This window comes from Uranotaenia lowii, chromosome 2, assembly GCF_029784155.1.
Source record: "Uranotaenia lowii strain MFRU-FL chromosome 2, ASM2978415v1, whole genome shotgun sequence".
Taxonomy (NCBI): Eukaryota; Metazoa; Arthropoda; class Insecta; order Diptera; family Culicidae; genus Uranotaenia; species Uranotaenia lowii.
Genome location: NC_073692.1, coordinates 9,114,162 through 9,258,340, shown reverse-complemented (window position 1 = coordinate 9,258,340; position 144,179 = coordinate 9,114,162). Strand labels below are relative to the sequence as shown.

The 144,179-nt window shown below is 36.1% G+C and overlaps 1 protein-coding gene across 7 annotated transcripts; it reads left to right on the top strand.

Moving 5' to 3' along the window:
- Positions 1-43,811: 43,811 nt before the first annotated feature.
- LOC129742853 (dachshund homolog 2) lies at positions 43,812-137,913 on the top strand. 7 transcript variants are annotated; one of them, XM_055734790.1, is made up of 11 exons: positions 43,812-45,631; positions 95,795-95,821; positions 106,435-106,619; positions 113,360-113,573; positions 113,634-113,758; positions 115,007-115,201; positions 115,288-115,551; positions 120,971-121,054; positions 121,555-121,701; positions 132,179-132,628; positions 135,750-137,913. In XM_055734790.1, the coding sequence occupies exons 1-11, from the start codon at positions 44,847-44,849 to the stop codon at positions 135,878-135,880; spliced, it is 2,607 nt and encodes an 868-aa protein (XP_055590765.1). In that variant the 5' UTR covers positions 43,812-44,846; the 3' UTR covers positions 135,881-137,913. The 7 variants fall into 7 exon arrangements, with proteins under 7 accessions (XP_055590765.1, XP_055590766.1, XP_055590770.1 ...); XM_055734791.1 differs by having other exon boundaries at positions 43,813-45,631; positions 113,634-113,746; XM_055734795.1 differs by having other exon boundaries at positions 43,829-45,631; positions 106,471-106,619.
- The last annotated feature ends 6,266 nt before the right edge of the window (positions 137,914-144,179 follow it).

Here is a 144,179-nt window from a genome sequence, read left to right as displayed (position 1 = left end):
TGTTTCATCTAATATATATCACTTCTCTTGTATTGACACATGTTCCCTTAGCTTTAGAATGGTTATAGTGTTAAGAAGAGTCAAAGCTCCTTAAATATCGTACTCTGATATTTCGTATCATACGTCAATCCTGGTCTGGAATCCACTGATACAGCTTCGTGCAGTGTTAATATCGCTTGTTTCAAATTTGGCGTCACAGAAGCTCATTGTAGTCGTCTAACCAGAGCGCTAACTGGTCAGTAAAATAAAAATATATAAAATCAAGACTTTGTGTTCTGAATCTCCTGTATGGTTAAGCTATGATTCAGAGGAATTCTTAAACATTCACAAGATTCTTATACTAAAAAACGAATCAATACTGATTTTCATAGAACAAACTTGTTTAAGATTTTTATTTTGTGCTTCCTTAAAAATAATCTTGAAGCATTGACTATTTTGGATAATATGATTCATAAATTGTTCAAACCAATCTATATAAACTCATCCTTTAATCAGTATTCAAATGACAGTTCATCGATAAAAACCACAATTGTTCTACAGGAATCTTCGGTTGTGGCAGTCGCATCAATCCAAGCAACCTAGGAATATTTTTACAAATCTATATAACAAACCAGCAAAAAACAACCCTCAAATGAAGCTGCACAGCCAGCTTGGATCTACTTCATTAATTTTTATTAATTCCTGTGCTAACAAAGTGGCCCCATTTTTCAATTACCCAAAACGCATTCATTGTATTGTTTAGTCTGGTTTTTTTTTCGTCGACCATTCATTGCCAAAAATCTTCCTCCGCAACATTTCGGGGTAGGTATCCGTCGCTTCTATCAAATATTGACAGACCGTGTTGCGACAACGCATTTTCTCCGTAGTAGGACGTTTGCTGGAAGGGAAAATTCTTCGTTGGAGGTATTTTTATTTTGCTTTTTTTTGTTCTGTAATTTCATCTTGCTGGACATTATAACAAAAAAGCATTACAGTACTAGGTACCAAAGACAACTAAAAGCAAGTGGCCAAAAAAAATTATGAATATGATACGATGCTCAAACAGATAGCGACAAAAAAATCTTCTGCAGGATGCTTAAGGTGGTGGTGCACATGGCACAGTTAGGTCCTACCGAATGAATGAGTATGGGAGTAGAAAAAAACGCTCAAAGATGAACAGGAAATTTAATCTTAAATTATTAACAAAAAATTATTGCGCTTATGCCCTGATGGCGGTCGGTTAGTTGGTTGGGGATGTGTCGGTGGTTTAGGTTGTACGATTTTTTTTTTTTTTGGTTTTCGATCTACTCGTTTCAAGCCAATTTAGGTCCTGTTGAATGTGACAGTCGGCTCCTGGTGATAGGTAGCATATATGTAGGAGACCGGGTAACTGAATGGCGGTTGCACTTTGCGAGGGACCCCCGAATCTGGTCCAACTCAACCACACAACCTTAACCAGATAGCTGAGGGTACCATTGAAAATTGAGCACCGAAATGTGGTTAAGAAGGATAATACTTGGAACGGTGCCTTCGATTATCAAAATCATCGATGTGGGCTTCCGCTTTTGTTTTTTCTCTGTCATTTCTTAATACAGGTTGAAGGTATTGAATGACATCCTTTTTTGTGTTGTTCTCAAAAGTTCTTTAAAATTTAAAGTTTTAGTTTTATTCATCTAAAATGCTTCATTTGATCCACAGCAAACAGGAACTTTGAGTTCTAATTCCGTTTTATAACTAGCATAATAGGAGTAGGCGGTGAATCGTTAGATCAGCAAGTAATAGTCATTTTTTTTAATTTTTTGGAAAATTTTTAATGTTTTATTGAAATTTGTTGCTGAATAGGTTAAAAGCTGAATGTAGAAATTTTTAAACTTACCTAATGTTTAATTTTTTAATAAACTATCACTTCCTTGAAAAATTAAGTAGTTCATACTATACCTCCTTAAAAGAACCACCTTCTTAAAAACCGACCACAGCTTGAACGATCGTTTGTATGATAATGCTCTTGTATTAAAATCCAATATTGTATTTTAAAGGTTTCGCTTTCCCCCTGCTGAAAATTTCAAAGTGATTAAGAAGACGGACCGGACCGGAAGAATCCTCACATCCCCCCTTGCAAAACAAACGAGATGACAAACGAGACGGCTTCGTTTTTTGAGAAGAAATTTACCGAAAGGTGTGCGCGTGTGGTGAGGTGAGAGTGGTATTAAAATCTTTTGTGGCTACTTAAGAGCACTCGGTTTTTCGTCGTTGTTCTTCTTCTGCTACTGCCAAATGTAACAGGAATCCGGAAGTTTGTATGAACAAGTTTATTAGTCTAATAATTTCCGAAACTCTACGCGGCAAAGAAGGATCCGAGAATGCCGAAGCCGGAGCAATATTTAGCATATGTTACATCGACGTTCTTTATTAGAAATCTCCGGAGACACGACGGCCGTTGGCCGTTTTTGCGGCCCATCGACGGATTTTGAGACACAGGGCACTGTTGGAGATGCAAACAATTTAATTTGTTTTGAACAGCAGCGGTTATATTTCAAATTGGACTAATGTACTGCAATGAGCTGCTGGAAGATATAGAAGACATTTTAATATGTTGTAGTTGTAGGTATAAAAGTGCAAAAGGCAAAAAAAAAATTCAAATTTTTTCGAGGTGCAAAGAATGTATGAGCTTATTTTGACTCATTTAAGGGAGTTCATTTCAGATATTCATTTAGTTTTTTAATCTATCAGCTTAGCTGGATGACGGCTGACCAGGAGCAATAAGTTGACGTCGATTTAAAAAATCGTGAGACGACCATTGACGAAAGATGCGGCAAGAAAGTTGTGAGTTTCAATTTCCGGGTTGCACATTGACACAAATTCAAATGATAAACTAAGACTGCAATTAATTTCAACTTTTTTATTTCATGCAATTAGTATAGTTGTTTCTGAAGATGTCTGTAAGATAAGTTTTCATTTTAAATTCATCTCACGCTCACCGAAAAATACCAATAAGAAAAAAAAATAAATATAGCTTTATGAAGAGACTAGTCACCGTAATTTATGTTTGTTACGGTTGAAAGTAATGTCCTTTTTAGTAAGAACATCATAAGATTATGAAAGTTTATAGAGGGATAGAAAGTTAGAAAAAATTAAAGATGATGAAAATGATCACATTCCATCTTTTTGTTCGTTCGCTTGTGGGGCGAACAACGCTTGGCCTACTAATTTGTGGCGGTAGATGCAACTTTATCTGTACGATACAGACTGTATCCAGCACTCCATAGTTGGTAGCCCGTGTCGAACAAAAATTTGGTATGTGATGATAATGCTTCTTATAAATTCTCCCGCTCATTTTCACCATCTTTCATTTCTTCTTACTTTCTATCCGTCTATAAATTTCATAATTTTAAGATGTTATCACTCAAAAGGTTATCACTTTTCACGGATAAGGTCGAAAAAAATATGTAATAATTATACTGCCGCTATCCGCAAGACTGTCCCATATGCATTTTCATCATTTTTCAGTTTATCCCAAAAATCAATCTTATACAGTTAGTTCTACAATGTAGACTAAAAACTTTCATAACTTTGTGCTCAACACAAATCATCATGCCTCTCCCATATGAAATATATATTTGTCTATTTTTAGAGAATCTTTGTAATTGCTCCTCTTATTAACGCAGGATTTAACGACAGGATTATTTTTATTTTCAAAATGCAAGTATTTTTGCATTTTTTTTTAAATTTTTCTAAGTGTTGTGGTTTTTGAATAACGCATGTGGTATACCTATTCATACCGCGAGCGGTTAAATGACGGCAAACACCATTTTCGCTAAAACTCTTGTTTCTAAACCGATTTCTACAAAATTTATTGTTTTGAAAAGCTTATAACTTGACTCAAATATGCTTTTCACACAATTTTCAGCTACAACCAAAAGTTTTAAAGTTATTTGAAGTTAAAAAAAAATTTATGAAAAAACATGCTTCAGGAAAAAGGCTGTAAATCAGTTATGAAGTGCTCAAAAAAAATTTCACGTAGTGCCTGAGAAAGCTGAAGTTAGAAGCTATATGTTGCACATACGGAACATTTTTTTCAATTTTCAGATTTTTAAGCTTAAAACTGTGGGAATGAAAATTTTCTATTTTAGATACTGAATCGGTTGCTTCGAATCAGTATCTAGAATCAATCATGGAACCGTCGTTGATTTAGAAGAAGTCTTTCGATTGCTTTGATTAGAATTATTCATCCAAGTAGGCTTAGGAAATAAAACTTAGATCTAATCTTAATACAAATATCTCTAGAGTACACTATTCAGTGCTTCCTTAAATCTACGTAGGTTACTTGACTCTTTCACGGAAATTGGTAGACTGTTCCAGTAGGAGGCACCGTACAGAAGAATACTTTTCTTACAGCTGGTTGTATGGTGTAGCAGGATAAAACATTTAGTTCTGCTGTTTCTGGCATGTTAAAGATGTTCAGTGAGATAGTCAGGAAGTTGGTTGCAGAATCCTTGTCGCATAAAGCATCCAATGCGAAAATAATAGTTGTCTTAAAGATTTCGACCTAAGATGCTTTTTCTCACCGCGCTGGTACTTTCCCTTCTTTTAAGATTATAGATGAACCTGGAGGCAGATTTAAAGCAGCGCAACAGTTGGTCTTTGAGTGCTGCCGATAGACCAGGGAAGTAGATGACATCTCCGTATAAGAAAATTGGATTTATTACTATAATTACTGTCTGGACTAGCTTCAGTCGAATCGGAGTTGAAAGTTCTGATTGGAATCGACGGAACGTTTTCAAAGTAAAGTATACTTTGGAGACAATATCGTTGGTTTCGTTTTTCCATGTAAGATGGCTATCCATTATGAGATTTAGGACCACTGACGTAGACTTGCAGGTCGTCAGCGTAAAGCTGGTAATTACACTCTAGCGCGGATGGTAGGTCATTTATATAGAGGCTAAATAACAAGGCACTCAAGCAGGAGCCTTGGGGAGTTCCATCTTTTAAGATTCTAACGGAAGATTCTTGATTGAAGCATCGGACTGTTTGGCAGCGTTGGCTAAGAAATGATGATATCATCTCGCAAGCAGGAGATGTGAATCCAAACTCATTTTCTAGTTTCTAGTGAGAAGTCAACCAAAACCATGACAGTAGTCTCGTTGGTTCGGTGATTACATCAGGAGCTGGCGTTGGGCCAGGCCGGTTCGTTTGGTGGCCGTCAGAGAAGAACGCGTTAAGCAGATCTATTTCGAATCCTTCATCAGGTAAGGATCTTTTGGAGTTGTTGTGAACTCCTTCTCTTCTTAAATTACTCCAAAGTTGTTTGGGAGAGATATTATTCGAAAATCAGCGCTCTGCATATATTTTCTTAGCATTTGAGATTAAGGAGTTGACTCTGCTACGTTCTCTTATACATATATTCCACCCACTGTGCGTCTCCTTTATATCTGTTTGGATTCCTTACATAGAGGGAATATGCGAGGTCCCTGACCGCAATTGCTCGCTTGATTTCAAATGTGATCCAAGGTGTCCTTCTATCTCGAACGATAGTAGTGCGCTCTGGTGCGTGGGTGTCAAGAAGAGATTTTAATTCGGCCGTAAGCAGTTGCGTTTTCGTGTCGATGTTGGGCGTATTGTAAAACTGTGAGAAGTCACGATTTTGGAAGTCAACATGGAGTACAGCTTGATCGATAGAACGAAGATTTCTAACCGTAATGAGCTGAGGTGGTGGTTCGGGTATACGCAGATCGGCAATAAGAAATACAATCTCGTGGTCTGATAGCGTGTTGGCTGAAGATGTTTTCGCTTTTTTTATGGATTGGGGTGTGTCCGTCACGAGCAAATCTATTGTCGTAGAGCTGTGTTCAGTGATTCTGGTAGGAGCAGTCGGTAGAATAGAGAGGTTGAAGGCTGTATGGATACGATTGAGTGCAACGAGACTACTCGAAGGTTGCTATCGAAATTGAAAGCTGAGAGCTCGTCGATAAGATTTTCGTATAGTTGCGGGAATAGTGGATTTGTTCCACACGGGTTGTAGATTACTGCAACACATATGTTAAGCGAATTGATTCTGGCTTGTACCGCTAGATACCGCTAGAGCCCGACACCACCGTGAGATCTTGAACGCCTTTCATGCTTATTTGGAAGAGAGTGTCGAATGAAGTTGTAGGAAGGCAACCGAACAGGACCAACTGGGTAAGATAACTTCAACATAGTTTCGGAAAGCCCAAAAAAGTGGTAACAAGTTCTGTCGAGGAGAAGTTTAACTCAATCGATGTGCTTCTCCAGACTGCGGATGTTGAGGTGGCTAATTCGGAGATTCGATCGGATGTTAGACATTATGGTTATTGGTATTAGAAGTCGTCGTCGATTCGATTAACTGTGCTGGGCTTTCGCAAGGGAAATGTATTGTTTCAGCTTCAAAAAATATTGATGAATTATTGAGATCTCTTGGTTCAGGGTTTTCTTTGGTGAGCTCAATAAGATGCTTAGAGTCCTGGACCGAGATGAAGCTTGGCTGTCCAGGAAGCTTGCAGTTCCGAACGAAAACAGATTGAATCAGATTCTGCTGTTTGAGATGAAGGGAGAGGTTACGTGTGCGGAAGATGGAAGTTGGAAGTACACTGGATTCTTTTTTTAAACGATCTTATTTTACACGGTTTTATTTTAAACGACTTTTTTTAAACGATTTTCTCGAAATAAGACGATTTTTGAACATGTCAAAAACAGGTTCTACACATTTCTGCTTTTTGACCAAACCACTCTTGGATGGTAAATGGATTCGGACGTTGCTTTCCGAAGGAAACATGTGCTGGAATGGCCACTTAGAGACTCTGCGGAAGTTCCGGAACAACCGTGACTTAAAACCCAAAACAAAGCAATCCAAAACAAATCTTTGAGCTTCCCGGTTTCACTCAAATCACTTCGGAATGGTCTACCTGGTTGGAAATGATCGATTTACAGTCCAAGTTGGCCACTTTACGCAAAATGAGCGATGAATTTTGCCCGGTTGTTTCGAACTTTTTTTACACGATTTCTTTTTTTGCACGAACACAACAATCGTTTAAAAAAAGAATCCAGTGTACTTCATTCAGAGTGAACCTGTAATTTAGTGGGGTACGGCCGTAGAGGATTGAAAGCTTAATTTCTCTGTACAATTCAAAATACTTATTCAACACAGTGTTCCGTGTTTCCGCACGATCGAGAATAATAATGATGGTAGGGCTGATGTTACGTTCTGACCACTTCTTGGACGGTTTGACAGGAAGACGGAAACAGTTGACTAGATTCGGAAGAAGCTCAAGCAGGTTCAGATGTCGGAAAACGGATTCAGTTATTTGCCTTACATTTTCGCCAGGTAAGAACGGAACTTTGTTTAAAGCTAGTCTGCAGTTGTTGACGTTTGATGTGCACATTTGGGCGAGCTTGGTATTGCATTCTATAGCCTCGATCTTCTTCTCCATGTCCTGTAGAATTTTAGATTCCTTTCCGAGATTGTTTGCTTCGCTAACACGATTTTTAAGGCAATCGAAACTTTCTCGATATTCGGTGCGAAATGCCTAGATTTGTTCCTCAAGGTTTTGGAGCTCCGAAGTTAATCGCACTTTTTGCGCTTCCAAAGCATTCAAAACATCGGCATTGGGACTTGGGGGGGGGGTTAGAAAATTAAGTTTCGGCACAAGGATCCCACGTAAACAGCACTTATCGCAGGAAAAATCGAACTTTGTTAAATCAGGATAGAGATTTTGGCTGATACGGACACATACGCCGTGATACCACGAACTACAAGCATCACAGCATACCCAGCTTACATTGATGGAGGAATCGTGGATTGAGACATCAGACTTTTTCCCTCTTTTCGATTTTCTTGGTGCGGGAGGGGATGCACGACCGCAACTGGTACAGATGTCATGCATAGTTGTGATAATTGCAGCACAGAAACGAAACGACGACACAGACAAAAACAATCAGTTACACATAGAGACCGGAACAGACTTAATGTGGTAAGGTAGCTATTGTGTGCAGCAGCTTATAGCTCAGTCTGTTCGGGTGGTTTAGGCCAGGACCCGGCAACGTTACACGATTTGTCTATGTATTGTGTGACCAACATCTTTTAAATAAGTGGTCGTGAATCTCGTTTTTAAGCTTTTTTTCCTCAGATTTAAGCTTTTTTTGCCTTGAGAGCATAGGAGATGAAAGCTCAAATCTGAAGAAAAAAGCTTAAATCTGTCAAAAGAGGGGAAATCTGAGGGGAATTCTGAGAGATGTGCTCCATACGGTTTGAATAGCGTTGCCACCGTCTGGTTTAGGCACAGCATACAACCCTTCAGCAGCTAATAGCTCTGGGTATCTCGCGCTTTCGCCTGGGCCCACACGGCAGCCAAGGCGCTAAGGTACCAGCTGAGTGCTTTCTGTGATGGTGCTTTTACCTTGGGCTAAATTGTCAGTCTATGCACCAAGGTTCAGCTGACAATTTTGGTTGTAGCTGGCGATCTGGCACCTCTTCTCCTCGATGTCAAAAGAAAAACAGTTAGAATCAAGGAAGAAGCAGCACGTTTGGATAGCAAAAAAAACGTTTTTCAAGCTTTGTTATTCGGATTTATGTGGGAATTCAGTAGCAGCGGGTTGAGTGGCGATTTCCGGATCGAAAGACACTGGATGTGCTGAGGTCCGATATTGTGGAAACGTGCAAAACACCACTTTTTCCGGAAACGAGTTAAACACAAGCTTTCCCCCGGAGTGTTGCCAAGAAAGAAAATTTGAAAGAAAAAAGTAACCAACTATTAACGGAATAAACAAAAAATATTCCAGTCTATTTTAAAGATTTTGCTTAATAGCTACAAACCTAGTAAACCGGTCGAATCCATTTTTTAAAACCAGAAATCTACTTTGTTGATTTGCTACCCACCCATCTGCATGAAACAGTTCGACTTGTCAGTCTTATGACAGAAAAGCCCCCCTTTCATGCAGTAAAATGACACCTTCTATCGTTCGATTAGTCCTTCTTTGAAATTGGCAAAAATATGATACAGTTTTCCCATCGTCAGGAGCAACAGTGGAAGTAAAAGCGTTTTCTGAAGGTACTGTTTTATTTTTTTTGCAGCTCAAAACACCGTCCATCCCCCGAATTGGCCGCCAATAAAGTTTCATCTTTCATCATTTCGGTTTCCAGCTCAACTCCACTGGTTATATAGGTGGCCTGAAAAATTGCGAATTTCATTTCTGCAAATCTTCGGAAACATCACCCGGTCGGTAGACGACCTCCAAATTTGGACAAATGCGTTTGACAGCGCGCCCACGTTTGACGAGTTCGAACCTCCGCCGAAACTAAACGGAGGCTGTTGTTGTTGACTCTTTTTTTTTGCAAAGGGTTTCAGCCGTCACCATTTTTTATTCTTTCGGATCCCGAGCAGAATTTGCAACCGGTTGACATTCGACCGGTTGAAATCGTCCATTTGGATAAACTCCACCACCAAGTCCAAGCAAGCGGGCGAACACAAGTTAGGAAGGTATCTCGGTTTGAATTTTGAGCCAAACAGAAGAACAAAGGAGGCCGCGTGCGAAATCAATTTCACAATTCGCAAATTGGCATCGACAGATGAGTTCGATTTGCGAATGCCAAAAATGGATCAGAGAACCTATCTATGTACGGAATGGATTGATGAGCGTGAATACGGTTGAATGATTGCAAATTAGGCGATAGCAGTTCCTGAAATTTGGGTGTTCTTGCGTAGAAAAAAATAACCTTGACAACATTTAAGAAAATATCGAATGTCAAAACTTACTTGATATTATTTATTATGTTGAATCATTGTTGCTTGGGGCTTTGACTGAACCTAGAAGGAAAGTTAAATATTGAACGTAAATTTTTCATACAAACTATCGAACAAATTTTTGAGGTGGCTATTTTCCGCTAATGAAATCTTCATGAAACATTCCACACACGTCATGGTAAACATCTGAATGAGTTTACGACTACCGATTTAACGACAGCTACACACAAGGTCCTACAACCGGAAAACAACCGTTAACCACATCCGACCAGAACCAAGGAAACCCCCAGAAAATATTGTTGAAATCTTATAATCCACATACGGCTGCAAGGGGCCATTCCTTATTGGGGACCACTACTTATTGCCAAGAAACCGACCAAATTCTCAATCGTGATGCGTATATTCTTAGAAAGTGTATGGTGTGGTCCCTGCTCTTAACAAGCAAATGTGAAACAACTTTCGAGACACAATCGATGAGAAGTTTGCGTATCCTTTCCTTTGTGCCCCGAGGGAAGAGATTATGTTTCCGGTCCAGGTCTCTTTCCTCTTTTCAAACCGGTTACCGGCTTCTAGGACGAACAACTTCTTGGAAGACGACGTGTTTGCATCCAAGAACGTAGGATGTTGTTACTTCTTATGCTGCAATGGGGAATTCGTCGGCTACTATGATAGAAGGCTTTGTTGGGGGGTTTACGGAAAAATTGATTCTGAAATGCAGCTTGCTTAGATGGGGAATTTATGAAATAATATGCATACGCATTAGTAAGACAATCCGAAAAAGATGTGGTCTCAAAAAAATATTCAAAAATTGACATTCAAAAAGATTCAAGATTCAAGATTCAAGATTCAAGATTCAAGATTCAAGATTCAAGATTCAAGATTCGAGATTCAAGATTCAAGATTCAAGATTCAAGATTCAAGATTCAAGATTCAAGATTCAAGATTCAAGATTCAAGATTCAAGATTCAAGATTCAAGATTCAAGATTCAAGATTCAAGATTCAAGATTCAAGATTCAAGATTCAAGATTCAAGATTCAAGATTCAAGATTCAAGATTCAAGATTCAAGATTCAAGATTCAAGATTCAAGATTCAAGATTCAAGATTCAAGATTCAAGATTCAAGATTCAAGATTCAAGATTCAAAATTCAAGATTCAAGATCCAAGATTAAAGATTCAAGATTCAAGATTCAAGATTCCAGATTCAAGATTCAAAATTCAAGATGCAAGATTCAAGATTCAAGATTCAAGATTCAAAACTAAATTGATAAAAATGACAAAAATGACAAAAATGACAAAAAAGACAAAAAAGACAAAAAAGACAAAAAAGACAAAAAAGACAAAAAAGACAAAAAAAGACAAAAAAGACAAAAAAGACAAAAAAGACAAAAAAGACAAAAATGACAAAAATGACAAAAAAGACAAAAAAGACAAAAATGACAAAAATGACAAAAATGACAAAAATGACAAAAATGACAAAAATGAGAAAAATGACAAAAATGACAAAAATGAGAAAAATGAGAAAAATGAGAAAAATGACAAAAATGACAAAAATGACAAAAATGACAAAAATGACAAAAATGACAAAAATGACAAAAATGACAAAAATGACAAAAATGACAAAAATGACAAAAATGACAAAAATGACAAAAATGACAAAAATGACAAAAATGACAAAAATGACAAAAATGACAAAAATGACAAAAATGACAAAAATGACAAAAATGACAAAAATGACAAAAATGACAAAAATGACAAAAATGACAAAAATGACAAAAATGACAAAAATGACAAAAATGACAAAAATGACAAAAATGACAAAAATGACAAAAATGACAAAAATGACAAAAATGACAAAAATGACAAAAATGACAAAAATGACAAAAATGACAAAAATAACAAAAATGACAAAAATGACAAAAATGACAAAAATGACAAAAATGACAAAAATGACAAAAATGACAAAAATGACAAAAATGACAAAAATGACAAAAATGACAAAAATGACAAAAATGACAAAAATGACAAAAATGACAAAAATGACAAAAATGACAAAAATGACAAAAATGACAAAAATGACAAAAATGACAAAAATGACAAAAATGACAAAAATGACAAAAATGACAAAAATGACAAAAATGACAAAAATGACAAAAATGACAAAAATGACAAAAATGACAAAAATGACAAAAATGACAAAAATGACAAAAATGACAAAAATGACAAAAATGACAAAAATGACAAAAATGACAAAAATTACAAAAATAACAAAAATTACAAAAATGAAAAAATGACAAAATGACAAAAATGACAAAAATGACAAAAATGACAAAAATGACAAAAATGACAAAAATGACAAAAATGACAAAAATGACAAAAATGACAAAAATGACAAAAATGACAAAAATGACAAAAATGACAAAAATGACAAAAATGACAAAAATGACAAAAATGACAAAAATGACAAAAATGACAAAAATGACAAAAATGACAAAAATGACAAAAATGACAAAAATGACAAAATGACAAAAATGACAAAAATGACAAAAATGACAAAAATGACAAAAATGACAAAAATGACACAAAATGACAAAAATGACAAAAATGACAAAAATGACAAAAATGACAAAAATGACAAAAATGACAAAAATGACAAAAATGACAAAAATGACAAAAATGACACAAATGACAAAAATGACAAAAATGACAAAAATGACAAAAATGACAAAAATGACAAAAATGACAAAAATGACAAAAATGACAAAAATGACAAAAATGACAAAAATAACAAAAATGACAAAAATGACAAAAATGGCAAAAAATGACAAAAAATGACAAAAATGAAAAAAATGACAAAAATGACAAAAATGACAAAAATGACAAAAATGACAAAAATGACAAAAATGACAAAAATGACAAAAATGACAAAAATGACAAAAATGACAAAAATGACAAAAATGACAAAAATGACACAAATGACAAAAATGACAAAAATGACAAAAATGACAAAAATGACAAAAATGACAAAAATGACAAAAATGACAAAAATGACAAAAATGACAAAAATGACAAAAATGACAAAAATGATAAAAATGACAAAAAATGACAAAAATGACAAAAATGACAAAAAATGACAAAAATGACAAAAATGACAAAAATGACAAAAATGACAAAAATGACAAAAATGACAAAAATGACAAAAATGACAAAAATGACAAAAATGACAAAAATGACAAAAATGATAAAAATGACCAAAATGACAAAAATGACAAAAATGACAAAAATGACAAAAATGACAAAAATGACAAAAATGACAAAAATGACAAAAATGACAAAAAATGACAAAAATGACAAAAATGACATAAATGACAAAAATTATAAAAGCGACAAAAATGACAAAAATGACAAAAATGAAAAAAATGACAAAAATGACAAAAATGAAAAAAATGACAAAATTGACAAAAATGACAAAAATGACAAAAATGACAAAAATGACAAAAATGACAAAAATGACAAAAATGACAAAAATGACAAAAATGACAAAAATGACAAAAATGACAAAAATGACAAAAATGACAAAAATGACAAAAATGACAAAAATGACAAAAATGACAAAAATGACGAAAATGACAAAAATGACAAAAATGACAAAAATGACAAAAATGACAAAAAAGAAAAAATGACAAAAATGACAAAAATGACAAAAATGACAAAAATGACAAAAATTACAAAAATGACCAAAATTACAAAAATGACAAAAATGACAAAAATGACAAAAATGACAAAAATGACAAAAATGACAAAAATGACAAAAATGACAAAAATGACAAAAATGACAAAAATGACAAAAATGACAAAAATGACAAAAATGACAAAAATGACAAAAATGACAAAAATGACAAAAATGACAAAAATGACAAAAATGACAAAAATGACAAAAATGACAAAAATGACAAAAATGACAAAAATGACAAAAATGACAAAAATGACAAAAATGACAAAAATGACAAAAATGACAAAAATGACAAAAATGACAAAAATGACAAAAATGACATAAATGACAAAAATGATAAAAGCGACAAAAATGACAAAAATGACAAAAATGAAAAAAATGACAAAAATGACAAAAATGACAAAAATGAAAAAAATGACAAAAATGACAAAAATGACAAAAATGACATAAATGACAAAAATGACAAAAATGACAAAAACGACAAAAATGACAAAAATGACAAAAATGACAAAAATGACAAAAATTATAAAAGCGACAAAAATGACAAAAATGACAAAAATGAAAAAAATGACAAAAATGACAAAAATGAAAAAAAATGACAAAAATGACAAAAATGACAAAAATGACAAAAATGACAAAAATGACAAAAATGACAAAAATGACAAAAATGACAAAAATGACAAAAATGACAAAAATGACAAAAATGACAAAAATGACAAAAATGACAAAAATGACAAAAATGACAAAAATGACAAAAATGACAAAAATGACAAAAATGACAAAAATGACAAAAATGACAAAAATGACAAAAATGACAAAAATGACAAAAATGACAAAAATGACAAAAAAGAAAAAATGACAAAAATGACAAAAATGACAAAAATGACAAAAATGACAAAAATGACAAAAATGACAAAAATGACAAAAATGACAAAAATGACAAAAATGACAAAAATGACAAAAATGACAAAAATGACAAAAATGACAAAAATGACAAAAATGACAAAAATGACAAAAATGACAAAAATGACAAAAATGACAAAAATGACAAAAATGACAAAAATGACAAAAATGACAAAAATGACAAAAATGACAAAAATGACAAAAATGACAAAAATGACAAAAATGACAAAAATGACAAAAAATGACAAAAATGACAAAAATGACAAAAATGACAAAAATGACAAAAAATGACAAAAATGACAAAAATGACATAAATGACAAAAATGATAAAAGCGACAAAAATGACAAAAATGACAAAAATGAAAAAAATGACAAAAATGACAAAAATGAAAAAAATGACAAAAATGACAAAAATGACATAAATGACAAAAATGAAAAAAATGACAAAAATGACAAAAATGACAAAAATGACGAAAATGACAAAAATGACAAAAATTACAAAAATGACAAAAATGACAAAAAATGACAAAAATGACAAAAATGACAAAAATGACAAAAATGACAAAAATGACAAAAATGACAAAAATGACAAACATGACAAAAATGACAAAAATGACAAAAATGACAAAAATGACAAAAATGACAAAAATGACAAAAATGACAAAAATGACAAAAATGACAAAAATGACAAAAATGACAAAAATGACAAAAATGACAAAAATGACAAAAATGACAAAAATGACAAAAATGACAAAAATGACAAAAATGAAAAAAATGACAAACATGACAAACATGACAAAAATGACAAAAATGACAAAAATGACAAAAATGACAAAAATGACAAAAATGACAAAAATGACAAAAATGACAAAAATGACAAAAATGACAAAAATGACAAAAATGACAAAAATGACAAAAATGACAAAAATGACAAAAATGACAAAAATGACAAATATGACAAAAATGACAAAAATGACAAAAATGACAAAAATGACAAAAATGACAAAAATGACAAAAATGACAAAAATGACAAAAATGACAAAAATGACAAAAATGACAAAAATGACAAAAATGACAAAAATGACAAAAATGACAAAAATGACAAAAATGACAAAAATGACAAAAATGACAAAAATGACAAAAATGACAAAAATGACAAAAATGACAAAAATGACAAAAATGACAAAAATGACAAAAATGACAAAAATGACAAAAATGACAAAAATGACAAAAATGACAAAAATGACAAAAATGACAAAAAAGACAAAAATGCAAAAATGACAAAAAATGACAAAAATGACAAAAATGACAAAAATGACAAAAATGACAAAAATGACAAAAATGACAAAAATGACAAAAATGACAAAAATGACAAAAATGACAAAAATGACAAAAATGACAAAAATGACAAAAATGGCAAAAATGACAAAAATGACAAAAAGACAAAAATGACAAAAATGACAAAAATGACAAAAATGACAAAAATGACAAAAATGACAAAAATGACAAAAATGACAAAAATGACAAAAATGACAAAAATGACAAAAATGACAAAAATGACAAAAATGACAAATATGACAAAAATGACAAAAATGACAAAAATGACAAAAATGACAAAAATGACAAAAATGACAAAAATGACAAAAATGACAAAAATGACAAAAATGACAAAAATGACAAAAATGACAAAAATGACAAAAATTACAAAAATTACAAAAATGACAAAAATGACAAAAATATTGAAAATGTGGACAAAATAATGTGATTGAATAATTTTTTTTTTCGTCTTATGTTATATTTTTTTCATTCAAATCCAGTAGCTGCGGAATATTGAGAAATTTTTGCCACAATATTTTCTGAGCTGTTTCATATGGGATTTTGTTTTCCTTAATGACTGATAATGCTTTTATAAGTGCAAAAAAGTAAAAATGACAAAAATGACAAAAATGACAAAAATGACAAAAATGACAAAAATGACAAAAATGACAAAAATGACAAAAATGACAAAAATGACAAAAATGACAAAAATGACAAAAATGACAAAAATGACAAAAAAGACAAAAATGCAAAAATGACAAAAAATGACAAAAATGACAAAAATGACAAAAATGACAAAAATGACAAAAATGACAAAAATGACAAAAATGACAAAAATGACAAAAATGACAAAAATGACAAAAATGACAAAAATGGCAAAAATGACAAAAATGACAAAAATGACAAAAATGACAAAAATGACAAAAATGACAAAAATGACAAAAATGACAAAAATGACAAAAATGACAAAAATGACAAAAATGACAAAAATGACAAAAATGACAAAAATGACAAAAATGACAAAAATGACAAAAATGACAAAAATGACAAAAATGACAAAAATGACAAAAATGACAAAAATGACAAAAATGACAAAAATGACAAAAATGACAAAAATGACAAAAATGACAAAAATGACAAAAATGACAAAAATGACAAAAATGACAAAAATGACAAAAATGACAAAAATGACAAAAATGACAAAAATGACAAAAATGACAAAAATGACAAAAATGACAAAAATGACAAAAATGACAAAAATGACAAAAATGACAAAAATGACAAAAATGACAAAAATGACAAAAATGACAAAAATGACAAAAATGACAAAAATGACAAAAATGACAAAAATGACAAAAATGACAAAAATATTGAAAATGTGGACAAAATAATGTGATTGAATAATTTTTTTTTTCGTCTTACGTTATATTTTTTTCATTCAAATCCAGTAGCTGCGGAATATTGAGAAATTTTTGCCACAATATTTTCTGAGCTGTTTCATATGGGATTTTGTTTTCCTTAATGACTGATAATGCTTTTATAAGTGCAAAAAAGTAATGGAGAGATGAACTGATGTGAATTGATGATAATTTTTCTTGGAGCCAGCTGTATGCATTCAGAACTTTCGCACACGTTCACGGTATCTTGCAGAGAGTAAAATTTTAAAAATTTCTTTTCAATTCTATTGCACGAGTTCAGGTTACAAAATAAATCCCAATTACTTATTTATGGTCTTAATTAAACTGTCATGTCAGTCACCGTACCACGGAAGGTTCAACTCAAAATTGTACCCAAAACTAACAAAAGAACCAAAGATATACAAGTTTGTGGTCTATGACCTACATTTGGTTCATTTTCAATAAAACAGTCGTAATCTGGACGGTAGCATTTTTCCTAAATCTTGTATTCCGAAAATCAGTAGCATAGGTCAACCATGTTTGCGCTAATTCGGTTTGACACTTCAAAACTCTCGGACTCAAATAATTCGTGGCACCGAGGGCCCCCAGAACCAGGCTTCCGAAAAGTACAGCTTTGCTATGACAGCCTTTTTCTTGCCAAACAAACTGTCTCGGTTTTCCTTACCACTCGGTTCGCTGCTGTACCGTCGGTAACGAATCGTAGTGCTTCGGCTACATCGCACACGTGCGAGAACCCAGGCTGTATCTCAACAATCGGCTCAAAGCATGCGTTGCCGAAAATGTTGTGCTTTAAGCTGTAGCGAACCCAACCGACAGTTCGGTTTTCATCCCTTCATGCCTCCTGTTTCGAAAATAATTTCACCTAACTGTCGGCTGCAGGCCGTGACAGTTTTTGCAGGGCTGTCACGGGTGACTGTCATGCCCATACCGTACCCATGCCCGATCGTATGCGCTGCTGCTCGGTTTCGAATAGATCGAACGAGCCATCTATTCGCACCGAGCAGCAGCATACGACCGAGGAAAACGCGATGTGTGATGCCGGTGCAGGTTAGGCGAAAAGGGAAGGGGAGGGTGATTGGGGTGATCACCACCCGCAGTAGCTTCAAGCAAAAGGAAAATTCATACGTTCGTTTGAAATTAACTCGGCCCGAGCGAATCTCGGCTACAGTCGGACGGAGTAAGTAGTGCTGTCATGCGAAATTCAACGCATTGAAAACTGTCACGAAGATATTCCCAAAACTGTCACGAAGCTTAAAAAACTTTCATACCCACGAACAAACTCTCGCATGGGGTAAAACGAGGCCTCGCTGCACATCGCACGACCGCTCCTTTTAAAACTGTCGGGGAAGAAATATTCGGGAAGCTTTCATCGAGGTGCATGTGCGACTTTCGCAAGAATACTGTCGTTCGCCAGTACTTTTCGGAAGCCTGCCCAGAACCTGTCAGCCGTAGGAAAGAAGCAAGAACCTGTTCCTTGAGCCGCCGTCCAAGAAAAGAAAAAAAAAACCGAGAACTTTCAACGACTGTTGCGCAAAAATTGAACCGGACGTATGCGGTGGCTGACTGCTCAGGTGGTCTACCAACTCGTAGTGGTTGCGTTCACATCGATAGCTCAAAACTGTTTATATTTTTTTAGGGTTTGAGCCTCGATTTCCTCCTTTTCTTAGGAGAAGACGGTGCGCCGTTTTTTGACAAGTCCATCAAGGTAGGGTGTGCTGGTCTTGTTTTTACTTTTATCCGGGCCTGTGTGTGGTGTGCAATTTGAATCCCGTTTTTTCGGGAACAATTCGAATCGAAATTGGAACTGCGGTGAGTGATATTCGATACTATGTCGGAATATTGTTTTTAATTACGCCGAATGAACAATCTTCGTACGTTCCTTGAAAAAAGAGTAAGGGGGGATGATGCGGGAGTGCTCACATAAAATTCGAACCCTTCCGAAAAATGTTCCACCACACCAATCCAGTCAGTCAACCCGCAAGAGTCTCGTCGCATCGTAGTAGGCTTGGCTTGACTGCATGGTGGTGAAGACGTTTTCTTTTAATTTGACAACCACACCATCACACGAGGAGGCAGCAAGGGGCAGCAGCGATTGCTATGATTATGGTTTTGGTACTTTCGTGGACTAAAGACGGCGACAAGGAGGACGATGAAGATGATGATGATGCCAATGATGATTGTGATGGTTTGGCAATAATGTTGTTGTAGCTCGTGGCTTGCTTTGCTTTGCTGGAAACGGTCTGATGGAACACTAACAGCCGAAAAATCTCGGAGACTTGGAAACTGGATCAAAAAAGGAAAAAAGCCGAAGGAAGTGCGATACGTTTTCTGTTGAATCATTAAATATTGATGAAATATGGTCCTGTTGGCAAGGTTCTACTTCGGCTGGAGCATAAACTGCTGGTTGCTGGCTGTGATGGCTTTTGCGGATGGCGGTGACGGAAGCGTACCGAAAAACCAGGAATAAGAGGCTATATGGTTTTAAGATTTTATTTCAACCGATTTAGGCAGACAGCGAGCAAGTGGGCCCGGATAGAAGTGAGTGAGTCCGTAATCGGTTTCCCCCTCAACGCTCCGTTTGATCCGATGTGGCGGAGCATATGGAGCAGAAAAGATGAACAAATTTTCGGTGGGGTTCCTTGGCTTTCCTTAGGGAAGACCTATCAGCCCCTTACGGGCTAATTGATGCATTCGATTTCACATCTTGCAGACACCGGTAATCAAAGGGTTTATCCAGCAGTTTTGAAGTTTTCTGAAGCAGTTCGGAATCGATTTTCGGGAAAATTTTCAGCCAGAGTCATCAATTTAGTTTTCCCATCAATTTCGAAGCGTGCAGTGTTTCTCATGACGGTTGAGTTTCCAAAACAAAACATAATTGTCATAGCTACGTGTGGAATGAATAACTGCTTCAGAAGGGTTTTCTTGGTTCAAATTTCAATCTAACTGTGTGTAGTTTTTCATGGAGGAGATTTCCTACAGCAATAACCATACTATTAGAGCAAGTTCACTGGTGTTGGGAAAAAGTGGTAGAAATTTTGACATTTTGAAACAAAAACATTTTCAAAATCTGTGGCCATCAAGTTTTTTAACAACACATTTTTTAGTTTCGCATGCTGTGATGCAAAAATAGCAATATTTCCATCACATACGGCTGAAATAGAAACAGTGCTGTAAAAAAAACAACGCCCCAAGATCTTGAAAACATTTTTGCATGGTAAAATTTTCAGAATGTCAAAATTTCTACCACTTTTTCCCAACACCAGTGAGTGAACTTGCTCTTACATCACACTGATAAAATTAATGAAGTGGGCACCTAGAAATGATGACCCTATATGATGATTTAAGTTTTACTAAGAGCGACAACATTTGAATCAATATATTCAAAAATGTAGACAATTTATAAGGTACTTAGGAAAAAAAATATGCAAAATTATTCAAAACATGTTCAGTAGATAATAAACAGGGGGAAAAAATATAACTCGGTAAATTGAAAAAATGATCCAAAATAAAAAAAAAAATTCCAGCCAGGATTCGAAACCAAAAACTTTGATTTTCGATTTTTTTTATAAGAATGCCAACACATAAAATGTATATACGCATTATGAACTTCTAAATGGAACGAAAATTATATGTTACTAGCTGATCCCGTACGAACTTCGTTTTGCTAAAAGTGTAAAAATGTGATCAGATTAGATGTTGTTGTTTTTATCCAATCTAGATATTCCTAATACTGAGGAATAATATCTTCGATTTGAGATTAGCTTCATTAATAAGGTAAGAACCAAACTTCATAAACGACATAACAGTTTCTTTTAAAATCCCGTTATTCAATAAAATTATTGTTGACCCGTTTAGTTTTCACGACAAATTCAAAAAACGACTGATGGTTCAAAAGAATTTCCCCTTTTCGTTGTACAATAATCCAAAAGCAACACATAAAATCATATTGATTTCATCACTACATCCCTGTGCATAAGTTTGTAAATCGATTCTATGTCGACTATTTACACAAAATTTGATACCTAAAAACGATTGCTTGTCTATTTAAATCCCTGTGGGTAAATTTTCATATAATTGAAATGAATTACAACGCCGGGCCCTTTTGCAAACCTGTGACATACATACTCGAAATGAATTGCTTGTCTCTCAAAATCCCCATGTGCATAGTTTCATCTCAACCCGATGCATAATAACGACAATATCGCGAAAGCAAAGAACAATCAATATTGTAAAGACATACACCGTCTTAGCCGATTTAGGCTTTACAGACTGAATAAATGACGTGGACAACTTAAGATTAACATTTAACACCCAGTACCGAGATGGGAATCGAACCCATGCCATCAGTGGACCAGCGATTACCGTCTTACCACGCTAACCACTCGATCACCGAGACGTACAATCAATATTACCGACCCCGATCTTTACAATCAATATTACCGACCCTTTTTCAACCTCAATCTTAAATTTTATGTATGGAATCAATTTCCCCCCCCTTGAAACTCCCACGCACAAAATTTCATTTCCATCTGATACATAATAACGACAATATCGTTAAAACAGAGAAAAGTTAATATGGACGACCCCTTCGGCCGACCCTTGATCCAAAATTTGAAACTTGACACCAATTCCCATCACCTAAAACCCCAATGTACAAATTTTCATCTCAATCCCATGTTTGATAAGGCCAATATCGCAAAAACATAGAACTGTTAATATGGAAGCCCCCTTTTGTTGACCCCTTATACATAATTTGACACTTGAACTCTATTGTTCATTCCTGAAAACTTCCATGTGCCAATTTCCATCTCATTCCGATGTGTAATGACGTCAATATAACTAAAACAGTATTTATGTAGTAGGGACTACCCCTTAAGCCGGCCCCTTTCACAAAATTTGAATGCCTGAAATCGGAAGCTTGTCTTTCAAAACGCCCGTGTACCAATTTTCAACTCAATCCTATGCATAATGAAGTTAATATGGCATAAACAGTATGTGTGGTGTATGGACGACCCCTTTGGCCGACCCCTGATCCTGAATTTGATGCCTGGAATCGATTGCTCGTCCCTCCAAATACCCATGTGCTAATTTTCATCACAATCCGACGAAAAATAACGTCAATATTGTAAAAAAAAACTTTTTCTTGTGTGGACGACCCTCTTCAGAAGGGGTCATCCGAAAATCTGAAAACATTTTTCATCATTCCTGGTCCTAATGATAATCCATGTCAAATTTCAGCTCTCTAGCTCTTAAGACGGCTGAGTCTATAGAGGACAAACAAACAAACAAACAAACAAACCCACAGAAATTGCTTTTTATATTTATATAGACTAGCTGATCCCGTACGAACTTCGTTTCGCAAGCAGTTATAAAAATGTGATAAAATAAGATGATGGTTTTCAAACAAAGTAGAATATTCTCTACACTGAACAAAAAGTACCTTTTCATTAACAGTATTCTTATTGAAAACCCGTATTTTACTTGCTTACTTAATGATCCCGCGCCGATCCTCCGGTGCATAGGGCCGTGGTAAAAGACCTCCACTGTTGACGATCCGGAGCCAGCGTCTTCACCTGGTCCCAGTCAAGATTTTCGTCGACAGTTCGGATTTCAGCGGCTAGGCTTCGCCGCCACGAGTTTCTGGGCCTGCCTCTTCTTCGATGACCTTCTGGATTCCAATCTAGTGCCTCTCTGCAAATCTCGTTTTCATCTTTTCGCAGCGTGTGCCCAATCCATCTCCACTTACGTTCCCGAATCTCGATTTCTAGCGCCCTTTGATGACACCGGCGATGTAGTTCCTCATTCGAGATCCAGTTGCCAGGCCACCAAGCGCGGATGATATTCCGCAGGCAGCGGTTTACAAATACTTGCAGTTTTCGCGTCGTCACCGCATATGTGCACCAAGTTTCGCACCCGTACAGCAATACGGATTTGACGTTTGAGTTGAAAACCCGTATTACCCGTATAATATCCATGAATGTAGCGAAAACTGTTAATGGTCCATGGAAATGACGCTTTTCCGTTGCATAATTATCCGAAATTGAATACCCAAAATTCTCAATGAATAACTTTGCAAAAACTCATCGAGCTTATGCATGAGCTTTTAACTGAAAATTCCAATTCGGCTCACCTGAAAAAAAAAACCCCGTGTATTTATTTTTACATTTATATAATCGCCTGCATCTTCAAACCACAATTTAATATGGACGACCTCTTTTGCAGACCCTTTTCACCAATATTGCCGACCCCTGCCCTTTTGCTGACCCCTGCCCCGAAATAGGATAATTGGAATCAATTGTTTGTCCTTAAATCGCTCGTGTGCTAATTTTCATTTCAATCCGGTGTATAATGACGTGAATATTACAAAAAAAACAGTAAACAGGTAATTTGGACGATCCCTTTGGCCGACTCCTTTTACAAAATTTGAAACCTGAAATCGGATGCCCGAATTTAGAAACCCACGTGCGTGAATTTTCATTGCAACCCAATGTACAAAAACGTCAGTATCTCAGAAAAAGTGAACAGGTTATATGGACGACCCCTTTCGATTATTAATTGATTATCCATCCCTGAAAACTTTCGTGTGACAATTTTCATCTTAATCCAAAGTATAATGACGTCAATATCTTAAAAAACAGTGAACAGGTAATATTAGCGACCCCTTTTTCCGACCCCTGCCTCAAAATTGGATGCTTGGGATCAACTGCTCATCCCTCAAAACTCCCGTGTCCCCATTTTCATCTCAACCCGATGCATAATAACGTCAATTTTGCGAAAACAGTGAACAATTAATATGGACGACCCATTTGTCCGACTCCTGATTAAGATTTGGATAATTGGAATCATTTGTTTTTCCTTAAAAACTCCTATGTGCAAATTCCCATCACAATCCCATGTATAATAACTCACCTTTTTCCTTAAATTATTCAAATCAATTTTTTTGCATAATATCATGAATATTTAATCAATATTAGAAAAATACCTTACTCTGGCAGCACTGGACTTATTCGCTCTCAACTTAACAACAACACGATTTTTCTCTCTGGTGGGTGACCCCAAGAAAAAGGCTCCGTTTTGTAAAGGAAAACAAAAAATTTCTCTGAAAAACACTTTTTTACTTTGTAATGTGTTATCAAAAGCTACACGGTCCGGTATCGGTCGCCAAATGTGCAGCTTAGATAATCCTGTCAGACACAAAAAAATTTTAGACTGCAATAACACATTCTTATTTGCATGTATTACATACGGGTAACTTTCAATGTCGATTTTTTTTTTCTAAATATCTTATATATATAAAAATGGAGGCGTTTTCTTTGTAACACCATCACGTATAAACGGACGGCCGGAACGAAGTGAAATCTGGTATCCGAGGGTTTTTTGAGCCTGAGATGGTTTGTACATAATAGTTTCGAGAATCTTACATTTTATGGAAGGGGGGGTTCCAATACAAAATCAACTAGAAATGGGACACAACTCGAACAACTTGAAGATGATTTTCAAGAAAACTGATTCACGAGCACGAAGAAGTTAAAGATGTGTTGATGAAGTGAACATTTTTTTAACGATTTATTAAGTAACAGAGTAACAGGTAAAACGAAGTTTACTGATTCAGCTAGTTATAATACATATATAAGCTCAGCAGTAGATTGATTCTCACTCCCAAACTCTCAGTTGAGACCTTGATGACGTCATACTTCTCTTGTTAGGCAGATCTCTCATTTAATGAATCTCGTTGCTCTAATTAACAACAATGGAACCTTTCCTTCAATCGTACTTGTTCTGATTATTTAATTTGAATAAGCAAAGAACATCGACAAAGCTATCATTGAATGTTGTGAAAAATTACAGTAATTAGTGCTATTCATCATCGTTCTCGCCACCAGTTCTCATTAGCGGTAACAAATTGAATTCAGGCGCTAAGTATACGTGAGAATGACGCTTTTCAACGACGAAACGACGACGACGACCAATCCCAGCTGGCTGAAAGATTCACGGCCAGGTTTACCGGATGGGGCCCCTCAAATACCCGGATAATTCCCGTGTAAAACACACAAATTGAAAGCCATGTCGAATCTGCACCGGGTTAAATTCCAAGCCCCACTACATGAACCCAATGATTAGCATACAAATAAAAATAAGGGCAGACCACACCTTGGGTAGACCAACTTGATCCCACTCGTCGTCGCGTTGAGACTTCACTTGACATGCCATCAGTCAGAGCGGGCCCAAAGTGGAATTACACAAAAAAAAACAAACTGTGCCCTGTCTGAATGTAATCAAATGATCAGGTGAATGAGTCTTGTCTGAAATCAGCGCCCTGTAACGAATGTCCCAATCGCACGGAAAGGCCCAAATTGTCTAGAATTTTCCGTTGGAGTTGAGTTTTTTTTTTAACCTTTTTGCTCTCTTAACCTGGCCTGTTTACTTTGCCATGAACCGCGCCCGATGGATGAGATCTGTTTCCGATTCCCACTGCTCAAAGCCGCTAATTGGACGCAAAGTGAGCTTCTTCGGTGGCATAATTGATGTTTAGGATTCTACATAATTAATCAATTAGCTCTCTAGCACCTCATATAAAAAATAAACTGTACTTTATCTTTTCTAGGAATTGAATATATGCAGTACAAATGTGCAATGGATCTGAGAAAACGTATACTCTACTTTTACGTCTTGGGAAAAGAATGTGTTACAGCATGAAAGCAGTGTGTGAATACAGTGGGCCTGAAACGAATGTTAGAGGGTTCATTGTTAAAAATTTCACTCAAAATCTTATTCCTAGATGAATAAGCTAGTTTTAGACGAAATGCTTGAATATGAAGTTTAAAATGAATAAGGAATTCTGCGAGTTTTGTGGAGGAGTAGGCGTTGGCTTGACAGAAACACATGTTCTTCGTTAGCAAAATTTTCATGTTTACGTTAATTTAAGTAGTGAAATTATTAAGAAGATTTGCAAAGGGCATGAGGTTGTTGTAAATTTTTGTCAATTTTATTTCGAACAAACAGAAATTCGGATGACTATGCCAATGTAAGAGTTTTGACGGCATAGATGCTGGTAGGTGTTTCGAGGTAAGTTCAGTTTAGCTGAGTTTGGTAAGAAGGTAAGATTGAAGAAAATGGAGTCTTATGATTTCATTTCATAAAAAAAAAACATTTTTAGAACGACAGCTGGGCAGTTATAAACACGTGTGCGGAATATCTGCCGTACAGTTTGACATTGGTAAATTTTATTAATGTTTTAAACGTCTGAGCAAATGATTGACTCATTCTTTCAAATAACACATACGCATACAGTATGACCCATAACTGCGAAAATCTGTCATCATAAATGGCAAAACTCATCAGAAACTCCTCGGATCTGCTCCCCCCAAGCTGTGCGGGGAGAGATAGATCGCCCTGCAAACAAGAGTCAGATTGCCTAAATGATAGTTTCGAGAATATGCGCTTCAAAGTTGTGATGGTGCCTGATTTTTTCTATATTTTTCGAATTCGAGCAGTTTTGATTCAATCAAAAAATTATAAAAAATCAGAGTTTTGAACCAGATGTACATTGAACCATGAAGAATCGTTAGGTATACTTAACTCAAAATTGATGATTTTGGCACTTGCATCCCTCTGATCCTGGGGGCCGCAATTGGAAGAACTTGTGGAACTTGTGGAAAAATATTGTGGCGCTCTTGGTGAACGGATTTGGAAGTTCTTGGCACTCACGTGTCGGGAATTTTGTCAGCTTCACGTATGTATTTTTGACACTCCGTAAATCGACTGTATTTTGCAAACAATCATCATGGAAGCCGAAAAAAGGGAAAATTGTGCACAATTATTTGAAAAATCCATTCTGGTCTGCATCTAGGCGAGCTAAACAGTTGACATTGCCCAAAAATATCATATGGCACGTTATTCAAAGGTATAAGGTAGCATTAACGACAATTCAAAGCCTCAAGCCAATCGTCGGAGGGGAACTGTAGACCGGTAACTGCGGAAGATTTTGGAGACTATTAAGAGGAATTCCAATCTGTCGGACCGTGATTTGGCTAGAAAATCCGGCGCTGCCTATAGTACCGTGAGGTGAATTCGACTCTGGGAAGGAATCATGTCGTATCGAGCTAGCAAACAGCCAAATCGGACAAAAAAATATAATAGTGTGGCCAAAATCCGTGCTCGGAAGCTATACGACACCAGGTGCTGATCAAGGGTGTCTTCTGATGGACGATGAAACCTGTGTCAAGGCTGACTTCGGGCAAATCCCAGGTCAAAAATTGTACTTGGCAACGGCTGTTTTGGCCATGTTTGGTAAGCTGTCATTACAGCAAAAACGTTCAAGTATGGTATGCAGAGAAAGGGATCTAGTTTGTTCCGAAAAACCTTAACCCACCCAACTGCCCCCAGTTCCGCCTTATTGAAAAATATTGGGCAATCTGGAAGAGGAGATTCAAGGCAAAGGCAACTTTTCCCTTCAGATATCAATCAGACGAAGACCTGGTAAAATAAGATAGCTAAAACGATGGACGAAGAAGGTGTACGCCGCCTAATGAAGCCGAATATGAATAAAAAATTACATTTGCATGAAAAAAGATCTGGAATCCAATAATAAATAACTGAAATACAGGGAATTGTTTTTGTTCCAATTCTAAATTAAACAAGCTTTATAAGAGCTACAATATTTTTTTTTGATAAGTTCTCGAGAAAAGACGATGCTCTTAAAACCAGAAGTGTCAGAATTTTTCAGCATTTGTTCTGATTTTTGAAAAATCGTCTCGATTTCTCAAAAACTCTAGAATTGTCCAGATTTTTTAAATCTGGTCTTTAAAATGTTTTTGAATGACCTGATTTTCAAGAAACGATATCTAAACTATATTTGACTATGCAGTTGAATGATGAGAACATCAAACGAAACTGTAATAAAACAGTACCGGTGATAATCCTCGGTTCAGATGATATTCAAACGGGGTTTTTCTATATCAACTGCATGCCAGCCAAGAAGTTGATAACTTTAAATAAAGGCGTCTACAAAATATTTTTTATAAATCTTCATTTGGCATAAGAAAACTTTGCAGATAGGTAAAACGTATTTTAAGTTCTGAATGTGTACAAAAATATAAAAATATAGGTGATTCAAGATGTGTGGCCCACGATTCCCCACAAGCTATGATTGGCAAATTGGTTGCGTTTGTGTGACTTTTTGATGTTTTATCAAAAATTCCTTTTCCACGTGAAAGATCATGACAAAACTAAGATCATAAGCGTATGAGCATATTTTTGTTATGCACTTTAGCTTCCCCATCGATGAAATTAGCGGGTGTTTTTTAATTATGTAAGTAAATTTTTCTAGCTTTTATTAACTTGATAAATAAAAGAAGCATATGATGCGTTTTTAAGTCAACAACATGTAGGAATACATGTTCACGCAAAGCGACGAAGATGACAGTTGGTTGAGATTTTTATCTCAACACACATCTGAGATATTAAAAGTGACCCACGTTTCCCCATGGCTCACGATACCCACTCTCCCCTACATATATTGCCTAGATTTAGAACAATGGAAAATGCATCGAATAACTATGAATCATTAAAGAATCAAAGTTTGTTCATTCGTTATTTTACAATTCATTTTTTTTATCACGATGGTAGATATTTTTATGTCGCCATTAAGCTCAATATACTCATGTCTCCTTATGAACTGAAAGCTTTCAATATGAACTAACAGAAGTTAGAAAAATAGTTTTTATGGTTCACCGTAACACTAGTCAAAAGTGTCTGCCAATCAATTCCTTTAACCCTACTTCCAATGAAAATTGTTTTGCTGAATGTAGAGGTAGCCTCAGTCCTAAAATATAAAAAAGATCATTTCCTTTCTCTTTTTCCAATCTATCCATTGACCACCAGGACGTGGCTGGCACCGATATTGACATTCAAAATTGATGGTCTTGGTAATGGCCGTAGGGAGGGGAGAGGGGGGGGGTTGGGGATTAAACCAAAAAAAAGCAAGCGAGGTATTGTACTCCACACTCAAAATTTTAAATTCATAATCAAATTACAGGGCTTGTGATATAGCTCAGTTGGCAAGTCTGTTGTCTCCTGAGCCGATGTCCGCGAGTTCGAGCCCAAGAGCAAACATCGAACACAGTTGTACCGGATAAGTTTTTCAATAACAATCCGCCAACTGCACCGTTGATAAAGTCGCGAATGCCATAAAGATGGTAAAACGACTATAATCGAAACAAAAAAAAAAAAAATAATCAAATTATTATAATAGAGTAAGGTTATTCATAAATAACAATCTAGACTAAAAACAAATGCCAAAACCTCAAAAACCCACCCCAAGTTCAAAATTCTGCTACAGTTTTCAAAATTTGCTTACTTGTTCATAGAAATTCAGGGCTGAGTGTAAAATTTTAAATTAAACTACACCCATTTCGGAGGTTCTGGTTCCATATTCCAATAACCAAAGTTTTATTTTGTTTCGTATTTCGGATTCTGTATCCAGTTTAGGACCCTTCATTTTCAGTTCGAATAATCAAAAGAAATTAGAAATGAAAAGCTGCTTTAGAATCCTGGTCCTGGGTTTTGCATTCCATACCAAATTTTAATCATCACACACATATTCAATATTTTGATAGTAGTTTTCCGAAAATGAACAAAAGAAAAAATATTGTTTTATATTCGAATTCGAAGTTTTTAAACTTAATTTTTACACAAAATTAAAACATTTAAAGCTTCTTAATGGCGATCCAAAATTGAAAACTCAGATTCAGATGTATCATATTTTTATACAGATTAAAAATAAATAATTTAAAAAATGAATTTAGATCTAACCAGATCTACAGTATTTGAATAATAGATTCGTGAATGCCTTGAACCTTGAAATTCTTATGAAATTTTTATATGGAATTAAGATTCGAAAATCATATTTTTTTGTACATTTCAGAAATCGTATAGAAATTCGGGTTCAGGTTCAGAATTCAGATACAGAATGCAGATTTCAAATTCAGAAATTGATTTAGCTTGTAAATGAGTTACAATCAACATAAAATTGTTCAGGAGTTCAAGAGATCATAAACTTACAAATTTGCCTTCGATTCAATTTCACGCATGACATCTACAGCAGTTTCGACAAGGGTCACTGCACAGTCGATTTTTCGCTTGCTTTCAACTGTGTTCGACATCATCTACTGGAGAAGAAGCTACGAAACGAATTCCTATTTTCACGCGAAGCGTGTAACATGATCAGCTCCTTTCTTCGTTGCTGTTCTCGCTGTATATCAACAGTCTGCCGAGGCATCTGAAATGTGAATATCATCTCTACGCTGATGACCTACAAATCTACCTCACTGGACCCGCAGAACTCGTCGATCACATAATAGCGCAAGTTAACCTAGACCTCGAAGCTATTGTCCAGTGGTCTGATCAAAATTTTCTAGTACCGAACCCTAAGAAAACACAAGCCATCATTTTCTGCAGGTCCGGTACCATTACGCCGAACAGTGCAATCAAATTCAGAAACGAAGACATCCCCTTATCATCAACTGTGAAAAATCTCGGCCTTATGATGGACTGCAACCTAAATTGGACACGACATGTGAACGAGGTTGTTTCAAAAGTGTTTGGTACTCTTAGAACGTTCCGGCGTTTCTCCTCAGTACTTTCTCAATCCACTCGATTGAAGCTGGTACAAGCTGTCGTAGTTCCCATCTTGACATATTGCGACATCGTTTACTATCCTGGCATGTCAATTGGACTCAGAGAGCGTATATTTAGAGCATTCAAATCAGCAATTCGGTTCGTTTTTCATCTGACCCGTCTCGAAACTACACTACCTGTGCGCAAGGCAATGACATGAACTAGGTGCAAACTATGATCTTCGGATAGCATCTTTCATGCGTCAGGCCTACCACCAAGCTCTACCAGAGTACATTCAACAACATCTGCAACGAGGACGACACGAACGGACCCGCTGCTTCATCGTACCACAACATGCAACATCTGGCGGAAAGAGTCTGCTGGTGTACGGTACTTCGTGCTGGAATAGACGAATAGACGTGAAAAGCAAAACATCTTTAGCTAGTTTCAAAAACGCTTACAAACTAACATTAGAATAACTAAAACATATTCAGTTAAATTTCACTGTACCTTGTTTGAAATGTTAAATCTTTGTTCAGTTTATTTTTTTTACTAACAGTTGTTCAGAAATGTAATACTTTGTTTCGAATGTACTTAAAATTTCCTTGACCTTATAAAAAGGCCTTTAATTGCTAAAAGGTTTTCGTGTGTAAATAAATCAACAATTACAATTACAATATTGCAGTAATTTTTTAGAAGCCAAATATCAAATAAAAATCATAAATTTTGTTTAACTTTGCACCAAGCAAACTTGATCCGCAAAATTTGTATCTCTTACTATTTTCAATTTGATTTATTTTCATTAAAGGATAAAAATCTTTGAATTTGCAAAAAAATTTTAAAAATTGAACTTGTTTGATTTGAGTATAGAATAAGTTTTTTTTAAGGGATTGAAGGCTTTCCAAAAAAAAAATTATTTTATGCTTAAATCACATAAGTTTGATCTACCAAACTCATAAACAAATTCAAAGTTTTTAATAACCATCGATCATGAGTGATGAAAGCAAATTTCAAATTTCGTAACTGGAGGTTTCATCATAAAAAATTACCTCACATTTTAGGTTAAGAACCAAGTTGCTAAAGTAACTATTCAATACAACAATTATTATTGTAAAAGTACTTAAAAATAATTAATAATATAATTACAAACATAGTTTGTTTTAATTCATTTTATCGTTTAAATTTAGTCACCAAATTACCAGCCCCCCCCCCCCCCCCCCCCCCTGGGGTCGGTTCTTCCTACGGCCCTGGTCTCGGTCAATAACCGAGTAGCCAACATTGCCCATTGCCAATGTGGAACTTGCTCTACTGAGCCACACCAGCGATCGTGGGACTGCCTTGTGTGAAGAAATATCAACTGTGAGAGAATTGGCAGTCTGTCAAAGTATGTCAATGCTGGAAATTTGTGCCCTGCTCTGCACGATTTAATTCTTATTTGAACTGTGATCATTTATAATGAAAAGTAGGGAAATGGATTTTGATGAGTCTATGTAATACCTATTAAAATTTATCAATCCTATTGTACCCTTCAAATTTCCATCTGAAACAGCTCTATATGTCGTGTGAACTTTCTGCACCTAAATTGTTCCCATCATGATTGACTTGTCGCGATGTATATTTTAGTACCTACCACACTGATTTTGCAAAATTTCACATGAAATGCGGATTGAATCCAGATTCTTATTTAGGTATCTCGTCTCGTGTCGGTTCTGATTAATAGTTGTACCTCGTGTATGTGTTTGTTTAGTCACCCTATGCTGTGCTATGCCAACAAGGAATTGTGCTAATGTTTTTTTTTTTGAGATTGTAAGGGTCGAAACTAAGCTAATGAGGAAAGGAAAATCGAAAATAAGGGTTTTTAATACATTTCATTTTGATACATTCTGTTGAATTATTTGTTTTAATGTGGTTGCACTTAAAACCCAGAAAATACTTATATGCATAAAGTTAAATTACAGCGATATCTAACGAATATTTGAGGCCCTCTTGCTGCTTCCATATGTTATCCAATTTAGTTTGATTACAATGATTTGCATGTCTCAGGAACTTTTACTGGTGATTCGTATTAACGACCGCATAGGCATGTAATCTCTAAACATTCTATAGCACAGCACATTGTCCACAAGTAATCATTCCAATTAAACTTACTACATTGAAGCATGCATATTTTCAGTCTTTTATTTTATGTTTTGAATGGTAAACTTTATGCAACGTGTCATTAGTTGCACAATTACCGAACTGGATGGCGGACCCTGAACCAGAAAACATTGAAATAGCCCTCGGCCAACAAAGACGACGACGACCAAGAGCATTCCATCATTACCGATCGCATGGGAATACCTACATTTGAAATCAAAATTGCATCCGCAGCAAGATGGACGTCGCTCGTTCTGACTTCTCGAGTCCATCAATCGATTTGGCCTTCGTTTGTTCCGTTTTGGGGCAGTCATATTTCGATGTTTCGCTAATGATTGTCATCAATGTCCATTATGTCCCAGAAGAAACGGACAGAAACAAAAAGAATACCCACTGCTGGAACTGGAATGTTTCATCTCGACCATCTTTTTTTTCTGCTCATTTTTCAACTTCGCCCTCAAGGTTCATTCTCGGGTTATTTTCTTTCTTATGATTAACTGAACAGCCGAGGAAAAAAGAAGCATAAAGGCAGGTATATCATCGATACACGCAGCAAAAGAAGCGAATCAGACTCGGCATTTCCCATCAGAAATATGTAAGTAGAAGAACCGTCTGGCTCGATACCAGAAAATGTCTGCCGGTGTACAACTTTGGAAATTCGTGAAACATTAAACAAAACGAAGAAATAAATAAAAGGATGAAGAAAAACAATCCAAAATATACTCGTCTCGGATTCCGCTGAAATTTTGCATACAAAACAGCCGCCATTCGCATTGCGTATAATATTTGCAAGCCATCACGAATTTTCGCTTCCGAAAAGTAAGTATAGCTCAGCCAAGTATGGTTCAATATTTTACCCAGAAGCACTTTTCCAGTGTTCGCTTTTCTCGTGCTTGGATTGGTTGCCACAAAGCCTGAGCCCCAGCCAGCATCCTTCATCTTGGATCCCATCCTCGGCGCATTACTTAATAATGATGGATGCATGATTTCTCATTATTTGACCATTTTTGCGAAGTAGGTACGTACTCTCTGAATGAGGTTGGCAAAAAGGGAAAAAAACTGCACACGGAATGATTTCAACCGGTATCGAAACGGCAGAGCTCCGTGACATTTGCCCTCGAGTGACGAATTGCAAATAAGTGAAATTATTGCTTTGCGTTATGGTTCCAGTTTTTATGTTGTTGTTCAACGGAATGAACACTGCCTACAGAACAGGTAGAAATTTTAAGCCCTAACCGAAAATGTCAAAATGATTCAACGCATCCAAAGAAAATCTATCATTGTTTCCTCTTAGTTTCAACAATTATTTCTTGTGGTAAAAAATTGTAGTAAATAACATTTCCAAATTAAACGAGTCGAAACCAGTCGAATCGAAAGATTTTGTATAGTGAAAAAACTATCTTATACCATTTTGAAAGAACTGTATACTATAGAGGTTAAAAAACCAAAAGTTGTCATACCCATTTTCTGCTTATTTGAGATGGCCAAACAATGTCAAGTGTCGTCAAGCATCGGATTCAGAAGAGCTTATCTCTAAGCTGAATGATTTTGATCTAAATTTATTCAATTTCATGATCATATTTTGGAAACTAAGTTTTGAGAAATAGTATTACGATGAGGTAATGAAAATTTAAGTGGCTACAACAATACGACCCTTCTGCAGTGAAGTGTCCATTAGAGTGGTCAGAATCGGGAAAAAAGCATCAAACGGTTTTGACTTCCTTTTAGCCCAATCACAACTGTGCAAATTTTGGTGGCTCTAGGATTTTAAATGGCCTGTAGCAAAAAAAAAATCAAAGCTTGTATTGAAACTAGTATGGAAAAAGTTATTTTTTGGTTAAAATAAACCTACAGCCTCACTGTTGCACTGAACTCAAATTCTCCAAGCTGTATTTTATTGTTTAAGATTCAAAGAACAACGTTGCTGAAGACCGTGAACCTCTAAGATACGCCAATAAATCACAATCATTTAATTTGATTTTTTTTACATAATTTTAAATCGCATCCCTGCACTGAATGTGGGTAGGAGCCATTATACGTTGAAAGCTAGCTGGCGTGTTTTCCCATAAGCAGAAGTGTTTACGTGTTATTAGCTGGTTCGATTGTTGTGAAAGTTTGTATAACAGGATTTTGGGCTGGAAATTGTTTCTGATTAGTTATAAACCCCTCCCACCTCCTAAATAGCCACCGGAAAGGGAGGGGGGGTCAGATATGAAATTAACGTAAAAAGTGACACAAATCGATCATTTTCCACGTGATTTATATAAATTTGGTAAACATGATTTCTGTTCACAGCAGCTTCATGCATTGCATATATAACAAATCAATTATTTTTCCAGTGATTTTTATCCAATTTGTACCTCAATGATATTTTCAAACAGCAGAATCACTCATTGTTTCGAAAGACCCCCTCCAACTCGGACAAAGAATGTGACACAAATCTATCATTATTAAAGACTCAAATGTACTTCAACTATTTGATAGAGCACCTTTCAATATATTTTATCTTCAGTTGAATAAAAAATCAACTTAGAAAAAAACCGTGCATATTCCTTCTCCGAGGTGGAGAGGGTCTTTTTTACGACAATCCAACCAACCAATGACACGAAAACACTCTTGCATATGCGAAAACACGCCAGCTAGCTTCCAACGTATAATGGCTCCTACCCACATTCAGCCATTTGAATTTTTTTGGCACGATTCTGATCAATCAAATTTCCACCCCTACATATGGGGATTTTTTTTAAATCTGACTACTAGCTGACCCAATGTGATTTGCTATACCTTCCAAAAACACATAAAATGTTCAAAATATTTTAATTTCTTTTTTGTAGGCATCATTTTGAATCAAATTTCAACATAATCCAGAGACAACAGCTTTGAAATGAGAGCTGCAACTGGAATTCCGAATTGCACCAAAAAGATGATTTAATCTAATTTTCGCTCTGTTTTCATAAGATTCATTGATTCATTTATTATGCCGTAATGTATGTTTTACTTGCATTCCTCACTATTTCCCGCTTTCATAGACACGTTTTTAGTATCCAAATAACGTCACATTTTGCTTCATTTGTTTAAAAAAAAATTATATTAAAGGAAGTGTCTCAAGGAAGCACCTCTTTCCCTTTCTCATCCGCAACTGCTGGCAAAAGGTAGGGTAGGGATTTGCGTTATAAAAAATTCTCTCCAATCAAAGTTGGTTAGTAATATCACGTACTCAAATACCTTCCCTTGTCAAATTTAATTCTATTCTCTGAATTACTTCCCAGTTATACCAACAAAATTGATTTGGGGCCCCTTCCCCACTTCCTATGCGCTCTCTGGAAGAAGGGTGGTGTTTCGAATAATCATAGAACCATTTCTAGTACTCAAATGATTTTTCATTTCATATTTGGTTCCATTTGTTAGATAAGTTCTTGGTTTATGCGAAACAATTGTATGGGAGCTCCTCTCGTCCCTAACTTTATCACTGATTGAAGGAGAAACGAGTCTTAAACAAGCAAGCAAAATTTGGTTCCAGTTGCTCGATTTTTTTTCGAGTTATGCGAAAAATTGAAAAGGAGGCCCCCTCTGTCCATCCTATCTTACCACTGCACTTTGGGGCACCTTCATACAATGAGACGACAAAAATATATTTTTGCTTTTTATGAACTATTTTTAAGATGATTTGAATTATATGCATTGAACAACTAATATACACTATTTTCAGCTCTAGTTTTATATATGGGCTCAGAAAGGGCAAGAAATTTGGAAAATTAACTCTTCAAAATACATAACTTAATTCAATCAAATTATTTCTGAAACAAGTGTATATTTAAGAGTTATGTGTTCACAAAAAATATTTCAGAGATGAAAACAAACTGACTCAGGGATGTTTTATTCATGATTATTCAGTTTTATATGACGAATTAGCAAATATATGCCAAAAATTAAAATAATAAATTAAAATTGCAATAATAAATTAAAATTGCAATAATAAATTAAAATTGCGTGTGCAATTTTAATTTAACAGAATTTCGAGCAAATTTTTATCACAGAATCTGTGTCACAGAACACAGAATTATGAAATATTTTTTAAATAATTTTTTTTTTGTTAATTTAAAATTAAGATTTCTTACCTTGAATTAGAGAAGTTGGTAATGTTAATCTTTGTTTCCTAACTAAACTGTTAAAAAGAACTAATTTATCATGCATTTGCAATGAAATTAAAGGAAATAGCATCACAGAAAAGCATCACAGAATTTTTGGGTAAACTCACAGAAAGTGAAAACTTTTTTCTCGAAAACACAGATTTTTTTCGGAAACCTTGGTGTCAAGAAGCAGAGCAAAGTAAAATTACTAAACCGGGGTAATGCCACAATAGATTAAATAAATGGTCGCAGTGGACTCTCTCCAACAGGAAAAAATCAGTATAGTGCATCGAGAATGTTTTGCTAATCCCAAATACCAATATGTTCAGCTTTGTACAAATTTGATGGCTTAGATTAATTATTGGCGATTTAAAAATAATTATTTTCAGCCAATTTTTGCCTTATGGGATCCGAAAACAAAAATGGAAATCAAATTTAAAGGAAATATTGCAATTTTTTTCTCGCGCTAGAGTTTGCCCACAAAAAAATCGTCAATCTCAAATTTCGCTCTACTATTTCGTACTTTTTCTCTCATCGTCATACCCGTACACTGACTAATCACAGCAACCATGGAAAACAACAACAAACAACAAAAACAAACGAAATACTTTACAAAATCTTGGAGCGAAATTTCAAGTTAACTCTTTAAGAATTCAATTGCAAATTTGGTTTTGAAATAAACTTCTTTTCTAGATCAACCGGGAGGTTCAATTTTACCACGAGGAAGTCTTCCAGGAAAGATGTTCCTCTATTAAAAGTTTTGAGTTGAAATTGAATTGTGCTTAAACAGTGTGTTTTTTCTTATTTTCATACTTTTCCAGCATCTTGCTTCGAACCTGACTGTTCTAGAATCGTGCAACTGCGGTTTTCTCGAAAGCAACGTCTCGAGAGTGTTCTGGACCTAATCATGGTTATGACTGTCTTTGGGTCGCAGAGATAGGGTAGATGGAGTGCTGGGAACCTGTTTCTAAAGGAACGCGTTGAGCACGTGTGATGTTACTAAGGATTACAATTAAATCTAAGAACTGAAAGAATGATCTTATTTCTTTTCAATACCAAAATTTTAAAAAATATTCTACTTGTCTTCGCTTTCAGACGCAGACCGTTTCTTCCAATCTAGGAACAATTTTATTTGAAATATTTTGCAGTCTAGTGTAGATACGGTTAAAAATCGTGGATGAAATTTTAAGCAAACTTTGTTACAATGCAAAGTTGTCAGCTGATAAATATGTGAATGAATAAATAATACAAGAACGAACAAAACAAGGTGAGAAAAAGATTTATGTAAATTTTTGACAAATGAAATAAATTGCAAGCTAATCTAGTTATTCAAGAAAAATATGAACCCTTCATCAGATGCTACGAGTGGTTTGAAGATTTCGACTTTTTAGGACGCTCAATCCGAAAATGAAATCAGATCTTATTCAATGAGCTCTTGCTTTTGAGAGATCGTAGGATTAACTTTGATAGTGGGTAAAAATTCACTTTGAACAATTGTGCTTTTTGCAAATCTGTAGAATGTTAATAAGATATTTAAAATAAAAGATACGAATCCATGATCAACTTCCTCGAATACCGCGAATAGTTTTGGCTTCTAGGAAAAAATCACAAATGTATTCTTTCCGTTCATTTTTACTCTTCCTTAAAAATACGGGTTTTCACTAGTAAATAAAGACAAAATAAAATAATGATATTATTATTTTCGGGTTAAATCTTCAATAAGTATAAATATGTACAGACCCCGTAAGTTTTTGGCAACATTCGATAATAATAAAAAATTGAAAAAACCTTTCGATTTTGGCTCGGTTAGCTTTTGGAAATTTCAAGCGTGTTGCCAAAAACGAAAGGGGCATATGTATATGTTTTCCACCTTTTGTTACGCTTATACGGAAAAAAGTTATCAAAAAAATTATCATAAAATATATTTTTCAAAAATTAACATAACACTTTCAAGAAATTAAGGAAAACCAAGGCATGCCTCAACAAAGCATGCCAAAAACCAGAATTCTTCACGATTTGTGGTATAAACCTTGGTGTGGACGAAAATTTAAGTTAATTTTTTTTTCTTTTTTAATTTTTTGTAAAAAAAAACCATGATTGGACAGGTTATACACTGAAAAATTGATGTAGTGTTATCTCTTGAAGACAAAACTCGTTAGCATTAGTTTATACGAATTCAATGTGTTCCAGTGATACGATGAAAAAGGACGGACCGTCAAAACTGAAACACCGTAGGTATGTTTTTTTTTTGTTTCCGCGGTAGATCCTTGAATGTTTATTTCATCTCAGTAGTTCTCGATGTTGGTTCTAAACTTTTGAAACAAGGTGATGTGCACTTTACAAGACACCTCATTCAGAACACCCTGAAATAATCGAGGATTTTTATTCCATCACTGCACAATGCAAACTGCCTTCATATTTCTCCAAAACTCTTCGATACCGTAAAATGCACATCCCGACATGTTTTCGTCCCGAGGATTGTTCTTCCCTGGGTACTGCACAAGTACCTTCACCATGTTTTATTCAAATTTGAACGATGTTGATCTGAATTTCTCATAAAATTAAATAAAATAAAATTCACATCCACCCATCGATAAATCGCCGAATGAAGGTAATCATTATGGAAATAAGAAATTTACGGCTTGCAATATTATTTTATCTTCGTTTTCGATACTCGTCGTTCCGTTGATTATTCCTAGGGCTGTGACTGGCTTCCTGTCCTCGGGTGTTTGATCCTCTTTCCTTTCCTTTGCTCAAAATTTAATTCTTGATAAAGTATTGTTTTTGAATACTAAACCAAGGCGGAAAATATCCAGGCAACATCGTCCTAAATTAAGAAAAATGATGCCAATGTATATGTATAAAAGAGGCACTGCTTTAACCGATAAAGAAACGAAACAGTCGACCGGCGCACAAGGTAGAGCTTCTTGGATAGGGGAGATGTGAAGGGAGATCCGGGAGGCCTTGTGCCGATTGGGTGTGTGATTCCTTCCAATTACAAACCTCACCGTCATCCAAGGAAGCGATGAATATGAAATTATTGTCCTGTGGAATGGAGAAGCCCTCTTGGATGTGTATTCGGAACACAACTGTTTTTGATCGAGCGACAGAGCCACACACAAAACATGCAAGAACACACCAATCAAAGGTACCTACTGAAGAAAAAAAAATCAGCACAGAAGGCTATGAGAAACCGAACAACATACGAAACAGAAGAATTGCACAGGGCCATGAGGTAGTCAACGCGAAGTAGGCCGAAGGGTCTGAAAGGAAACAAGAGACGGATCCTGGATAGGTACACATTTTGCTGTTTGCGTTTTCGAATCCGAAAAATGGCAGCAGCAGAAGCGTGAGGAGGAACACAAGAAAAATAATCATATAAAATAAACATTAAATATGCAATACACTTCGGGCAAATAATGAAGAAAAGAAGGAAACTTGGCGCTGAAGGTACACAGAAGGAAAAACTATTTCAACAGTACACACATCCGATCGGCGGCGACAACGAAGACGAACAAAATACGAAGAAGTCCGAACGCGAGAGGTGTGTTTCATTCGTCGTGGCAGAAAGGCAATCAGTTAAAGCTAGCTAGACCACGCCCTCTTTCCAGCGAATGGTTTCTTTTTTATCACTTCTTCCCGCGGTGAGGACGACGACGACTGCGAATCGAAGTAGGAAACCCGATGACGACTACGAATCATACTCGACGGTAGCACATATATTCTCGTAAACGATTCCGAATGTATTTACAGGCAGCATACCACACATACGATTCGTATACAGCAATCTTTCACACAAACGCAAACGCGCACACTACCAAACGGCTGTGTAACATTTGCAGATAGCACCGAGAATACACAAATAAAATAAAATTTTCCAATTCGAATAATAAACGAAATACAGAGAGAACGGAATAAAAGCCCGCAGAGCATTAAATACATACAATCGGAGATATCTCAACAACACATTTCGTCGCTCTCTCCCGTTTGCTTTTCCACTCAGCTCTGTGTTTTCCGCCTTTGTGACAGCCACTGATGATGATGCTGGTTTTGCTTGTGCTGCCACCACCTCTCGAAGCGAAAGATAGGACCTAGCGATGTGCTGGCTGGCTGACGGAACTTTGGAAACTCACTCTGCCACCACCGATGTTGATGCCTGAATGATATGTTTTGGTTCCGCACAACACAGGGCGCACACAGCAAGCGATGGAACATTTCTGCACATCAGCAAGGCGTGGGTTCCTTCCATCGACCGATGGATGACGACAAAGCATGCCTTTGCAGAAGGCGATTCTGAGCTTTGGCCCGGACGGGTTGCCATCGATCTAGAAAATGTGAGTCATATTGAAAGGGGTTTTCACATAAGAGTCATGAAATCAGGTTTTGGTATTCTGAATAGTCTTCAAACTGAAACCTTTTTAAGGGCAACTCTGAGCCATTATTGCAATTTTTTTTTACAAGAACGTCAAAATGTGAATTTATATTTTTTTGGAGTCTTTGACCGTGAAGTCATACAGACTTCAAATCTTAAAATTAAAAATTAACCTAAGTAATATACAATGTATCATTTAAAAATTAAGTTAAATGACGGATCGAAAGTTTAAACATCAAATTTGATTCGTTGGAGTCAAAAAGGTGGGAAACCTCGTTGAAAGCATGACAGCACCGATGTAGTGGATAATTTTGGCCGAACGAAACTCGTTCTGTTTCTTGGTAGCTTTGGAACAAAATAGACAGAATTGGCCTCATACTACTCCAGGACACTTTTTGAATAGTGGCATGATGCCAAATATGACCAAATAGCGTAGCTTCGTCGTGCTGCTGCAAGAACGGCAAAAGGCGCTTCTCGAGGCACTCAGATTTGTAGATCTCGCCATTTACTGTGCCCTTTGTCACGAAAGGCTCACTCCTCAGTCCGCAATAGCAGATGGCCTGCCAAACGAGATATTTGGAGGCGAACTTAAAAATTTTCATCTTCTTAAATTAGTCGTCCACTTCAAACTTGCTCTTGCCGGTAAAAACTCCAATCCCGAAATTTGCTTAAAATCGGCTTTCATATACGTTTCGTCGTCCATCACACAGCAGCCATATTTTGTCAGCATCTTCTCGTTGAGTCTCCATGCCCGAGTTCTAGCCATCGGTTGTTGCCGCTCTTCGCGGTTTGGGAAGTTATGTACCTTGTATGTATGTAGTCCAGCTCTCTTCTTTGCATTCTGGACGTAGCTCCGCGACATGCCAATCTTTTTATCCAAATCACGGCTTGATACGTTGGGATTTGATTTAATCATCCGCTTCACTTTTTCTTCCGTCTTTTTGTTCTCCGGTCCCGGTTTTTTTTCAGCTCCTTTGCGTGGTCCAACGTCAACCGCTTCAACACTCTAAAGACGGTTGAATAGTGAATGTTCAACATTTTTCCCAACTGCCGGTTCAACAGGTCAGGAAAAAATTTCCTCACTCTCGTTGGTTAACCACCATTTTCGTTGAATCGACAACACGACTTGGACTTTGACGGCATGTAAACAATACACAACAATGAAAAAATTTGCAAAATTTATTTGATTTTTACCCAACGGTAAAAAAGTTATGCCCTGTTGTATATGTCTCAATTATTTCGTGTTCTCCCTTTAGAGGAAGTGTTCTCTAAGGTGTAAAAATATTAGATGATAAAATAAAAATAGCTAAATACGATTATTAGATGAAATAGTGTCAACAAAATAAAAGGGAGTTTTGAGTGATTTTGGGACAATTAAAAATTCTATTTTTTCAAATCCATTTTCCCTTGCTTCAAAGAACATTTGAACTTTCACATAAACACAAATTTGACTGCTGTGTTAAATCTACTTCTAAGGTCCCAAATCTCATTGCAATCTTTCATATTGTTTTATCCAACATAATCTTCTTGATCAAAAGTTACCAACTTTCCTTGATTTGGAGTCGGTCAGCAGGCAACACTGTTACCTCGATTAAAACTGTAGAACACAGTGCATCAGAAAGACTGCATCCTCAGACCAGACCTTATCGTCGCAGTCAGAAAAAAAAACACACCAGAGCTGATGGAATGAAACTCATTTTCTCGTCGACCCCATTCTCTCACCACACACAAAACATTTTCCACTCCGAAAGGTAGGAAAGTTTACTTCGATCGAATGCACTTTTTGCGCTCACTCTCTTCCAAGGCTTGCTATGCTTCAAGCAACATCCAACCACCCATCATCAACGCCGTCATTGAAAAAGCATCATCATCGGAAACCACCCTCTCTCTGAAACGATTCGCTTACCTACAGTGAGTGGTGGCGATCACACGCGGTTCGTAATAATTCCAAAGATCCATCAGCCGTCCTGCTGGTAGGCAAATGCAGTAGGAACAGCAACCGTACTCCTCCAGGCGACCCACTCTGTGCTCGCACGCTTGAGGAAAGCACCCGCTCTCTCACACCACCATGAGAAAAGCAAAAACACAACTCAACCCACCTACCTACCCACTGGCTGAGGAAAATCAAATCTAATCGCTTGCTACGATTGCAAATGTGAGCTACTCTCACACAGCACAGCGCAATGACTTCGTGTGCTCTCTGCTGGATGGATGGGTGGTAGTGGAAAACCAGCGTGTAGCGGCCGGCAGTGGAAAGCGCTTTTTCAAGTGACACCCAGCCCAAAGCAATCGCTCCGAATCCGATTCCGAATTGCTGCTCTCAATTGCCTCAGTTGCTGTTGCTGCTGGTGTGAGTGACCGAGGGCGTTTGTGTTTGTAGCGCGAGTGTGTGTGGTGCGATTGCAGTTTCGATTGTGACGCTTTCTCGTTCGCACCAGCGAGTGCTACCGGGAAGGGTGTGCTCGTGCGTTCTCGTTCGCTCTGATGGCGAGCGCGTTCGCGACACCTGAGGAAAAGCCGCGCGGAGAGCTGGGCGGAAGAGACAAACCAACCTTTTGCTTAGTGTTGGTGCTCTCGCTCGCGTTCGTACATATGTAAGATACAGATGAAGTCGGAGTTGAATTGAAAATGAAATGGAAATGAAAATACAACCCACCTATTTTTGTTTCATTTCAATGTTATACGATTAAGTGATTCGTTCTCTAATATATATTTTTAAAACTGTTATTTATTATTCGTGTGACTGCGGCGACGGTTTCTCGTGTGTTTCTCGGTGCTCCGGTACTGCGGCCGTTTCACTGTACTCGCCTGCTGCGACTTGGGAAGACACTGACTGTAAGTGCTTGTGGAATCGTGTGTTGTGTATTTTGTGCAAAGTGAGCTGTGGATGGTTGGATTTTTTTTTCTTCTGCATCTTACTCAACCTGAGTGCACACAAGTTGTTTCCAATCCAAGTGTCCAAGTGCAGACTTGAAAGGAGTCGCCAGTGCCAACTGCGATTTGGATTCGATTGCTAATTGCGGCGCGTTGGTTGGCGCGAGTGCGTGTCGTGTCCAGTTACCGCCAATAGCGCGTGGTGCGAATCGCCGTCGCTTGCTTGGATCAACGCAAAAAGACAACGAATTTTGGTGCGTTTTCGGTATCCGCGGGGGGTGTCCGAATTCAGTTGAAACAATTCTTGTGATCAATCAAATTAGCACTCGAGGAAGGTGAAATCTTCCTGTTGGTGAAAAATGATTCGTTGTGGGAAAGGTGAAGAGTTTGCACAAGAAAAATGAGATGACAAAGTGGTGTTTAAATTCAGTGGAAAAGCGGCAAGAAAATATGAGAAATTGAAAAAAATCTCAGTGAAATTCAGTGACGGTGGGCTACTCTCCAAGGGATTTCTTTCTTCCAAAACATCCGACGAATTACGAAAGTGATTAATTTTCCCTAGTGACCAGTGATACTGACCAGTCCAAAAGTGTTGCGTGTACGCAAAGATATTATGGACAGTGCAATGGATTCGGCCTCGACGACCAGTGATCATAGTATAGCGTCGTCGAACGATTCCCGGGGTCGCAATCTGTCCTCTCCAGCGATGCCCCACGCGCACAATGGTAGCAGCCACACCCTGGACAAAACGCGAACTCCCACGCCAGTCAGTCCAGTGCATAATAGCCACAGCCACAGTTCGAGCTTGAATCACGCATCTGCCCGCCAGTTGGCCTCTAGTCCAGCAATGAGGGACGCCCCGCAAGCAATGATGATGCCACATCCGCTCAGTCCTCCGCATGTCTCGACGCCGAGTGCAATGGCCATGGTTGGGATGCCTCCGCGGATGTCCAATCTTTCGCACATTCCGCCACATGGCCTGGGACTGCTCAACTCCTTCATGCACCATGCTAGTCCTCTCGATCTGATGGCCGCAGCTCACCATCATGTGCCGCCACGATCGTACAACAGTCCCCCGCCAATCTCGAGCTCGGACCCAACGGCTAACGAGTGCAAGCTGGTCGACTACCGGGGTCACAAAGTGGCCGCCTTCATGATCCAGGGCGAAACGATGCTGTGTCTTCCGCAGGCTTTCGAGCTATTCCTGAAGCACCTAGTCGGCGGCCTCCATACCGTCTACACCAAGCTGAAACGCCTGGACATTGTGCCGCTGGTGTGCAACGTCGAGCAGGTCCGCATCCTGCGAGGCCTCGGTGCTATCCAACCCGGTGTTAACCGATGCAAGCTGTTATCCTGCAAAGACTTCGACGTCCTGTACCGGGACTGTACGACGGCCAGGTGAGGCTTTCCTTTATCCTTTTGTTCAGTTTTTTTTTCTCTAACTTCTATGTGTTAAGTGTGTTGGGCTGAAAGATATCTATCCCCGGTTTTGGATGTGCTCAATCTGCATGTGTTTACGAAATTCTGTCCGTATTTTATTTTGTTTGAATAAAAGTCCAATGTAAATTTGAAAATTTTAAAAACAACGTGTGGGATGGAAGATTATTGTCATAATATACAATTTTGATAGAATTTTTTTAATTTTAAAATAATTCCTAGCGGAGAAACTTTTTTCAAATCTATAACCACACTCATCTAATGAATTGTTTCGACAGTTCAACCCAAAATGACAATTTAATTAACCTGTTAACACTTAATTTAGTGTCAATATTGCGAATAACTAAGTATATTCAACAGCTAAAAATTAACAAAATCAAACAACACTTTCTGCCGTCTTTCCTAATCATTAAAAAAAAATTAAAATATTCTTGGTTTTGGATTTTCTTTTTGGTTTGCTTCCTTCCCGAGAAAAAACACTAGCATGTCCGATTGCGTTCTGGTTCTGTTTGTATAATTATTTCTTCAAGCTCATTTTTTCATGCTAAGATTTAGCCAAGGCCTCGGAGTTTTGTTTGCGCTGAAAAATTATCCTTTTTTTTACTCGAGTTATTTCGCCTCATTTGATCTGGAACTTGGCAACCAAATTGCTCGACGGCAAAGTTCTTTCACGAATCTAAACAACATGTACATGTACATCACCTGTCAAATTGCGGAGTTTTTGCCTTTCCGTCCAGCGGCTTGTTCCAACTGTCCGATGTGAGATAAACAATCTTCTCAGTTGCTTATGTTTTCGGGATAATCCTTCAAAACCTTTCAAATTTGCTTTTTGAAAAAAAAAATTATATACATTATTTGCTCTTTAATTTGATGTACATTTATTTTTCATTTAACTACATATTTTTAAATATTACAAAAAAAAACTGCTGTACAACCTGTGTGAAGGTTCTTGAACATCTAACAAGAGATTCTACTAAAAACAACATAAAATTTATAACAATTCCTTGTCCAAATTCGCTGAACAGCTTAGGCAATTCAGCGGTTCGATAGAGATTTGAAAACGCAACATTTTGATAAAAAAAATTCCGGTTTTCTTCCCTTGTTAAGTGTGGGAGAAGGTGAACATCAAAATCAATTGTTCAACATCAGTTACGACTAGAGTCATTCCAGATATTTCATTCGATAGAATTTTTATTAGTAGATCTAAATTCATGTGTGGTCTTCACATTTGTGATCTTGAATCCTAAGAATACTCAAATCTCCTGTAGGATAATCACTAGGACATGATCAAAATGTAAATAAATTAGTTTATTTACACAAAAAATTGGAAAACAAGGTTTAAAATTCACGATCAATATTGTATAGAAAATATTGTGGATGAAAAAAATATTAAAAACCAGTATAATGATTATGTTTCATATTTAATATTTGAATTCTTACTTTTATTTATCATTTTTGTTTTTTTATACACATTCACAAGTTATCTTTGATATACATAAAACATCATCGAAAGGAAAAAATTGGAAGCAAGTAATAACATATTTTCTCAATTAAAGCTTCTGATCCAAGTTTTGCATTCAGAATTCATATGGATTGAAAATGAAAACTATAAAATCTGTTTCAAATTAAAAGCATGTTCTATAAATTTCGATCCAGAATTTGATTCATATTACAGTATTCTTGATCAATATTGAAATGAAGGAATCTACTTAAAATTTATTATCAGGGCACAATAAAACACATTCACGTTGTGAATTTTTAAATACAATTTAATTGAAATCACAGGATTATAATTCTAAGGCGAACTAAGATTTAAACCTTAAATCTTCAACCTTGAAATCTTATCCCAGGTCTTCAAATCTACTACAAATTATCAAACATTTTCTCACTTGTTGAGAGATGTTTAAAGACTGTACTCGAAAAACACTATCAAAAGCTATTCACAAAAGAAGTTGGTGCATGAGTTTTGAGTACAGTTTTTAGTCTCTACTATCGAATTTTCAATAATATTATACTCACTGAGGTTGCCTGATTGCCCGGATTTCGCCCGAATGTTTTACTTTATTTGCAAAATCAAAAAAATTAAATGACATTATAGCAATGATGTATTTTGCGTCCAAAACAATTTTTTAACAAAGTTTATCCAAACAAACTGGCTGATTTGTTTCGATAAAAATAAATAAATACGATAAAAATAGAGTTTTGTTTCATCTTGATTTTATTTGAAGAATTCCTAAATTTGCCTAGATATTACTCAGATATTTGGTTGTTGGTTTCCGATTTTGCAAGGTTTTAAGATTTGCTCTGCCCGGATAAGTGCGAAAAAAATATCTGGTGAGCTTATGTTTGAATGATTTCCGAAGTTCTGGTTTCAAATTTAAAAAAAAATCTTAATTTGTTGCCTGTGACCGGATTGTGGAATCGGTAACAAGGTTTTTATTCTTGATTTTCAATTTGGTTCATCATTGGTACAAAATCCTGATTCAAAAATTGGTTTGGCATTAAAAACTAAAATTAGATTCAAATGTTTGTTTACTTGAAGTTTGACATTATAAACTTTTTTTATCACCTTTTGATTGAAAAATATTGAAATTACCTTTTTTGTTCAATTTCCATCTAAGCAATCATTGAAAATAATGACAATCACGAAATTTCGCGTAAGCTTCCATTACGTCGTATAAAACATCTTAAGAATCCACAGAAAACGTCTGCAAAAGTTATCAAAACAACTTAAAAATTTGTATTTCACATACAATAATAATTCACATTCAGTAATATTCTAAATGAAAAGAAGTTGGGATTAGTTTATGTCAGTTTTTATATTTTTCGTAATAAAACCCTTTGTTTACATTTTGATCCATACGACGTAATGAAAGCTCACGCGAGAAATATCCATTTTTATCATAACGTGTTAATACGAAGTTTAACAAATTTTCAATTGAACTCCATTAATTGATAAGCTTTCCAACACAACCATCAAACACATTCCTTTGGTCCTCATTAAATATTTTCAACTGAACTATTTATAAAATATTGAGTAAAGCAAATGATTCTCAGACACCCGACGTGAGTCTCCAAAAATTAAAACTAATCAAAGGCTCGTTTTTGAAAACTTTAGAACATCACTGCTTGTTCAGCTTTGTAATATTGTAGAAGAAAACAACGATATTTAACCTAAAAAAAAGAGAACGCGCTCACCCAGTTGATTGTTGACAACAACAAAAAGAACCGCATGCACATTATTCATCCAGAGGTGTCCGTAAACCATTCCAGATTAGACACTTTTCCACAAAATTGACTACTCCGGATCACAAATCTTTACTGAATCACTACACTGCAATAATATAACTGAAACACTTTAGTTTTACAATTATTAAACTCTTTAAATCTATAATTTTAATAAAAATTTCGCGGACGGAGAAAAAAAACGCATGTGGTTCGCGAAAGTCATGGACTACTCCTCCATTGACTACTAATCTCCTGCAAAATTGTTAATTAATAAATGGAAAAAAACTATGAGTGAGTGTAATGGTTAATGGCAATAAAATCGAAAGCACTGGAAATAATTTTTCATGGATTCATTATTTTTTTTTCAATTTGCACCTGTTCTCGATTATCCAACGCAATTTACGTCAGAATGTTTAAAAAGAACAAAAAATAAATATATCTCGAAAAACCAGTTGCAGTTGTTGAAATCTGATTCGTGTAAAACAATTCCATTTTAATAAAGTATTGCATATTGCAAATATTGAATATTGCAAGTACTTTTTCTGAGTTTGCAAAAAAAAAAAATAAATATTTGGTAAAGTTTATATTGGAACTTTGAACATTGATTTTTTTGATTATTTTTTTGTAGCTAACTGTGACTTTTTGATGTCTTAACACTCATCCGTCCCTGAAATTTTAACCCGTTACAGTCACTGGAGTGTCAATTTGACACTCCTGACTAAAACCAATATATCTCGTAGGAAAAAGTGACTCATGGGGGTGACAATTTTTTTCTATAACCTTTTTGCTTGAACAATGCATAACTTGGGTAAAAAATGTAAAGGTTCTACACAATAATTGAAGAATTGAATTAATAAAAATGGGTTATTAATTTTGAATGCTAACTTTCTAAAATAAGTCCTAGAAGTCGCCAATTTTTTACTGAAATTTTAAGAATAATTAAGAGATTTTGATATTTTCATTTCGTAGAAATTTTTTTGTATTTACTTAACCCCTTCCTTCCCATGGTAGCACAGGTGATCCACAACTTTGCACAGCTCGCTATTGGACTGGGCACTTGAATCGAAACCATTTCCTCACCGAATGTGCAGGTATGAGTGAAGGATCATTGCACAAAATTTGAAGAAAATCGATCCTCTAATTTTTGCCTGGCAGAAGCACAAAAGACGGATTTATTTCGAATTTAAATCAAATCGCCATTTGATGTACAACATGTCAACTTTTCATAACTATCCTCAAATAAAAATACTGACTTGCAGAAGATTGCTTATGCTCATAATGGTTAACTTTAAGATATAAATTTTCGTATGAGTAAAGTGGTGATACACTAGAAATAAAAAGTATTTTTCTTCTTGTAACACTTTTTATCAATACTCATGGAAATCATGGAAATCATAAGCAAGTATTTTTTTTTGTTTCGATTATAGTCGTTTTGCCATCTTTATGGCATTCGCGACTTTATCAACGTTACAGTTGGCGGATCGTTATTGAGAAACTATCCGGTACAACTGTGTTCGATGTTTACTCTTGGGCTCGAACTCGCGGACATCGGCTCAGGAGACAACAGACTTGTCAACTGAGCTATATCACAAGCCCTATAAGCAAGTAATAAGTTAATTCTTTTTAACCACAAATATAACCATTTTGCGGTTCAAACAGATTTATTTCATACTCTTGAAAACTTGATTATTCATAATGAGAATCTTGTGAATATTTTCAAAAAATTGAAATCTAGATTTTTCACAGAACTAAGTCTTCCAAATGAATCCAAAATTTATTTTTTATTTGGGATTTCTTTTGGATTGTGGTTCAAAACTGACTCGGATTGAATATAAGATTATGAAACCTGAATCAAAATTATGAAACTACGAACTCCTGCTATTTGAATCCTTAATAAAATTTTCATATTGTTATTCAAAACCTGATTATAAAACTTAACTTCAAACTGAATCTATATTCGAATTTTAATTTTTTTATTCCGAGTCGAAATCCTAAGTTCAAATCAGAAATCCGAATTTTAAAACAGTTTTTGAATCTAAGGTTCAGACAATAATGCAGCGTCATTTGTTTTCAAACACTTAACCGAATATGGAAAATGCAACTACCTAGTTTAAGTTTGAAATTCGAATTCGAATCAGGGTTTTGTGTCAATGCTGAAAAAGTGAAATTCAGGAATAATAAACTAAATACAGAATCCGAAATCTGCTCAGAGATTTCGAATTTTATTGTAAATAAGCAGCTCTGAAGCTTAAAATCTAAAATTATTTTAACTTAAGCTTTACAGATATTTTTCGGCAAGTATCCGGGCCATGCAAATTTGGGCTGTTATCCTAATTATCCGCCTATATTAAAATTATTCAATTAAAATTATGATGAAATATACTTGATTTTTTTTATAGAGACACCTTTGAATCATATTTTAAACTTTCAAAAAGTGGTAATGTTGATTTTGATTATATAAGCTCAAAAAAATTGGAAGCAAAATACAGAATTTGAATGACTCAATTTAAATTTTTATTTGCTTTTGCAAACAAAGTGAAACATTTCTTGTAAAATCTGGGCAATCTGATAAGCTAAGTCTAATCTTATTGAAATTCAATGTTTGGGACTAAATTTCGATCAATAAACGGAAAATTGTTCGAAAAACTGTAGTAGAAATATTGACCTGGGATACGATTTCGAGGTTTTTGGTTTAGTTCCGAGTCGAAATTTTTACTCTTCAATCATTTTAGTCATTCATCAAAATTTGATTTATAATTTAGAATTATGAGTTTAGAAAAAATCATTTCGCTAGGCATTTTGTGACCCTCATGGGGGGTGGGACTGAATTTCCATCAAAAAGTGAAGAAATTTTCAAAAAACTGTAGTAGAAATATTGACCTGGGATAAGATTTCAAGGTTTTTGCTTTAGTTCTGAGTCGAAATTTTTAGTCTTGAATCATTTTAGTCATTCATCAAGATTTGATTAAACATTTAGAATTTTGAGTTTAGAATAGATCATTTCGCTAGGCATTTTCTTTTCTACGGCCATGCCTCTTGTTTTTCAACCGAAACTTCATAATGAAACTCAAATATGTTTCTCTAAGATCATTCACTTACAACATTTCAGTTTTCCGCTATTAAAAGTCAAAAAAGAAAAAAAAAATCCGAAAAAACATGCTTCTGAAAAAGACTCAGCAACGGAATGCTAAAAAAAATTTCACTTTGTGTCCAAGAATGCTGAAGTTAGAAGCTGTATAAGGTTTTTCTTTCGAAATGTTTTAAGATCATGAATTTTCAATCAATGAATCGTCAAAATTGTGAAAGTCACACCAGATATAATTTGAAGAGAATTGGAAAGTTGACGTATTTAGGCACATTTTGCCATTCTTAGATTTTCAAAATACAAAACACAGAATGTTTCACGAAAGGTAGCCATTTTTCGAACCTTTTGTCAATTTACAATTAGTCTGATTTTTTAAGACCTAAATACATCTTTGCACTGGATTTTGAGTATAATAACGCGAGAAAATGTGCCAAATTACGTCAACTTCCCAATCCTATTTTCAACATTGATCTGGTATGACTTAATCGATTTTGACGGTTCATTGATTGAAAAGTACGGTTTTTACACCATATTTTTTTACATTTTTTGTAGTCATGATCTCAAAAAAAAAATTCAAAACAAATATATCTTTATGTGCAACGTATAGCTTCTTACTTTGGTTCTCTTGGACAAAAAAAAAAAGTTTTTTGAGCATTCCGTAGCTGATTTACAGTCTTTTTTCCGAAGCTGTTTTTCCCAATTTTTTTTTCTTAGACTTTGAATAGCGGAAAACTGAAATGTTGTAGGTGAAAAATGTTTACAAAACATATTTGATATGCATAACAAAGTTCCCAAAACAATAAATTATGTAAAAATGGGTTGAGAAACAAGAAAGATATACCTATTTTAAACGAAAAGGGTCAAATTTACACTCATTTACACACTGGGCTTCGAGGGTGCGTCCATGAAAAAAGTAATGATACAAAATTAATGATTACAAGAGTTCGTTGAAGCTCCCCGAAGAAATTTGTTTTTTGATGTATTCAAATAAACAAGCTGCCAAACTTCCAATAGTAACATATTGACACTCAAGAGTGGATTGAGATTAAATACGCTCTTATTGGGATTTTGGCATTTTTTTTATTCACTTATTTGATCATTGGGATTTTAACATCTATGGGGTCATTCATCCCTCTGAACGTTGGTAACGTGCACTACAATGTTGTTTTACTTAACGTTATCATTTTTATTGCATATTTTAGTGAATAAATTGCTGCCAGTATCGCGCCACACAAAACGACAACAATTAAATTAAAAAAATGGCTGTTCATTGCTGCGCAATCTTTTTTATATTCAGTTATCAACGACGAAAGTTGTTTGATCCCAATTTTTACATTTATTGTTATTTCTTTAAAAAGAACCATCGAGGCAATAACGGCACTTAAAAAAATAACTTAAAATAAGGTTGCCAGATTGCCCGGTTTTATCCGGGTTTGCCCGGATATTTGATACGAAATTTGACAGAAGGCCCGTCCGGTCCAGCTCCTCGGATTTCAGTGAAAAAAGTCCGGGTTTTTTTTCGGATTTGTTCACTTTATTTGATGATTCAAACAAAAAACGCGTTCACAACGATATTTTTAGCGAAGGATTAATAAAAATAATCATGAAATGTTTTTTAAAGTCTAAAATACGATTTAAAAACTTTCGATGAGTTTTGACCAAATTTGCCCGAATTTTTGGTAGACATTTTTGAAATCAAATGCCTGGATTTTGCCAGATTTTTAGATAAAATAGCCCAGATTGGTCCATCCCCGGTACGTAGTGAAAAAATTCTGGCAACCTTAGGTTGAAAATGTATATTACAGTGTTGATGAACGATGCCGAATAGTGTGTGCACAAAACTAAATAAAAATTTCCTGTGGAGAAAAACAAACGAATCGTCATATTCAGTCACGTCTACGAACGAGAATCGAATACCATTCTAGTCTATCAAAAAAAGTAAGCGTAAATTTTTGTAACCGATAATAGCTTTCCGATGGCCTTTTTTTACGGAAAAAAAACTTTCTTCAACCTTCCGGCTGCAACAAAGTTGCAGCGGGTATAATTTTATCAACTCCATAGGGCATGTTCAATAATTAATTGGCATATAATTATAGATAGTTGACGGATGACGAAGTTTAACTGGCTCACCGTTTACGTTTATAAAATTTGAGTTTTTATTCTATTAAAATAAGTGCTGTTTGGGGTTGCGATGCTCCATTCCCAATTAAGTGTCTGGTGATTAAAGACGAAATTTATTCTTTAAATTTGAATAACTTTTTAATCACTTTCAAAACAATGTTGTAATAAAAGCCAAATAATGATGTGAAGTTATTGGTTAAATTTATTGCCAATTGTTGCATTACAAAGTCTGGTCTAAATAAGACCATTTCCAAAGCAGTATTGCCATGTGGTTATAAGCAGCATTGCTGCCAGCTGTTTTTCAAAAAAGTCTGGAAGATTTTGAAAAAATCTGGAAATCTGGAAGGTTGACATCACTGATACTAAGTTAAAAAAAACTTAAAAAAGAGCAGCCTGCTTTGATTACAGCATAAAATGTAGAGGCCCCATATTGTCGCCCTAAGGAACACTCATCTCAATAATTTTCAAAATTGTTTTCCATGCTTGATACTCAACTTATGGAAATCGATAGACGAAGCTCGTTCAATTATTTTCAACCATGTTGTCTCAGTAAATATTGAAATTAAATTCACGACGATCTCCCCTTGACGAATGATTTCTCATCAACAAGTGATTAATCGCGCTTTGTGTGATGAACAACAGCAAAAAACGGCAAACTTTACTCACACTGTTGTAATTGTCTGGTTGACTGACTGGCTGGATGGTTCTTGGCTGCCACTAAACTGCAGAACAATGAATTTTAACTGAACGATGTTGAGCTGTAGTTGATTTACCAAAAAAAAAATGAGAGAAAAAAGACGGGTCAATCCAAACAGACCGAGCCGAGTCCAATGTGCATATTGCATTGGGAGCTTTTTTGTTTTTCATTTATCAGGAAAAACACCATTGCTGGAACCAAACAGTTGCTGCACTCGACAAGCGCCACCAAGCCATCGACGACAGTTCACCCCCGTTAACAGGGAAACTGGAGGCGAGAACTGGGAAATTGCCAATTTTTTTTTTCGTTCTCGTTGTTCAAGTTTTAAGCACCCCCCATGCTCTTCTTGTTGGGAGTCTTCCACGCGAGTATCGCGCAAAAATAATGTGCAATTGGCTTTGCTGCGCTTACACCAACGACGACGATCATTCGTATCGAAACCGGGGCCTTCCGGACGCGCTCGGCTCACATTTATCGGGTCGCTATTTTTGCTTCCTTTATTTTTCAATTTGCATGAATAAAGAATGCACTCGATAATTACATATGATTCGAGGTTGTTTTTGCTTTCTCACCTGTCATATGAAAAGCTTGTAAAAGCCATTAAGCATTACCCTCTTGCTTGCCTGCTTACTTGTATGTATGCCTACTTGCTGGCGTCTGCGTCCCGTTTTGTAGTTTTTAATACTGTTAGAGGAGCATTTAGTCCCGGGTAGGTACGTTTTTCTCCTTACCATCAACTTGTGACGCGCGTGATGTTTGAATGATTCCTCTCCCAGTTGAACGTCTTGCCTGGGAGTCTTGTTGTCGATGTTTCAATGTTCTCGTCGAGTGGACATCACGGTGCGACGGCTAAATACTACTGGTCAGCGCCGGCGTTGTAGGGTATGAGCGGCCAAATCAGCCTGTCACGATTCAAAAATTCTTGAACAACACTCTTTGGGTGCTTTTTGAGCCAACCTACCCCAGCGCAATAGGCATTCGCTAAAATGATACGTTTTTTCTCTGTTTCGAAACCTTTTTTTACACACATTTTAATGCATACATTTACGCGTTGGGCAGCGCGGTAGTACAACAATTTTCCCTCTTTGCTTGTAGGAAGAAAGCACACATTTCCCGTCCATTCTGATTGCGATTGCATTCAATCAAATCTCAACACAGTCTCGTCTATATACCTATCTGGACGCTAGGGTCCCTCCAGCTTGTATATGCTAATCAACCTTTGATGGGAAATGAAAAACCATTAAAGGTGGTCGAGATTTTCTGCTCCCAACACCAGCACCGGTCAGTGACTCAATAATTATGAAAGTTTTAAGTTCTAGCTTCTAGTGTCTATTATTTTTCAAGGAAAAAGTCGGTAGCATTTGGATACACACTTTTATCATCAGTAAAAGTTGTTATGAAAATTCTCAATCAGAGCAATCTAAAGATTCTCTTTAATTCAACCATGCTACTTTCGGTAAAAAAATCTTTCGATTGCTTTGATTCAGTAGAAATATTCAACCAAGTAGGGTTACAAGTTGTAACTTACAACGCATATTAGAGGGATTATTTTGAATATTATGAAAACCAAAAAATAGAGGATTGTGAAGGCGAAAACCGTTCTAAGTATGGGGGGATGATGACAGTGGTAAATTATTCTGCGTTGGCAGCAGAAGTAAAGATAACTTTGTTTGAGAGCTACCTTCTCATTTGGAGTATCTCATATCTGTAATAAGGTTCGAGTCTATAACCCACCGGGGACGCTAGCAAGTAGCTAGTTAAATACTCTTGTTTTTGGGATTTTCAAATACTGAGCCTGAGTTTAAAAGTTTCTAAACCATTGTTTGGTGTATTTTTTCTATGTGCAGTATCTTGTAGAATTTTCTTACGACAAAGCAGTTTGACTCTTTTTAGATTCAAAGTTGTGGTAAATTATACAATGCAAATTCCCAAGAATTTATGCTTTATTTGCTATTGAGTGTCAATATGACACTATTGGAGGTTTGGCTGCTGGTAACTTTCTTCAGGCGCCAGCCTTTTGGCACCCCTATTGAACCTGCGTATAAGAGAAGCGACATCTGATCGCTCTAAAAGTAAAATATCTGGCCACATCGCCGAGAGCTTGAATAGAAAAAAAATTCAGCACTGTTTTGTAGCTCAATGTTCAAGCTCTAAAGTGAACGCTCGCTAAATCAAACAGAACAACATTGAATTCGATGCCCGGTGGATCGCAATCAACGGTATGAATGACTTGAATTTTGTTAACAATCACATAGTTTTCTAACTACGAACACTAACTACCAAAGCAGTGATTGCTCCTTACCATAAATTCATATGACGAGCTTTAAAAAAAATTTGCTTGAACTAAAACAGCAATCACAATACTCTTTTTGATTGAGTTTTCAATTAGAAAGCTAAAAGCTCCATGACAGAAACTCGGATCGATTAGAATCGATTTTGACAGTTCTTTTGTATCGATTGGAATTTTGTGTTTCAGACATCCCTTCTCTTACATGATCTTAAGTGTCAATTTGACACTTCTCGCTCAGAATCGCGATATCTCTCTTGTTTATAAACCAATTTTGACATAATTTCTAGTTTTGTTAATGTTACTCATTTATGATTCTCAGACAATGAACAGCTACAATAATTCATTTTTAAGTTATTCAAAGTCAAAGAAAAAAATCGAATAACTTTCACTTAGTGCCTTAAAAAAAATTTTTTTTTTTGGAGCTTTATATGATGCCATAAAGGATACTTTTTTAAAGATCATGACCACAAGAAATGTAAAAAGGTTTTGTCAAAACCTTATTTTTCATCCAATCAACCAATAAAAATTGTTTCTGTCACAGTAGAACAATTTTTAAAAGAGGTTTGGAAGATTGACTTAATCTGTTTTGAATATTTTGGTATGTTAAGATTGTCAAAAGACGAAACATTATTTTTGATGAATTTTGAGAGGTAGCGTTTTTAGATTTTTTTTTTTCAAATTGAGAATTCTCAGGTTGAATCTGGGAAACACCGAAATTCGATATTTGATATCTCAAAAAATCACTGGACCAAATTCTATTAATTTAGTATCTCTGTGGTACTGAAAGATTTGTGTTTAATTTTGTCCGCATGAGTTTTACTATGAAAGTAGGCGTGTACTTGAACGGTGAAGTTTGGAGAAATTTGAGCTCTGTTAAAAATTTTTCCAAAAGTTTTGTTTTGTGAGGAAATGTAATTTTTTCGTGTGTGCACTTTTTTAAATAGTGTTGAGTGTCAGTGTTAGAGCAAATTCACTGGTGTTGGGAAAAAGTGGTAGAAATTTTGTCACTGTTTGCACATAATGAAAATTTTACCATGCAATTTTTCCATGCATGCATTTTACATTTTCAAAATCTGTGCCCTTCAAGTTTTTAACAACACGTGTCGCTGATAGTTTCGCATGCTGTGATGAAAAAATGGCATTATTTCTATCAGATACTGTTGAAATAGAAACAGTGATGTAAAAAATTCGACGCCCAAGGATCTTGAAAACATTTTTGCATGATTAAATTTTCAAAGTGTCTAAATTTCTACCACTTTTTCTCGAAACCAGTGAACTTGCTCTTAGAATAAAGTGAAGAAGTGGTAAAAAAACCAGCTGGAGGATGATGAAGAAATTTGACGGAGCGATTGAACATTTTGAAAGCCTGAAATGAGCACTAACAAAGCTGTTTCTATTGAAAAGTTTCGGTTAGAACAATATAATTTACTTTTTGTTTTATAACCCTACTTGCTTACCTGGTGTGCTTTGCAACACCATTTAAAATTATTTTAATTTTTATCCGTACGTCAAAATCAAATTTCAAAAATGTTCTTCAAAATGAAAGCTGCAACTTCAGCTTCGAACTACAATACTTAGAAGATAAATTTTAACTTTCTTGAATTATTTCTTTTCGATTTTCAAATCCTTCTCTAAATTTTATTGTTTCAATCGTTCTTTAAAATCTCAAATTTGTACTCTGCGTTTATTTATTTTCTAAGCACTTCAGTTTTGCTAAAATGAATGCTACTTGTATCGAATAAATTTAAACATAGAAAAAAATTGTAATTAAATAGCATCACATGTATCATTTGGCTTTATTTCTTCATTTGTTTTCCAACTTTGTGAAAAAATATATAAAAAAGCTTACCTTTTCTTGTTTACCCTCTGAAAGTAGGGATAGATGCAGGGTGGATAAAAATCAATGATTAAAATAAAAATAAAAAATAGGCTTTTTTTAGCTTAAATCGGATTTTTATGATTAAAATCAGATTTTCTTTTATTTTTGCATTTGCATTGCATTTGAGGACAATATTTTAGCATCCGAAGGTTCTTCTATCATGTGATAAAAGCTGTATGAAGGCTGTATAAGAGTAACATTGCAAATGATTGACGATTGTCTTGGGTATTTCGTAAAATTCCTTACTAAGCTTACTCCTTTGTAATGCATGTTTTCCACTGTCCCCATCTAATTTTTTAAAGCTTTTTAAATTAAAATGGCTTATTTCAGTAACAAAAGTCCTTTACTGAACGAAAATATTATCGAAATTTACCAAACACTTTTAACAGGCGGACTTTAAGTCTCTCTTGGTTCAGAGAAATAAAAAAATCAAACAATTAAAATAAATTTTGAATCATTACTTTTGAAAACGTTGAGCGTCGAAACTTAAGCAAAAATCAGATGATTTTATAAAAAAAAGAAAAGTAAATTGACGTTTGTCTGCTTGAAAAAAATTAACAAAAATTATTTTGAGTAGATTTCAGCGAACATTGTTTGGGTTATTTGATTAAAGTTGGCAAGTTGGCATGGCCAAATTTGCAATCAAAATTTCTTCATTGAATTAAATTTGAGTAATATTTTTGAAGTATGTCCACGTGGACATTATCCAAACCCCTTCTACGTGGACAAGCATTCGGCATCCTCGTCAATCACAACTTACGGAATATCCACAAGGAACAAGAAAAAAAATTAATTCTAAATTCCTGTGGAGATAAATAAGCCTTCGGTGACTAAAAACGTGGAAAAATGAAAAAAAAAACCATTCCAAATTCACTAAACTTCAGATATTTTATTCACTGAGAAACTTTTATTTAAATCACTAATAAAAATCAAGTGATTTAAATCGTGATTTAAATCAGGTTAAAAATCACTTTTATTTAAATAAAATCCACCCTGGATAGATGCTTTGAATGAGTTTAAATGAAATTGTATGAGAGCCTTTTTTACTTTCAATCTCTCTTCTGTATGGATGGAGGGGTTTCTAATTATCTTAGAAATATTTCTCGGACCCTTCTACTCTCCCATGAAAAATTTACTTTCTTTTCCTTGATTAGGTAGAGTCATCATATTATAAAAAGGATTGAAGCTTCTCATCTCCCTTCTTTAAGGAATTAGGTACCTCAAACAGTTCTAGAACAATTCTCTTAAGTTCTCAATAACACTCTTATGCACAACTTCTTTCAAATAAATAATTTAAATCATCATACATATATTTTTCGTATTCAAATATCCTCCCATGCCAAATTTTGTTCCATTTGCTTGATTAGCTCTAGAGTTATGTAGAAAATTGTATGAGAGCCTCAATCCCCCTTACCATTGCTTTAATGGAAAACAGGAAAGATAGAACACAATTACTCATAGAATCATTTCTTTCATTCAGATATTTCTCTCCTCATTTCATCTACTCTAGAAGGAGAGAGGGATCTCAAATCAAAATATTTTTCGTACCCAAATACCCTCCTATGTCGAGTGCCAAAATATTAATTAGGGGGAAATTTCGCAAGTGAATTTTTCGGGATGCGAGCCCCCTTTTACAAAAATAGGAGAGGTTTTTTCAAAACAACAAATCATCTAACTATGTCAAAACTTGTTTATACCAATTTTGATGAATATCACTCAGCAATGTTTCGATAAGTGTAATGCTGTTGGTTAATGTTGGTTGTATATGGGAGCCACTCCTAACAAAAAAAGGGATCTTTGTTACAACAAAACAATAAATTGAATGAAAAAAAAACAAACCCCGTTTGAAAGTGGAGTCTTTTTATTCAGCAGTTTTTTCACTAAATAAGTCAAACTTAATGAAAAACATTTTTTCATCAGGAATTAAACTTTCGATACATGTATTTGAACAAATACGGAACCATTGGTTTCTTTAGTATAGTTTAAAAATACTGTTAATTTTAGATTTTTTTATCTCTTTTGAGTTTCTTCCCCCTAATTTTTGATCTTGTAAACTGCTGTTAAGAAGATTCAGGAAGTTATAACCTTATGACAGAGAGCGCTACTATTCGGGTGTTTCAAAATTTTTCAAAAATTAAAATCTTACGTTTTAGTGAAAATAATATTGTGATTTTTTTAGATTTGTTGAATGTCTTTATTGAACGATTCTGATTACAGTAATGTATAAAAAAATGTAAATTAAAAAAAAAAGCGCTTTCTCGTTTTTTCTGCAGAACTGTCGAAAAAAGTCATTCAATGCTCATAAAACAGGGTTAGAACTACTATCTTGAAAGTCTTGAATCGTCCAAATAAATGTAGATATGTAGACATTAGACTTTCTTGAGTCTTATTATTCTGGGCTACCACAAGCTAGAGGCCGCATGAAGCCATAGTTTTGCCATAACTGAACTTGAATGTGACTGAATTTTGACTACAAAAAAGACATATGTACAATAATTTGTACCAATCACATTTTGAATTTAATTAAGGCAATATAAAACGTACATTTATTTAACTTGTAATGTCCATGTAACAAGATCCTGATATTAATATCTGAGCATATAAACAGGAATGGTAACGTGTCAATGCAGCGGCTTACAAAAAAAAGGGATTTGCATCTCCTTCACTTCAACTATTATAGTAGGAAAACTTTCAACCACAACACCCAAGTGTTGTTGGTCAAAACTACTAAAGCGCGATGGGAAAATGGAAGCACATCAAACGGACCGCCTGCTGTGTTTTGTTCAGCAAAGCGTTCCCGACATGGTAATTCGTCGATCCAGTCAGAGCCCACTTTGACATGTTTTGTTTCTCGCTGGGCCGGGATTCGGGGTAGAAATTTTCCAACTCCGCAGCAATTCAGGCTGACTACTCCACTTTTAGAAAGAAAAAAAAAATAAAAATACAACCGCACGGAAGAGTATGCGTTAATTTTCCTCTGGAGTTATTACTTATTATTGATTGCATACATGCTGCAGCTTGGAAAACTCTGGGCCAAACCGGGCAGGACTGGGATGGAAAGGGGTGGCTGATTCTGGGTTTCCTGCCTACCAAAAACAATTTGATGTTCTGACACATACACAAACTCACAAGCCCAGCAATCCCGGGATCCATACATAATGTACCTGAAGGAACTCCTGGAAAAAACTCGCACATTCATCCGTACCTGGGCAATGCGGTTGGTTCATATTTTATTGTAATCGGCCATCGGAACCCATATATAATAATTCCAATTTTTAATCTGCAGCGCCCGGTGAATGAATATGAACATGAACAACTCTCCGGCACAGCTACTGTTTCAAAAACGTTGGTTGGCTCAATGCTAGGTGGTTACTTGTACTTGTTACAATTTTTTTTTGCTATAGCTCCTTGTGCTGTTCATTCAAAATGTCGTCATGGCCCGCGGATTGCTTGCTTGCTGCTGTTGGCCCCGGGAGAAGGCCCGGGAAATCGAGCATTTTAATTCTTCAGCCAGCCAGCCAGCTCAAACTTGGATCGGAAGCAGGCCATCATTATTATAATGCACATAGGCCTCTCTTAGTTATGCAGGGAAATTGAGCCAGCCCTGTTTGTTCATCATTATTATTATTTCACCGTACATATCGTATAGTATAATAATGTTGTATATGCATATTAAACTATGAATCACATTGAACACAAAAGAGCGATAGAGACCTTTTTGCTTGGACCGACAACGGAATGGCGGCTTCAGGTTGGGAATAAAAAGTTACCTTAAAAATGCACCCGTTTGTGTCTCGACGATCGGTTTAATATAGCTTGCTGAAAGGGACTGCAGTAGAAATTTTGGTAATACTTTGCTCAACTTACTTGAACTTTAAGTTAAAGCTCTGATGAATTAAAGTATAATTTGGAAAGATATCATAATATTTAGATTGTTGGAACTTTTTTAAGTACCGTGAAATGCTGAAAATTGACTATTGTGTTGTGAGCCTACTTGGTTGAATGATTAAACTGAATCAAAGCAATCGACAGATTCTTTTTATTTCAACCACGGTAAATGAAAAGTTTAAATACCGGTATTTCTATAGCAACTTAATATCTTCTCCAATGAGGGTTTCCGATTGATCGATTCAATCGAGAGCTCAATGAGCTCAAAGTTTCGAAAAATCTTCGATTGGGCGACACTGAGGCAGATTTGTCGGGTTGTCGTTCTTGGGTACAAATGGGATCGAATGGGTATTCAGGAAGGATTGTGTTGTTTTGGCATAATGCGATGACGTTTTATCCAACAAAAACACGTATTCTCCATCTGCGTGATGTTTGTGTAAAAACTCGATCAAAATTTTCTTCAAACCTTCGTTCTGGTACACATCTTAATTGATAGCCAAACCATCCATGCTTGATCCATGGCTTAGAAATTCCTCTCTCGGAAATGGCGATATACAGCACCACTTTCTGTTCAAATTTATGTTCGAACTTATATTAAATGTTTGGAGATGTAGTAGGTAGAACTATCGTTGGAATAGTATCGATCGTTTCCGAAAATGAGCGTCTTCGAAGGAGGGAGGTGACTTTCGTCGTCCAAAACAAAACATTTTCCGGAATAATTTTATATCATCCAGCAGCATTGGGATTTAAGAGTGGAAATCTGATCCTCAGTGTGTTCTGGGGCTCTTTTCTTCTTTCGGCACTTAATTCCAACTTTTTTCAATATCTTGCCAATGTACTGGTGAGAACAATTGAACTTTCTGGCGGCATCCCGTTGGCTCAGAGAATCCTTGTTCTTTAAAGACACAAGAAAGTCCATAACTTTCGCTGGCTTGCCACTACCCAGCAAACATGAAATCGTATCAGAAATGATAACTTAAGTCGTTTACAATGGTGTTGCGAATCGTAATTTAAACCGCATAGTGAAAACATCGTATAAAATGTCGTCCGCCATTTTTGTAGATTTCGAAATGATTTTGCTCCCGCGCGGGCCTCAAGTGAGAAAATCTTTGTCATGTTCTCTCTTCAATCAGCACTGCATCCAGATGCAGTGTTGCCACATCTAAATCTGTACCGCTCATCGAAAAAATCTTTTTCATCTGTACCGAAAACTCAAAAATCTGTACAAAAATCTGTACCGAAGAAAACAAAGATCTGCATTGAATGTGAACATTTTGTTCCTTATTTTTAATCTTAAAAAAGATGGATGCTTTAATGCACATAGTACAGTTTTTTAGTTAAACACTTTTCATTTTTCATTTTTTCAATTTAAAAAACTGATATTAAAAATATTTGTTATTACAAACACTTCGTAATGTTCATGATGTTAATACATAGTTTTATTAAAACGTCATATATAATAAGACATTTTTCGATCCGCCGTTTAATCTTAAATAAATTTTCATTTTGAGGATAGCGTCCGAAGATCTCATTAAGAACTTTGGTTTTATTGGCAATTTCTTGCGAGAAAATGCGCTCAACCACTGCTTACGAGTGGGGGATTATAATCAGATATTTAATTATTTGTAGCAAATTTGGAAATCTAATTGTTCCATCTTGTACTTCCCAGTAATGAACTCCTATCGTCAGAACAATAAAGGCTAACTTTTGACTTATTTCAATAAAGTTTTCAATAAACTGGATGAAAGCAAATGTAGAAACTTCCTTCAGTTTTTGAAAATCAAAAATCTGTAAAAATCTGTACCAAATTTTGAAAATCTGTCATCTGTCTGTCTGAGATTCTGTACCAAAAATGAGCTCAAAAATCTGTACCTGTCTAGATAAATCTGTGCATGCGGCAACCATGTCCAGATGGCTTGAAATCAGATGAGAATTGAGTACTATTGCCCAATGAGAGAACTGGAAAATATTGTCGCTGGCAAAGATTTGAAGGCTATAAGAGCAAAATATTGCGCCCTCTTGCATTCTTCCAATAGGTACGAACATGGTGTAGTGTAGTTTTCATCGCTTAAGAAAGAAATTAAATTTATGTATGTATATTAGACTGAGTCGATTTGGTCCCATTTTTTAATTTTTCAAACTCTGGGGTCTAAACAACTTTGTTTTGGTTCAAAACTCATCCATGATTTTTTGCAGATTTTTCAAGTAACGTTTACATGGATAAATTTAAACTTTTATGTTTGAGATCATTCAATATTTTGTACTGAAAAATCAACATCACTTTTGTTTCTTCTGTGGAACCATATGCTTATAGATTTTCTGCCAATTTATAAACTCCCTAAAGGAAATATTCTGCCAAACATCTTTGTCGAAGACCGTAACTTCGTATCGTATCAGACAAAAAAGTTATTAGCTGTTGATTAGGGGTTTGTCTTTTTGCATTGATAAACAATCAAATCAATTGACATCACTGCTGGATGCCTAGCGAGGCATTGCGTGACTACTTTTCAAGCAATATATCGCTAAGCACTCAGCAGTGATGTCAATTGAATTTAATGATTATAAATTCAAAAAGACTAATAACTTTTTTGTCAAATAAGATACGAAGTTACGGTCTTCGCCAAAATTGTTCAGCGGACAATTTCCTTCAAAAAATTTATAAATTGGCACAAAAACCATAAGCAGGCTCGGTTCCACAGAAGAAACAAAAGTGTTTTTTCACTACAAAATATTCAATTTTCCCATACAAACATAAAAGTTCAAATTTACTCTTGTAAACGTTACTTAAAATCTCTGCAAAAAATCATGGATGCGTTTTGAACCAAAACAAAGCTGTTTAAACCCCAGGGTTTGAGAAATTCAAAAATGACGCCAAATCGACTCAGTCTAATGTTCATTTCCTTCACTTCGGTAGGTAAATGCTGTTTCTATGCATTCATAATATCTTTTAATCCAATCAATTTTTCTCACTCTGTGGCATACAAAAAACGATAGTTTTAGTAAAATGACGGTTAATCCGCGCAGTTATGGATTCAAAAGTTCGAAATGGATCAAATTGATTTATTTTCAGGTTGATTGAAAATCTCTAAGGTAATTCTTTCTTAAATTTATGTTTTCGACCGTGATTGATGTTTTATAGTAATTTTGGCTATTTTTTGGTCTAGGGATTCACTCAAACAACTTAGCTTTTGAAATGCCCAACGTTTCGACCAATTTTGGCAGTCTTTCTCAAGAGAACACGGACAGATAATTCCAAAGACCACCAAAAATGCTCGAAACGTCGGGCATTTCAAAAGCTTAGTTGTTTGATTGAATCTCTAGACCGAAAAAAGACAAAATTACTGTAATTCTTCCTGTAGAATAATTTTTACTAAGAATTTGACTTTTTTTTAAATTATAACACGATCACAAACACCATTATCATTGTTCTAATGAATGGCACATTTTATCATTAAATCCTTTAAACAACTTCTGCATTCGAACAATTCGATTTGCGGGCATTGTTTGAAATCATTAACCACTAGAATAAACGGAAGCAACCGAATTAGAGTAACACAATCGGTGCAAACAAGCGAAAAAGGGCTCCAAAGGGCACTATTTAATAGGATCCAACAAAAGCCAACTCGGACAACCGGCAGTCGAGAACCTAGGCCAATAATAACAATAATAACAGTCAGTCAATCCGAACAGAATGGGCTGGCTGCTGCTGCTGCTGTGCCAGTTGCCGTGTAGCTGTCAGTGAGTAATATTCCATTTCGCTCAAAGCGATACATTTAACGCACCACAAAACAACAACACCAACCACTGACTGAGACTGGGCTATTCTAGCGAGCAGGACCAGAACTTAAATAGAGCAACCGTAGCAGGCTGTGGAGGAATTTCGATCGGCGGCGTCCGACCGAACCGAAAACCTCGCCGCCAACTATGTGGCCACAGATAAGAGTTGCGCAAAATTACATCCCCCGCACGTGCACTCCTCAGGTGAACCGTTTTTGCTAGGTTAGGTATCTATATTGGGCCGGTTGGAATCCTCTCGCGGACCTAGGGCATCCATCAATCGATGCACCGAGAATATGCACCCACCTACTACAGGTATGCGAACTGGTTGCCGTTGATTGATAACATGCTGGAAATTGAACCCACCATTCCGACTGAATGGAGCGAATAAAAGTGCGATCGCACGCTGATTAGAATTTCGAGCCTCCCTTCCGGGACGCTCTGGGATCCTCCTGGCCACGCTTCCAAGAGACACCCAACCGAGCGAGTGGGGCGCCATTCAGCTACCTTCTATTTAGGAATCAGGGAAACAATACCGACGACGACGAAACAAACGGTAGGCAGAAAAATAATATTGGTAGCCATTGTGCCCCGGGGGGTGAATCGCCGTAAATTGTTCGCTGCCCGCGCGCGATCCAAGTAGGCAGATAATCCTAAGCAGGCGGCTCTGTCTGGCCAACCCAAACTCGATGGGGCGCTTAAAACCTTACCTTCGGGAAAAAAGAACGATTGGCCGGAAAGGTGCCGAGGGTGGGTACTTCTTCTTTTCTATTCAATTGCGGTTAGGCGGGTGCTTTATGTACTTGCGAATTTGCGTTTTGCATGTCGGACACCGCAAAGCTAAGCTCTGACCACTGCTACCCTTCATTATCATCAAGGTGGAAGGTAATGAATGGCTGGGCTACGTCGAAAATGAAGGAGGGTATCAGGGATAATTTTTCCATCGGCCGTTCTGGTTCTCTTCTTGGCCAGCAGAAATGTTTGCAAGGATACTCTCGAGGGAACAAAGAATTGAAGGGTGATTGGCTGTCGGTTTGCAGTTGCAATTTTAGGGAAAATTAGATGCGATTCTTTAGTCTTGGGGAAGTTAAATTGAGACATGACGGACGTTCTAAGTCTTGCATTAGGACCTCGAGTGCTTTTCAACGTCGGGAATTTATGGCAGTGTCGATTAAACGTTACAGAAATGGGAAATTTGGGAATAATTGGATTGCTTCAACTTTTGAAACATCAGGAAGATCTGAAGTAAAAGTATTGTATAAAATTGGCCCAAGTATACTGCCCTGAGGGACACCAGCTCTTATGGGTGTCCTTTCAGCACGAATTTTGATAGCTTACTTGTAAGGTTCGGCTAGTCAAATAATTTTGATTAATTTTGGTGAGATATACAGGAAAATCAAATCGAGCTAATTTAGCTACTAAACCTTTGTGCCAAACACTGTCAAAAGCTTTTTCAATATCTAGAAGAGCTACACCAGTTGAATGACCTTCAGATTTGCAAGCGTTAATCATATTAGTTACACTCAAAAGTTGTTGTGTAGTAGAATGTCCATGACGAGAACCAAATTGTTCATCAGGGAAAATAGAATTCTGATTAATATGAATCATCATTCTATTTAAAATAACTCTCTCAAATAGTTTACCTAAAGAAGGAAGCAAACCAATTGGTCGATAACTTGAACGCTCATAAGCATTTTTTCCAGGTTTTAAAATTGGAGTTACTTTGGCATTTTTCCATTTACACATGGGACAATAAGCCAAGAGAAAACATTTATTGAAAATATTTACGAAAAAGTTTAAAGTGCATTCAGGCAACTTTTTTATAAGGATATAGGAAATCCCATCTTTTCCCGCATCTTTCATATTTTTAATTTTTATGAAAATCAATTATCAATATTTGTCTCGCAAGAACTTTCAAATACATTCTGCGTAGAAAGAATATTAAAAAATTCAAAAGAAATTTGAGCATCAATTGGACTTACAACGTTTAAATCAATTCACGAACATACTCAAATTCCACAAATCATTTATTTATTACTTGGTCTTTGGATGAGGAATTACCATACAGACAAATTTCTTAAAAACTAGGTTATTCTACTTATGCCTAGTTTAAATTTACGTTTACACACATTGAAATCAAACAGATGGTAGGTACACTACATTGAAACGTTCACAGCATTTGTCGATTGGGTGGTTTCGACCATAAGCAGTACGGTGGTAAGGTATCCAGAGAAACTGGCGTTGTCGGAGCGTCCTCGTGGATACCTATAAATTGACACGCTGGAGTATGTAAGAGCAGTCCACACGATGAGTCAGGGTGCCAAAAATAAAAGTTTGCTGAAGTTCGGTACGACATTTTTCAAGCGTGACCAGATTTACAAGAGCGCATCTTTGTTCGTAAGACGGAAGACGAAGCGGTTCAGTCCAGGGAAGGCGCCGTAAAACATACCTTATAAAACTACGTTGAACTCGTTCAAGGCGGTAACTCTGTGTGCTCTGAAAAGGAGCCCATATCTGTGCAGCGTATTCCATAATGCTTCGTACTGATGCGCAGTAAACAGCTTTCAAAGTATAGATGTCGTCAAAATCCTCGGTATTTCGACACAGAAATCCTAATGCAGAAAAAACTTTTGCGGAAGTAATTGCAATATGTTCAGCAAATGTGAGCCTGTTATCAATCTTCACTCCGAGATCTAAAATGGACTTCACGTTTTCCAGATAGCCGGTAGTCAAAGTTGACGATGTTTCGTGAGCGAGTAAAATTTACTAACTTGCATTTTTTTTTGCATTAGCCTGCATCCCGTTCAAGCGGCACCAGCTTTCAAGCCTAGCGATATCAGCTTGCAGTGCCATACAATCTATACTACTATGAATCCTCCTAAAAAGCTTCAGATCGTCAGCGAATAGGAGCTTGTCGGAGAGGATTTTTTCACATAGATCATTTACAAATGTAACGAAAAGTAGCGGTCCGTGGTGGCGTCCTTGGGGTACTCCTGGCGGGGTTTCGAATATACGAGATCGTGATCCATTTATTTTCGTGAAAGCGCAGCGATTTGTGAGATACGACTTGATCCACTCGAGTGACCAAGTTGGAAAACCAAGGCGGACCAACTTTGTGATAAGTAAATCGTGCGGGACTCGATCGAAAGCTTTTGAAAAAATCGATATAAATCGAGTCCACTTGGCAACCTTTTTCCAGGCTATTGCCGATTGAGCTAACGTAGCACATTAAGTTGCTAACAGTCGACCTCTTCTTCACAAAGCCATGCTGTGATTCGGATATGGAAGATTTAACAGCGGCGTACAGTCTTTCTTGCATCAAAGCTTCGTATACTTTGGAAATAGAATTCAGAATTGAGATGGGACGGTAATTTTCGACTTCGTGCGCATTTCCCGATTTGTATATTGGAGAAATAGCAGCGATTTTCCACGCGCTAGGGAACGATCGTTTGTTATGTGACCGATTTAGAATACTGCAAATCGAACCAGGTAGGGATGCAGCACAATATTTTAAAATCGATGGCGGTATCATCCTAGTTTTAGTTAATTTTACATGAAATTTGCATGACGGCCGGCCTTTTTAAAAAGGCTCCAAACTTTGTAGGAAAAATTATGTCCTCAAAAATATCTCAACGCCGATTCGATTATAGTCGTGCTACCATCCTCATGGCATTCGCGACTTTATATCAACCTTGCAGTTGGAGGACAGTTATTGAAAAACTTACCCGATACAACTGTATACGATAATAATAATAATACAGAAAATTAGCTTGAGTCCTTAACCAAGGTTGCCGAAATCACAGAAAAATCTGTATTCTCAAAGAATTTCGAGCAAAATTTCGTCGCAAAATCAAAGTTTTTTTTGAATTTTCACAAAACTCACAGCATTTTTAAATTTTGAACAGATTTCCAAAATTACAAATTTTTATGTCACTTTCGAATCTTCGTTTCTGACTCTGATTCACAAAAATATGAAAACAAGGTAACGTATATTGGTTTTTCCTGTAAAAAGTTCCTAATTTGTTGATGTTTCACATGATTTCTCAATGAATTTCAGGTTCAAATCAAAGAATTCACCCCAAAATTAAAAGCTTGCTAAACAGGAAATGCTCGTTATCGTGAAAACATTTATAAGATTATTAAACTGGATGATTAAAGGTCGTTGTACGTAGTTGTTGAGCATGTTAAATTTACGAATTGAGGGGAGGTGTTGAAACTCACCGTTTTGTTTCGGATCCTTCTGTGAAATTCAGAACTGATCTTCCCGATCTAGACTGCTACCGATTGCAGCAGAACCAAAACATTGTTTGTTTTGGTTCTCCTTATGATTGGGTCAATTCGCAATTGAACAATAGCAATGATGATTGCTGATGGCTGCTGATGATGATGTACATGTTACAAATGATTACATCATCACACTGTAAAGTAAACCTACTCAAACGGTGGTTAACAATAGCATCGCAGTGTTGGCAGATAAGAATGAGTATATTTTTCGGAATACTCATTGAGAAATGAGTACTTTCCCGGTTAGGGAATATAACAAGAGGAAAGTGACAAATAGCGATCGCTAATGTAATAAGTATTATTATAGTGACTAGACGAACGAAATTGAATAAAGATTAAAACGAACACACACATATAGGATCTCAGTGAAACTTCATGTTTCTTTGAAGAGTTCTAATTTTTTACTTAACCCTAAGGCGTACATCTTTCAAGGATATTATGGCTAGCATCTTACAAATGCTAAAACCACCAGACCACAAAAAGAGTACTATATGTGCCGTGATCTGGATTCGATCTCATGGACTCTGGCTTAGAAGACTGGAACGCTATCCTCTAGGCCATGACCGGCGGCTAACTCTATTCCACCACTGAAACCTGCGTTTTTCAACAGTATGAAATTTGATAATTATCACTCGAATTTCGCTCGAATTGCACCATATTAAATATTGAGTTCATTTGAAATCCTTTCGTGTTTAGACAGGCTTACATCAAAAAAGATCATCTCGTTATGTCAAAATCTACTTGTTATCAAAATTAATGAAAACCAGATCAAAAATATTGTAGTTAAGTCGTATTTGCATTGATTTTGTAAAAGACCTCACGTCGTATTGAAAGTCAGTAAAAAATTAAATTCGATGATTCATCTCGTGAAGTCTAAAGTTCTTTTGTGCACGAAGTTCGATAAAAAAAAATTGAAAGCTAGGGTAACGGACCAATTTTGGACCGCTTTGGGATGTGGCTATGCTATTTTCTGAATTAAAAAAGTACATGTTAGAATTTTTGACTGCTTTTTCCGTTCATTACAAAGATCGAGACTTTTTCTATCGAAACATATCGTCGTTTGTTCCAATATAACAAGATTTAAGCCTAAAAACTCATTTTTTCGATCATTACTCTGGTTGATATTTTGGACCACCAGGTTTCTATTATGGACCACCCTTTGGACCTATTTTGGACCACCCTTAAACTAAATTTAAATTTCGCTTTATTTACGACAGCAATTCTTTTCCTTTGTCACTCTTGTAGACAAGTTTGATTTGTTCACGTTAATTTGTTGCTGAACTAACTTTCTTCAACTTTTCCCCAGCCTCTATTTAGGTACACTTGTTTGTTGAAACTGTTAAACTCGTTACATATTTGCCGATTTACTGTTGATTTTTCCTCGGGTTTCCCCTCCTTTAGACGGGGTTTATATTTCGTCTCTTCTATCTAACCAAGTATATTTTTCTTCTCGTAAATCATCGGTTGTAATCGAATGGTTGTAACCTTTAGACTAAACTGTCAATAATTTATTATGAAGCATAAAAAATAATGACTTTATTAAAAAATCGTGCATGTTCACTTTTTTCATGTTTTTAAGCTTCTTTAAGCTGTTGCTTTTGACAAATGCTTATCAAACAGTTGCGATTAATGTGGATTGTTAGATCAACAAGGTTTAAAGTTAAAAAAGTAAGTTAAAAAAATCATTGGCTTGGTTTTATGCCGATTGAAATAAACCCCGTTTAAAGGCGGGTTTGGGCCTTAGCGGGTTAATTGTATAAAATAATGCCAAAATTGCAAATTTTATTTTTAGTAAGCGCTTTAAATACCTACCTACCTAAGGGTCCAGCGCCGATTGACCGGCGCATAGGGCTGAGATAAAAGATCTCCACTGCTGGCGATCCGGAGCCAGCGTCTTCACTTGCTGCCAGCCAAGGTTCTCGTCAACTGTGCGGATTTCAGCGGTTAGACTTCGCCGCCACGAGCTTTTGGGCCTGCCTCTTCTTCGATGCCCATCTGGATTCCAGTCAAGCGCCTCTCTGCAAATCTCTTTTTCATCTCTTCGCAGCGTGTGCGCAATCCATCTCCACTTACGTTCTCGAATCTCGATTTCTAGCGCCTTTTGATGACACCGGCGATGAAGTTCAACGTTTGAGATCCAGTTGCCAGGCCACCAAGCGCGGATGATGTTCCGCAGGCAGCGATTCACAAAAACTTGCAGTTTTCGCGTCGTCACCGCATATGTGCACCAAGTCTCACACCCGTACAGCAATACGGATTTGACGTTTGAGTTGAAGATTCGGATCTTAGTTCGTAGAGAGATCTGGCGTGACCGCCAGATGTTTCGGAGACTCGCAAACGCAAATCGGGCTTTTCTGATCCGGGTTTCGATGTCCTTCTTGGTACCACCATCAGGCGTAATCTGGCTACCAAGATACTGGAAGCACTCCACTGTCTCAACCTGTTGTCCAGCTACCACGAAATTGGAACGATTTCCTGTATTGATTTCCATCGACTTGGTCTTTCCGACATTGATTTTGAGACCTGCTGCCTTTAAATAGTGTTCAAAATTCTTTTCATATCGTTATTCAACGTCTTATTACATTCATGAACATTTAACAGCAAGTATAATAGCCAGGTTATGTTAAGTGGTCCAAAATAAGTCCCTAAAGAATTTAGCAGGACCTATTTTCGACATGGGTAAATTTGGTATCAAAACAAGTTTTTTTGGTTCTTCAAGCTTGCAAACTAGTTTTCAAGTGTTTTTTCATAGCTTTGAACATGCTCGTAGTTGTTTAATTCATCACAGCTAGGCAGAAAACTTCTTTAAAGTTGAGTTCAATAATGGCACGTCCTCCTGAAATAGGCTTGATTCGGCTCAACTGTGAAAATTCAAAACTTTATTTTCAATTTTCTCTCCCTTATCATCTTATTTAAATTGAATGTTAGACAAGATTAGAATCATAAGAAGTAGCTTTCACTATATTTGTTAGAAAAAACCATGGTTAAAATGTTTTATGAGGGGAATATTGGAAAAAAGCTGAAAGGTGGTCCAAAATATGTACCCGGTCCAAAATAAGTCCGCTACCCTATTTGATTTGTGGTGTATTTTACAATCATAATGTTTGAAAGTCCATACTATTTTGTATAGAACTCATTTTCATTGGCGAATAGTTGAGTGTCTGTAAAAATATAATCATTATTACCATGTGAATGTTATTCGGTGATTTGTTTTAACGATTTTGAATCAATAGTTTGATTTGATCTTACTGTCTTCATGAGATCTCTCATACTCTTCAAAACGAAAACAAGAGTCCGCTTGAAAGCTCTCAAATCTCCCACAACGCGGCAGACCCCTTATCAAACTTTCTTCACCAAGAAGCGTGACTTCAATAACTCCAAACCACTATACAGAGTTATCTTTTTCATTGAATATTATCTCAGATTATAACCAAATCTCTCAATGTCCACTAGCAAAAATTCGAACGATATCCCCAGTTGATATTTTGGCTGTTTAAAATTGGAATGTTATACGAAATACTGATGATCAATCAATTACACAAATTGTAGTTTAAATCTCATATTTATAATTTTAAATCTTTATTTCAACACATTGCAGACCAAAGATACTTTTTTTTTCGTTTGGTAACAGAGTGTTACAGTTACAAGCATATTTAGCTTAAATATAATAAATTAAAAAGTTAAACCATGTTCTCCAAAATTCAATCCAAAACTTAAGGTTAAACAAAAGACACTAAAATTAAAGAATTTGTTCCAGTTGCAGTGGTTTCTGAGTTAAAGAATACCGAATTTCGATGTTTACCGACTTAGATTTTATCGCGGTCTTAAATGTATTAATTGAACCGTTTCGAATTTTCACGATAGTATGGGACACCGGGTCAAAAGATTGATTTTTGGGATTAGAAGTTCCTTCTCAATGTATACTAAAGCCCTCTCTTTGAATTTCGATAACGACGCAGGCCACCTCCTAATGTTCAATAGAAAGTTAGGAAAAACACTTTCGTCAAGTACATGGATCTTTTTTTTAACTTGTTCTCGTTATCTCATAAAGTTTACGAAGAATTACCATTAAACAGTTTTAAAATAATTGTTAGGCAAACTTTAGTTAAAATGCTATCATTTTTGTGGTGTTTAATTATTGTAAAAAAAATCGTGTTCATCACACTGTTTAAATTTCACTTTTATTTGGAATTTCATCTACACTTTTTAAAGCAACGGTCATTTTTTTTGCAGAAAAAGCTTTTTAAAATAGGCAATGATGTTCAATTCCTTTACTGATAATGACAGAAAGTCGGATATCAGTGAATTTCTTTGACTTGAACCACAGCAAATGTTGGTTTAATAACGCATTCGTGTAATAGAACTCTATTTTCCTATGTATAACTCTTTTAACCAGAAATGTTTTCAAGATTTGTTTGGTATTTAGAATTTTGTTAGATTGATAACAACGTAAAGCTACGCTTCTTCTATTCTCTTCGGCAAAACATTGCGCCCAAAGCAAATACCAACAACAACCACCAAGTTCAGGACAGAAAAAAAAACTAGAGCAAATCAGAACGAGAAAACAAAATCCTCAGCTTCCAGCAGCGGTGTAAACAAGGGATTAGAAGCAGAAAAGATTTCGCGCTCCAATGAATTTTCTCATTATGCGATGGTTTTCGAATATCTGTATGTATCTTTTTCGTTTCTGCTGCCCTCGGAAGGTTTTTTGAATGAGCATTTTGTAGCCAACTCTCTTAAGCCACATACACACGGCACGGTTGGGTTCGCGCTTTGAGACGGCAGATGGGCTGGAGAGGGGCGGATGCGTGTGGCAGCAGCGAGGCGCTAAAGGTTGTATTTTTATCGCTGTGAAAAACGTTCGGGGCAAAAGAAGCGCAAATTCAGGCGGCAGCGCGATGACAGGCGGCTGAAGAGACTTCCTATGGTGAGAAGACCACACTGTTGATGCTGCCTGCCTGATGTTTAGAGAGCGAGCATAGAAATGTCGGGCATCTGCAAGCCCTAGAATTATGCTTATTCTACGATTATGAGTGGTTTTTAGAAAGAAAATTGAAGAAAGAAAAAAGCCTCAGTCAGAGGTAGGGGAACATTCCCTATTATGCGCCACCTAAGCGAATCGCTGATTTTCAATGTATTCCACGTACAAATTGTGTTAAAAATGGTTGTAATCGTTGGAGAAAAGTGTTTTCTACAAATGCCTATGATTTTTCATTACTCAAATTGCTATAGTTTCTTGAAAAACTTGATTTTTAAAAACCATATTCAAAGCCACAGAACAAAACTGTGTTGCGAATACGCGCCACTGTGTATTCAATACGCGCCTAGCAGCCGAACACACCCGAGAGCAGCCGAAGACCGAAAACACACCAATACTTACAGACACTTTGACTGAAAAGAAAATCAAAATGGACTAATATAAATTTAACAAAAAATGAAAAATAGATTTTTTGGGCTGAATTAACGCTCAAAATATGGTTTTAGACTTTTTGTTCATTTTCAATGAAAATTGGCCTTTTTGAAAAATTAATGCTATTTTCAGCCTACTACGATTGGCGCGTCATAACGAGCGCATGGGCCGTGATAGAACATACCCATGAAAAGCATACCTTAGCGAGTTTAGTATGATTTTTTTAGCATAAAATCATAATTTAGATTCTCCTCTATCGATGTGTCAGAAAATATTATCTTATTCGTTCTTCTCTGCTTGGTGACACCTTATTAAAAGTGTTTAAAAATTTAGATCGAAATGAAGAAAAACCTAAATTGTGAAATAATCACGACACAGGGGCATTTTAAGGAAAAATTCATACTTGCCATGACCAATCACAGCATTTAAAACAAATTGGTGATATTTTGCCGGCTTGAAATGTTTCAGATTCTTCAAAACAAGTGTGGCGCGTATTAGCCACATGGGGCGTTATATGAACTTTTCCCCTATGTATCTTCTCCGCGAATGAAAGAAAAAACCGGCATATGTATCTAGGAATGCATGTTGTGTGACTCTGTTTCTAGGGGAAAAGTTCACGTTTAGAAGTTGTTGCCATTTGAAGGCAAATAAGTACAGGGCAAAACACGAGGGAATCGTATGAGGTTTGCATTGCTTTTCTATTGTTTACAATTAAGTGCTGATAGCTTCTTCTGTTAGCATTTGGAATTGCGTCTTAATTTAAGAGGCCAACCCAACAGATGGGCCAATGGCAAATAGCAACTGGGTCTGGCGCCGCATGACTTCCGACAAATGACTGTATTTTTTAGGTTTAAACCAGTGGTCAGAAAATCGCTCAAGAAAAGCAATCAGGAATGGTTTCTAGCTAGAATGATGCTACCTCCGAGTACTGTGATATGCACGTGGTAAAAGTACCCATTGAATATATGTCGAAAATCAACACTAACTTGATACAAGAAGATATACCATGCCCCACCGGAGGCTACCGTTGCTATTCGTCTCGTGGCTAATCGACGGTGATCGACATACTTGGTGATACATTTTGAACGTCGCTCCCTCAATCATTCCCGAACGTCTATCCTCGCATCATTGTTGATAATGCTCGTTATTGATAGACGATCATTAATGTTTCAAAAGGAAAAATCTGAATAAAGCTTAGTTCTTTTAGAAATGGGACACTTTCATTTGCTAATAGCTCGTTTACTGGTTATCGGATAATCAAAATTTTGTCAGCATTTTGTTGCCTGTGAAAAGTACTATTCGACCTATTTTTTTCAAAATTTAAGATTCACGCATTTTTGAATTATGTACGATGCAAGAAAAAAAGAAAAAAATAATTTTGCACAGTTTCCTTTAAAATTCGTCATTATCAAATTGTTAGCTGACAAAACCTTTGATTTTTCAAAGAATTACTGAGTTTGTGTGGTGGATAAGTATGCAAACACTGTCAATAATGTCCACAAAGTTCAAATCAAGCATTGGAGTGAAGCACATGATCGGCAACTACGGTTGAGGGTCATCAGGGAAGTCAAGTCTCTTACCAGTATATTTAATTTTCAATAAGCGAAAAACTAAGGGTAAATCGCTGAAATGTCCAAAACAATTTTCTCCGATAAGCTGAAAGTGTTGCCTAATGATGACTCATTCAAAACCAACCTCAAACAACCATTTTTTGCTAGTTCCAGAGCTCGTAAGCTGTAAAGCCGGCCCCGAGGCTATGGGACTGGTGATTTCTGATGAACGACAAAACTTATGAAATATCCTATTTTAAATAAACTCCAGCGTTTGAATCCTATACCATGTCTGCTCGTTGCAATATCCCGAGTATATTAAAGGATGTATTTGCTGGTTATTTTGTATAAAATTATAATGATTTGCCAAAATTCTGCTCCTGCGAAAAAAAAACAAAAATTTTCAAAACGAAACTTTGGTTTTCGCTATTTTTAAAAGCCTAAAAAGAGTAATCTTGTATGTACCACCTGCAACCTACGATTTATACTAACCGATTTTATCTTATTATAACATCTTATGATGGTTTCACTTCGTTATTGTCAGATTTTGCCAGAAGAAATTCCATTAAAAACGTTCAAAAATGTGGTCAAAAATAATCAAATTTGTTCATTTCGAAACTACTGTATCCACTAAAATGCATCCAGTCTCTTTTAAAAGAGAAGTATTGAACCGAAAAGTATCAGAAATTGAAGAAGGAAGGTTAAGCCACCTAAAATATAGATTTGACGAAGTATAAGTTGGAAAAACTGATCAATACCATGATTGAAAAAAGTGTGCGCCGGCCAATGGGAGATACCAAGAATAAAATAGAAATTTCTCTAACCAAAAACGATAAATAATTTTTTTTTAATTTTTTCATGAAATATCATAACATTACCTTCATTTTCTTCATATAAAGTATTTCGATCAAACGAATGGTTTTTGAGATACACGCATTCGTAACTGTCCCATTTCTAAAAGAACTACGCTTTAAATACCAGGACCACATGTTCAAAAAAGCTGTAGCACATGCTGGACAGTTCATTGCGGTTACCTAGTCATGATTTTGTCCTTCTAGGCAAAACGAAAAATAAAAAATCATCTGATAGCCTACATAGATCGCTCAGAACTGATACATATCAGTTATGATCCTAAAGGTTGAAAATCGTTAGGGGAAGGAAATCAGCATCGAGACGTTCGTTGCTGATAGTCTGCGTCCTTTTTTACCTCATCATGTATCGCAAAAGTGTTTCAAATACAGAAGCGTCGTTGTCATGCATGATTGTTTGTATGATTTGGTTGAAGAAGGAAAATTTGACTGCTTTGATTATTTGGCTCTGAATGTAGTCAAGCATGGCTCAGTGAAAATGATTGATTTTCGGAAGCATGGTTTAAACTGAATTTCTACAATTTTTTAGAAGATTCACAAACTATTTAAAATAATAAAGGAGGTATTTTTTCGGATATTTCTAAATTATCGAACAAAAGTTTATTGATGTATAGGATTAAAAATGAAAATAAATCTCCACCCCGCGATTTCTACTAACCATAGCATTGCTGCGATTAATCTCCAAGTAAGAAGATCACCAATCATCAGAATGATAATTTTACTTTACCTCAAAGAAAGAAAAAATCATGCCTCCTGGATCGGCCATTTCAAACGCATTCAGTCAGTCGAAATCGTGCTCTTCAAGGGCAACATTTCAATCGCAGCAACCATAATCAACATTTGCAACAGTGCAGTGCTGCCGAGCAAGAAAAGTTCGCCTCCAACAGGCATTCAAATCATATTGTGGTGAATCGAATCGAAATCCTTCGGGGCAATGTTTTCGATTCTGTTGTTGTTTTGTTTCTGCCACTGCCACTGCCACATTACCGATTGGTGCGGGTTCGTATATTAAACCAGTTTCATTTGATTTTTTGACGATCGTCGATCAAGAATTTTAGGACCAGAGGGGATTCCCGGACCGATTCGGAATGCTCGATGATTATTGGACTGTGTGGTTGGTTCAATCACGACCCATAATGGCATCCCTGGAAGCTGCTAGAAGGCGAATTGGAGAAACCGGAATGAATCCAGAATGTTTCCCAGTTTTGCGCAATTGGGATTGTACCTCCCGGAGCAATTGCACAATTCGAAGGGGCGGTGGCTCAGTCAGACAGAAAGACAGACAGACGAATCGACGGACGGGAACATTATTCCGAATGAGCGGTTACGAATGCCGAGTGGGAACGAACGAATGCAAACGAAACCGAGAGCGCGGGCAGCAAAAACTCGAAAAAAGCCTCCAGTAGCAATAATATTCGAATTCGCGACATGAGCTACAACAGTAACAGCAACAACAACAACATCCACGAAAAAAAACAAACCAACATCAGACAAGAGCGTATTTGCATTGATGATATGGCATTTCACGTGTCTACCCTTTGAGGAATTCCTTTGCGATCACTGATAGCGTCATCCGTTTTGCTCAGTGACTTTGAGCATAATTATTTCTCGGAGAAATCGTCCCAAGTCTTGAAATCATTATTTTGATGGAGGTATTTTGGATTGAAATAATTTGTAGATACAATGTTGTTGGGTGCTAGTTGAACTTAAAAAAAACCATTTCCTACAGCTTCATTATCCCAGTTGATTCGTCCATAAGGTCCACTGTGTCGGACGGAAACGTTCGTAGAATTCCAGGGTCCCTTCGCTGCGCCTTGTGGTTGCTTCCTTTCAAGCCAAGATCAGCGCACCTGCCGCGTGTGGGTAATTTACAAAACGGTTCTGCGCAAAACTCACTCGGAAACGTTTTTCGGGTACAACCTCAACGGTAAACCGACTTCGAAATGATGGAAGAAAATATCGAAAAATGGAAACAAAACATTGAACGCGCGAAGACGGGAGAAAAACAAAAAGAAGCACCTACTTGCACATTACCTAATGACTCGCTTATCATTTCTGATGGGTTTTTATGGCCCCGTTTCAGAAGGACACAAGCCGCAGCCGCTCGTCGCTGGCCGGTCCCAAGGCAGCGGAATTTGTAATTTCCGACGCCAAAACCTGAATCGAATTGATGGAGTATTTTGCGCTCGTCAGCGTTTTGCGCACAACGATCGTGTGTCATTTCGAGGATCGCCTGAATTGGACCAAAGTGACAATTGTCCAATTTGGAATCGATGAGCGGAATGCCACTTGACTTCGTGGACGAGGAAGAAATGAGGGGTGTTTCCTCTGTGTCTGTCTGACAGTACGATTGTTCCGGAGCATTTTTGCCCGAAAGGTGCGATAAACGATAAAAATGTTCATCTCATTCCGGAATCGCTGACTGGCACCCCGCAAGTGCTCGCGCGATCATGCACCGTCAACTCTTGTTCCTGCTTTCCTCCACGCTCCTACATAGGAAATGCCGATGGATGCGGCTCAACAAGGTGTTAAAAGTCGGCTCAATTAAGCAATTATATTCGGACAGGATAACAACTACTAGTAGCTCTTCATCCGTGCGATGGATAATTTAACTGGAATTGTTCTATATGCATAACGATTCCGCTTGGCAGATAATAAAATTATATTTTTTATTAGCGATTAATCCTTGGCGATAGGCTTCCAAATCCATTAACAGCTCGCTTGGCTCAGTGAGATTAACCATTACAACTTGTAGTTCGTTATCATTACGAACATAACATTTGCATTATGTAACTGATACAAGATCAGATGGTTCAAGTTTACGCATTTTGTGCTTGAAGTTGCGCTTGCGATATTCAAATATCCTCGAGGAGACATTTGTCTTCATTTGAAGTTTTTTTTTACATTATTGTAAGGAACTCATATTATATTTTATTGCACAAAATTAGCGCGAGCGACCGTGAAATGAAGCCGTTAAAGCTAATAAATTGTACTTGAAGTCTTGACTGATTGGTCTCGTTGAAGGTGCTTCAATGTTTTGAACCACACGAGTTATACTTTGAAGTTTATCTTACCATTTTGGCTGGAAGCACAATTAAACTTGAATGTTGTTTGCTTTTACTTACCAATGTATCAAGATCATAAACCTATATTTATTTTATTTATGATTAATATACTACAATTATCTGTGGTCTATCGTTTCGAATTTCCTACTGTGCCTTGTAATTGTAACTGAAAAACTAAACAATTTTGAACATAAATTCAACAGTTTCATGTTTTTTTTTTTTGTACCTATTCATTGGTGCTTTTTGTCTAAATTGAAAATTCAAAATAATTATAATTCAGACAGATCAACGCAAAAATCCGTTACAAGGCGAACTTTTTTTGCTTGGCGTAGTTTTACTGAAGATTATTCGAGACTGTAAGATTGGTTTGATCCGGTTCAAAGGACCAAAAATTCGCTCGCAAGCTATCGCCTTTAGACGTTTTCTTTATGAGTGAGCGGCTTCTGGTTAAATCGGACTGTAAATATGTTAGGTTTGTTCTGTTTTAGATCTCTTAAAAGAAACATAAAGTTTAACTGAGATCCTTAATTTGTGTGTTTGTATTTAAGGTATTGTGTGAACTATTTTTCTATTTTCAACACACCATTTTGCTTTGCTACTTTGATAACAATATGAGAGCAGAAAACACAAAAATTGCATTCCAATGAGGTGTTTTCTCTACGAGAATCCATTATTTGAGTCCAGAGACACACCAGATTGAAGCATAGGGCCCTATTACATAAAACGAGTCGAGTAACTCGAAATGATTCCAGTCACTGTCGAGTCGAGCGAAATGTCGTATTACGGTAGTCGAATGAAACTGATCGAATTAAAAAAAACGGGATATAAACAAACTTGGCTCGATTAATCGTGTCAGCTGAGTCACGAACTTTAAGCAGTCGACTCAGTCGAGCTACTCGACTGAAGTTCGACTCGACTCGACTACTGTAATACCAAAATGGCTCACTCGAGTAAAATGACTCGTGACTCGTCTTATGTAATAGGGGCCATAAAATACACTTAGGGTTTAGTCGAGTAAGCCATTTTGGTATTACAGTAATCGAGTCGAGTCGAACTTCAGTCGAGTAGCTCGACTGAGTCGACTGCTTGAAAGTTTGTGACTCAGCTGGATCCGGTTTTTTAATTCGATCAGTTTCACTCGACTACCGTAATACGACATTTCGCTCGATTCGAACGGACTGGAGTCGAGCCGAGTTACTCGACTCGTTTTATGTAATAGGACCCTAAAGCTGAAGAATCCCTACTGCAATCCTGGATAACTTTCTTTTGTCTTATTTCGTTAAGTCTGATTTTTTATGTGACGTATAGTTTTAGAAAACGAATTTTGTAGAAAAATATTGAAATGAATACGAAAAATAGAGCCAAAACATTGTTTTAAATTTTATAGAATAAAATAGGCAAAAATTCCATACAATCTTGATTGAATAAATTGAATTTTAAGATAAAACCCTATCAAGATCATATATCTGATATATTATTGCTCGAGATACTTCCCAGCGAACATAAAATTGCTTTAGAAATGGTAAATGAAGTCGTTGATACTGTTAATGCGAATCGCAATTTTTGCAAAACAAGTAAACGATCGTAAAAATGGTTACTTAAAATCGGTATAAATCGGATAAGATAAAAAAGTCCATCATGTTTCCAAATTTGTTCTTCCACGTGGCATTTAAGTGAGAAAACAACCTTGTTGTTCTCTCTGCTAGTAGCAGTGCAACCAGATTACTCAAATCAGATGGTTCATTTGAAAGAATTGTCCAATGAGAGAAACACCACAAATTTTCTTTGACAACGGTTTGTATGAATAAGGTGTTGAATATCGTTCAATTTTTATAGTTATTCGCTTATCGCTCTAGACAGAACTTAAAAATATGTATGTATAGTGCCTCCACTTTGGTAGGTAAATGCTGTTTTTTCGCGTTTTATACGATCATTTTTTTATGTGTGTGAAACAGGATTGGTCGATCTTGGATCGATCTTCGCGAAATCTATATTTTGAACTCAAATTTTCGATTTTTGGAACGATTCTTTTGCCTTTGAAAAATCGATCAAATCTGTTAATTTTAGATTTTTAGAAGATTTTTTTTTCTATTTATGCCGAAGATTTTCAGATTCCGTTTCGTACAGAATTTTGATACCCGCACCATCCGAAGGGCTGCTTTCATTTTTTTTTGTGTTATCATGCTACTATTATAATCGATACCAACTAATAATTTTCTACCGTTATATCAAACATTCCATATTGTGCGATTTTTTCAATAACATTTTCGAGGCAAGTCCGGTCCGGGCCGAATGCCCGGCTACTGTTAAAAGGACAGGATTTTGCTCGGGTTTATTCATTTTTTTTGTTTTTGGGGAAATTGAACAAACATCTCGAATCTAGTATTTTATTTTTCTAAAAAACCGGTTTTGTAAAAGTTTGATTCATAAAAATAAACAAAACATTTGCGGATGCTTTGAGCACCAATTAAACACTGCTGATGCTTCGCAATAAAAAAATATTGTCAAACTATTTTTCTTCTCTTTTTCATATTTTTTGGATTATTGTCTGGCATTTGCTCAAATTTTCTCGGATATTGCCTGGTATGAAAATTTTTAAACCAATTTTCCGTTTTGCCAGATTTTTCAAAATTAACATTTCATCAAGTGAACTGGTTGAATTGGTTGAATTGTTTTAATCATCCAAGTTATAATATTTAGACTTATTCCTTTCTTACGCGCTTAAAGCACCCCACTTTAACAAAAACTTGAAAGATCGATTTTGCAGAGATCGATCCTTTTGCTTCGATTTTTTAGGTGGCTCGATCCTGGAATCATTTAGCAGAATCGATCTTGGAAATCGTTTTTTTTTTTCAGAAGATCGAACAATCCCAGTGTGAAACGTTTAACAAAGTTGTTGAGAAATATACTTACATACATAGTGCAATCAACCTGCGTTTGTCTTTCTTGAAACTTCAGTATTCGACTCGATCCGGCTCGAAGGACCAAAATTTGTAAACTCTTACTGTTGACTCAGGGTTAACGTTGAATGGTCGTAGTTATTCAAGCTGCACATGATCAAGCTGCAATGATAATTCAAGACGTTAATAACGTAACAGCGAATCGCAATACCTGCAAATTAAGAAAAAAGTCGTTAAAATGCTTATTTGCAGTCGGTTTAAATGGTTTAAATCGGATATGATAAAAAGTCCGCCATGTTTATAGATTTTGAAGACGATTTTACTCAATTTATTCCCCCGCGTGGGCTTCAAGTGAGAGAACAGCCTTGTTGTTCTCTCTGCGACCAGCAACGTAACCAGATGGCTAAAAATCAGGTGATGTTTTAAGAAGCATTGTCCAATACGAGAAGCAGCAAATATGGCAACGGTTCGCATGTGTTGAAAGCGAAAACTTGTGCTCTCTTGAATTCTTTCAGTATATACGAATAAGATGTCATATATCGTTCAACTCTTATAATTCTAATCGCTTTAGCTATAAATTAAAAATCTGTATGTATATTGCCTCCACTTTGGTAAATAGGTAAATGCTGTTTTTTTCGAGTTTCATAAGATCATTCATAAAGTACATGAAAAACTTAAAAATGATGAAATGCATATGAGTCTTGCGAATAGTGGCAGCGTAGGACTGCGGCAAAATACGTAGATCAAGGCACAGTGTTTCTAACCAAGAATGATCCAACGACATTTGGCTTGAAAACCGCTTCATTATATGTCGATTTTTTTAATATGATCAAAAGCTTCACGCATGGCAAAATCTTTATAAGAATTGAAAAACTCGTTTCTCTCACATTTCTCTCTAAATTTCAATTGAATTTTGAGCATTTGTAGAGAAAATGCGCATCGAAAAAATTACAGAAAAAAGCAGATTTTTCAGTTAGCGATGCCGAACTCTACTCAAATTTAACAATTTTTGTGTATGTTGTATGGATTTCAAAATTCAAGCATTTAAAAAACGATTGGTTATTTCTTTTCTACAAACCCAACCATGTTGCGTCAAAACCTCAAAGCCATCTATGATTAATTTCTTTTTTTTCCCCTCTCGATCGAATCCATAAGCCGTTAAGCGTTTTCGCTCGGTGGATTCGGTCATTTCGAATACGGGGCGCTTCGTTTGATTATTTTGAATGCTTTGAACGAATCATTGATTATCCCGTTCGATTTACCCACGTCAGTCAATGTACTTTTAATTACATCCCAGTGGCCATTTCGGGGGGGCTTCGGCGAACAGTCCAAACCGATAAACATTAAGTCGAGATAGCGAGAAAAAACGAGAAACAACAACCACACATTTTATTATCCGGAACTAATTCCCGAGAATTCGAAACGAAGATTTCAATCAACATCAATATGATTATTACCGTTGAGATTTATTTCTCTTTCACCTCCCGACTTGCTGGGTCCGGTTTGTTTTCTTCCAAGGATTTGAACCCATCATCGATCGCGCGAGCTAGTGGGACCACAAAAGTTCGAACTTCTCTCGAATCGTAATTTACAAATGAACGCTCATTACTACAATGTGTGCCAATGGAAAGTCATTAATCATATTTGAATTGTTGTTTTTGTTTCCTTACTTTATATTTCGTTCATCTTCGAAATCACCACTGTCTCTAACCAAAGCTTAGAAGCGCAAGCGATAATCGGCGACGAGCAAAGCAGGCGCGGGCTGCTGTCTTTGAAAGAGGTGCTCTCAAGCAAGCGAACCCAACAGAAGCGTTTTCGAGATTTGGTTCGGGTTGCTGTGTTTCGCAGCCAAGACGAAAGCTTCATAATTCCGTTCGAAGGGTCAAAAGAGCATAGGCACAAAGCAAGCGTGGAGAAAATCTTCCACGAGTGCTCGGTTCAGACAAAACAATGTATTCATCCGTCAGAGATCAATAAAATATACTTTTTCTCATAAAAATATACAAACAACAACGAACGGTTTGCATTTTAAACGCTACCTGACATTAAAATCCGTTTATTGGCGAAGGTATATTTTATAGTTGACGTTCTATTGAAGGTGTTGGATGGAAGAACGGCCTGCTTCGGTTCGAGGTCCTGTCAGATTTTTGCTGCAACAGCCGAGGAAGATGTTGATGATTTCCAAAGTAGTAGGCATGGGAGAAAATGCCTGAGGCTTGTTGCTTGGGAAAGGTCAGTATTGCTTCTGTGTTTTATGTTAGGCTGGCCGCCACAAGATTTCAAATCTCTAGCTACAAAGTAACGACTTAAACACGGCTGGCTCTCGAATATTAGCATCCAATTATAGCCGGCGGAAACCCACAGCGACCACCATTCGGAGCTTCAACCATCGCACATTGACAACGATATCTCAATTTTTTTTTCTGCATTCAAGGAAACGCCATGTTATGCCAGACCAATTATCCGTAATTTCATTCAAACCAGTCGAAGAAAATGGTTTCCCCGGTGTGTTTTATTTTATGAATAAAATATTATATCTTTTGATTTCAACCACAGGTAAACGGCGATGTAGAAGAGAAAAAAAAAGCAAAAACATCAGCGATGAAGGATTGCAAACATGCTACAATTTATGTTAATATAATTTACCCACAAAACAGTCGCAACATAGACACGCAAGCCCACAACAGTACCGGTCGTGAGTATCGCTCGGATGGATGGATGGACGGAACCGAGGGGAGTGTAGCCAACGCTCTGCCTTTTTTTCGGAAGGGGGTCCGCCACTCTTGAAGAAGTGCAATCAGAGACAGTTAAGCAGCCTACCAGAGGAAGGATGGGGCTGATGATAAAAATATATATCAACACTCTCAGTGACGGCGCGACGAACTTTGAGGGGATCAAACGGGCCATTTTGCATTATTTTTTTTTGTTTCTCTCATGGTTGTCCTCCACGAGATTTTTTTTCCAACTCGTTCTCTGACCTTCCGAAACTGCACGGCCGACGATGTTGCGTTCGCTTGATCCGGCGGTGATCCCCACAATCAACCAGATGATATCATTCAACAACTGAAGAAGGGTGAAGGCCGTGAGTCAGCCAGGAAGGAAGGACGGAAGGAACTGCTGCATCGGGGAAAAAAGTACTACATCGTGTACATACTTCAATAAGAGCAGCTCTTTTATTGAATTCAGCAAAGCAAAGCGAAAAAATTATGTTCATGTACATCATCAGACAGAAATATGCCCACAAACACTCTGCGGCGAACAGACAGACAAACATACAACGATACGAGGGAGCACAAACACACAGACAGACACTCAGCCAAGCCACACGGTCAGTTGGATGCGGGGATCAAAAACACAATGTGCCTGTTAGCATTGCTGTACTTTTCATTACAAATTACCCCTTCATGTACCTAGCATCAGAGCAGCAGGGCAAAGGGTTGGTTAAATGTTGAATGTTGATGCAATTTCGCAGAAGGAAAAGAGGGAAACAGCAAAAAAACGACAGAATCAAATCCCAAGCAAGTAGCCAAGTAGCGACGGAGATTTCAACGCGATGAGTGATCGTTCTCTTCCTAGTAGGAACCTATACAGAGTGTCTGTCTGTCAGCCGGGGTACGTCCAGGAAGTATGCAACCCCCGCAAATCGTGCCGAAAGCAATCGATCCAGGTAGCGCAGTCTGTCAAACCCCCCTTTCTCGATCACGGCGCGATCGCAACCCGAAGAGGAGAAGTTCCCGTCTATCAAAGCTCCATATTAACTAAGAGCCGAACTATCCGGCAACCGATAATGATGATGACCCTGGGATCTGCCCGAGGCGATCGTATAGGAATAACTGCAACTGCATACTATTATTTAGAGATGCCAATTGTAGTCGGTGTACAACTTCTGACTGGCCGAAGTAACTAGACAACTTAGCTTGGATAGACTTTTAGCTCGTCACTCGATCCGGAGAAAGATTCCGGGGAGACCCAACGAAGCACAACTCCAACCAAACCAACTAACTCGATCGAGTCTATTCGCTACCTACTCTAATATCTGAATCCAAGACCAAGGCGCGTGGTTCAAGTTTGTTGCGAGGTGTTGTTGTTTCTCACCACAGCACAGGCCGGACCCGCGCAATCCCTCGACATAAATGGATTAACATGATTTACCGGGAATGGCTCATTTAGTTTTTCACACCGCGGCGAATGAAACTCGCCAATGCAATGTTGGAGGTGTGCGGCTTCTAAGGTTTTCCATCTCACCTGGTCAAATTGATCGAGAGAAAACGGAAGAACGGGAGAGTGAGAACGCAATCGAATGGGCAGGCAGGTGATTAGGATTCGTGGAATTGTTGTTAATGTTAGCCCTACACGGTATAATTTGTTAACAGGTTATTGGGGGATCGGTACGTGAATTGTTTTTGCAATGAACTGCAAGCCAAGTGGATCATTCGTTTATAAGAATATCAGAATTATTAGCCCACCAATTGCACTGCAATGGAGTGGGGGCTCTCCGAGGAAATGGCTTAGAAACAGCTAGCTCGATTTGCAGTGAGCTGCAATTAGCAGCTAAACAGTTGGTTTTTGTTAATTAAAAGAATACATTGTATGGGAGGGTTTTAAATTGGCCTAATTCGAACAACAACATAAGTTATAGAGTGATAAAGTTTTTATTTATGAATTCTTACTTAGAAGAAACACTTGAGCATTGAATTTAATTTGTTTCGTACTATTTACACATACAAACTATTGATATACATAGTTGCACATCTTTTGCAAAAATGTATATTCGTAAAACATTTGGTAAATCGTTAATAAACATGGTTATAAGTATAGGTCCTAGTATAGCTCCATGAGGTATTCCATATATGATTCGCAGAGATGTTGAGTACTGATTATTATTGTAGACAGTTTGGAACCGACCTTGCAGAGTCATTGCTAAAATGTTAAACCCAAAATTTTGTGACTGTTTTTTTACAAAGAACACCACGATTGATCGTGTCAAATGCCTCTGAAAAATCAATTAGAATCATAACTACAGATTGACCCCTATCAATCACTAAGTTTATGTCGTCTAGTACTTTGATCAAAGCAGTTTGGTACTATGTTTTTGCCAATATCCTGATTGGCGTAAACTAATGAGTTCATTTTCCGATAAATATGTGCAAATTTGGGTTTTCAGAAATTTTTCGAAAACTTTTGAAAAGGTATTGAATATATTGATGGGGCAAAGATTATTCAAGAAACTTAAATTATTCTTCTTTTTGATCGAAATTAAGTTTTAGTACTTCCCAGAAATTAAAATTTTATTGAAAAATTGCATTATTGGAGATACCCAGAAGCATTTTTGTAGGTATATTTCTCAACATGTGTTGAGATTCGTTTCATAAACTTGTTTAAATGATCGTGTAAAACTCGAAAAAAACAGCATTTACTTTCCGAAGTGGGGGCAATAAACATACATATTTTTAAATTCTGTTTAGAACGATAAGAACTATACAAATTGGACTATATTCAACACCTTATTGTTACATCCTGAAAGTAAGCAAAAGTGCGCAAGTTTTGCTCTCAATACATGCTAGCCTTTGCCAGCAACAATGTTTCTCTCATTGGACAATTCTTTCAAATGATTCATCTAATCTTTAGTAGTCTGGTTGCACTCTCTGAGAGAATTATCACTTGAATCCCGCGCGGGGAACAATTTGCAAGCATAGCGGAATTTTAATCATATCCGATTTATACCGACTTTAACTAACCATTTTTACGACCGTTTACTTATTTGGTAGAAGTTACGATCCCTACCTACCTACCTAAGAGTCCAGCGCCGATTGACCGGCGCATAGAGCTGAGATAAAAGATCTCCACTGCTGGCGATCCGGAGCCAGCGTCTTCACTTGCTGCCAGCCAAGGTTCTCGTCAACTGTGCGGATTTCAGCGGCTAGACTACGCCGCCACGAGCTTTCGGGCCTGCCTCTTCTTCGATGCCCATCTGGATTCCAGTCAAGCGCCTCTCTGCAAATCTCGTTTTCATCTCTTCGCAGCGTGTGCCCAATCCATCTCCACTTACGTTCCCGAATCTCGATTTCTAGCGCCTTTTGATGACACCGGCGATGAAGTTCAACGTTAGAGATCCAGTTGCCAGGCCACCAAGCGCGGATGATGTTCCGCGCGATTCACAAAAACTTGCAGTTTTCGCGTCGTCACCGCATATGTGCACACAGTTTCACACCCGTACAGCAATACGGATTTGACGTTTGAGTTGAAGATTCGGAGCTTAGTTCGTAGAAAGATCTGGCGTGACCGCCAGATGTTTCGGAGACTCGCAAACGCAAACGTAGTTACGATCCGCATTAACATTATTGACAACTTTGTAGATTTAATTTATCGGCCTAGCGGTGAAAAGTGATATCCTTTTTAGTAAGGACATCTAAAGATTATGAAATTTCCCAAGTAACATAGATTAAGCCAATTGGCTTTTTGAGTTTTAATATTGTTTTATGAAGACTTTTCCATGGCATCAAATTTTTAAAACGGTTACGGTAACATGCTTTGTGAAAAAAAGAGAGGGTTAACCAATGCTTTGATAACATGGTCACAAAAGCTATATCATTCACCAAACGTTAGAAAATTTTGAAAAAAGATGTTTCACATTATTTTGAATCTTGTAACCAATGTGAAATAAACAAAAAAACAATTTTTAAATTAATGAAAATGACAGCATTGTTGTTTCGCTCCATTTGGCACATTTTTTTTCTAGAAAATTAGACCTTTGTGAGTTATTTCAGTTACGAGATATGTCTGAGGAATCCAATCTTTCCAGGGATATCTCCACATCTCCACACACTCCCCTATTCAATTTCTAGATTCAAAATAAAAAAAAAAACTTTTCCTAAATGAATACTTCCACTAGAACTACTCCCGTCTTCAAGCTTCACTTTTTGATAAATTTCATGAAATTTCATCTAGATATACAATCACAGTAGGCCGGCAAATGTAATGTTTTTAGGTTACGAAAAAATGTAAATCCATCAATTCATCGTGAAAAAAAGTATAACAGTAAAATGAGGAAATAATTTTCAAACAATAAAATAAGGAAACAACAATCGTCAAAGTTATACACGCTCAGAAAATTGTACCAATTGTTGGAAAAATATGAAGGAGTTTTAAAAATATTGAATCCTGATAAAAAAAAGAACAAGAAAAAAAAGAAAAACATAAAGAACAGAAAATGAAAGATGCGAGTTGGGAGGACATGTTGGTGATCAAGTGAATTAAGCTTGACATAAATGAAAAAAAAAATCACCGATAAGCGAGTTGAGAGGACAGCTTGGTGATCAAGCGGGTTAAGAGTACGGCTTGAAATAAATGAAAAAATATGTGATAAGCGATTTGAGAAGACCAGCGCTGGCAGATTGCAAGCCGCTCAAATCCGTAGGTTTGACGGAAATCGAAAATGTTCTGAGTTTAGCAAAATGAAACTTGAAGATCTGCAGGTAAAATTTATTTTTATCCGCAAACTTCCTATAATTTTTTTCGATTATCCGTAGAAAATCCGTAGGAAATGCTGAAAATCCGTAAATTTCGAGCATCGATCCGTAGACCCGTAGAAGTCCCTAAAATTCGTAGATCTTCGGAGAAATCCGTAGATCTGGCAATGCTGGAGAAGACAGCTTGGTGATCAAGCGAATTGAGAGGACAGCTTGAAATAAATGGAAAGCATCAGAAAGCGAGTTGAGACGTTGAGAGGACAGCTTAATAATTAAGTGGGTTGAAAGAACTACTTGAAACAACCGAGAGAAAAGACTCCATAAAATGAGTTAAGAGGACAGCTTGATTAAAAAGAAAACTCTAGCGGGTTGAAAAAAACTCCTTGACAAATAAACAACTTCAAGCAAGTTGAAAATTAGAATTCATTCGTGTTGAGAACACATATTGGTGGAAATAAAAACACAAACGAGGACAGCTTGACATAAATTATTAATTAAAGAAAAACTTTAAAGCAAGTTGAGATGGCTGCTGGGTGAAGATAAAAACTGAAGCGGGACAGCATGAAAAAATTAAGTAGGGAAAATACAGGCGAAACTTGTCAACGAAAAGTTTCTGGCTGGAAATCTACAGGGTGTCCGCTAATGCTCATATGCTGCCCGCTACTTTTTTTTACTAAATATTTCCCTATTTACTAGCAGTCCCAATATTTTGCGCACGATTTTACCACCGTTTTTTTGTTTATTTTACCGGTGGGCAGCTTTTATACCTTATAAAAATGATGTCAGGCATGCTTATTAACCAGTCAGGATCAACCAGTCAGGATCAACCAGTCAGGAAAAATTACTTGTTTCATCATTTGCCCCAATGAAATTTTCGGATTGCGCTTGAGAAAAACCTCTCACATTCCTTAACATCATGGAATCAATAATCTTCACTTTTATTCAAATTTTAGCTCACTGTAAGATCCTCTAAGAACTGTATTCGAAAAAACTGCAACATTTTCATTGATGAATAACTTTTGAGTGGATAGATGAAAATTTATGAAATTTTCAGTGATCCATCCAAGTTATGACAAGTTTAGCAGATTTTCCACCTCCTACAAGAATACAACATTATTAATTTTTTATCACTCCATCAAAGTTTTCGATTATTATCACGATTCAAGATCCAATCAAAACAGAGTTCTAACATGGAAAAACATTTGAAAATGCCATGGAAGAAAAACGGTCGCTTTCGTAGGCCTTTTTTGGGATACTTGGGCGTTAATTAACCCAATCGTTATGTATCGTTATGTATTTGCATCTTCCACAGATCGTAAGCCAAATTTGGCACTAGATATATTTTTTTTAAATTCTTCTTCTCGTTCTTCCTCGAAACATTCTAACTTATATTTTAATTTTAGCTCATTGTTAGATCATATCGGACTTTTAGAACGATTATCACATGAATTTTAGTCGCATAGTTGATTTCTAGCTGTTTTGGGGTCTTTCAATGGGACTTGCCTGGATTTTTCTCGATCCTGCCCAAAAAATGTAGCCAATAAGTTTCTGTGTTGAACGGTGTCTCAAAAACCACTTGAAAGATTGTCACTAAATTTCGCACACCTATACCTTCATCACATGCTGAAAATTCACAATTCATTCGAACAAATTTAGAGACTTTGCAAGCCTTGTCTTTCCAACTTTTTTTTTTGACAATTTTGAATTTTTTTTCATTTATTAATTGCCTAAAACAAGTCACGAATGCCACAACGATGATAAAATGTCATAAACAAGAAAGCAATGCGTTTCTAAATACATACACTGAATTAGAAAATGTTATAATCTGCATGCATGGTATTTGTTGAACAATTCAGCACTTTAAATGCTGATTTAAAGTAATTAAGCATTGAGCATACAAACTTTTCTTTTCTCCTGAAAAAGCACTGCTAAATATCGGATAAAAATTCAAAGAGAGTCTCTTTAAATCGGTTGAGTTAATAATGTCGTACGAATAGAGTTAAAATTTCCGAGTAAGTTATTTATGTTTATAACGTTCCCTGAAGCCTAACATCTAACAAAAGTAATCCATGTGGTGTTGACCTGCAAATGTCAACCGTTTACCAGGATTTATTTTCTCTCCGAATTCGTGCAACAAGTTGTGTGACAAATGTTCTTCCTGCTTGGCAAAGACATTTTTCTTTTGCGGCAGAACCTCCTTTTTTATTGCCTCAAGTCGGCTTAGAACACCCGATTCGGTTGTTGATCCAACAGCTCCTACCTATTCGGTGGGCAGGACTGAATTCGGCCAAGTGATAAATGGCACCCACCTTGTTAGATTCTTCCTTCTTTTTATTTACAGGGTTTGAGGAAGGTATAACTTTCCGAATTTTCCCACTGTTTTTCCCCCAAATTTGCCAAAAAAAAACGGTGCTTATAGCTGTGGTGACAGGATTTAAAGGACCTTTACCGAATGGTGAATTCGGTTTTTTCTGCCTCTTTTTGCCCAACTTTTGCTGCGCCAAATGAATTAGGGGGATTTTTTTTTTCGTTGGTTAGATTTTTGATCGAGCTATCTCCGAGGAAGGTTTCCCTCTACTAGGATTTTGTAAGCATGTTGGATGGGGCTTAATTTTATTGCGAATTAGTGTCTAACACAAATTTACCTGCTTTCTATGTCACGGAAACTAACAGAAAAGGGGAGAGGTGATTAAAAGCAATCCTAGCAACCCAGTGAAAATTTTCAACCATTTAACAGCGCCGGCCAACACGTTCCTTGCTGGAAAAGGCCAACGAACGACCTTTTTTCAACTCTTTAACAGTCGGCAGCCGGCGTGTCTATTCCAAAGCCTACTACTAGTACCTCTAGGATCCATGTAGCGTGTGTATGTTCTGAGTACGGGGGAGCAAAAATTGAAAAAGAAAAACACGGTGACGGCTACACGAATCATCGGGAGGCTTTTGGCATGTAGATAGTGAGTGTGTGGGTCATGGGAGAATACATGCCGGTCGAGTTTACTCCCTCCAGTAATTTCAAGCTTGCAGTTTTTGTATTTTGATTGTGGGTGCTGCTCTCCCCAAAACCAAAAAAAATCGAGTGCCCCTTCAAACACCCCAGCAACAGATGGGGTGAAAAGAACTTTAATTGAGCGCGAACTCCATTGAAAACTTTTCAACAGCTCGAGTATCCACACAATTTAGCGTGTTTTCGGTGTGCCTTTTCGTAGATTGTTACTTTATTTATGTCTGTGGTTTTGTTCTGTGTGATTATTTTCATGATAGATGTGCTTTTGTATTTCAATCTATGTTATTTCGATGCAGGTTCTCTCTGCTAGTGTGTGATGTTTTAATTTGTTCTACCCTTTTTTTTCTTCTTTCTTTCACTGACTTAATAATTGGCGTTCAGTTCCTATTTTCCATGTACTAACGAATGATAGATGCTCTCTTTTTATTACGTGTCTGTTTAGTGATTGCTCCTTTTTCTCTACATGTATTATTCACTGTTTTCCATTCTCTTCAAATCATTGTAATCAAAATTTTTGTACTTGTTCAAAATTGTACCCCAAAATTTCAAAAAAACAACAAAAGAACCACTGAACGAATGGACAATTTTTCTTTCTTTTTTAATTTCAGATGCTTATCGATAAAACCACCTGAGAGGTAAAGGCATACCAGTTTATCAGTAATAACCCCCCTCCTAATGCGAACCTGTGTGCGTGTGCGTGGGTGTGAATGGGTTGAGTCTAGTTGAGCAAAAAGTTGTAGGAAAAAGTACGATCAAAATCATTCGAGAGAAACCTTTTTCTAATGCAAATACAACACCATCGTCATCATCATCAACCTCATCAAGCTCATCCAAGTAACCAAAGCAAAAAGTTGACGCTTTGATCGACGGCCATGACATATTGCCCGCTCTCGTTCGCCGTCTACATCAAAGCACGCCATGATTCGGAACCTAGCCCAGTCGCGTTTCTCAGGAATGATTTTGCACGTTTTAGAGTTCTTTTCAGTTCAAATCTCTTTGTTGTGTCAAAATTGACATGTTAACTCAAACTCGAGTTGAAAGAGCCATCCCTAACCTAGTCAAAAATCTTAACCATAATCGTACATAACCACAAAAAATGGCGGTGTTTGTAAAACAAGTAGACTCAACTTTCAACCCATTTGAAAAACAATCCCCTAGAAAGCGCTTTTAGTCAAAATACCATAAGAACTCACATGTGATGGTAATAACAGCTCAGAACCTGGTTGCAAAAGATGAAAAATTGGTCCTATCAACAAGACCGTTTGGCATAATTTTCTTAAAATTAAAAAAAACAGTGCATATAAAAGACAACAATCAACAAATCTTGCTCCGCTTGCCCGATGATGAATCGCAAGAAAATTGGCACGTATCCCCTACCTGATCCCCATCCATTTTAAGGTTCAGTCACATATTCACTCAATCAACCCTCCCTAGTCTCCAATCCACGTGGAACACGCGCAAGAGTCGAACTAGATATTCGAACGAAAACAAGAAGAAGAAAATAAAACAAAACACAAGGGAGATGTGGGGCCATCTATCATCGTGATCTTGGTTGAAAAAAAAAACACCCAATCCAATCCGGGCACGCAGTCATCCGCACTACATAGTCAGAATCGTATTGGTTGATTATTAGATTGTGTATTGTGGGGAGGATAAAGATTTATTAACTTATGAATTACCTACCCCCATGCCCCCTCACAACTCCCTCGATTTGACGCTTACGGATGCTGCTGATGCTTAGATTGAGGTGCAGCTTTTTTTTCCTGTTCTTGTTCGTAGAAGCTTATTAGTTTATTCACAGTATCGCTCATTTACTCACATTCATTTTGGTGGAGGTTTTATTTAAAAAAAATTGTTTACGCTGGTTTTAAGAAAAAAAAAATGCGATAAAAGTAAGATTTTTTCTAGCTTTAATTATTTTCAGTGAAATTTGGTTAATTTTACCAGCCAGAGTTTTGCACATAGAAACACTTTCCCAACCAGATGGCCAAATCAGAAGAAACAATCAGCAGAAGCTGCCTTTAAAATCAGCGCTTCCTTAGCCAATCCCGTCTTTTTGCACTTGGAGGCCAAATCAAAACAAACAATCATAGCATTAGCTTTAAAAATTTGTGCTGCCTATGCTAATCTGTCTTTTTCCGCCGGAAGGCTAAATCGAAATAAACAATCAGCAGCAACAGTCTTGAAAATCTGCTCTTCCTAAGTCAATTTTTCACCGGAAGGCTTAACCAAAACAAACAATCAGAAGAAGCTGCCTTAAAAATCTGCGCTTCCTAATCCATTCCGTCTTTTTTTTCACTGGGAGGCCAAATCAAAACAAATAATCATAGCAGCAGCTTTTAAAAATGTGTGCTTCCTAAGTAAATCGGTCTTTTTCGACCGGAAGGCCAAATCAAAACAAACTAAAAAATCTAAAAAATCTGTGCCTCCTAAGCCATTTCGTCATTTTTCACTGGGAGGCCAAATACAAACAAATGATCATAGCAGCCTTTAAAATTTTTGCTTCCTAAGCCAATCTGTCTTCATCCACCGGAAGGCCAAATCAAAGCAAACAATCAGCAGCAACAATCTTAAAAATCTGCACTTCCTAAGCCAAACCGTCTTTTTACACCGGAAGGCCAAGTCTAAACAAAAAATCATAGCAGCGTCTTTACAATCTGCGCTGCTCCAGCATCTCTGTCTTATTTACCTACCGGAGGAACGATCAATCAAAGCAGCATCCTTAACAATCTGAGCTTTTCCTCTCCATCTTATTCACTGGAACCGGAATCATTTCTAAACAATCTGAGCATCAACCTTGCAAATTTGTGCTCATCTTACCAACTTTTTTGCCATTGTCGTGATTTTACGAATCTCCGAATCTCAGCTCTCAGATGCTCTCAGACACGTCTATCACTCACAAGAATTAATCAATGGCTGACTTTGTTTGGTTTGTTTTGCCTATTGTTGCCAAAATATCAAAAGTTGTCATAGATTTTTTTTAAATTTTATTTATCTTCAGTGTTTCCGAATACAACTATAATGTTATTTTTTTCAGCATATATTTCATCTCATCTCTACACAGAATATGAAATCTAAATCGAATTAACGTTTTTATTCTATATATTATTTATGTTGAAACTAAGTTTATAGTTCTCAACCTTTGATTGGAATTTTGCCGAGTCATTGTTGAAATATGATGTTAGCATATCTGAAGTTTTTGAAAAGTTTCATAGATGGGATCAAAAGTTACGCGAGGTACAATAATTCAGGAATAAACCTATAAATGGGATTTCTATAGAATTTTGGACGATTCATTAGAACAATATCTTTTCCATCCACAAATCAGTCAAAATTGTCTGGCAAAAGCAATTAAGAAATGGAAAAAATGAAATAAATGATCCATTTGTGTTTCGAAATCAGAATCTCAAGATATTGTTTTGAGTTTTTGATTGAAATAGATTAACTGATTGTTGAATATAAAATATGATTTTCTCATGGAAACATTTGTCCAAACTTCTATAAAAACATCCAAAACTTCCAAAGTTTGATGCTTCCAGAAAGAGGCAATCCAATCTTTTGCAACCGTTTACCTTTTCGCATTCGACAGGAAATTACGAATTGCGATTCGAGTCTTTTTCCAAAATTGCATCTCACGGAACTTCCTTCAATCACGCACAGAAACAAATCAATCCACTTGTTCACATCACTTTTTTTCATTAATTTATTCAAAACCTCGAAACCGTTTGAGCCATTTGCGATGGTTGTGTTGTTTTACATCTAGGAACTTAAAACGCTTAAATTATTAAAGATTTCGCGGACACGAAAAAAGCACGTGCGATGCCATCGGGTCGACGCCTACTTCTATCTCTCGCATTCCAGTCTTAATTTATTCAATATATCCTTTAAAAAATCTTCAACGTTCATAAATACCCTCAAATTTGGTTCAATTACTGTTTTTCTCTAAGAAAGTTTAGCTATTTACACTCTTGAGATCCCTCAAACCACATTTGTCTCCATAAAACCCAAAATTCTTTAACAGTATTTTTCCTCAAACAAAACATAGAAAAAAACATTCACCCACTAAAAAGCTGGGTGCAGCAGGAGAAAAAAAACCACCCTCAAAAAATATGCTTCTCGAATGGCTTCTCGCCTATTTATGTATCCATTTCTAATTTTTAATTTCCAAAGTTCGTATTTGAAGACGAAGAAATTCTGCTGGCCCTCTCTTCCCAAGTTGAGGTTTTCCCATTTTAATTCTATTAATCCCTCACCACACCAGTCAAGCCAGTGTTTTTTTCTCTGGCGTTTTCTTTTGAGGAAATATGATTCAAAGCCGCCTCCTTAGATTGGACACAGCCATTAAAAATAGCGACGGTTTTTTCTTCTCGGGTGAACCCAAAAAAAAAATTCCTGGGTAGGGAAAGATTCGTGGTGGAAATTTAGCGGTCTGCCGCATGAGGGTGTCAAGCCATGTAAGAAGCTTATTTGAATCTTTAGAAGAAAACACCCCTAGGATCGTGGTGGTGACGGTTGTCAAAACATTCCTGGGTTCAGTGAGAACAAATTTTTCGGATCTTTGATACAATATACTTTTAGGCGATTATTTGAAAAAGTTTTTTATTCAGTACTAAAAGGTCTGTAGTATACAGTTCTTTCAGTAGTTTCGGAATGGTCCTTGACGGAAAATTTACTTTCAATAACAGTTTTCCTCCATAGTTCAATCAACCATAGAGAAGGATTGAAAAAAATCCTTTGAAAGTGGGTGGTATTTTCCCACTGACTAGTGTTGTAGAGGGGAAAATTTTTCTGATCAGTTTTTGCACCTCGAACTAACAGAAGCGACACGAAATGCAACGGATCGGATGAGAGCGAATAAATAGATTATGCCGGCAAAGGTGAACTAATCCCAAGCCGAGCGTCGAAGAAATCCCGAGCTTAAATCGTCTCCAAGCAGCCCCAGAGCCAAGACCGATAAAGACAAACGAGACAGCAAAAGGTGGTCTTTCTCACCTTTTATCTTGGCCCGGGGCTAGAAAATCCTACGAGAAAAAGGAGCTCGACCAACAACAACGGGGAAGAAAACACAAATCTCAGATTCAAAAAGACGCTCTCCCTCTAAAGGTACTCGCGCCTGTAATAAGGATTATGAATACCGAGGGAGAGAAATGGGCTTTAATGGAATATTTATGTTTCATAATTAATTTGTAGAAAATATAATTAATATTTTATTACACGCCGAAATAAATCAAGCCGGACGTGCAGTTTCAGTTAGGTTTACCAGCAGCATCCGTGGAGGGTAAAGATAATTCAGCAGCCGGACCAGTCTGGCTCTTGTGCCAACTTACAGTTTCAGTGGTGCAGCTGAAATAATAGCGACGGCAATGTGAAATAAACGCGAATGGTGGTTTTTTGTTTCGTTGGTCGTGTTTTATCAGCTCTGCTCGCTACGAAACGAACCAAGGCTTCCGAAAGAAAAAGTTTTTCCTTAATCTTTGTGGGGTCCAGCCGGAAGGGGATGCTCAACTGCGACAAGTTTGTTTAAAAAAAATCATAAGAACGTACTCTTAACATAGGTAACAGTGAAACAATATTTGTTATCTCTTATATCTTTGAAATTATTAGTTATTCAACCATTTTTGATTAAAGCTTGAAATGAATGAAAAAAAAAATGATTCACAAATAATTAAAATCTCATGAGGAAGAAAAAAGTTGAAATGATACTGGACTTAGTAGACAGCCTTACGGAATATCAAATTGATCGGATTGAGTTCTACAGCTTGATTTTTTTTTCAAATTAGAGAAAAACTTCAAAATATTGAATAATGGAGAATTATTCAAAAGTTAGTCTGTCGTTAAACGTAAATTTTGTGAAAAAAAGCTTGGTCATAATATATACTAAAAAAAATTCATTAAAATAAAAAAGATAAAATAAAAATTTTTAACCCAATAAAAAAAAAAATAATTTAAAGATAAAGGTAAAAATCTTTTTCAAGCGGCCTTACCTATATGGAAGTTTTTAAAAGCTACCTCCAAATATTGATCCTTTTATCAAGATAACAAACTGTGCAAAATTTCACTTTATGTGGACAACTGCGAAGCGAAATGTTCATTCACCGGATGAATTTCGCAAGTTTGTTTTTGAAGGCCGGCCACAGTCAAAGGTGTGTGGTGTCCTAATTTTTCAAAATTGCTTGAATTGTCCTGATTTTTTGAAAAATGGCCCCTAAAATGTCCTGATTTGTCCTAATTTTTTTTTAAATTTTTAAATTATTAATAAATTTATTGTTAAATGATGAGAACATGAAACTAATCTTTAATAAAATAGTTTAACCAGTATATCCGATGATAATCTTTGGTTCAAATGCTATTTCAATGGTGTTTTTCGATATTAACTGCAGGCCAGTCAAGATTCTTCTCGCTTCAGTTGCATAATTTGAGGGGTCTTCAGCACCTGGGTTCGCCTTAAGTTATGCAATCTAATGAAAGCTGCATGTTATTTTCATAAAATTAGTAGTGTTCTGAAAAATCCTGATTTTTTTCATCGCGGTGTCCTGATTTTTGACAAAACTACCAGCCACCTGGCCACAGTGCTCGCGAATCGCGAAACCGGTTCAACACTGAAAAAAAACTTTCGGTGTTATTCGGTGTCACAAAACGCAAAAAAAAAAACAATCCGCGTTATTTCCGGTAAACCGCGTAAAAAATCTTGCAAATTCTAGAGCCGCAGGAGTTCTGAAGAGGAATCTTAAGGAAATGAATACTCGGTGTCTGGACTTTGTGAGGACATCGTAAAAATAGGTTTTTGACGCGGTTTTGAAATCCAAGATGGCGGCTTCTGCCTAGCTTCAAAATGCTTTAGATAACTGAAAATTGCATGAAACACCCACAATATAAGTATTAGGTGGAAAAAACAATAAGTAGAAGTCGAATTTCGCTGTCTGACGCTATGGTATGCCATCTCGAAATCCAATATGACAGCTTCGCTTTAAAATATTGTAAATGACTGAAAATCGCATGGAAAAATATAAAAAAAAACTATGACAAAAATATAACAAATCTTTGAAAAAAATATAACAACATAAAGACAAAAAAATTACTAAACTTTGACATAACTTTGATAAAATAATGAAAAATGTGATAATATATGACAAAAATATGAGGAAAAAAATTGCAAAAATTTTAATTATTGTCAATAAAATGACAAAGCCTTGACCAAAATATAAAAAAATAAAAGAAACATGACAGGTGACAGTAATTTGACAATAACATTAAAAAAAATCTAAAAAAGCTAAAAAAAATAAATGACAAAAAGTTTACAATAAAAGAAAACTTTGAAAAATATTTGCCAACAATATGAAAAATATAACAGATGCCATTAAATATGACAACTATTATAATTAATCAAAAATGACAAATATGACAAAAAATATTAAAATGCATTAAAATAACAGAAATCTGACAATACTTTGAAAAAAAAATTACAAATGAGATAAAAATATATCAAAATCATAACAAAAATATGATAAAAATGTATCAAAACTATGACAAAAAAATAAAATGATAAAAAAATGACAATAGTTTTTTATAGTTCTGTCAGATTTTTGTCATTTTCTTGTCAATTTTTGTCATATTTAATTTTGTATTTTTATCATTTGTCGTATTTTTGTCCTAGTTCTGTCAGTTTTTTTTCAATTGATTGTACTTTTTTTTACATAGTTTTGTCTTATTTTGATTCGATTATAGTCTTTGAACATCTTCTCTTTAAACTGAGGATCTTATCCGTTACAACTGTGTTGTAATTTTACTGTTGAACATGCCATCATTTTGTAATTTTTTTTAACATACATATATTTGTCAGCATTTAATTATATTTTTATCTTCATAATTTAGTCAGATTTTTGTCATTTTGTTGTCAAATTTTTGTCAGAACTTTGTCATATTCTGGTCTTATTTTATTTAATTTTAACGTAAAATTTTTGCCATATTTTTAACACATTTGTCATAAATTTTTCATAGTTTTTGGTTTTATCATATGTATGTCAAATTCTTGTTATTTTATTGCAATTTTTGTATTATGATGTCATCATTGTAAATTTGTTGTCAAATATTTGTCCTCATATTAGCTCCGTCAGGTTTTTGTGATTTTATTGACAAATTTTAATCATAATTTTGTCACATTTGTTCACATTTTGTCATATTTTTTTTCACATTTGTCTTCGTTTTGCCTTTTTGTGAATTTTTTTTTCATATATGTTATAATTTTGTAATATTTGTCATATTTTTGCATTATTTTTTTTACCTCAATTGTCGTTCTTTATTAGAATTTTCATTTGTCACTTTTTCGTTTGCCTTTTTTTTTGTCATAGTTTTTTTTTCAGATATTTGTCGTTTTATTGTGAAAGTTTAGTAAAAGTTTTTTATATTTTCGCCATAGTTTTGTTAACATTTTGTCTTATTTGTATAACACTGTGCATATTTTATTATTTTCCTTTCAGTGTTTTTTTCAGATTTTTCAAAATTTTTGTTCAAATTTTGTCGCAGTCATTTTTCATCTAGTTTTTAGCCCTTTCACACACTACCCATATTGTGGATGGTTCATGCGATTTTCAGATATTTACTGCATTTTGAAGTTGAACGGAAACTGCCATCTTTAATTCCAAGATGGCATCGGGCAGCAAAATTTGACTTCTACTTATTGGGCCTTTTTACCCAATACCCATATTATGAGGGTTTCATGAGTTTTCAGTCAATTCCGTTATTTGCGAAAACCACGTTAAAAAAATCGCGCATTTTCATAACCAATTGAGGAACGGCGACGATACTTAAATAAACAAACTTTTGAAAAACGTTTTTTTTTCGATGTTTGTTTTTTCAACGTGTTTCAATGAAGTTTTGCAGAAATTCCCTTCGCAGCTCTTTGTCCGCGATCTAAGGCGACCCACAAACGCGTTAAAGTTGAAAAATTTATGAAAAAAACATAATTTAAAAAATCATTACAATTTCTGGCAACACTATTCAAGTCTTACAACCTAGATAAACTGAATATGTTAAGACTAGGTACAACTTTTCAGAAAACAACAAGTAGTTTTGGAATCAGCGAAAAAAGTTCTTCGAATTTTTTTCCCAAAACTAAAAATTTGTAAAAAGTAGCGAATACGTTGAATGGTTTTTAACGATTTAATTTCTCATTGAAGATAAGTGATTTACGGTAAATGAACGTAGTTTCAATTGACATTCCCCTTCTTTTCTTCCTTCAACCCACTTGACAAAAAAAAAACCTCTATAGAGCTATACCGTCAACTGATGAGTTAGGCTTGCTTCGATTCATGCACACCAAAATTTTGCTGGTTTCTGTTCCGCTGACTTTCCAGCCAAATTTCCAGCAATTTCAATTGCTGGAAAAAACAGCAAACCTGTAAAAATAGTTTTGTTTAGTATCTTTTATAGAATATCTACCTGTCCAATAAAAACTCACCTTTGTTTTGCTGTCTGGTTGCTAGTATATAGAAAAAAAAAATAAAATAATAATATCAATCTCAACAAAAATTCGTTAAATAGAGTCTCACCTGCGTGCGAAAACAAAAAGACTCCAATTCGACAAATCGATTATTGATTTTCCAGCAAACTAGATCAATTGCTTGAAAGTCCAGCAATTTGTAAACCGATTACTAATCTATCTGCAAAAATGACAAGAACACAACCGGATGCTGCAAAATCCAGCAATTAGAAAACCGATTGCTGGTTTTCAACAAAAAATTGGATTGCTCAACGGTTCCACCAATTTTTCTTTTTGCTGGAAATCGAGGCAAAAATTTAAATAGTTCTATCACCTTTTTCTTGTACGTTGGCTTAAAAGGAATAGATCAAAATTTAACAAACGCGTGTAAGTGAGCAATTGGAGGTTTTCTATAATTTTCGGATGTGGGTGTTAGAGTGCAAAATCAGAACATACGAAACATTCAAACGATAAGAATTTTTACAAACTGTTCCTGAGCACCACTGGTCCACGTGATGCGAGATATCTTTTGTAAATTGTAAACAGTGCACACCCGGCCTAGTGTAATAACACAAATCTCTCCTCAGGTAAGCAACTGGCAGCACCCTGATTCCCGTATCGCGACTGCAGAACGAGAAATATAAATCTTGAATCGAAAGATAAAACAAGGCGCGCGCGAGCTCGTCTCTTTCCCAACAACCATCGTGCCACTTTGCGACTTACAAGCTCCTAAAAAAAAGATAATAAAATGCATAAATCAAAGATCAACCTGCAATTACACATACAGAGAGTAGCAGGCAGAAGTACTTGCACTGCACAGCTATTTCTGATGTTGTACCCCTCCTGAATGCTACTTTGTCTGACTCTTACCATTTTTCCTCAGAAATCATAAATCCTTCTCAGCAGTATGGTATTTTCCACTCTCTTGTCGAGCCTATCTGTTTAAATACGTAACGGTTTCAAATGTACGAGGCTCCCCATATAGCTACGGTTTTGATTTGTTTCTGCGAATTGACCTGAAATACGAGAATAAGTAAGAGAGAAAAAAACCCGTAAATGATTGCCCCCTTTCGATTCCACGGAACTCGCACGGAGGTCAAACCCAACCCACCAAGAGGTTACAGCAGCGAATGTTGCGCGAATGTAAACTCGAAACCTTTCGCAGCATAATCCCGAAAGCAAAAGAAAGGCTTTTACTCAATCTGTCCAAACAATAAAAGACGCCACTTACTAAATCCCTATTCATTTCACACCCAATGGATGCCGATAAAGCTTGACATGTGTCTTTATTTTTTACAATCAAAGTAGGTAGGAAATTCAAAAGCACAAATAGGTAAAAAAAACTCCAGCATTCTTTGTTAACTTTCGCCAAAAAGCGCCGTTTGTTAGAAATGCCATCAAAGGCAGCCGTGCAGAGCGCGGTTGCCAAAAACCACTGCCGCCGATTGCCGGACCCAGTGGGGCAGAAAGAAAAAACGAACAAAAAAATACGCAACCAAAAAAGGGACTCCAAAACCCAATGAGCTGGAAAACATCACGCTGAGCGCTTTCTCGCCTCTCCTCTTTCCTTGTTCGGACACAAAAAAAACACACCGACTCACATGCTGTCTCAGCGCCACTCCATCCATCGTCACCCACAAATTGAAAATGTAAACAAAACACACAAGAAGTGAGAAAATATTCCAACCTACCTCTTAGCTATAGATTCATATAAAAAAAAAACAAATTCAACAAATACTAACCACTCCAAACCCCCCGTCTTAACACCAGTAACTCTCTGCTATCGCACAGTTCTAGGCCCGGCAGACCCCCGAAGCGAGGCCCCGTGGGACTTTCGATGCCCGGAACGCCGATGTCGCACCATGCCGCGGCCGCTGCTGCCGTTGCCGCCTCCCAGATCAAGAAGCACCGCCTGGACAACGGGGAGTTCGTGTACGAGAACGGTCATCTGAGTGGTGAGTTTTTTGGTTAATTTTTTTTTCCTCTCAAAACCATAGGGTCTATTTTTCGACATTTAACGCCCACCTAGTAAGCGTTCAAAATAGGCGGGGGATGCAACGGTGGATGCACACTTTTAGCTGACCGAAAAAGTAGGCTGTGGTTTTACTCGGTTGATTGGTTGAAAACAAATTGAACCTAAAATACTGCGGTTGTTTTCTGATGATTTATTTCTAAGTTTTTTTTTATGAAAATTGTACAGTTTCGCCTCAATAAATTTTCCTAAATATTAACAAGCTAATGAAAATTTCACCTTTCAACGGGCTTGTCTAAATAGGCAAGTGAAGAAACGTGAACGTACTGATAAACAAATAACAAACTGGTTAAACATCCTGGTCGAACGAAGACAGTTGATTGTTTGAACATCTTCGAAGCTTATTGTTTTGTCAATTTGGTCAAATAAAGACAGTTGTTTCTATGATCTCTGGGATTTTATCTAACTTATGATTTGTTTTCAATAGTTTTTTTACCTTAAAAAAAAACTTTACATTTATTGCAAAAATAAATCTTTGTAATTCAGTGTTGAGAAGTGAACATTTCGACACTGAAAATAGTACAGTGTGGCCACGGAACCATGAAAAAACGGGAAAAATACACAAGGAAGTAAAAATTTATTTTTGATTTCAAGATCAGGGATTTAAACCAAATTTAGGAATTCAGAGTTGTAATTTGATTTTCCAAGTCAGAATTCAACAGATCAGAGAAATTTTTTAAGAACATCATAAGTTTGAAGTTCAAAACTACTCTGATTTTTTCAATAACCTCTAAATTGAAAAAAAAAAACTAACAATTTTTACATGAACTTAGAGTTTAAAACTGTTACTAAAAATGAGATAATAATTCAAAAAGTCACTTAAAATTTGTTCATGCAATAATGAAAAAAAATCAATCAATCATATGAAAAACTTTAATTCAAAGTTAAATTTTGAATTCAGAACTCTGTGACAAACTTGGAAATGTGAAGAAAAGCTTCTTCTATAATTTTCCAGTCATAGTGTCTAATTCAAGAGCTAAAGACAGGACAATTAACAATGAAAAATAAATCTAAAAATCATTTTTACGTACGGCACTGTGTCTTTTTTGTAGCTTCGAAACAACAAACAGGAAACTTTCTGTCTTCAAACGAACTGTTTGTGAAAAAGATTCTTCGGAGGGTCCGGAACTATTTTCGAAATTCGTCTTTCATTTTATTCAAATAACCACCAAGGTTGCCGAAAAAAATTCTGTGCTTTTGAGAAAAAAATTCCGATTTTCTGTGATTCTACCCAAAAATTCTGTGGTTGATTTCTGTGATGCAATTTTCTTGAATTTCATAAAAAATCATGATAAATTGGGTCTTTTTCACAATTAAGTTGGGCAAAATCAATTACCATTACCAATCTTATCATATTTTTCTAATTCAAAGTAAGAAATCTAATTTTGATACCGTCCAAAAAATTATAATTTCGGAAACCCATTCAAAATTTAAAAATTCTGTGAAATCTGTGAAAATTTCAAAATTCTGTGTTCTGTGACACAGATTCTGTGATAAAAATTCGCTCTAAGATCTGTGAAATTACTGATTTTTCTGTGATTTCGGCAACCTTGATAACCACTCTTCGTTTATACTGAAAATTCCGAATTACAATTTTTAAAGCTTGAGTATGATACGATTTCTTTTAAAATTCAAAAAACTACGAACTTCTAACCTTATCCGTGGCAAAAATTTGAAGAAAATTTGAAAAAAAATTCTAGTGAAAATTAACACAAAATAGCTATAGGAATTTTTAGCAACACTGTAAAGAATTTAGAAGAAATTTTAAATAAGATTGTGTTTATGTAGACTGAAAGCAATAGTTTAAATCTTTAAAATGTTACAATTATTCAACAATGCATTATATCTCCCTCCCAATATTTTCGAGTAAAGTATGGCTTTGAAGAACATGTGAAAACTAATAAACCCTCCAGAAGATTTTTTTTCCAAACTCTTAAAAAAGTAACTTTTTGCTTTTTTGGAACTTTAACCTCTCTGACCTTGTTTTCATGTCTTTAAGCTAGTTGCAGACATCATCAAGAAAAAAAAGAGATGAAAATATGAAGAACTGAATCTAGCTCATCCGATTACTGAAATATGAATTCCCGACATTTTTTCCATAAACTCCCAATGATAAAAATATTTCTGTGATGTTCAAATATTCGTACTTTGATCAAACTTGTGAATTTAAAAGAGATAAAGAAAATGACAAGTAAAACTTTTAACAATAGATTTTTCGTAATTATGCTGGAATTTTATTTTAATTTTAAAACATAAAATTTAGTAGGTACACTACATTTAAGGTTTGAAATTCGTTATATTTCTTATCATGTTAATCTTTAGAAATTTATAAACGAGTGCAGAAGTAAATCAATGAATGAGCAAACAGATACACATAATTTCATGTAACGACTCAAACCAAGCAACTGTCAAAATTATCCATTTTTTAAAAGTAATTCTGTTAATTCATGTATTTTTCTATTAGCGATATTTTTCGTTCACTTGTGGAACTGTGTTTAAAATGATAAGCAGATCTTTCAAAAGTATAAACAACAGAAACATTTACAAACAGAAACTAGAGACTAAACACGAAACACCGGATGAGAATAAACTTCATATAAATTTCTACAAATAGTTTAAAAAAATCTTAAAAAATCTTATTTACAGAATCATGAAAAATTTACCATTTGCTACAGAGATCAAATATTTGAATACGAATGGTCTACAAAAATTTAATGCATACTTTTCAATTTAATGACATGACAATCAGTCGTTTCTAGATATTTTTAAAAAAGCATAATTTTTGTGAAGGCTATATTTCTGAGGAATTTAAAAATTTTGTTAAACTTGATAATCTATATAAAATACTCAAATTTAAATTCATTTTTCATTTAAAAATATATGTTGAGGGAAATACAATATTATGTTGAACAAATAACTGTATCTTCTTTGCTGATATGAAACCCACATTTTTTTGCAAATAATCTACAGAACTGTAAATTTTAGCAAGTTACCTAAATTTTGTTAAAGTTTTGAGATTAGAATTCAAAATTGGGATCGTGATTTCAACATTCTGCAACAATGTTTGATTAAAAGTAAAAACAAACTCCTTCAACAGCATATTTCAAAATTGTATTTGATTTTTTTTTTATAAATTTATTGGCTTTTTTAAACGACAGTTGTATCACACTTGGTATAGGTAACAGGCCAGTATATAATTATAACGTATCAAAAAATTTTAGAATATCAAATTTTAAAAAAAAATCGTTTCATATCACGGCCATAGTGACGACGGATTTGGTTAAAAATCCTGTTTTATAAACCAATTTCATTTTTTTTTTTTGTGAGTATGATTCAAAAACATCCTTCAAAAATATGTTATACATTCATTATATTGTCGTTAAACTCAGCTTTTTTGTCCACACTGTTTTTGTGGGATGTTTTCTTAATCAATTTTAGAAAATGTGAATCAATTTTAGAAATGTGAAATGTGAAAGCCATAAAATGAATCGAGTTGTTTTAAATATTCAATGACACGATCGTGCAAATCAATGAAATTTGTTGAAAATTTTGATATATTTTGACGGAATAAGACAATCAATCCCTTGGACAAACCATTAATTTATGACCGGGTTTACCGGAATAAATGGGAATTTCAGAATATAATAGAGATTGTCACCCTGATAGTATCGAACAGTGTTACTTTTCTGCACTGAATTCACGTTATTATCTAAATCGGCAAGCCTTGTTGGATAAATTTACAACTCGTCCACTTTTTGCAACTTGTTGCATTGCATTAATAACTATCTGCAACTCCGTACTAAAAAGTTTGTTGGTCAAAACGAAGTTTGGTTTTATAAAGGCCTGCTTTTAGTCTCGTAAAAGCACTGTTGAAAGTAGTTATTTTTGATACAGTTTTCACTTGAACTGAGTAGTCCAACTAACACTCATTTTTTTTTTTTTTTTTTGAAAATTTAGCGTTCCTTCTTACGCGCTAGTTTTATAATGAACTTATGTTTATGAACATTGACCAATGAGAGAACTGGAAAACATTGTCGCTGGCAACGATTGGAAGGCTATGAAAGCAAAATCTTGCGCAATCTTACATTCTTTCGAAAGGTACGAATAAAGTGTCGGATAACACCCAATTAGTGTAGTTTTCGTCGCTCAAGAAAGAATTGAAATGTTTGTATGTATATTGCCTTCCCTTTGGTAAATAGGTAGATAATTGCTGTTTTTTTTTTAACTTTCGTACGATCTTTCTACAATGTGTATGGAACGTGTATCAAAACAGCTTAAGAATATAGCTACAAGAATGTTGGCTGCTGGTCCACTTATGGCATCGATTCCCATTTTTCCATCTTAATCTTAAGTTGTCCACGTTTATTCAGTCTGTAAAAACATAAATCGACTAAGACGGTGTATGATTTTTGAAAAAAAAAACCCTGTTAATATTCAAGTTATCAACTCTTTATCCGGTTCTCTCAACTAACTTCTTTACAATTAAGTGGCTCTCCCAGCACGCCAGTTGTCTTGTGGGCTCAGTTGTTAGGACTCAGAACACACTGTTATCGGTCCTCTCAAATTACACTTTTTTTATTATTTCAAAAGTCCTCTCAATTCAACGTGAACTTATTTCATCAAAGCCTCTATTCCTACAAACTTGATAAAACATATAGAATATTTTTTTAAACCTACATATGTAAAAGGAGTCAACGATTCCCCTCATCGATTGAAATTGCACTCGAAGTTGCTCCAAGTCACGAGACCAGCAATAACATGATCTTTAAAAAAAAAAGTTCCTAATGCTCCAAAAGTGTTCCGATAAATGTTTCCTTTTGGGTTGTTATTGCTTCCTAAATGACCGCCCTCCAACCATCTGTAATCGGTTAATACGAATTTAAAGCTTTTATTTATTATTATGTTAAAAAATAATAAAAACGTTACCTTCTTGTGGTCTTTTTATCCGCCGCTCGCTCGCTCGCTGGCTCGCTCCTTCATCAGGATGTACCTATACAACACTCAAACGTTATTTCGAACACACAATTTTTCGACACCCAGCTATCAACATTTTATGTTGTTTCATTGGGTTTTTTTTTGTTTTACTTTTGCGTGCGCGACTCACATTTCGAACCAGAAAATCTAATTTCCATGTTCGAACTTTTGCGTCGCACTTCCCCACTGACTAGGGTCTGGGGTTTGATCCCTTCCAATCGCTTCAAGGAATGCAGCCTAAAAGTTTTCAGATATTTTGCATACGGATTTGATCAATATGAATTTTGAAAGGAATGCACTTGGATTACGGTTTTTGTGTTTTCAAGCCCATCCATATATTTACGGATATAAAATACTATCGGACACTCGGGAAGAAATCCCCGAAGGGAGTTTTCCTTTCCTCGTAGAAGGGCACGCGATTAGCATACCTAAATGGTTTCGAGAGATTTGACGAAGAGGAACCAAATTTCCGACTCAATGCAACGCCGCATTAACTATAGGCCTCGTCCTCTAAACGCTCCGTTTCGATAATGACGACGAGTGATCCGTCTAATCGATTTGTGTTCCAACAAATTATGCAAATTTTGCGAATGCCACACATTTGTGCTTCGGTGGAGTTCGATCGAAATGATAACCCGGATCGAGTTTTCAGCAGCAGACGACTGTGGCAGGTTTCGAATTCCTTCGGTCGATGGCGAGCCATCTGGACCAATTCGTGAAGCGATAATTGTGATGGATTGATGGCAACAAAAGCAGTTAGATCAACAATATAAAAAAAGTTTGGCTCGAGGTACAAGTTTAATACTCAAAATCGCTCGAATAAAAAAGATTAGGTATATCGATATGAATGTTAATTTGACGTTAGACAAATTGGTCGCTTGTGGGTGTCGTGTCTTATCGATTTTTCCATTTCAATCCAAGTGGGCGTTTCTGACGCATCGAGCTCACCACTAATTTAGCAGACAAAAACAATGGAATCGAATCATTGCTGCCTCAGACATGGCCTATTATGTTTTTTTTTCTTTCTTAGGCCGATCTACAGCATCGGCAAACGTTTCCGAAGCATGTTATCATGGCGGAATGTTTCGCCTACTTGTTTGTGTTGTGGTGGCTGAATATGAATATGAATATGGATATAGACACATCAACCATTCGGTAAAATAGACGAAAACCTGTCGTCGGCATCGAATCGTTGCTGTTGTCGGAATCGACGCTAAGCTCGATATTAGCCGAGCGAGGCATTAGCCCGGGTCGTTGTTGCCTTATAATTGACTATCATTAGTGCCATTTGCGGCCGTGATTAGTTACTTGGACTCAGTCATATAGACATGTTCATATGTGGCTTCTAGCGTCCGCCGTCCCGAAGCGTGTCCTTATAGCTCCGAATAATGAGACGCTATTGAAATGAAGGGGCCATTTGAAGCGGCTTGATTACCCCTTGCCTAAGCACTTGACGTCGTCGTTGGCGGGCGTTGAGATGTGCGATGCCACCCATTTTTCCGTTCGTCCGTCTCCATCGTCCAAAGGGTAGAAAATTGTTCAATTTGTTTTCAGTCAATATAACAAGATGTTTCCAACATCATCAACGAGAGGGCCCTTTTCCGTTTTCACAGCCTACTTCTTCTTAGCGACACTTACTGGGTACTAACTGACAATCTCGATGATCGCTTTTTCCCGAAACACCAACAGATCTGCAACGCATGGACAAATCGCCTCTGCTGGCCAACGGATACAACGCACCTCCCACGCATCTCAACCACCTGCCGTTTATGCAAATGAACCCACACGGACCGGGAGGCGGTCATCCGTTGATGAGCCCGGGGGTCAATCCACACGCCATACAGCGGCCCGATGGGTCAATCATCAAAGGACAAAATATTCCCGGCATGGAGGCTATCGCGAGGTTAGTTTTATTACCCAAAAAATAATTAGAACTCAACTAAATTGGAACATTTCGTTAAAGAGCGGCTTACGAAGACATCGTCAAACATCTGGAGAGGCTACGAGAAGAACGAGGCGAGGACCGGGTGCACGCTAGCATGGAACCAAAACCACGTGATCTCAGTTCCCAAAATGGTACGTTCTCAAGTAAGTTCCGGTCGAAAGTTTTCTCCCAAGAAAATCTATAAATATCACTAAAACAAAAACACACACCTGACTTACGGCCTTATTCTTGTTTACGGCGTATCTGCCGTTCGTTCGAACGGATACTTTCGATCGAATTCGAAAAAGGTATTCTTGTTTTCGTACGAATGTGATACGTTTGATTTTGGTGTTGCCTGATTAACTTCGAAAATTCGAGACAGCCCTAATTATGTGTGAAAATGACAGTTCTGACGTATCTTGTGATAGAAATTTGTTTATTTTCATAACTTGAAGAACAAAAAAACGGATCAGAAATCGCCGGGAAAGATTCCGATGATAATTCCATCGCCATCAGCAGCAACGAACGCCTCCCTATATCGAAGCTGTGACGTAAACGATATGTTTCCGGTACAAGAAAGTGTCCTCAAAGAATAGTAAGAATGGTGCCACCGCGATTGCTTCTGCCTGCTGCTGTTAAGTTCCCCCACCGGAAGGGAAGACGATGGCGAGTCTCGATAGCAGCATATCAGCAGCTACCGTGGCTGATCCGACAACAAACCTAAGCAGCAGAAACGAACGCCTGCCGATATCAAAGCTGTTGGAGAGTGTTCATCGCAAGTGTCGCCTATAAGAAACAGGTATCCTCAATGAGGATGGCGCTGCCGCTTTTGCTGCTGCTAATCTCCATCGAGAAGACCAATGGGAAGACGATGACAAGTCCGAAAATTTAAAATTGGTTACATTTTGAATAAAACAATCAATTTATTTGAACTCCCAATTTTTTTCAAAAATCTTTTGTTTATTGGATCCACAAAAAAAGGTTTATTTTGATTCGTTCTAAACTTTTTTCCATTATTAATAGATGGTAGAAAAAGTTGGTAGATCGAATAAATTTCATCAGCAAAAATGTTCGTAATTTTGCATTAAATCAGCCTGGATGGAAAATTGTTGTGTTTTCAGATTTTTAGTCTCATATCCTCTCATTTTTACGTTTTTCTTCTACTTTTTCGTTTTTAGCCCTTTAAACGAATTCCGTTCGCAGCATTAGACTCGCGTTTGACGACCGATAGTAAAAATACGTTCGATCGAAAACAAGAATGCAACATTTCGTTCGAACGAGCTATGTTCGAAAGATCGAACTGCTCTGATTCGTTCGAACGAAAACAAGAATACGAAATTGCCTAACTTTCGAACGAATGTCATTCGATCGAAAACGGGAATAAGGGTGTTAATCTTTTCTTTTCCTAACAGTTCCTTCGGCTGATTCCCCACACGGTGCCAGTCCGGTGCTGAACCTGTCGAAATCCGGTGGCGATCAGGCAAGCGGAGGTGCCCCCAGCGAACGGAGCAACCAAAATTCGCCCGAGCCGTCGGTCCACGAGGAGGACGACAACATGAGTGAGGCTAATATGTCCGATGGCGAGGAGCCGAACGAGAAGGAAGATGGTAAGGCTCGGCACCTACAATTTGAAGAAAAAAAATCAATAACAATCAAAATACAATTATACTTTACCTTTCTCCTCCACCCAAAGATATCAGCGACTGCGAGCGGGACATAACCTCGCCGATGCCGGCAACGGTTCCGGTTTCGCAGGAGATGGACAGCCGCCAACAGGCAGCCCTCAACTATTCGAGTCTGGCGGCGACGGCTGCGGCTGTGGCCGTCGGTAGCGTTCCGTCGGCACAGGATCCGGTGCTTTCGTCGACGGAAACGCTGCTCCGAAACATCCAGGGGCTGCTTAAGGTGGCGGCCGATAATGCCCGCCAACAGGAGCGGCAAACCAGCTACGAGAAAGGTTAGTTTATTTTCACTTTTTTACCTTTAAATATCTCAATTTAGGTGTGATTTACAAGTCAAAGCTTCGAAAAAACAAACACAACAACATGATGTTTATAAAAATTCCTGCATAAGCTGTCAAAGCAGGCGCTGCTTTGCATTCTCAGGATCCCAGTTAGAAAATCAACGAAATCCGTTACAGAATTTTCGTAAAATTCTGTAATTTAATTTAAAATTTGAATCGACAACTTAAATCTGAATCTGAATCTGAAATCTGAATCTGAAATCTGAACCTAAAATCTGAATCTGAAATCTGAATCTGAAATCTGAATCTGAAATCTGAATCTGAAATCTGAATCTGAAATCTGAATCTGAAATCTGAATCTGAAATCTGAATCTGAAATCTGAATCTGAAATCGGAATCTGAAATCTGAATCTGAAATCTGAATCTGAAATCTGAATCTGAAATCTGAAATCTGAAATCTGAATCTGAAATCTGAATCTGAAATCTGAATCTAAAATCTGAATCTGAAATCTGAATCTGAAATCTGAATCTGAAATCTGAATCTGAAATCTGAATCTGAAATCTGAATCTGAAATCTGAATCTGAAATCTGAATCTGAAATCTGAATCTGAAATCTGAATCTGAAATCTGAATCTGAAATCTGAATCTGAAATCTGAATCTGAAATCTGAATCTGAAATCTGAATCTGAAATCTGAATCTGAAATCTGAATCTGAAATCTGAATCTGAAATCTGAATCTGAAATCTGAATCTGAAATCTGAATCTGAAATCTGAATCTGAAATCGGAATCTGAAATCTGAATCTGAAATCTGAATCTGAAATCTGAATCTGAAATCTGAATCTGAAATCTGAATCTGAAATCTGAATCTGAAATCTGAATCTGAAATCTGAATCTGAAATCTGAATCTGAAATCTGAAATCTGAATCTGAAATCTGAATCTGAATCTGAAATCTGAATCTGAAATCTGAATCTGAAATCTGAATCTGAAATCTGAATCTGAAATCTGAATCTGAAATCTGAATCTGAAATCTGAATCTGAAATCTGAATCTGAAATCTGAATCTGAAATCTGAATCTGAAATCTGAATCTGAAATCTGAATCTGAAATCTGAATCTGAAATCTGAAATATCTGAATCTGAAATCTGAAATCTGAATCTGAAATCTGAATCAGAAATCTGAATCTTAAATCTGAATCTGAAATCTGAATCTGAAATCTGAATCTGAAATCTGAATCTGAAATCTGAAATCTGAATCTGAAATCTGAATCTGAAATCTGAATCTGAAATCTGAAATCTGAATCTGAAATCTGAATCTGAAATCTGAATCTGAATCTGAATCTGAAATCTGAATCTGAAATCTGAATCTGGAATCTGAATCGGAAATCTGAATCTGAAATCTAAATTTAAATCTGAAAATTTCAACTGAATTCTGAAATATGAATCCTAATTCTTTGAAATCTGATATTTTAATTGCAATTTTCCAAATTTAGATCAATTTTGGAGATATGGCCAGATGGAATTCGAATAAAAAGCCTCAATTATTTTTATTGGAGTAGCGTTCCGTGAAATGAAACCCAATCCAATATGTATGATTTCCACAAATACTGAAAACTCGATCCTCTTCCAGCAAACCGACCAAGGTTGTGGGAAAAGTTTTCTCTGTCTTTCTCTGATGAAAGGTGTCAATAGGGCGCTAAACGATCAAAATACAGGCTATAAAACTAGTGGAGATCAGCGTATGTTAGTCGGAAATCAGGAAACATCCAAAGGAAAAAAGGAGGGACGTCAGTCGAATCGAATCCAATCGATCGATCGTTCGCTGATCAGTTTTGTTGAGATTGATCGACATCATCATCTCCATACAGATTCATTTTTCCCAACCTCGACCGAAGCAGGTTGTCCCGAGCTAGGTCCAAATACTGGAATCAAAGCACAAAAAATATAATCAAAAAATATCGATAAATGATAGGTTAATCGAATCACTAAACATTGCTTTTACATAGAAGAGAGCGAGGGGCCCATCCCATCTCCCTTGAAAGGACTCTCGCTCGATCAGCATAATTATTGCGGAGGAATTCCTCCTCCAGATTTTCCGAAAAAAGGACTCCAAGATCAATCGTCAGTGGTCGAATTCTCGAGCCCCTGTCTGGACGCGATCGCATTCCATCAACTCGAGAGTTGTGATGGGTTTGTGAAGTTCTGCAAACAGACGTCCCGATGAATCCATCAAGCGAGAGTCCGAAAGTCGAGTCCGGAGAAGAAGGGCGAATAATGTTACAAAGAGATAAACTGCAACAGAAATCGATAAAAATTATCTTTAATTATGGGCCCATAAAGTGAAAACGTTTATCGAAGTTTATATTAATTCATTTTTTTGTTTTGTTTTGGGGTTTTCGGGCTTTTCGTTTTATTATTTCGGGTGTCCCTTTTGAGGGGAATTTGATCGAGACCGAAGGGGCACGGCCCGCGGTAAAAATCAAAATTATCGGCGCGCAGTTGCTACAACAGTCGCATATACCTTAAGTCGATCACTTTTCCGTGGGCAGTTTCGACTTAATCGAGCTAAGGCGCTGGCTGTAATGGTTTTCCAGGACCATCATCCAATTTACGAGAGGTATACAAAGATACGAAGTTTGCAACTTTTAATCATTGAATTTCGAAAACCGACCACATACATTTTTTAGATAGGCCAACAAATTTGACCTATGTAAAATTTCAGCTCAATCGGACTTGATTTAGTTTCGATTTTTTTACCTTAAAAAATACCCTAAAAGGGGGGACCAAAAGAGTTCGGAAAAATCGGGAAATGTTGATGCCAAATGACTCAAAAATGCAAAAACGTCGAGATATGGTGTTATCTTGAACAAAAAAATGTATAAAAATGGCAGAAAATAGACTTTTCAGGAACTAGCCGTTTTTTGGAAAACCCGCCGAGTCGATTTTTGGCCAAATGACTCTGCTTGACAATTTTTCTTCGATTCGACGACGACCTTCAGTATTAGTTTGTGTGTTGGTTCGAAGTCCTGCGCCTGGCTTTGATCAGATGATCTTTCATGTCACCGGTTACAGGTTACAGAAAATATTTAAAAAGTGCAAATTTGTCAAAAAAATTTCAAAATTGAAAAAATGGACAAAGTTGACTTAATTAACGAAATTCTCCAAAACGACCTAATCGACCAAATTGAAAATTTGAAGAAATTGACAAATGAAAAAATACAAAATGAACAAACTTTCAAAAATGATAAAATTGACGATAATGCCTAAAATCACAAAATTAAAAAATTTAACGAAATTGGAAAAAAGAAAACAACAAAAATCACAAAATACACAAAATGTGTGAATTTGTCTAAAATAACAAAATTGAAAAAAATTGAAAAATGTCAAAAATTTAAAAAATGACATAAATGACCAAAAAAACAAAAATGATAAAAAAAAACAAAAATGACATAAACGACAGAAATGACAAAAATGACAAAAATGACAAAAATGACAAAAATGACAAAAATGACAAAAATGACAAAAATGACAAAAATGACAAAAATGACAAAAATGACAAAAATGACAAAAATGACAAAAATGACAAAAATGACAAAAATGACAAAAATGACAAAAATGACAAAAATGACAAAAATGACAAAAATGACAAAAATGACAAAAATGACAAAAATGACAAAAATGACAAAAATGACAAAAATGACAAAAATGACAAAAATGACAAAAATGACAAAAATGACAAAAATGACAAAAATGACAAAAATGACAAAAATGACAAAAATGACAAAAATGACAAAAATGACAAAAATGACAAAAATGACAAAAATGACAAAAATGACAAAAATGACAAAAATGACAAAAATGACAAAAATGACAAAAATGACAAAAATGACAAAAAATACAAAAAATACAAAAATGACAAAAATGACAAAAATGACAAAAATGACAAAAATGACAAAAATGACAAAAATGACAAAAATGTCAAAAAATACAAAAAATACAAAAATGACAAAAATGACAAAAATGACAAAAATGACAATAATGACAAAAATGACAAAAATGACAAAAATGACAAAAATGACAAAAATGACAAAAATGACAAAAATGACAAAAATGACAAAAATGACAAAAATGACAAAAATGACAAAAATGACAAAAATAACAAAAATGACAAAAACGACAAAAATGACAAAAATGACTAAATTGGCAAAAACGACAAAAACGACTAAAATGACAAAAATTACAAAAATGACAAGATGCTATCTATTATACTTCTTGGTAAATTACAAGCAGCACAAAAATAAAATCGTCGGCAAACATATGAAAATTACTACTTATACAAGACGCAGGAAAGTCATTTATAAATAAAGAAAAAAGCATAGGTCCCAGGATTGAGCCTTGAGCCTGATACTTATAACCGGAACAGAACACTTCCAAGATTCATTACACGAAACAAATTGTATTCGATTCTTTAAATAGGAATCCAATAACGAAACCGCACTTGAAAACAAATATTGGTGCGACAGTTTTTTAAGAAGTTTAACATGCGAAACTCTATCAAAAGCTTTCAAAAACTCTATATCGACAGTTGCTTTTTACAACGGCACAGTGAATATCATCGAGGACTTTGGCCAAAACTGTAGTTATACTGCGTTTAGATCGGAATCCTGATTGAAAATCACCGAAAAGATTCAGGGAACTTAAAAAAGATTCAATTTGCAATTTTATTATACGCTCTAAAACCTTAGAAAGAACGTTTATGACGCCAAGGTTAGAGAGATTTTTGTTTTAGGATTTCTTCTTCGTTATTTTCCGGATTTTCCTTATTTTCCATGCTGTTGAAATATTACTAGACCTTACGATTGGCATCAAAAACAAAAAAAAAATTACAAGAGAGCATAGTTTTTTTCCTCCCCAAATGGATCAGTTAGCTATGATTGTGTTTAGAAACTATCACTGATTGTCCATTTTTCACAACAATTAAATTTTAATAACCTGTGTGTAGGCAAACAGCATTATTATCAATTCATTCAGTTCATAACATGACTTATAATTTTAGCAAAAATCTCCTGTAAAACAATTTTACATTTCTTCACTCGAAATGCCATCATGGACTATCAATCATTACACTCATCCACGATCCCATGGAAGGTATAGCAGTGACGTCCCCCACTTGATACCAAGCAATGATCGCCATTCGATTATCGATTCGAATCACCTCAGAACATCATGTACTTATTATTGAACTTGCATTCGCCTCGATTGAAGAAATACGAAAATTACTCCTCAACGATATACCTACACTCGCACATTGCAATTAATTTTAATCAAACCGTTTCACTGCTCTTTCATTCGATTCCTGCATCTTGCCTTGTCGATCGATTCCAATCCCGGCGGAACCGAAAACCCCTTCGAGCAGCCGAACTGAAGATGGACGTAATCCGAGAGCGTGAAGTCAAAGATTCCATGGAACGCCAGTTGGCCGACGAAAAGCGACTGAGAGGTACGTATTCATAAAAATGCCTACGAACAGAGTAGAAATGGTCCTTTATGATTATCTCTCGTTAGTTTTATTTTTCATTCCTCCGGCTCCGGATTTTCTTCTCCCGCAGACTCCGGGACCAGCTTTTTATGTTTATTGTTTAAATGTATGCATTCTAAATTGGATTAGCAAATTGATACCTTTGAAGAAAGCACCGAGCGCAAAAGGTGTTCTTTCTCTCTCCTCCTTTTTCGATTCCGATTCAATCCCTGATTCCTGATAGTAGCTTGCAGTCGGTTGATCGGAACAAAATTGCCCGGTTGCGAGAAATGATTGATTGAAATTCGTCAAACGATTTAGCGTCATAAATCACTGATATCGATTTCAGCGAAATCTTGGCGAATTCAAAAAATTAAAATCCTCTCTTAAGCAAAATACAAACTCACAAATAGCATAAGCCTGACTACTTAATCCAACAACGTTTCTTTACCTATTTTGCTACCTACCAAATCTATCCTCAGGGCTTTACCAGAAACGATTCAAAAAGGAGCGGCGGCTGCGGATTCAGCTCAAGGATCGACTGGATGGCGAACGGAAAAGGCGAACCCAGCTGGAGGAGATCATCAAGGCAGCCGGGGCGCCAACCGAAGCGTTGCGGATTATTGCCGGTAAGTGGAAATCCGCGGAAACGTGATTTCGGACGTGTATTTTCATTCATCCACTCTACGCTCTACAATCGAAACGAACCGCGACGCGTAACTGCGGTTGATTTCTTCGGAAGAAATCGTGTTGATTTATTGGTCTTAAAAAGCGGAAGTTGCGCGTTAGCAGAGAAATTGGGAGGTCTTCTATTGAAACTATGTTTCTGGGTCCAGTAAGCTTTAGCCAATTACAAGCTTTACTAAGAAAATGTTGGATAAAAAATTCGTGATTTGGGAAAATTCGGCATTTTATTATACTGAGTATTCGAGATCAATCGAATAAAAACTTTTTCTCGTTCGAGAACACGACGATCAACGGCTTCAACTTAGAAAGAAATTGCTTAGAGCGCTCAAGACACAGTGCTTTAATTCGCTCTTTTATCTATTTAATAGCTCCTTGCTCTTGCCTTCGATGATGCATTTCAGTCATCATTGACCAATCGTTGCATCGAAGAATTTGAAACATTCGATTCTTTAACCAGCCTCAGAATTGATCTTACTGAACTCCAAAGTTGTTCAACGGAAAATTTCTGAACTATAAATTGGCAGAAAAATGATGTTGATTTTTCGAAACAAAATATTCAATTTTCCCATACAAACATAAAGTTCAAAATAATTCATGTTGGGGAAACGCGGGTAAGACGGACACACGGGTAAAACTGACACTTTCAGTGTTTCGGAAATTATAAAGTTTGGAAAAAATCTAATGATGGGAATATGTTTTCCTAGGTGTATTAACACTTTCGAGACCCTTTGTTAATTTGCAGCAAGCAAGGTCTTATAATAATAAACAATACAAACAAAAACTTTCAGGCTGCACCATTCGATGTAATTTTCTCTACTCTGAAAATAGTTCACAACTCGCAACATTTTCAGAAATTTCAAACGTTTTCAACGGAGAAATCTTTATTAGGCTTCTCATTGACCATCTGCAGGAAAACCATCGAATTTTGGTCAACGGGCTTGAGTAACAAAAGTCTTGAAAAAAAAGTTGCTAGGTCGGGTACGATGGACACTTCAAGGTCTGGTAAAACGGACACATAAGTTTCTCTAGATATTTCAAGTTTTTTTATTAGTTTGATCCTCCATATGCTTTCAGAAGACCTTGGCAAGGGCAATTGTCTGTCAAAAAGTACTCAGTATCTCAGACAGGCCATAAAAACTGCTAAAAGTTGATCCCTGGGGAAAAGAGCCCTTTTAAAAACGGAATTATGAAAACCACACTGTTCCGCTACCGGATTCGGACCAGTTGATTCCATTTTGGTTTAAAAACATTCTCCAATGCTTGTTTCATAAAAATATGTACTAGTACTGCATTTTTTCGGCAATATCTTACTTTTCTACGCAGTGTCCTTTTTACCCGACCATTTTTAAAAACTGTATTTTACAAGCATGTTTTAGATTGCTATAAAAACAGTCTTTTCGAAGGAAATTTACTAATGCCAATGGCTAATGTGATAGCAAAAACCCTAAACTACTCATCCGACTGAAGACTGCGATGAAAAAGACAGTAGGGGAAAAGTTCATATAACGCCCCATGTGGCTAATACGCGCCACCCATGTTTTGAAGAATCTGAAACATTATAAGCTTGCAAAATATTACCAATTTGTTTTAAATGTTGTGATTGGTCATGGCAAGTATGAATTTTTCCTTAAAATGCCTTTGTGTCTTGATAATTTCACAATTTAGGTTTTTCTTCATTTGGATCTAAATTTTAAAACACTTTCAATAAGGTGTCACCAAGTAGAGAAAAACGAATAAGACAATATTTTCTGACACATCGATAGAAGAGAATCTAAACTTTGATTTTATGCTATAAAATCATACTGAACTCGCTAAGGTATGCTTTTTATGGGTAGGGGAAAGGTTTCCTAAATGGGCCTATCGGGTTAAATGACCCTACGGCTGTATGATAAAATGGCTGACTAGACAGCTTGTCTGACCAATGCATTTTGAGGGTGATACGCTTAGAACATAAGGCATGAAAATTTTTTATGAATTTACAAACTCAAAAAAATTTGAAAAATCGTACAAAGTTTTGATACATTTTGATGTAATATTTCGACTTTTAAAAATTATTCTTAAAGAAGCTTAAAACCAAAACAAGGATGGTTTTTCTTTCTTACTCAAATGAACTTTAGAAATCAAACATATTTCAGCTTTTGTGGAGGTTTAATAATGTTTATATAGTGGAATAATAGAGTGTTTTTGTATGCCCCCATAATGTTTGTAAAATGCCTCCATCCTAAAATAACAGGTTAAATAGAATAAATAAATGATTTTTATCATTGAACCTTCAAATCTATGCTCTGAATAACATCTTAAGAGATAATTGAAGATCTAAAAACAGATTTGATAAAGTTTTTCTCATGGATGAACTGCCTCCATAGTATGGTAACCCTAACTTTTGTTTTACTCCATTAAATTATAATATACATAGATTTTCATAACTTCAGCTTTGTCGTACGGAAATTATTACTTTCTAGCAGTTTCAATGAAATTATACCGAAATATTGCCCAAAAAACAGAAATTTTGTTCAAAACAAAAATAGGCGCATTTAGCCCGCACGATTTGAGGTTCGGCATTTTAGACAACACTTAGAATAAAATCATTTTCTTGGAAACAGAAGAAAATTTTAACATAAAAATTACTCCAATGTATAGAAAACAGATGCCTGCACACGTGTATATAGTTTTTGTACACATATTCGATGTGATATTTGATTAAATCAGTGTTCTGCTTAATAGGCGCATATAGCCCGCTCCTCCCCTATGTTCTATCACGGCCCATGCGCTCGTTATAACGCGCCAATCGTAGTAGGCTGAAAATAGCATAAATTTTTCAAAATAGCCAATTTTCAATGAAAATGAACAAATAGTCTAAAACCATATTTTGAGCGTTAATTCAGCCCAAGAAATCTACATTTCATTTTTTTTTTTAAATTTTGTAAGTCCATTTTGATTTTCTTTTCAGACAAAGTGTCTGTTAGTATTGGTGTGTTTTCGGTCTTCGGCTACTTTCGGGTGCGTTCGGCTGCTAGGCGCGTATTGAATACACAGCGGCGCATATTTGCAACACAGTTTTGTTCTGTGGCTTTGGATATGGTTTTTAAAAATCAAGTTTTTGAAGCAACTACAGCAATTTGAGTAATAAAAAATCATAGGCATTTGTAGAAAACACTTTTCTTCAACGATTACACCCATTTTTAACACAATTTGTACGTGGAATACATAGAAAATCAGCGATTCGCTTAGGTGGCGCATAATACAGGGTGGCCAGCGAACCGGGAAAACCGGGAAAAACCGGGAATTGAAAATGGGACCGGGAAAACCGGGAAAAAACCGGGAATTTTAAATCAAAACCGGGAAAAATCTTCATGGATCATTTATTTCTTATATAAACCAATTGAATTCTAAAGTAAATTCATACTATAATTTTTTTTTCTCAAAAGCGATATAAAATTAAGATCCAAATTCCATGAAGAAAATGTAGACACAAGTCGATAATTTCTTGAAAAATCAACAATTTTCAGGTCAGCACATACCTTTTAGTGCTCTGAAGTGTTCGGATTCCCAAATATTTTTTTTGCTAATTTACTTATTTTTGTTATTCACAAATTTTTGACAAGCGTCAAAAGCGCGAAGAACGTATCTCTCATATGTTCTAAAAATTTGTTTTTCACAGATAAATTCAATTTTTAACCTTTGAGAGTCAGGAATTCATAAGATTATGCGGAAAATCCGAGAAAACAGAAACGTTCGAAATAAGTGACCACCATGTTACATGGTTCTTTGACAAAATACGCAAAAGGTAGAAAGGGATACAAAATGTTTGTGTGATTCTATTTAACATTTTGCGCTTTTACTGGTAATCGCATTCTTTATTGATTAAAATTACAAAAAAATAGAGATCGTAAAATTTATGAACTATTAATCACATTAGGATATTATCACACACACAAAAGCGAATTTGAAAGCAGATTCAAACCTTAGAATAATTATTCTAAATTTGTGTTAGAACTTTATATTCGAAATTTGATTTACGATATTCAAATTTTTTGGTTGGATGGCAAATTCAGACTCAGAGTTTCCAAAGTCAAGCTCTTAGAACTCGAGCTCAAGCTCACTCAGCATTTAAGACGAGAATAAAATAAAAATTTTAGAATGATAGGAGGAATTTAGCGGATTCTGTTCTCAAAATTGCAGAGAAAAAGATTAATAAGAATATTAATCTGTACTAATCAGTTTAAATTTGAATCATGAATCCACACTTAAAGTTGTTTAATTTGATATATAGGTTCGTAATTCAAACGAGATTCATCGTTGATGATTATATATCAAATTTCATAGTCAGAAACCAGAGCTCAATAGTCAAATTCTGTGTGCGATAAAGTAATTTTTAATTGGAACATCATCGTTTTAATTAAATCGAAAAGTGTTGACTAAATTAGTAAATCGAGATATGAAGAATCGATTGGTATTTATACTTAACATCAAATTGGTGATTTTGGCACCTCATCCCTGTGATTCTAAAGGCTTCAATTATTTTCTTCATCCTTTGTTTAAACTATTTTCTGAAAAAAATCCCAACAAACATCATCGTTATCAGAAAATTCTAACTTTTAAAATTGAAAAAGGCTTATTTTGGTTTTAAAAAGAACCCTGATTATCACATTCATGTATTTCAAAACTGGGAAAATCATAAAATCTCGATCGAAAAACCGGGAAAAAACCGGGAATTTGAAAATTTGAAACTCGCTGGCCACCCTGATAATAGGGCATGTTCCCCTAACTGTTTCTCTTTTGCGATTCTAGCTTAGGGTGTCCGTCTTTTCCGACTTTCCTACCCCTAAACGTTACCTAAAATTCTAAAATTCTGCAAGAAATCATGGATGATTCTATTACGTGTTGTCTGCCTACTTGGTTGAATAATTCTACTGAATCAAAGCAATCGAAAGATTCCCTTTAATTCAATCAAGGTATAAGAATAGTGCAGATACCGGTATTTCGATAACAACTTACCATCTTCTACAGTGAACGTTCAACTGAATCAATCGAAAACTTTCACTGAAGAAGGTAGTAAGTTGCTATCGAAAACCCGTTATCTGAACTATTCTTATACCGTGGTTGAATTAGAGGGAATTTTTCGATTGCTTTGATTCATCATGGAAGAGTTTTGAATAAAAAACGAAGCTTTGAAGACCTCAGAGTTTGAGAAATTCAAAAATTACTGCTGAATCTCGTTATTTTTTTGCCATACCAATTTGAGATGTTTTGACAGTTCTTTTGAGGCCATCGATCCGGGAAATGGAGAATGATAACCTTCCAATAAGAATTGAAAAAAAGGGAAACAGTTCATAAAAGCTTTTCAACTCAGTTCGGTTTGCTTTTAATGAACAGTAGATTGATTAGAAAAACAGCTTCACTCACCTGATAGACTAAATTCCCCGGACCAATCGATGTGCTGGTTCAGCATCCTGCTTCATATTTAGTTGAGACAGCATCTTTCGTCCCAGCTGCTGAATACCGTATGGATTAGCAAGGACGATCGAATTTTCTCCGACATTGGCCAATTGTGCTCACTTACTACATCATCAAGGGGGAGTCCTGGGGTCGGGGAACTCGGGCTGGCCATACAAGAACAGCATCTGTCGCAACTAAAACAAACTGAAAAAGAATGGTAAATCCATGTTGCACACACGGATGAAAAAAATTTCTATTAAAAAAATATAAGTAAAATAAAAAATAAAATTTCTCTCATCTAAAAAAATGCATTTTTTTGTCACGATGTGTTGGCTCGTTGCACAATTTGTGATCAATAAACACTTTACAAGAAATACTTACAATTTTATCCTCGCCGAACGGGTTATCCGTGTTCCTTCTCCACCTCGTTCTCCTCCTCCTCCTTCTTCTTCTTCTTCTTTTTCTTCTTCTTCTTCTTCTATTTTCTACTCGCCGATGCTTTTTTAACACGACTTGGAACTGCCTTATCGACTAGCTCCTATTATGGTCCAGTTTATTATTTTTATTTTATTTTATTTACATAGTATGGTCCAGTTTATTTATTTATTTATTGTCTTCGAGAACAAATATTTCGCACAGAGATGTTTTGAGATTCCAAAATCGAAGATGCTAGCACATTGATTGAAGTAGCGGTTGCACGTGTCCAGAGGGTTATATAAACAATAAGTAGTCCGATGACCGGAAATCTAGAGGAACTGCTGATGTCAGAGTGACCGTGTAGGGGCGGACAAACTAACATTTTGTAGGAGTTGGCTATTGTCGATGTTCCCGCTCAATATGTCATATGTGAATAAAAACTGTAAAAATTTTCGTCTCCGGGCAAGCGTATCCAAATGTATAAGGTTGCAGCGATGTTCGTATGGAGTAGCGATTTCAGGATTCCACCTAAGTTTCCGAAGAGCGAAGCGGATAAAGGCTCGTTGAACACCTTTTTCAACATTCACCAGCATACCGTTTGTCATGCACCATCTCGTAACAGCGTTCAGATCATTCTGTAGTAAAATATAGTCTAGCGGTGACGTAGTTGACCGAAAAAGCTTCAAATCATCTGCGTAGAATAGCTTATATGAAGTCTTTCGATCGCACAAATCGTTCACGAAAAGAATGAATAGTAACGGTCCAAGATGACTACCTTGTGGTACGCCAGACGGTATTTTAAAATTCGAAGAGCAGTAGGAGTTCACTCTGACATATGCTGTGCGGGAGTTCAAGTACGACGCAAACCAAGTTGTAATCCATTCAGGTAGCCCCAAGCGTCGGAGTTTCTCTATTAGTAATCTGTTAGGCACTCGATGAAAGGCTTTAGAGAAATCTGTGTATACAACATCTACCTGCTGACGTTTCTCGATTTTTGGCATCAAAAAATTAGTAAATGTCATCAGGTTCGAGGTAGTTGATCGTTTTTTCATGAAACCGTGCTGGGCGTCACTAATTAATTGTTTCACGGACGGGTAAACAGCATCGTATACTAAGGTCTCGAACACTTTCGCCAAACAGTTAAGAATAGAAATAGGACGATAATTTTCGACACTATGAGTGCTTCCGTTCTTATAAACCGGCGTAATCGACGCCGTTTTCCACACTTGTGGGAACATTCCAGAGGACAGAGACAAGTTAAAAAATTTTGTGATAGGAATCGCTATGGCGGCTGCGCAGTTTTTTACAAACAACGGGGGCAGATTGTCAGGTTCAGGTCTTTTGAAGCGTTCACTGCGATCAATACATCATAGACTTCAGTGACAGATAGTCTAAGACTAGGAATATTTACGTTATATGGTGGTAAAAATGCAAAGGTAGATCCGAGGGTAATTCGTTTTCATTTTGGAAGACTGATTGGAAAAAGTCGGCGAACAGATAAGCACAATCCTCGAATGATTGCGCAGTTCTGCCAGAGTAAGCGATATCACCTGAGATCCTACTCGATTTTTTTCGGCCTCGGGATTGGATTTTAATTCGTTTTGAGTGCGACTTCTATACTCACAAAAATTGGAATTCCTGGGCATGCTCGTACTCCTTTTTCACGTCCAAAAGGTTGGATTTGTGCACGCTAGATTTCGTATGGAAGAAACGTTTACGTGCTTTCCGTAGGCGGTTACGTAGAAGTCTGAGATTCGCATTCCACCACTGCTTCCTGTCCGTTGAGTTCGGTTTAACGTTCTTCTGGCAACCATCACGTCCAAGGTAGCATATATACTGTCGTAGAATCGTTGATATCCGAACAAATTTGAAGTGTCGTCCAGTCTATTGTTTCTGGAGCAGTGGTTAAAGCATCGAAGTTACAATGACGGAAGTCATATTGTTGTAATTCAACACATTCCGATGAGCTGAATGCATAGCCATTGTCAAATTAAAAAAAAAAACGGTGTATGGTGCGAGTCAATTCTTAGAAGAACTGATGGTGGATTAAAGACGTCGAGTGACATATGTCACTGACGAAAGCGAGATCAAGTAGTTTGCCATTAGCGTTACAGTTGTAGTTCAATTGCATTAATCCAGAACCGATAATTTTTTCAGCTAGAACGCATTCGGAGTCTGTTGATGCGTTGTTCGGGATGAGAGCGTCTACATCTTCATCAAAGGTCTATATGAGGACGGTAGATTGTAGTCCCAATACACTTGAGGCTTTATCGAGTATTTGTTGGCGTGTAGATCGTAGAGGACAGGATCACTATTGGGACGCAGATACACTACACACAAATAGCACCTGACGACCAAGTACGATACGGACGACGACTTGTTCCAGTCTGTTGCAGTTGACTAGGTGGACGGATTTGCAGACAATTTCATGCTTCACAGCTATGAGGACTCCACCACCACGGCTCAGGCTGCTGGTTTCAGGATTACGGTCGCATCTAAATACAGTATAGTTGGAGGCAAATTCGGCATTGTTGATTTTGGGGTGAAGCCAGGTTTCGGTCAAAGCAACTATGTCATAGTCGCATCGTTGTAGAGCGAGAAGAAGATGGTTTGTTTTTGTGCGGATTCCACGTACGTTTCGATAGTAAATCAGGACTCAGGAATTCGAGTTGCTTGGCGTGAATGCGCGGTTTGCTGTTCGGTTGAGTTGGCAGCAAATTGAGCTGCTCAGCAGAGGTCATCGCACAATCTATTCAAGTCTGCTTCATTTAATATTGGAACAAATTCTTTTGCTCATTGTGGCGCTCCTAGTGGACGGATTTGGAAACTTTTTTCACCCACGTGTCGGGAAATTCATTACCTTTCACCATGTATTTATGTCATAACACCAAACGATAGCATTTTGTAAACAACAGCCATGGAAGCCGAACGGAGAGATCAAATTGTGCACAGTTTTCTTGAAAATCCATTGTTGTCGGCATCGAAGCTAGCTAAACAGCTTAAAATGCCCAGAAATACCGTATGGCGTGTTATCAAGCAGTACAAGCAAACACTGACGACGGCTCGGAAGCCGCATTCGAAGCGTCGGAGTGGAACTGTCGACCGGAAACTGCGTGGGAAAGTCATCAAGGCCGTCAAGAGGAATCCCAATCTTTCAGACCGCGATTTGGCCAATAAGTTCCAGGCCGCTCACAGTACGGTGCGACGAATTCGTCTCCGGGAAGGAATAAGGTCATTCCGAGCCAGCAAACAGCCAAATCGGACGCTGAAGCAGAACAATGTGGCCAGAATCCGTGCTCGAAAGCTGTACGACCAAGTGCTGACCAAGTTCGACGGATGTATTCTGATGGACGATGAGACCTACGTGAAGGCGGACTTTGGGCAAATCCCAGGTCAAAAATTTTATTTGGCGACGGCTCGGAGGGATGGACCTGCAAAATTTAAGTTTGTGTTTGCGGATAAATTCGCCCGCAAGAACATGATTTGGCAGGGGATATGCAGTTGTGGACAGAAAACCAAAGTCTTTCTCACTGACAAGACAATGACATCAGAAGTCTACAAAAAAGAGTGCCTACAGAAACGGATTCTGCCGTTTATTCGTGCCCACGACCGTCCAGTAATGTTTTGGCCGGACCTCGCAAGCTGCCATTACAGCAAAACGGTTATGGAATGGTACGCAACGAACGGGGTCAGCGTAATACCGAAGGACCTCAACCCCCCAAACTGCCCCCAGTTCCGGCCGATAGAGAAATACTGGGCAATCACGAAGCGGAGGCTTAAGGCAAAGGGAAAACTTGTTAGGAAAATGACTCAAATGAAGAACTGGTGGAATCAAATCGCCAAAACGGTGGACGAAAAGGGTGTGCGCCGCCTAATGTGCCGTATTACGAGAAAAGTACGAGAATTTCTTCGAAACAGCAATGAATATTTTTTTTAATTTTTTTTTATGAAAGAGTAAAGAAAATGCTACATTTGTATGAAAAACAAATAATGAATTCGTTAATAAATGACTGAACTACACGCAATTGTTTGTGTTCCAATATTAAATGAAGCAGACTTTAGGGGAGAGTTGTTGAAAATCATTCTAATTAAAAAAAACCAATTTAATTCAAGAAATTTTGAAAGTTATTGTCACATGATCCAAGCCACATCGATAGAGGAATTTCCACTTTCACTTCCCTTTAAACTCTTGAACACATTCAAAGACGCTAGAGGATTTTTCAAACAGAGCAACTTCTTTTTTTTTCTAGAAAAGTGTGATAAAAATGAAACAAAACCGTGATAAAATCGAGCGTGAATTTGGCAAGTAGTGATAAGAACGGATAGTGATAAAATCGAAATTGTCATTAGATACTTACTCACATCATTCGTTTTTCTTATTTCTAGAAATAAATCGAAAATGGATGGATCTGAAATTCTAACTTGAAGTTAAAATTAAATTTTTTTTATACTGATTTCTAAATTCAAATCAATGTATAAAACTAAATTTGTCCTCAAACTCAGAATCTCAAATGAAAGATATCAACAGTATCTTTATACTTTTCTTCTTATTTTTACCCACAGAAAACATCAGCAACGACGAACAACGCGAAAAGGAACGCGAACGGGAGCGCGAGGCAGAACGCGAACGCATTAAGGAGCGTGAAAAAGATCGCTCCGGATCGATGTCCGGTGGCAACGGTGGAGGCAGTGAAGGCAAACTGCGGGACAAGATGACCGGCTCAGATTCACGCGATCGCAACGAACGAGGAACCGATTCGGATCGCATGCGCTCGGAACGGGAGATGGACCGGGATCAGATACGATCGCAGCGGGATCAGGAACGCGATCGCGAACGTGGAGGACGTGGCTCCTCTGTTGAGCGATACTCCAAGGAGGGTAGCCCGGTGCGGTCCTCGCGAGGCGCCAGTCAGGAAGTTTCGCCCCCGCAAGCCCAGATCCCCGAGGGCAAACCCTGGAACTATCCCGGCCTGGACATCATGGCCACCGGAGCCTTCTGGCAGAACTATTCAGGTAGGTTTCAAGAAAGGAAAAAATTTTTTAACAGTCGCCAAACAAATTTCGATGTCTTCGCAATAATTCGATGGCCTTTTGGACTGCGTTATTTGATACACTTTTTTCATAATTTCATTCGTTCTGGTTGACAGTTTTGAGTACAATTTTTCCACGGTTATATCAAAAAGACATTATTGTTGTCTTCCTTCCCGGATCGTAATAATAGAGGCAAAAGAGCACCAGAACCTAATTTTCCGCATTCTGTTATCCCCTTGCAAATGGAAACCGGAGAAAAAGGCATTCACAACAAAGAAAAAATATGCAAATTTGTCCCATGTAACAGCAATGGCACATTTGTGAATCCGAACAGACGGATCTAAACTTTTGTCAAGTGTTTCGCTGGCAGAAAATCGCGTTATCAGCGCAATTGAAAACCGCCGAACCTTGCTATTGCTTTCTGGCTTTGCACTTAATATACGCGATTTTTTTCTCCTCATTCTAAAAACAGGAACGAGGGTGCAATCTTTCCCGGGAGAAAGTTTTATTGCCATTTTCCGACGACACAAAAGGACATTCAGCAGATGATGGTAGATAAAACGGGGAATCGCGGATAAGCGGAGAAAAGCCAAGTCCCCAGAAAAAGGAAAAACAACAACTCAAATGATGACAATAATGATGTCAAACGTAACGGCTAACGAAGTTAGATCCATTTTCATAATCATTTTGCAATTTTACATCAATCCATTTTATTTCCATTGCTTTCTCTGGGGTAATTTCTTTTTCCCCCTTCCTTGTTGAAAACTGGCAGTTTTTCCGACTGCCACAGACCACTGCTGTGCTGTGATGTGTATTTTGATTAGGCTTGCTCCGGTGCAGTCATCAAACAAGCACCAGTTGCGTAAAACACGGCCTACTTTGGAAGGAAGTTTGCACAAAAAGGGGTGCCATTTTTTCGTAACTTAAAAAAAATCAAAAATTATTGCTGTCAGTTCGGGAAACAATACTTTTATTTCCTCAGCAGAAGTGTTTAAAAAATCTTCCACTTTGACAATGTTTAAGTTTTATGTCGACTCTGAAAGATGCATTAAATCATCAGCAAATATCCAGGCAACACTGCCGGGAAAACTTTCTTCCCGTCACGCCACATTTGAGTCCTCCAGAGCATCAATCGAAGAAAGAAGAGCATTACCGACTATGGAGTTCCCTCATTCTGGCGGCGCAAAATTAAAATATATATTAAACGATGAGGAAAGCGGGAAATGACTTTTCTTCGACAAACTCCCCAACGACCACGACGGGTGGCGAGAAAAGTAACGAAATGTAAACCGATACCGAAATTTTTCTTAACCCACCCACAAAGACTTACCTGGTTTTCTCCCTTTTGGGTATTCGCGACGGGTTCTGGGAAGTATTTTATTCAACTTGTGCCTCCTAATATTTGTATTAAATGTTTTTTCATAAACATAATCCAATTTATCCATTTTTGTGCGCGTTTTTTTTGCCACTGCCTTCAGTTATCATTGTTACGTCGACGTCTTCGTTTCGGGAGAAAAAAAAACATAGATCGGATAATTCTTTATTCTTCCTCAGTTCGGTAGGAACAAAAACATTTGAAGGAAGGTAATTCTAAGGCGTCCTCCCTCAGGGCAATGGGAAAGTTATTCAACCAAGACGAGAGAAAGAAAAATATCTGCAAATCCGCGAAAATCTGCAACACCAACTGTTATGCGCCTTTCCATTTAAAAAATTCAAAATTTTTAACCAATTGGGAAATATTTTAAATTTGGAATCAAATCTTCTGAGCAGATTCGTGAAATAATTGAATCGTTGGAATTTTTTTTATGATTTTAGTTTCGATTTTACACACCACTTTTCACCGAAAAGGCCGATAAATTAAGTGACCTAAAATTAAATTTTCCAATTTAAAATTCTGTTTCAGAATTGAATTTCCTCTGGAAAGGGTTTAATCCTTAAACTCATTAAATCAGTGTTACAACCGAGAAAAAGGATTTTCCACTCGCAAGTAAAATTTGAGAAGAATATAAAAAAATCTTTTAACCCTTAAAACCCTCCGGGCAAACAACGCAAACGAATGCAAATGACACCTGCAAGAATTGGTACTTTCAAGAAACTTTTCTACAACGATAGAAATAAAAGAAAGATGAGAAAAAAAGCATCGTCAAATTCGATAGAGTTGGGATCAAGAGATCAACAAATAATTCCACTGTAGTTGAAAGAAGTGGGAAAAAAATTTGCTCCTGGCAAAATTATAAAAATCAAATTTTCTACTCGCTGCTCTCGGATTATTATCATCGTAGCAAGCGCTGCAAATGCTGCTGGATCAAACATGTTGAAATTTTGACTCCCTCCCGATGAAAAATGTAGAAGGCGAAAAAAAAGGCATTAAACCAACAAAACGCAGCAACCCGAAATGACAGAAGCATGAAAAGCAAGCGCCCTCTTGATGGTAATCTGATTTAAATATTCATTTCTGGAGTAAGGTGTATTTCGGTGTGTAAAAATGTCGCGCGATTCCAACGAACGGAAGAGAAAAAAAAACAAGTGAACACCGGCCGGCGCTTGGTGGTGACATGATTTTATCACAGTCAACTGTCTGTCATTGATGGTTCCAAAGACCGAAAACACACCAAAAAAATCAAGATTCGTACGCACCGTAACAGCTCACCGGGGACTGATTTGTGTCCGGAAAAGCAAAATGTATCAACAAATGGTTCCCGGCAAAATGACAGCGGGGACACAGCCTGCTTTATAAAAATATTCGCACGGAGAGCTCCTTACGGTTTGTTTTTGGGACCGCTTGGGTTAACTTAATCGTCGGAAGCGGAAGATTTTTTTCTTTTTTTTCGAAGGAGGGAGGAAGTTTAAGACAATTGAGAAATTAAACCAAAGTGCGGAAGTCACGTGGGTGAACTTTGTCTTGTTATGTTTCGCTTTTCGTTGTGTCTTGGAGGGGTTGTTAATTTTATTACTTTTTCCGTGTTTATCTCTCGTTTTTGGAAACTTCATCAAAGAACGTTTGGCGACGCAGTGGTTAATTGCTTTGATGAATTAATTATTCTATTTTTAATTAATTTTATCAATCGAAACTAAATTCTCAATTTTTTTTTCTCATTTGCAGAATCCCTTGCTCACGAGCTGGAGCTGGAGCGAAAAGTTCGGCAACAGGCAGCCGAGGGAGATGTGAAGGGACCTCTTCAGGATCGCTCGAATTACTACAAAAATTCGGTGCTCTACAGTAGTGCTACTTAGTCACGACAATTTGGACACGTGACAGAACACTTGTCATCGGCATCGGCGTTCTTCTCTCGACAGCGTCAGATGCCGCTAGAATTGTCACAATCACCCTATTATCACCACCATCAACATCACTATTCGTCGCCTACTGTTGTTGCAAATTTGTAAGTACATTTTCCTCCTCTTTTTTCGGCAGTGGTCCTCGTATAAAATGACAACCAGCATAGAAAAATCTATAAATATTCTGAACAGCAACACACGATACAGTAATTCGAATGTCACACACACAAACTAGATCAGAAATGTATGTGCAATTATTCTACTAAAACAATAACAAGAGAAAATGAAAAAAAAACTACAGAGAAAAACCAATACAGATTACACTACAATTGCAAAATTGAAAACCATCTCCTTAACAAATATTTTTTTCAGAGTTCAAGAGTTATATGTACAGTTTGAGAAGTAACATTAGTATCCATTACAAAGAGAAATGTACACGAACATCAAAAGCATACATTTTCACCCTTTCGATCTCAGTAATTTTTCAAGAATTTAAATATCAGAAAGAGAAAACAGAATCTTTGGTTTCCCTTCTATTTCTATTTGAAGCATTTATTTATCCACACACTCACAAACAATTTCATGCTAAAGTTATATGAAAAATCCCGGTCCCGAGAGGTAGGATTGGAGGAAAGGTAAAATGTACAGATCGATTCAAAGAGAAGAATACAAACACTTGAAAGTATGTTTAAAAAAAACCCAATCAGCCATATAGGTTTTTATCAATCTACAAACATATATTGTAAGACGAGAAAAAAAAGTATTTCTAGAAAGGCAATTTGTCCGCACTAAAATGAGAGCAAAAAATGGCAAGCAAAAAAACTCTTTTCGATACGAGCCCGTACTGTGTATTTGATATAAATGAATAAACACGAAAAATTAACAAAAAAATTAGTCTAATATTACTATGGTATAAACAGAAACAACATATTTAAACTGAAACCTTTGATAAAAGCAAAGTTATCGAAAATAAAAAATCAAGAGTCTCGTTTTCGTTTGTTGTCACTCTTAGAAAACACTGAAAAAATAAACCAACAGTGACACAAACAAGTGTAAAAAAAAGATTAAAAACCAGACGGTTTGGTTTGATTGCTTTGTCTTCTATTTATTTGTTGCTAATTTAGGTAAATGAAAAACAAACGAGAAACAAAATCAGTGATATAATGTTCTTTTTTCTATATAAGTATTAAAAAAATATTTTTTTTACCTTATCGAAAATATCTTCCCTGTACAAAGCTAGCAGTAGTATGTGTTAAGCACAAACGTAAGCATAATAAAACATATACATACATACAATATATACAATTGAAGGTAAGCACAAACCACTTATGTATTTCACTTCACGCATTTAAATGTGAACCAAATTGTAAGGCCCGAGAGATTGTCGACTTATTTATTTTTTTAAATAAATTGTTTCAAACAGCTTAGACCCATTCTACCGAGTGAAGCAACATTGAACATTTATGAAAACAGAAATCAAACGACAACAACAACACACACTGAAACATAACACGCTATTTATCGCTACATAATGCTGTATTTATATGAATGAACGCTACAAACATAAACCGGTAGAAACATAGGTAAGGTCGATTGTATTTAACGATAGCGAATGGATTAAAGGATTAAAAGGAAGAAAAAAAAACAAGTGGAAATAACAATAACAGACACACGCAAACGCATGTTTCCAAATTATTCGCAACGAATAATTTCTGTTTTTATGTTTCTATAAGGACTTAATGTTAGTTGAAAACTGGTTAGCGGTGAAAAAGAAAAAAAAACACAAGCAAAACAGAAAACAGTGACATCAGTTATTTGAACAAAAACTTATTGAACTTTGCGAGAAAAAAAGTAAAAAAATCAAACGAAAAAGAATCCAGTCAAACACATTTTTAAAACACAAACACACACACACAAATTCATGAATCGAGTACATATAATACTGTCAAGATTATTATTATTGTGACGAACATTGATGAGAAAGAAAGAGGCAACTAGTAATGCAAACGTTCATAAAAACACACATTTACACAGAATGACATCAACAAAAAAAAAACAACTGCTGTAAAATACAATGCTCTGTGCTATTAGAAAGGTCAAATAAAATATCTTAAAAAATACCAAAAGTGCGACTGTTTACTTGAATATCACAAATCCATGAACCATTTTTTTGTTATTTTATCGTGACTTCAAAACGGGTTTCTTGTACTTCGAGTTTCCTTTCATTGATAAGATTTTACAAATCCCAAAACTTCTTGATTAGTTTATTGCTGTAACTTTTCTCAGATTTTTTTCAACGAGAGTCATTAATCATCGATGTCGGTACAACGCTGTCAACTAATTACAAATACTTAAACACATTCTACATCGAGAACCTGTGCGTATTCAATCAACATCAGAGAAACATGTTCCATAAGAATATTCGAAGATTATCTATTCATTATTTTATCGTCCTTATCGGTAAAAAGTAGAGATGTCGGCCGAATATTCTGCGCCGAAAACCGCCAAAAAACCGTTAAGCCGAATATTCGGCTCACCGAAAAGTTGAACTAAATATTCGGCCGAATATCTACTACGGACTTGTAAAATTTTTCAAATGATTTTGGATAGTTTATAAAATATTCAAAAGTAATGCTGTATTTGCGATACATCTAAGGTGTGTCCGCGTCTCTTTCACTGCAGATCGAACAGGAGAATGCTGACAAGTATCGCTTTATAATTTTATTATAGTTTATTCCAGATTTTCTGGATATATTCAGGCTTGCCCATAAATCCAGTAAAGATTCCAGATAAGTCAAATCTTGCCGGGATGTCCTGATATTGTTTAAAACTTCCCGAATTTTGTCAGCTTATTTAAAAAATCAAAATAAAGACTCATTTTTTTTAACTTTTAGATTTTGTGTTCAATAACGATTTTTCAAAAAGTTAAAAATAATCATAAATTTAGCTCTTTTTTCTATTTTTTTTTTTCCAAAATCGTCCTGAATGATTGACCGTGTGGATACGGGTGATTGATAGTATGGTATGCTTAAGGTTAAAAATCGTCCTTTTTTAACAACTATTTTGAAGATATCTAGCTCAAATTCGGCCTTCATCTAGTTCAATATCAAAGAAGCATATTCAAATTGCTTGGCACCTGTTTCGACATGTTTTGTCCCAGATTTCACAGGAATTCAATCTCTTTGGGTAAAACGCCCTAGAAGCGACTAGTCATCTGATGTCTTTTCAGTCATTGGTGACATTTGAAAAATCAGAAAGACCACTACTTAAAATATATCTTGTAATACATCATCCGATAATATCATCTGGTTGAAAAAATTGACTAAAATCATGAGCATTAATATGGAGGAAACAGAAAGCATTGAAATAATTGCTAATTTTGTTTTCATTAAAAACTCAATAAGATATTTAACCGAATATTCGTTTGGCCGAATAGTTGAAAAGGTCATTATTCGGTATTCGGCCGTTCGCCGAATACCACTATTCCGTACATCTCTAGTAAAAAGTGATGTCTTTTTTAGTAGGGACATCTAAAGATTATGGAATTTTATAAATGGATAGAAGGTTAGATGAAATGAAAGATGAAGTGGTAGATACAGATAGATTTGCATCAACCACCACACATTAGTAGACCAATACTTCTAAATATAATTCTACTAGCTCATTTTCACCATCTTTCATTTCATCTAACCTTCTATCCATCTATAAAATTCCATAATCTTTAGAAGTCCCCAGTTCCTACTGAAAAGGACATCACTTTTCACCGATAAGGCCGATAAGTTAAAGTAATAAACATAAATTACGGTGATTAATCTGTTCATAATATTATCTATTCACTTCATTTTTTTCGCTTGCGGCGACTCTTCTTTCTACATGGCGACCGTAAAAAGATATTAATTTTTCCTCGATTATTGTTGGTGACCCAAAAGTGCGATGCTAACTAATTTGACTTTGTTTAAGAAAAAGTTGCTGCAAGGAAAACACTTGCACGACTATGCAACGCTATCAATGCAGTAAGAAAAACCTTAAAACTGGATTCCACTACATTTGGCTAACAGATGTTCGACACACGGCTTTCCACGAGATTCGTATATCGTTGCATACCTACTTGTTAACATCTGATATAAAATTTACCTATAAAGTTTCTAAGCGGTTCATAAGAAAGGGTAATGAAAAAAGGAAATGAAAATTCTCTCGCCAATTACCGACCTATCAAGTTGTTGAATTTTGACTATAAGTTAGTTGCTTAAATTATTAAAAACAGAATATCGAAGTATAGTCATTTAGTTTTATCAGAAGAGCAAAAATGTTCAAATAGAGAAAAAAATATTTTCGAAACAACGTGTGCTTTGAGAGATAAAATATGTGAACTCAATATCAATCAAAATATGGAAATATGGATATGGAAAAAGCTTTTGACCGCGTTAATCATTGTTATTTACTAAAAATTTTAGACAAACTATGTTTTAATAGAACATTAATAAATTTTATCAAAAATTGTCAAAACCTTGTTTATTCGCGAATTTCGATCAACGGTAGGTTATCAAATTAAATAAGAATTGAAAGATCAGTAAGGCAAGGGGATCCTTTGTCAATATATCTGTTTTGTGTGTTCTTAGAACCTCTTTTATTTAAACTAAAAGATATACTGAATGTGAACGATGATTTAATAAATTGCTATGCTGGTGATAATACCTTGAAAATGAATCAGGATCTAAGGTTAATTACTCTAAAACATCTTCAATGCTCAAAGGAAAGAGAAGGACGTTTAATTTTCCATATTGGATCAATTTGAAAGATTATGTAAAAATTCTTGGAATATGGTACTGTAACAGTAGCAAAATAATGATTGACAAAAATTGGAACGAGATGATAAAGAAATAAAATTTTAGTTTGTATCATAATAAATTAAGGAATTTAAATTTGATTCAGTAGGTTATTTTTATGAATACATACGCTTCATCGAAAATTTGGTATTTAGCATCAACGATTTCAATAAACAAAAAATACATCGCGAAATTAAAATCATTATATGGGAATTTTCTTTGGATGAGACAAAATCTTACAATCTCATTTGATCAGTTATGTTCAAACAAGAAACAAGGTGGACTTGGTTTAATATCTCCTGAGTATAAATGCAAAGCATTGCTTATAGCAAAATTTCTTAAGTTAAATCACACGTATTTAAGATCTATAGTGAATAACATGCAAAATCCATCGAGTATAAAACAAATTCCATCAAATGCTAATTTTCTCAAAACAATTTGTTTAGAAATACCTTATTTTCCTATTAATTGTATTGATCATGGGTTTGTGATGTAGCTCAGTTGGCAAGTTTGTTGTCTCCTGAGCAGATGTCCGCGAGTTCGAGCCCAAGAGTAAACATCGAACACAGTTGTACCGGATAAGTTTTTCAATAACGATCCGCCAACTGCAACGTTGATAAAGTCGCGAATGCCATAATGATGGTAAAACGACTATAATCGAAACAAAAAAAAAGTAAAAAAAAAATCCATCAACTAGTAAAATTTATGAACATTTTAGCTTAGCTTAGCTTAGCTTGATTGACTACTCACATCCACCTGAATCATTGTACCCGAAATGCTCTGTTAATTTTTTTTACAAAATGGAATTCATTGAAATAGTTTTTCCTGATTCTGATTGTTATTTGATGATATGAACTTTGTTAATTGTTTTTTTTTAAATAAATGCATTTTGAGCACCATGATCGCAGGCGTGGCTCAGTAGAAAGAATTCCACATCGCCAATGGTTGCTACTCCGTGATTGACCGAGGCTATCAATTTTGAGCAAAGGTCAAAAGAACGATGCTTGGGATTAGCGACTCACTCTCAATACACAAAACTGATACTCTCTCTTTAACCATCAATAACGGCGCCGGCCACGTCCTAGTAGTCAATTGATAGGTAGGAAAAATATAGAAAGGGATGAAAGAATCAAATTTGTGCTTTAGGACCGAGGTCACCTCTGCATCCTAGCAAAAAAAATTGTTTTGGGTGTGTGGGATAAAGGATATGATCAGGAAACACTTTTGACAAGTGCGATGTAGTATATTTATTACCTGCTCAAACTGAAAGCCTTATTTGTTGTCATTATTTTTAATTTTTTCATTTTCTAACACGGCTCTTTTTTAAAGTAAAATATCGAAAAAAAATTTTGCTTAGATTTCCTAGAACTATCTCGTATTTCCATCCATATATACATATAAAGATTATGCGGTGCTTAATTTTAATACATTAACTCCTCTGACCAAACTAGCTAGCTTTTCTAATTGCTTCATAAAACAATAATAAATTTCTACAACGACTTTATATTTAAGTTCCAGAATCAGTTAGAATGTTAAAGAAATAAAAGAACAAGAAAAGGACAAATTTAAACCCGATATAAGAAGAATTAACATCATAGTCATTCTGACAACTTCTCAATGATTCTCTAATTTTGGCCTTTTGTTAGTTTACTCATTTGAAATTAAAGTTGTTTGATTGGATACGCGGCGCCAAGAGCTAGAAGCACATACAAATTTGAATATTTCTATCGAACCAGTTATTTTATGAGTTCTTTAACATAATAAAACTTTTAATGAGTGAAATTCTCAATACATACATGTAAGGTATTCAAAACAATTTAGTTATGCTTCCAAGAAAAACGAAGTTTGAAGTTATGTTCAGAATACTTGAATATACCTATCTCTGCATAACAGAAAAAAGACCTTTAATAAATGTATTCTTTCGTCGCTCTTTTTTATTGCTTTCGAAGGTACCAACCCTTAACAAAAATTCACATTATTTGAGTTTCAGAAGAATCCTCCTAAAAAATTGCATTCCTGAAACAGCTCCGAAATGTAAAAACCCCGTAAATCTAGGGAGAAATCATTAACCCTAACAGCACTAGGTTTAAACTAAATCACTGATAATAAACCACTTCTACGGAAAAAATTTTTGAATACCCATAATTAGAAATTAACCCTGAGTTGATACTGCAGTCAAGCTAAAGTTTGCAAATAATCATCATTCAAAAATATAAAAAGAATACTTAGCTGAACATCCTTGAGGCATCCTATGAAAGTTGGTTAATCTTGATTCACATAATTGACCACTTTCCTCAATAAATCACAATTCAGCAAAAGAAATTAACAATTTAAATGAAAAATATGAAAGGTCTTGAATTTTTTCTCACAAATTAAATACAACCGTCATCGACGGTCACAGCCTACCGAGTCTCCTAGTAAAATTTATGAACATTTTGTACAAAAACTTCCAGAAGCACATATGTATATCTAAAAAGTATCCTTCGTTTAGATGGAATATCATTTGGAGAAACATATTCACAAAATCAATTCAGTCAGACTACCAGTCCTCGTGGTATCTTTTTGTGAATGAGAAAATTTTATGCGCGGAAACTCGATTTCGTTTTGGAAATGGAACATCACTTATTTGTGATTTTTGCCCTCAACAGGTTGAGGACATAAAGCACAGAATAGTAGATTGTGCTAAAGTAAGAAACTTCTGGTGGTATACGGTTGATAGGATCAAATTGTTAAATAGATTAAAGTTTAGAAATTTTGGATATTTAGATTTGGAATTCCCTGAATTGCGTGCACTCACGAGAGTTGAAAAAAATCAAATGTTCCGAAAATCAATCATTTTCACTGAGCCATGCTTGACTACATTCAGAACCAAAAAATCAAAGCAGTCAAATTTTCCTTCTTCAGCCAAATCATACAAACAATCATGCATGACAACGACGCTTCTGTATTTGGAACACTTTTGCGATACGTGATGTGGTAAAGAAGGACGCAGACTATCAGCTATCGAACGTCTCGATGCTGATTTCCTTCCTTGACGACTTTCAACCTTTAGGATCATAACTGATATGTATCAGTTTTGAGCGATCTATGTACGCCACAGATGCATTTTTATTTTTCGCTTTGCGTAGAAGGACAAAATCTTGACTATGAATCATGACCGCAATGAACTGTCCAGCAGGCGCTACGGCTTTTTGGAACATGTGGTCCGGGCATTTCTTCAGATTTTTGCTTCTGAAACATTCATGATCGTTTATCAATAACGAAAATTATCAACAATGATGCGAAGATAGACGTTCGGGAATGATTGAGGGAGCGACGATCAAAATGTATCACCAAGTATGTCGATCAGCGTCGATTAGCCACGTGACGAATAACAACGGTAGCCTCCGATGGGGCATGGTATATTTTCTTGTATCAAGTTAGTGTTG

Excerpts from the sequence above, each read along its gene's own strand:
- LOC129742853 (XM_055734790.1), top strand. The coding sequence starts at position 44,847 with ATGGACAGTGCAATGGATTCGGCCTCGACGACCAGTGATCATAGTATA. Across the intron at positions 113,759-115,006 it reads CCAAAATGGTACGTTCTCAA|TTCCTTCGGCTGATTCCCCA; the intron begins GTAAGTTCCGGT and ends TTTTCCTAACAG. Across the intron at positions 121,702-132,178 it reads AGCGTTGCGGATTATTGCCG|AAAACATCAGCAACGACGAA; the intron begins GTAAGTGGAAAT and ends TTTTACCCACAG.